Source organism: Microtus pennsylvanicus, chromosome 1, assembly GCF_037038515.1.
Source record: "Microtus pennsylvanicus isolate mMicPen1 chromosome 1, mMicPen1.hap1, whole genome shotgun sequence".
Lineage (NCBI taxonomy): Eukaryota > Metazoa > Chordata > Mammalia > Rodentia > Cricetidae > Microtus > Microtus pennsylvanicus.
Window position 1 is genome coordinate 150,820,491 of NC_134579.1, and position 110,075 is coordinate 150,930,565.

The following is a 110,075-nucleotide window of genomic DNA, read 5'->3' on the forward strand; positions in this document are numbered from 1 at the left end:
AATTTTCTCTTTCACCCTTGGGAGTCTCTGAGGTTGACCTCAGATCGCCAGGCTTGGCTGCAAGTGTCTTTATGGCTGAGCCATTTTACTGTCCCAAACTCTACTCCTTTAGACCTAGAGCCCAGACCAGCATCCTACTGCTGAGGGACATCTCCAGCCCTCTGCTGCTGGATTCTAAACCAAAACTCTACCATTGAGCTATATCCCCGCCTCTCACTTTAAAACAATATTTACCTTATTTTTATTGTGTGTATATGTGGCTGTGTGTGAGCATGTGAATGTGGTTACCCAAGGGGGCCAGGAAAGAGCGCTGAATCCCCTGAAACTGGAGTGACAGGTGGCTGCACCCCCTCTTTGTCTCTCTGTCTCTGTTTCCAGTTTTATCTCTATCTCTGTTTCTCTCTTTACCACCCAATTTTTGTATCTCTTTCTCCTTCCCCTCCCCTCTCTTCCTCTTCTCTGTCTCTCTTTCCTGTCTCCTTATCTCTATTAACTCCCATTTTCTGCAAGAGCAACAAATGTTCTTAACCACTAAGACATCTCTATAGACTCTTTTCATTATTTATTTTGAGACAGAATCTCTAACTTGCCCAGACCGGCCTTGAACTTTGGACCAAGTCTTCCCCACAAGGCCTAGCCTATACTCTTTATTTTGCTTTCTTTGATGACAAAGTCTCATATAACCAAGGCTAGGCTTGAATTCCTCAACCTCAGCCTCTGCCTCCCAATCTGAGATTACAGGCACACGCCTCCTCACTGGGATTTTGTTTTGTTTTTGTACTGTTGTATTTCAGTCAAGGTCTTCCCATGTAGCCCAGATTGGTCTCCAATTCCATCCTCCTACTTCAGCCACCTGAATACTAGGCTCATACACAGCACCAACCATGGTGGCCCAGCTTCTAGTCTCCTTAAACAAATCACTAAACAAGTGCATGCTGAGAAGAAAGGAGTGGCAAGTGAGTTCCTGGCAGAGAAGGACGTTTCTAGAACAATCCTTTGTCTCTTGGTAGAAGGAAGTGCTGTCCCTCCATCCCATGTCCTGGTTAGTTATTCATTCGATCATTTCTGTGCATCAAGCTGCCTTGAGGGCACGTTTTATAGGTTGAGAGATGTGTTTTATAGATAGGGTGATTTGTTATAGATTGAATAATGTCAGTCCAGCTCCCCGTTATTTATTTCGTTGGAGCTTACTTGTTGTGATGCGGGTGCACACAGGAAGATAGACCACAGTGATCCAGACCCACACACTTCTCTCCAGGGAAGCAGAGGCTGCAGGAAGAGTAACTTGCCAGGGCCCTAGGCGCGAGAGTTGTGCCTCTTCCCGACTGGCTCTGGAATGCGATTGGGCAGCGCCCCCAGCCTCCCCAAGCCTTATCTGCCACCGCCTACGCGGTGCCAGGCAAGGAACCGACTGGGCAAAAATGTGCCGGCACCCTCGGCTCCCACCCGGCACTGTATGGAGGAGAAGGGAAATCAGGGTGAAAGCAAGAGGGGACGTGAGGAGGAGAAGTGGGCACAGACTAGGTGAGAGAGGGAAGAGATGAGAGACAAAGAGAGAGACAGATATGGAGGAAGAGAGAGAAAGTGAGAGGCAGGCAGGCAGACAGAGACACAGAGAGATGGAAAGATGAGGAGAAAGCTGGGAAGAGATAGAGGTGGAGAGAGGGATAGAGACACAGAGAGAGACACAGGAGGATGGGGAAATATGAAGGAGATAGTACAGTGGGAGAGGAAAGAGGGGGGAGACCATGTGTCCAGGTTGTTAGCTCTAAGCCGGCAGACCCAGCTGCTTTCCTGGGTCACTGCCATGCAAGCTTCCAGGGACAGGGACCTCACCTTGCCTGTCTCCCTGCTTCTGTCCATTTCTGGCACAGCCCAGCTCTCACCTCTCCTAGGTTTGATGGGCAGTTTTCTGCCTGAAGCGGTCCTACCGTTCCCTCAGGCCTCCCTGTAAATGCTAAATGCTCTCACTCCCACCTAAGATCCACCCCTGCCCTCTGCTGTTGCCCCATGTGACAGAAACATAAGCTGATCCCCAGGATCTCTGAATTCATTTATTCCATCTGATGCTATCTCAGGTGCAGTGGGAGGGGGACCTGGCAGGCGACACTAACCAGCATCCCTGAAGCCCAGGGAGATGGCTGTCAGTAGGCCTGGCCTGGTCAAATGAATTCCTAGAAGGAGCCAGGCTCTTCCTGAGGCCAGAGGATGATTTCACCCGTGGGAGGCTCTTTGCTGTTGACCTTGAAGGTGCACATACTATGTCACATAGCAAGGAACTCAGATGGCCTCTGAAACTGAACACAGTTTCATCCCATAGCCGGCGAGGTACCAGGACACTAAAACCTCAGTCCTAGGGCCACACGGAATTGGGTACCACCTCAGTCTGAATGCACTTGGAGGCAGGACCCAGTCCAGCCCAATTTGGAAGCTTACAGATGTCCCGGATTCTTGACCCACAGAAAGAGCAAGCTCCCTCTTGGGTGCTTCGGGGGTAGAGCGTAGAAAATGAATAGTCTTCTGAGCAAACGTGCTAGGCCCGCCCACTCTGTGCCTCTTTCTCATCTCCCTGTTGCTGTCTCTCCCCGCCAGTGTTTCTGCTTCTTTGTCTGTGCCTCTCTCTCTGCCCTCTCCCCGTGTCTCTCTTTGCATCTATCAGTCTCTCTCCATTTCTCCGTGTCTTTCCCTATCTCTCTATCACTATCTGTTTCTGTGCCTCTCTTTGTCTCTCTGTCACTATCTCTGTATGTCTCTCTCTCTGTGTCTCTGCCCCCCCTTCTCTCTCTCTCTACAGCCCATACCATCATCTCCACCACATCCTGTTAGGGGTTTGGTGTCATCCACATAACTTATTGCCAGCATTATTAAGTTGTCACCTTACCGAGGTATAAGTAGAAATTCTTTCTCTTTAATTCCAGTCTGTCCCCTTGTTCCTTTTCTAAAGCCGTTGTGACAAAGCATAAATGGGGCTCAAAACTACAGAGATTAAACATTGCACTGTTGGGCTGGAGAGATTGCTCAGAGGTTAAGAGAGCTGGCTGCTCTTCCAGAGGTTCTGAGTTCAATTCCCAGCAACCATACGGTGGCTCGCAACCATTTATAATGAGATTTGGTGCCCTCTTGTGGCCTGCAGACATATATGCAGACAGAACACTGTATACATAACAAATAAATCTTTAAAAGCAAAAAAAAGAATCATTGCACTGTCCAGGAGGGTATAGACATCTGAGCTCACGACTCAGACTGTTGAACCCACACAAGGTCTTTTCCATTGCCTTTCCATGGAAACCTTCAGGGTCCCTTCAGCCCCTGCCTTCATGGACACTCAGCATCTGTGCCTTTTTGTCTACACGTAACTGTCAGGACAGTTGTCCTTTTGATGAAGGATCCATCGTAGTTTTGTTTCCTGCTGTTGTGATGAAACACCCTGAGTAAACCAACCTCATGGAGGAAAGTTTGGCTCACATCTCCTGATTACAGTTCATTGTTGCAGGGCAGGCCAGGGAGCAAAAACTTGAAGCAACTGATCACAGTTTATCCACGGTCAAGAGCCGAGCGGTGAATGAATGCTAGTGCGCTTGTATTCACTTCCCTCTCTCTGCTCTTATACAATCCTCTATCCCCTGCCCAGGGGATGGAACCACCCACAGTGGGCAGGTCTTCTCACCTCAATGAACACAAGCAAGACAATCTATGCCAGGTGGTGGGGGCGCATGCCTTTAATCCCAGCACTCGGGAGGCAGAGGTAGGCAGGTCTACAGAGCTAGTTCCAGGACAGGTTCCAAAGCTACAGAGAAACCCTGCCTCGAAAAACAAAACAAAACAAAAAAATAATCTTTCACAGAAATGCCCACAGGCCCACCTCGTTTCCCCAGAAGATCCCAGACTGTGTCAAACTGACCAAATGAAGCAGGATTCCACCCTGGTGGGATGGAAGTCCATTCAACACTGGACTTCCCTCCACAGGTAAAAGAGAAGGGTACTGCGGGTCCCATTTGTAAAGAACATCATGTTCTGAGATGCTAAGAACTAGGACTTCAGTGCTTTTCTTCTTTTCTCTCAGTGTGTGTGTGTGTGTGTGTGTGTGTGTGTGTGTGTGTGTGTGTGAGAGAGAGAGAGAGAGAGAGAGAGAGAGAGAGAGAGAGAGAGAGAGAGAGAGAGAGAGATGTGTATTCATGTGTGCTTGGAAACCAGAGGACAACCTCAATTGTCATTGCTCACGTGTCAACCACCTTTTTTTCTCTTGTTGGCCCTGAGCTCATCTATAGCTGAGGATGATCTCAACTCTGAATCCTCCTGCCTCCACCTCCCAAGACCTGGGATTATAGCTATGCCTCATCACGCCTACAAGATGCCATGGAGATGGGCTCCAGGTGGGCCTTCAGCTCCTGGTCGTCCAGCTTCTTCCTCCCTCCTGGGACGACATGTGGGTGTCACCAAACCCAGATGTAGGTGTGTCTTTACAGGAAATGATTCAGGCCACCGTGTCCCTCCATCCACGTGGACCATCTGCTGCTGTGCCAGCTAGTGTGTCTGGAAGGCCTGTGAGATGGTTCTGAGGGTAAAGGCACTTGCCACCGATCCCGATGATATGAGTTTGACCCCCAGGATCCAGACAGTAGAAGGAGAGAACAAACTCCTGCCAGCCGTCCTCTGACTTCCACCCGTAGGCTGTGGCAGACACAAATAATGGTTTTAAAAGGCTGTGTCTGGAACAGAGGGGGTACAGTTATCTGAACGGCTAGTTCTCTGGGCTTCATCCTCACCTGTTGAGTGGAATCAAAGCCACTCTCCCTCCTGTGTTCTCCCCGTTGGTTCCACTGGTCCTCCACCCCTTCTCTCTGGGCCCTGGAGACACATGTAGTTCACTGTGTCCTCCACCCCTTCTCTCTGGGCCCTGGAGACCACGTGTGGTTTACCATGTCCTCCCCACTTCTCTCTGTGCCCTGGACACCACGTGTGGTTTACCATGTCCTCCCCACTTCTCTCTGTGCCCTGGACACCACGTGTGGTTCACTGGTCCTCCCCACTTCTCTCTGTGCCCTGGAGACCACGTGTGGTTTACCATGTCCTCCCCACTTCTCTCTGTGCCCTGGAGACCACGTGTGGTTCACTGGTCCTCCCCACTTCTCTCTGTGCCCTGGAGACCACGTGTGGTTTACCATGTCCTCCCCACTTCTCTCTGTGCCTTGGACACCACGTGTGGTTTACCATGTCCTCCCCACTTCTCTCTGTGCCCTGGAGACCACGTGTGGTTCACTGGTCCTCCCCACTTCTCTCTGTGCCCTGGAGACCACGTGTGGTTCACTGGTCCTCCCCACTTCTCTCTGGGCCCTGGAGACCACGTGTGGTTCACTGGTCCTCCCCACTTCTCTCTGTGCCCTGGAGACCACGTGTGGTTCACTGGTCCTCCCCACTTCTCTCTGGGCCCTGGAGACCACGTGTGGTTCACTGGTCCTCCCCACTTCTCTCTGGGCCCTGGAGACCACGTGTGGTTCACTGGTCCTCCCCACTTCTCTCTGGGCCCTGGAGACCACGTGTGGTTCACTGGTCCTCCCCACTTCTCTCTGGGCCCTGGAGACCACGTGTGGTTCACTGGTCCTCCCCACTTCTCTCTGGGCCCTGGAGACCACGTGTGGTTCACTGGTCCTCCCCACTTCTCTCTGGGCCCTGGAGACCACGTGTGGTTCACTGGTCCTCCCCACTTCTCTCTGGGCCCTGGAGACCACGTGTGGTTCACTGGTCCTCCCCACTTCTCTCTGGGCCCTGGAGACCACGTGTGGTTCACTGGTCCTCCCCACTTCTCTCTGGGCCCTGGAGACCACATGTGGTTCACTGGTCCTCCCCACTTCTCTCTGGGCCCTGGAGACCACGTGTGGTTCACTGGTCCTCCCCACTTCTCTCTGGGCCCTGGAGACCACGTGTGGTTCACTGGTCCTCCCCACTTCTCTCTGGGCCCTGGAGACCACGTGTGGTTCACTGGTCCTCCCCACTTCTCTCTGGGCCCTGGAGACCACGTGTGGTTCACTGGTCCTCCCCACTTCTCTCTGGGCCCTGGAGACCACGTGTGGTTCACTGGTCCTCCCCACTTCTCTCTGGGCCCTGGAGACCACATGTGGTTCATCGTGTCCTCAGCATCAGACACATAGTAAACTGATAACAAATGAGCAAGGTGAGGGCTGTATACTAGCTTATGCCTCACTTTATAGAAGAGGTAAGTGGGGCTCAAACAGACCAGGGGATGGCTGGACATAGTGATAAACACCTGTAAATCTCAGTACTCGGGAGGCAGAAGCAAGAGGACTGGGAGTTAAAGGCCAATGTGGCTATATAGTGAGAACCTGTCTCAAAAGAGCAAACCCAAGAGCAGAGCTCAGTGGTAGAGCCCCTGCCTAGAATCCCCCAGTGAGGGGCTGGAGGTGTTGCTTAGTGGTTAGAGCACTTGCCTAGCATGTGGAAGTCCTTGGGTTTTACCTTCAGTGTTGTGAAAATACATACATATATACAATCTTTAATTTTTTTAAAAAAAGAAAATCACAGGTCAAAAAAGATGAAATTGATCACCACTGAAAATAGTTTTTTACCAATTTTATTTATTTATTTATGTAGGTGTGTGTGTCATGGTACAGGTAGAGGTCAGAGAACAACTTGCAAGAGTCATTTTTCTTCTTCCATCACATGGGACCTGGGGTTTGAACTCGGGTCAACTTGATGGCAAGCACCTTGACCACTGAACCATCTTGCTAGTCCTGAAGATAATACTTTTATATATAGGGGGGGGGGTGTTTAAAACTTTGAAATGAAGCCAGGCGGTGGTGGCGCACGCCTTTAATCCCAGCACTCATGAGGCAGAGGCAGGCAGATCTCTGTGTGTTTGAGGCCAGCCTGGTCTACAGAGTGAGTTCCAGGACAGGCTCCAAAAACTACACAGAGAATCCCTGCATTGAAAAACCAGAAAGAAAAAAAGAAAGAAAGAAAGAAAGAAAGAAAGAAAGAAAGAAAGAAAGGAAGGAAGGAAGGAAGGAAGGAAGAAAATAAAGCTGGCAGGGTGAGCGCCACAGTTAGAATTCTGTCCACTCGATAAAGCTGGAATCTGTAAGGTATTTTCTGAATTAATGCTGCATGTAGGAGGGCCCAAGTCACTGTGGTACCACCCCTGGGCAAGTGATCCTGGGCTGTGTAAGAAAGTGGGCTGAGCAGGCTGGTAGACAACGCACTTCCATGGCCTCTGCTTCAGGCCCTCCCTCCAAACTCCTGCCTTGAGTCTCTATATTGGCTTCATCGAGTGGGCTGTGACTTGGGACATGTAATCCAAATAAACACTTTCCCCCCCAAGATGGTTTGGCCATGGTCTTTATCACAGAAGTAGAAAGCAAACCAGGCGAATGGCTGAGCTGTAAAGGTGCTCCTGGAGCAGTCTGGAGCAGTCCTGGAGAGCTGAGTTCAAGCCGTGGGACCCACATGGTAGAGGAGAGAACCGACTCCCTCAGACTTACACATGCTGCCTCCTCACGCACACACACAATAAAAAAAAAAGGAATCAAAATCAATTAGTGAAAGACTAAATGTTTAATATGGTCGGTGGCTTTCCACAGGCCCTTTTCATTAGAGTCTGTCACTACGGTGTGAACTCAACCAATAACCATTGCTACAGTAACATCTAGAATGTTCTCAAACACAAAAGAAGTACTAAATCTCTTAGCTGTCTCTCTCTCTCTCTCTCTCTCTCTCTCTCTCTCTCTCTCTCTCACACACACACACACACACACACACATACACACACACACACACCCTCAGCAGTAAGGGATTTGCTTCTTCTCTGTTTTTTGTTATTGTTGACTGGTTTTGGATTTATTATGGAGTTGAAGATGGCCTTGAACTCCTAATCCTCCCCTTCACTTCACTTGCTGGGATTACAAGTGAGCATCTCTGTGTCTGGTTGGTTTTTGGTTGTTTTTTTTTTAAGATTTACTTCTTTTATTTTACATGCATGACTGTTTTGCCTGCACATGTGGCATGTTTGTGACCCCACATACATGCTTGGTGCCTGCAGAGATCAGAAGAGGGCACTGGTTACGATGATAGGGAGTCACCTTGTGGAAGGTAACCCACACCCAGCTCCTTCTGCAAGAGCAACACATATTCTTTCTTTATTTGAGATTTATTTATTTATTATGTATACCGTGTTCTCCTGAATGTCTGCCCGGAGGCTAGAAGAGGGCAGCAGATCTCATTACAGATGGTTGTGAGCCACCATGGGTTGCTGGGAACTGAACTCAGGACCTCTGGAAGAGCAGTCAGTGCTCTTAACCTCTGAGCCATCTCTCCAGGCCCACAACATGTAGTCTTAATTTATGGGCCATCTCTTCAGCTCATGCCTCATTTTTTTAATGCTGGGATTGAACCCAGGGCTTCACATATGCTGAGCAAGCACTCTACCAAGTGAGCTACAGTCCCAGGCCTGTCTCTGTAGTCTTGTTACTGTTTGTTGTTTGTTTGTTTGTTTGCTATGATCTTGCCCAGTAGCCCAGGTTGGCCTTAACACGTCAAGTACGCCAGGCTGGCCTTGAGCTGCAGAACTTCCTATCTCAACCTCCTGAATGCTGAAGTAGTGGATGGACTCCCATCGCCCAGTCTGTTTCCTCTCCCTGTAGAGTGCCTGTTTGTAGATGTCCGTGAGGGCTGTTTGCTGGCTTTGTCTCAGCTGTATCCCAGAATTCCCTGCACCACTCAATAGCAGTAAGTGGGTGTTCGGTAGCTGTTTAATCTTGTCTGATAAGAACCCTGTCCCTGCTGTGGTGACCTCGCACCCTGCTCCTGTTTGTCACACGGTTTCTGCTCAACACCTCTTCCTCCCTTTATGTTCTCCCATCAGGACTGTTGAGAGCTACTCTAGGCTTGACTTTGCCACCTCTGTTCGATCAAGTACACTTGGTTTCGTAATCACCAGCAGTCCTGTCTACATACTTTGCAGACACCCATAGGGCAAAAATGGAATCTGTCTGCTGTTGCCTGAGGCCAGGGCCCCTACTCCTGGCTCAACTTATTGAGGTTGAATGGAAGTGAGAGAGAAAACAGTAAACTTGATTGACATATTTCTGCCCATAGCTTCTGGTTCACAAACTTCTGCTACAAGTGTGAGGTGCAAAGGGTTTGCATGGGAGATCCCAACTCTGCCACTGACCCCCCCAGCAGGACAAGGAGCAGAAGACTTAATCTCTGCAAGTCTCTCTTTCCTCAACTATGAAACCCAGCTAAGAATAGGACCGACCTCCCTGGGGCTACTGTGAGGATTAACACAGGGGCTGGTAAGACACAGAGTTCAGTAAATACCAGCTAGAATTATTGCTAATCACACAGGATTTATGCAACCATTAGACCCACTGTATTTGGCCGTTGGTCTGTCTCTTTATTCCACACACACTTCCTGAGACAGGGCGCGAGAACTCGACGTGCCTTGGGCACTCTGAAACCTTCCGTGTGACTGGGGTGTTGGGTGAGATGGGGTGAGGCTGGCGATAAGACCGAGCAGGTGCCAGCCCCTGAGAGATCTGGGGCCGGGTTGGGGAGCTTTGAACTCTTTCAAGAGCAGTGGGGAGCCAGGGAAGGCTATGGAGAAGAGGAGGGGCCAGAGCAGAGAGCATCAGAACGATGCCCTTTTGGGGTTATGGTGGGCTATCCCAGGAAACAGGCTGGAGATGGGTAAGTCTGAGGTGACGGTCCATTTAGGAGAGGGTGGGTTCTGGAGATAAACCCCCTGAAGTTGAAGATTGTTGTTGGTTGTTTTTATTCTTTACTCTTTTGGGGGAGCACCTATCTCCCAAATAAAACACATGGAGGCTTATTTCTTCTTATGAATGCCCAGCCTTTGCTTGGCTTGATACTAGCCAGCTTTTCTTAACTCAAATTATTCTGTCTATCTTTTGCCTCTGGACTTTTATCTTTCTCTATTTCTGTCTCTCTCTCACTTCTTTCTCTGTGGCTTGCTGTGTAGCAGGGTGGCTGGGCCCTGATGTCCTCTCTCATTCTCCTTCTTCTCTTGCTTATCAATCCTCACCCTCCCGCCCCAGATTTCTCCTCCCATTTAGTCTCTGCCTGCCAGCCCTGCCTATCCTTTCTCCTGCCTTATTATTGGCCATTCAGTTCTTTATTAGATCAATCAGGTTTTAGACAGGCAAAGCAACACAGCTTCATAGAATTAAGCAAATTCAACATAAAAGAATGCAATACATCTTTGCATCATTAAACAAATATTCCATAGCGTAAACAAATGCAATACACCTTTAATTAATATTCTATAACAGAAGATGACATTAGTTCCTAGTCTGTGGTTTCCAGAGTTCTAGAAAGATCCTAACTAGACTAGTGGTATCGCTGGTCCCTGGGTGTTCCCTGCCAAGAGGTAGATGCTATATATAAACTAAAATTAGCATGACATAGCTCAACTGGTAGAATGCTTGCCTAGTATACACAAAGTCTTGGATTTGATCCATAGTACCACATTAACAAAAATCAAAACAACAACAAAAACCCCACAGGTATACAGGGCTAGAGAGATGGCTCCATGCTTAAGAGCACTTGCTGCTGGCGGGGTGATTGTGGCTCACGCCTTTAATCCCAGCACTTGGGAGGCAGAGGCAAGAGGATCAGAAGCTCAGGGTCATTGTTGGAGGTCAGCCTGGGCTACATAAGATCTGGTATCCCAAAAATATGTGTGTGTGTGTTGGAGGGCGTCTTCCAATACTAGGTATTAAAGGCTTCACACATGTTGGATGGAGCAAGTGCTCTACCGCTGAGCAACATCCCTAGCACAACCCCGTGAGTGTGTGTGTCCATGTGTGTGCACTTGGGGAGCAATCTTAGGACCTTGCACGGGTGTTCTATCATTGAGGTACATTCTGAGTCCTGTCATTATTATTATTACTATTATTATTATTATTTTGGTTTTTTGAGACAGGGTTTCTTTGTAGCTTTGGAACCTGTCCTGGAGCTTGCTCTGTAGACCAAGTTGGCCTCGAACTCACAGAGATCCAACTGCCTCTGCCTCCCGAGTGCTTGGATTAAAGGCTACTACATTTCATTTTGAGACGAGGTCTCACAAATGGCCTTGAACTTTCTAATCCTCCTGCCTCCCTCCCCCTTCCCCCAAGTGCTTGGGTTACAGACCTAACACCATCGCCCCTGCGGCAGTTGTAGTCTATAAAACTGCCCAGAATACAGAATGAGCCATGACTGAACCACTGCCCCGAGGGAAGGCGAGAGTCGGGTTCCCAAAAGAGTGGCTACATTTTCACCAGCCAGTCAGTACACAGCTTTGTTTATTTGTGGGTCTCTGTTCAAATATATGTCGTTGGAAGCCAGTAGGATGGCACATCCAGCAAAGGTGCTTGCCACCAAGGTGACAACCTGTGCTGATCCCAGGACCCACAGAGTAGGAGAAAACTGACTCTCCACATACATGCTAAGGCACGCACAGGCTTGTGTATACACACACATAAATAAATACAATACACATTTTTTACTCCCTCAATGTTACTACATTTACTTGTTTATTTGGTGTGTGTGCACGTGTAAATACGTGGGCACTGGTGTGCCACAGTGCATGTGTGGAGATCAGGGGACAACTCCTGGAAGTCATGTGGGTCCCAGAGATTGAACCTGGTCGTCAGATTTGCTGGCAAGTAAACAAGCTGAGCCACCTCCCTGACCCGGTAAATAGATACTGTTGCTTCATTGACACTGAACTCCAGACAGGAGCATCCAGCTCCTCTCTGACAGGAACTTGTCTAACACAGACTTGTTACTGTCTGTTTTCTTTTGATTTTGATACAGGTGGATCACATGAGGTCAGCCTAGGCTACAGAGAAACGCAGTCTTAATTAAACAAACAAACCATGATAGTATTTTGTTATCCTTTCTTTTCTTTTTTCTTTTTTTGTCTTATTATTGGTGCTGGGGATGGAACACTTACCACACAAACGCTCTCCTGTTGAAATATTTCCTCAGCCCACTTTTTTTTTCCTTTTTTGAGAAAAGGTTTCCTGTGTAACAATCCTGGCTGTCCTGGAACTCACTTTGTAGACCAGGTTGGCCTGGAACTCACAGAGATCCACCTGCTTCTGCCTCCTGAGTGCTGGAATTAAAGGTGTGCGCCACCACTATCCAGTTCTCAGCCCACTTTTATTAGTCGATTATTATCACTATTATTTTGCAAAGATTTGTTTGTTTTCAGTGTAGGGGTGTGGGGTGTGGGGTGTGGAGGTCCCATTCCTGCAAGGACCAGAAGAGAGTATTGGATCCCTAGAGCAGAGTTACAGGCAGTTGTAGGGCACCCAAGATTCAGGTTGTCTACAAGAACAGCAAGAGTCCTTAACCACTGAACCATCCTTCCAGCTCCTCAAAGTTGGACCTTTGTCTGGAAAATAGATCAAAGGTCTGTTTTCCAGGATTCTCAAGTTGGATCATTCATGTGTCAAGTCCTGAAGGGCCACCCGTCCTGCTTATCAGCTCTTTGTTAGAGAAGGCAACAACCTTCAGACTTGCTCAGATTGCTAAGCGGGCCTATGACCTCAAAGAGTCATAATAAAAAAATCTAAAGTCAGATGGGAGGGCTGTGTGGCAATGCCCAAGAAAGCTGCACTTTCTCCCCTGACTGAGGAATTCTCTGTCAAGGCCAGAGTAAGTGAAAATGTGTTGCTTCTTGAAAATGGGGGACAACGTTAACAGGCAGCAACATGTTCAGGCAGTGCCGCCACCCCTGTTTATGAGGCTGGAACCTCCCGCGCCCATGCTCAGCAGACAGAGTGCATCGGAGACAGTGTGTCGTATGCCAGACTGGGAGACTTGCTTGGAAGAGAGGAAACTCAACTCATGAGTGCTTTGTTGAGCTGCTGAGGGTCAAAGCAAGTCACAGAAGGTCAAAACAGGATGCTATTTATACAAAATTGAAAAACAGGCAACATGACACCCTATGGCAGTGATGGATTTATACACATGGAGCAAAATGGAGCAAAATCTTTTTTCCATTTTAAAGTCAAGGGTAGCAGGCACCTCACTGAAGCTAGCGGCTGCCTCTGGGAAGAAAGGGCAAGATTTGAAGAGGAAAAGGCACACAAAGGGCTTCGGCTATTTGAGAAATTGTGTCTCCCATTGCATTTATTTATTTAGCGTGGGGAGAGCCTGCGTGGCATGGCCCACATGTGGAGATCAGAGGACAACTTGCTGGAGTTGGTGATCTGCTTCCACCCTGTGGGTCCTCGGGATCAAACTCAGGCTGTCAGAACTGAAGCAAACACCCTTACAGACTGAACCATCTCGCCAGCCCTTCAAGTGTCTCTTTAACAATGTTCTGAACAGGAGCTGCAAGTACCTCTACATCAGACGGAAGGACCCTGAGGCAGAGGCACATTCATCAGAGATTCAAAGATCAACAGGAAAAAGCAAAGTCAGGAAAGGGTCCCAGGAGGAGCCCTTGGAGCTGGCAGGCCAGAGGACTGGAGGAAGAAGGCTTGGTTTCCAGAGCTCAACTGTGAAGAGGGGAGTGGTGTGTGTATGTGTGCACTCCCTAGCGCCAGGCCTGGACTGTCCCCTGCCACACCTGTGTGCTGAGGTCACTCTGGGTGACCCCAGTGAAGCAGTTGTTGCTAAATGGGGAGGTGCAAAGCTCCCCGGATCATCAGTGAGCTTGGGGAGAGAGCTGTGACAGGCTGGGGGCCTGAGGGGGCCCCTCCCTGGCTCCTCCCAGCAGGCCCAGGTGGCCACCTCTCTAGCCTGACCTTTCTGTTCTAACAGAACGAATGTGACTGCCATCCCCGCAGCCCAGGTTCACACCACTGACCCTAAATCCCCTGAGCCAGAGAGCATGGGTAAGCCTGGAGATATCCACAGAAGCCCTCTGGATGGGAGCCAGAGAGTGGCCTGGCATCTGCAGACCAGATGGAATATTGACACTTCGTGTCCGTGCCCAGTGACTGTGTCTCCATGACTCAGTTTCCCTGCCAGTAATCTGAGAAGTATCGTTCTGATCACTAGTGCGTGTCGGACTTCACAAGCTCTTGGATAAAATAAATTAAGAAAAAGCGAGTGCAGTGCCCAGGACCTGTCATCAAGGGCACAATATTATCCCTGTGTCATCTTCTGCGAGTTTGGATTTTTTTCATAAGCAACGCAGACTCATGAGAGAGAAAAATCAAATAGTGCAAAGGAAGCAGCTATTTAGGAGTTTCCCCAAAGACATGTAAGGACATGTGTCATTTATGAAGAGAGGTATGTGTGTGTGAGTGTGTGCATGTGTGTATGTGTGTGCCTGTGTGTGTGTGTGTGTGTGCGTGTGTGTGAGTTGAGAGTGTGCCTGCGTGTGTGAGTGAGCGTGTGTATGTGTGTGCATGTGTGCTTGCTACATGCATGAGAATGCCTGAAGAAAGCAGAAGAGGGTGTTGGATTTCCTGGAACTAAGTATATGAATGTGGTTATGGATGCTGGGAATTGAACCTGGGTCCTCTGCAACAGCAAGTGTCTTAATTTTTTTTTGTTTTTGTCTTTTGAGACAGGGTTTCTCTGTAGCTTTGGATTCTGTCCCAGAACTAGCTCTTTTAGACCAGGCTGGCCTCGAATTCACAGAGATCTGCCTGCCTCTGCCTCCCGAGTGATGGGATTAAAAGCATGCACCACCACTGCCCGGCTAAATTTTCTTTAAAAGAAAAAACCCAAATTTCCATTTTTTTGGACACAGAATCTCACTGTGTACCCCTGGCTAGCCTGAAATCCACTGAGATCTGCCCAACTCTGCCTCCTGAATTCTGGATCTAAAAATATGAGCCACAAACATATATATATATATATATATATATATATATATATATATATATATATATATATAATCACCTGCACATGGGCTCCATCTGGAGGTTAGAGGCTAATCGTACTAATCGTATGTGTGGGAGTCAGTCTCTCCTTCCAGGGGTGGGATCACACTAAAGTTGTCAGGCTGGGCAGCCAGTATCATTATCTGCTGTGCCATCTCCCAGCCCCACCGTGTAAGGGCTTCTGCCTTAAGTAGGGTATTTAGAGGAGCTGTGAGGGGGGGGGGTTGAATGCACACTGGTTCTTGGTGTGTTTTAAGGGACAGCAATGTTAAATGGTGATAATGGGCCTACATAGATGTGCAAAGAGACATACATGCAGAAAAACAAATGCACATTTTGAAAACTTTCAATATGTAAATGAGAGCAAAAATGGAGTTGACCTGTGCTTTGTTTTATAACTTATTATCCTATGAAGAAAAGCATAAATGGGTTCTCATTAGTGCATTTGTGCTTTCTGAGAGTCTCAAAACCTCTCTAGCACACATATGTACTTTTCGTCTTAATTTTTCAAGAGTTTTATTTTTTTGTTTTTGTTTTTTGTTTTTTAAGACAGGGTTTCTCTGTATAACAATCCTAGTTGATCTGGAACTAGCTCTTGTAGACCAGGCTGGCCTCAGATTCACAGAGATCTGCCTGCCTCTGCCTCCCCAGTGCAGGGATTAAAGGCGAGCGTCACCATCGCCCCACTCAAGAGTTTTATTGTTTGTTGTTTGTGTTTTGTGGGGGGGGGTCATTTTTTGGTTTCTGGGTTTGGTTTTGTTTTTTGTTTTCATTTGTTTTGTTGTTGTTGTTTGTTTGTTTATTTGTCTGCTTATGTGGTTTGGTTTTTTTTGTTTTCTTTCCTCTGTGTAGCCCTGGCTGTCCTGGAACTCACTCTGTAGAGCAGGCTGTACTTGAACTCACAGAGATCCATCTGCCTCTGCCTTTCAAGTGCTGGGATTAAAGACATGCTCCACTATCAGTCTTGTTGGTTTTTTTCCTTTCTTTCTTTCTCTTTTTTTTTCTTTTTCTTGAGACAGGATTTTTCTCTGTAACAGTCCTGGCCATCCTGGAACTCACTTTGTAGACCAGGTTGGCCTTGAACTCAAAGAAGTCTGCCTGCCTCTGCTCCCAAGTGCTGGGATTAAAGGCATGCACCACTACCACCCAGCATTTTTTTAATATTTATTTATTTATTATGTATACAATATTCTTTCTGCGTGTATGTCTGCAGGCCAGAAGAGGGCACCAGACCTCATTACAGATGGTTGTGAACCACCATGTGGTTGCTGGGAATTGAACTCAGGACCTTTGGAAGAACAGGCAATGCTCTTAACCACTGAGCCATCTCTCCAGCCTCCCACCCAGCATTTTTTGCATTTCTTTTGAGATATTCTTCCTAAATTGTCCAGGCTGCCCTCAAATTCATTATCCTCCAGCCTCAGCCTCTTAAGTGCTGTGGGTACAGGCATGCATCACTATACCTGGCTCTCTGGAATATTTAATTTAATTAATTAGTTAACTAAATTCTCCTGAGACAGTATTTCACTTTGTCCAGGCTGACTTTCAACTTTCCACGTAGTTCAGGCATATCTTGAACTTGTGACCTCCTGACTCAATCTCCCAAGTCACTGACATTGAATGTCTACATCATCATACCTGGCCAGATCTGTTTATTTGATTGTGGCAGGTCTTACTGTGTATCCCAGGCTGGCCTGGAACTCACTAGCTCAGGACAACCACCTCCAGATCACAGTCCTCCTGCCTCAGCCTCCTGAGTGCTGGGATTACAGGCATGCACCACAACACCTGATTTTACTGGAGTATTTTGTATTTATTAATTTTATGGCTGTTGTTTGTTTGTTTGTTTGTGTGTGTGTGTGTGTGTGTATACACATTCCCCAGCTCATGTATTGAGGTCAGAGGCCCACCTGTGAGGGTCAGTTCTGTCCCTTCACCAAACTGGTTCCAGGGGTTGAAGACTAGTTGTCAAGTTTGGTGGCAAGTCCCTTTACCTGGTGATCCATCTCTCCAGCCCCTTGGCGATCTTTCTATGCCTTTGCTGCTTTCTGTAATGGAACACGAAAAAGACAAAGATCAAAGGAAACTCTACTTCAGCCCAGTCAGGCTCCTCAGGGGTAATCACCTCAGCCAGTTTCCTGGGGATCCTTCCAGAGCCTCGGAGAGCTGTGTTGTGTCTATATTAATAGCCAGCTGTAGTAGTAGTGGAAACTTGAGCGGTGCCCACGTCAGGGTTGTGAGTCACCCAGGCCTGGCACGAACCTGGCGCCCTCTGACTTGGTGTAAGGCGATGCTGCTCTCGGAACCTCAGTTTCCTGCTCTACAGGCTGGGGAAAAGCCTGGCGCTGTGGACAGCTGGGAGGGAGCAATGTAAAGCCCCTGCTCCGACCAGGGTTAGGGCGGGTTGTGGAGTGCAGAGAGATACTATGACCCACTGTACCCCCAGCAACCTCTGCTCCCCTGTCTCTGGGGGCGGGGGGGATGAAGGTGGACCGCTGGGTCTAGGAAGGAGGGCTGGGGTTTGGAGGAGTCCTTTGTATCTGAGAAAGGAAAGATGGTACTTGGACCCCGGAGTCTGAGGGAAGAGAGGCTGAGATCTGGATTCCTGGCTATGTGGGAGTAGTTCTAGGTCTGAGGGAGGAGAGGCTGAAGTTTGGAGGAGACCTTTGGGTCTGAGAAAGGAAGGATGGTACTTGGACCCCGGAGTCTGAGGGAAGAGAGGCTGGGATCTGGATTCCTGGCTATGTAGGAGTAGGTCTGGAGTCTAGACCCCTGGGTCTGAGGGAGGAGAGGCTGGAAGGTGGAGCCTCTCTGGGTGTGAAGGACTGGGGTCTAGACTCCTAAGTCTGAGGAAGATGGCTGAGGTCAGGGTGACCCAGTTTGAGAATGGAGGGTTGAGGGTCTCGATTCCCGGGTCTAGGGGACCTGGACTCCTGGATCTGGGGAGGGAGGGTTAAGTTTTGGACTCATATGTTTAAGGCAGGCTGCGGCTTAGGCTTGGTGTTTAGGAGCAGGGCTGTGGGAACAGTGCTAGCTTCTGGCCTTCGATACTCCCAGGCCCTAAAGGAAGGTCCAAGCCCTGGACTAGTTACCCCTGCTAGCTTTGAATGAGTCTACCTTCCTTTTTCTTCTGCTCTCAGCCTGGCTCTTGGGGGTTCACAATATGTTTCGTCCCCTCTGTCCTGGGACCAGCGCCCAGAGTCCAAGCTGGTCTAAGTTTGGAAGAGGGAGGGAGGGGACAGAGAGTCAGGGGGGTGAGGGAGGCGTGTAGGGGGGACAGGATGTCTCTGTCTCTGAGCTGTCACACACACACACCTCAGCCCAGAGAAAGGGAAGGACAAAAGGCTCAGAGAGACAGAACAAAGAGAGACCCAGAGACAGTCCAAGGGAGGCAGAGGAGAGAGAGTGGGAACGTCCCATGGGTAGACTCAGTTGACAAGTGGGGGAAGAGTGTATAGGGAAGTCAGAGGTCCCAACAAACAGAGGCAGGGTAGAGAGAGGGAGAGCACCCTGGGAAGAAACAGGGGGAGGGAGGAAGAGGGTGGTGGGAAAAGAGACAGGCGAAAAAAATAGAATCAGATACGCTCGGAGGGTGAAAAAAAGATTGAGAGAGATCCGAGGAGGAACAAAGACACAAGAGGGAGAGAGAGAGAGAGAGAGAGAGAGAGAGAGAGAGAGAGAGAGAGAGAACAAAGACACAAGAGGGGGAGAGGGAGAGAAAAGGAGGAACAAAGACACAAAAGAGGGAGAAGAGAGAGGAGGAGGAAGAGGAGGAGGAGGAGAGAGATTCAAAAGGAAAGAAAGACTGCCATAGGTTGTAGAGAGGGGATAGAAGGGTGAGAAGATTCAAAAGAAATAAGACAGCAGAAGGCGACACTCCCTAGTAGGTGACAGGAAGAAGAAAAGGGAGTCTGGGAATTCTCAGGCGCCAGAAGATTGTTTCAGACAGTGACACCAAGGCAGTCCTCCCACAGCTTCCCCACACTCGGCTGGGGAAGGACCTGTGGGGTGCAGAGGGTCCCTCGGGCTGCTTCCTCTTTGGGGAGTCTAGATAAGAGGTGCCTACCAGGGTCAGCTGACACCAGGCAACCTGAGATGGAGCTCAGGGCCCTCGAGACCCCTGAGGATGGGGATGCAGAGGTGAGAGGGGACAGAAGGGAGACAGAGAGACAGAGCAGGAAGAAACAGAAGGAGAGACAAAGGATAGACAGAGAGACAGAGAGAACACAGACAAGAGAAGAGAGAGAAGAAAGAGCTGGAAGCCCAGGTTCAGGGAGGGACAGCAGCGTAGACCCAATTGATCACTCTCTGGGATCAGAACACAAAGATCAGAACGCAAGGGAGAGAGGATGAAGGGTCCCTTGGGCTCAGCACGGATCCATGGTTGGGGTTGGGGTTCTGGCTGCCTCCCTCAGGCGGGGGCAGACAAAGCCTCTGAGACCAAGACCCCTAACTTTGCTAGGACACAAAAACAGGTGTCCCCAGGCTGGGTGACTCACTGTGACTCATCCTTCTCCCTAGGGACAGTGACCCCTGTCCCTGCATCCGCAGCTTGGTTCTGGGCTTGGCCTCTGATCTTTCCCGTTGTTCAGAGAGACCCCAGATGTGCCCCTCAACCATCCCATTCCTTCTCCCTGCAGGAGGACACAGCTATGACCCTCCAGCGACTCATAGAGCTGACAGCCAGCAAGGTGGCATCCGTGAGAAGCCTGCGTGTCCAGTACCGTCTCATCCGAAAGCTGGGTTCCGGTTCCTACGGCCGAGTGCTCCTAGCCCAGCCTCGCCAAGGGGGTGAGTTCAGTCACCAGGGGTGGACTTCACATTCTCCCATCATGAGCCATCTCTGAGATAAGCCAGACCTGGTGGGAACTCGGAAAGTGCAGAGCTCTACAATCTTCTGAGAGACATAGGCCACCCAGAGACAGCAAGTGGCTGACCCCAGGTCACACATCACACAGCAAGGCAGGCAAGCAAACTGAACTGAAATTCATGCCAACACCATGTCCCTTTATGTTATAGGGAATGGAGGACCAGAGAGGGTAAGGCAGTTATACAAGGCAACACAGCAGTCCAAGGCAGAGCAGGAGGGACACAAGGGAAGGTCTAGTTCTGACCCACACATCACAGGTGGAGACACTTGATTTTCACATGCGACTTCTCAGGCTCCAAGAGGTTAAGTGGTTTGCCGAAGGCCCCACAGCATGACCAGGGTGTCACGGGTTCTCATCTGAGCCCATCTTTCTGATAGGTCAAACCGTGGCCCTTAAACTCCTCCGGCGGGACTCAGTCCTGAGAACAACGTTCCTGAGAGAATTCTGTGTGGGCCGCTGCGTCTCTTCACACCCAGGCCTGCTGCAGACCCTGGGATGGCCCTTGCAGACACCCCGACATTTTGCCTTTGCCCAGGAGTATGCACCCTGTGGGGACCTCAGCGGAATGCTCCAGGAAAAGGCAAGACTGGATAGGACTGCTCAGGTCCCTCTCAGTCCCTAACCCCAAATCAGTACCCCATTGAGATCACCCTGAGACCCCCAAATGACCCCCCCATTTCTAAGTCCTAACACAGCTGCCTACCTGATCCCAACACTGATCCTATGATCACCAAACACAAGCTTGGAAGAGTTGGCTGGGTCGGTGTTAGGATGGATTGCAGCTACTTGGGGGTGGAGAGGAGACAGATTTGAGGCTCCAGCTGGCATGGGGATTGGGAGGTGGAAATGGATGGGTGGGATGGAAGGGTTTATGGTTGGTCTTAGGTGGCCATGGTTGTAGAGGAGGAAATTCGGGACAATAATGTGACAAGGGCAGATGGGCACAGGCTGTGTCTGCAGATCAGCTTGGGTCGGTCTCAAATGGGGTTTCCTCTAGAAAGGATTCTAGGTCAGGACTGAATCCAGGAGAGTCTAGTCCCCCTTGTGTTGGAGATAGGGTACGTGGCGATATTAAAGGGGTGGCATTTTGGGTTTGAGATAGAATTAGGGGTAAGGGAAGGATGAGAGGGAGAAGGGAGGGAAGATAAGTGGGGAGTTGGGTGGATGCATGCATGCATTCATGAATCGATGAGTGGATGGTGAGTGCGTGCATGCATGGATGGACAGCTGGATGGCTAGTTTGATGTGTAGATGGGTGGATTCATGGATGGATGGACAGCTGGATGGCTAGTTTGATGTGTAGATGGGTGGATTCGTGGATGGATGGACAGCTGGATGGCTAGTTTGATGTGTAGGTGGGTGGATTCATGGATGGATGGACAGCTGGATGGCTAGTTTGATGTGTAGATGCGTGGATTCATGGATGGATGGACAGCTGGATGGCTAGTTTGATGTGTAGATGGGTGGATTCGTGGATGGATAAACAGCTGTGTGGGTGCATGGATAAATAAATAGACAACTGCATGGATGGCTACGTGGATAGTTGTATACACGCATAACTGCATGGTTAGTAAGGTGCATGGATGGACGGATAGATGTATAGATGGCTGCGTGATTGGCTAGTTATATGGATAGCTGCAAGGTTGGCTGGTTGTATGGATGTCTGCATGGTTGGTTTGTTGTATGGATGTCTTCATGCTTGATTAGTTGTATGAATGTCTGCATGGTTGACTAGTTGTATGGATGGCTACATGGTTGGCTAGTTGTATGGTTGGCTAGTTGTACGGATGTCTGTATGGTTGGCTGGTTGTATGGATGTCTGCATGGTTGGCTAGTTGTATGGTTGGCTAGTTGTACGGATGTCTGTATGGTTGGCTGGTTGTATGGATGTCTGCATGGTTGGCTGGTTGTATGGTTGGCTGGTTGTATGGATGTCTGCATGGTTGGCTTGTTGTATGGATGTCTGCATGGTTGGCTAGTTGTATGGTTGGCTAGTTGTATGGATGTCTGCATGTTTGGCTGGTTGTATGGTTGGCTGGTTGTATGGATGTCTGCATGGTTGGCTGGTTGTATGGTTGGCTAGTTGTATGGATGCCCAGGTGTATGGATGATTGCATGACTAACCGGATGTATGGATAGGTGTGTGGGTGGATAGTGGGTGAGTGTGTTGATAAAGTGAATGGAAGGAAGATAAAGAGGGTGAGTGCTGGATACGATAACAGAATAATCGGGTTGCTGCCTGAATGCGGAGTGGGTGTGAGGTAGAGTCGTGATTTAACACTGTTGGGCGGAGGTGTGGCTGGCCAGTAAGATAGACTTTATTAGGACAGTCTGAGTTAGAGATGAGTTCTGCGTCAATATAGGACTAAGACCAGGCTTAACTAAGGGGTTTGGGTTCTCACTGAGACCTTTACTACACGTGGGAAGCAGAGGCAGGTGGATCTCTATGAGTTCAAGGCCAGCGTGGTCTACATAGTGAGACCCCTCACACACACACACACACACACACACACACACTACAGAAAGGAGGGAAGGAGAGAGAGAGTCTGAGAGTTTTAGAATCAGGAGGAACTTTGAGAGATCTTCTGGGGCTGTAGTTCAGTGGGAGAGAACTCATCTGGCATGCATAAAGCCCAGGGTTCGATTCCCAGCGCGGTGTAGACCAGGGACATTGGTACATTCCAGTGATCCCAGCACAGGTTTGATTCCCAGCGCGGTGTAAACCAGGGACATTGGTACATTCCAGTGATCCCAGCACAGCGCAGTGTAGACCAGGGACATTGGTACATTCCAGTGATCCCAGCACAGGTTTGATTCCCAGCGCGGTGTAGACCAGGGACATTGGTACATTCCAGTGATTCCAGCACAGGTTTGATTCCCAGCGCGGTGTAAACCAGGGACATTGGTACATTCCAGTGATTCCAGCACAGGTTTGATTCCCAGCGCGGTGTAAACCAGGGACATTGGTACATTCCAGTGATCCCAGCACAGCGCAGTGTAGACCAGGGACATTGGTACATTCCAGTGATTCCAGCCCAGGGTTTGATTCCCAGCGCAGTGTAAACCAGGGACATTGGTACATTCCAGTGATTCCAGCACAGGTTTGATTCCCAGCGCGGTGTAAACCAGGGACATTGGTACATTCCAGTGATCCCAGCACAGCGCAGTGTAGACCAGGGACATTGGTACATTCCAGTGATTCCAGCCCAGGGTTTGATTCCCAGCGCAGTGTAAACCAGGGACATTGGTACATTCCAGTGATTCCAGCACAGGTTTGATTCCCAGCGCGGTGTAAACCAGGGACATTGGTACATTCCAGTGATCCCAGCACAGGTTTGATTCCCAGCGCAGTGTAAACCAGGGACATTGGTACATTCCAGTGATCCCAGCACAGGTTTGATTCCCAGCGCGGTGTAAACCAGGGACATTGGTACATTCCAGTGATTCCAGCACAGGGCAGGTGGAGGCAGGTGACCCTCAGCTACGAGGTGAATTTGAGGCCGGTCTGGTCTACCCAAAACCCTGTGTCAGAGAAAGAGACAGAGACAGAGAGACATAGAGAGGCACAGAGAGAGACAGGGAGAAATAAGTTCTGATGAGAAGTGGGGCTCTGTTGGGGTGAGTGGAAGGAGCCATCAATGGTGGCTGGTCTGCCGAACTTGGCGTGTTTGTGGAGATATTGGATGGCTCTGGGGACCCTGGGTCCTGGACTCTTAAACCTCAAGAGTCAGAGCCTTCAGAAATCATGTCCAGGATGATGAAATGAACAGCAAGTCCTTTTTCCTTTCTCCCCAACCTCAGGGCCTCCCAGAGCGGATGGTGAAGAGGGTCCTGGCCCAGCTGGCTGGAGCCCTGGACTTCCTCCATGGCCGGGGGCTAGTGCACGCAGACGTCAAGCCAGACAATGTGCTAGTCTTCGATCCTGACTGCAACAGAGTAGCCCTAGGTGACTTGGGTTTGACCCGACCTGAGGGCAGCCCAACTCCTGCCCCACCAGTGCCTTTGCCCACTGCACCACCTGAACTCTGCCTCCTGCTGCCTCCGAACACCCTGCCTTTGCGACCGGCTGTGGACTCCTGGGCCCTGGGCGTGCTTCTCTTCTGTGCTGCCACAGCCTGTTTCCCTTGGGATGTAGCATTGGCCCCCGATCCTGAGTTCGAGGCCTTTGCTGGCTGGATGACCACCAAGCCCCAGCCCCCTCGGCCACCGGCACCCTGGGACCAGTTTGCACCCCCGGCTCTGACCTTGCTCCAGGGACTTCTAGACCTGGATCCTGAGACTAGGAGCCCTCCACTGGCAGTCCTGAATGTCTTAGGGGATGACTGGGGGTTGCGAGGGAGCGGAGAGGGAGCTGGAAGCTTGGGGGGCGTGTCCTATGAGGATGGGGAAGAAGATGAGGGGGGATCGAGTTTGGAAGAGTGGACAGAGGAGGAGGAAGATGAAATTAAAGATGGTGGGAGGACAGGGACGGACAGCAGAGGTTCCTGACCAGGTGACGGAGAGAGGAGGTCAGAACAGAACCTTGGCTAGTCTCCTAACCCAGCGTAGGGCCACCTGGGAAAGACAGGGAGGAACACACTTCACTTTTCCCTTGTGGAGGCTGGACTTGGATGTGTAATCCCTGTTCCCTGCAATGCACACACACACACACACAACTGAGGACTCGGGAGTCCAGAGTGTGTGCCACTGTTGCTGTGGTCTCCTCCCCTCCTCCCCTCTTCCTCTCCTCCCCTCTCCATCTTTGTTTTCATCTTCTTTTCTGTCTTGCGCTCTCTCTTTCCTCCCCTTCTCCTCCTCCTCTCTTCTTCTCTCCTCATCATCCTTCCTTCTCCTCCTCCCCTTCTCATTCCGATTTTTCTTCTGAGACAGTCTTGTGTGTCCCACGCTGGCCCCAAACCACTATGTAGCTGACCTTGAACTCTGACTCTCTGGCTTCCATCTCCCCAGTGCTGGGATTACAGGCATGCATCTCCGTGCTGTTTTTGAGGTGCTGGGCAGAGATGGAACTCCGGGGCTTCCTGCAGGCCAGGCAGGCCCTCTATCAAATGAGGCTCTTCCCCTGGCCCTGAGCATCTTTCTGATGAAAGTCTCTGTTTCTCCTGCAATTATAATTCTGTACCTCGAAACACTGAATGCTTTTCATGAATTCTGATGGGACCACTCTTCTTTGAGACCATGGGTGGCTCCCACCAACAGGGGCACAATATCTGAATATATAGGATCCGATATTATGTTGGTCTAGCATTTCCTGGGCTCTGTGTTGGTAGCGTTGTGGGAACCGTTTATGTATCCTGAAGTTAGCTACACACACACATCACTGCCAGCATCACTCAGTCACCTTACATGTTCCACCTGGCACATTTTACTTCCATCTTGGCCTACCGAAACAGGTCCCAAACCCCAGCCCTCTTGTCTATTCTCCCCCACCTCCACCCACCAGCACAAATTTCTGGGCTGTGCTTGCTTTTATCTCACTTCTAGACACTTCCAGTTTCTGTTTCCACAAAGCCCCAAGTAATCTGGCTCCGACCATCCCAGCTCCATCTTTGTTCAGGGACCCACCAATCATAAGAGCCAGGACTGGTTCCATGGCTCTTCCTCTCTCTCAGACAGCACACAGACCCCAGCTCAGTGTGCCTCAAGTCCCCAGCACCTGGCAGAGGGGCAGGACCTACAAACATCCCAGAAATTTATACTTAAAACATCAGGTTCTCCTGTATGCCAGGATGTCCACTCACTAGCAGAGGGTGACCTTGAACTTCTGATCCTCCTACCTCCACCTCCCAACTGATGAAATTACGGGCCCGTGCCACCAGGACGATTTATACAGCACTGGAGGTTTGAGCAGAATTCCAAAGCTTTGTGCAGGTCACACAAACACTGCAAACAGATCTACATCCTCAGGCCAGAGAGGTACACTTTCTAGATTTAACAGTGAGTTCACTAAATGCACTACGGTGCCCCCCAGCCTGGACCTAGGAACAGGAAAGGGACCTTGAAGGCAATGAGGGTAGACAGGATGGCTGTTGTTGGAAGCATAACTAACTTAGCACAAATGTTGGGTGAGATGCTGATCTCGGGGGAAGCTGGGTCAGGGGTTCAAGGGACCTTTGCAACTGTGTGACCTTTGCAACTGTTTTTGTAAAACTGAGAACATTTACACAATAAAAAGTGCCTTTGGACTACGAAAGGAATCCACGTCATCCTCGGTGCCTTAAACCCAGCAGACAGCGCAGCTGTCCCGGAGAAAGGGGGAAAGTCACCCTTGATCCCCAGTTGCTCCACCACCTGTTTCTGGCCCCTCGTCTGAGGTCATTTCTCATGACATCATTTTAGAATCCTGTCTCATTTTATCCCCAAACAGAACCCTAGTGTCTGGGCTTCTGGACACACCTCTGGGAAGATTTGTGTCTATCAGTGGGGCAGCAGAGGCAGGAGCTGGGGAGCAGACCAGATGTGGCCAGGTTAAAGGAAAGATGGGGCTGTGTGAGGGAGGAGGCTATGGTCTGCACCCCTAGATATGAAGGAAGAGGGCTAGGATTCGGATCCCTGGGTCAGAGAGAAGAGGTCTAGCACCTAGTCTCCTGGATGGTGGGAGGGGGGCTGGATCCCTGGGTTTGAGAAAGGCAGTTTAGGTGCTGGGGTTCTGGGCCTGAGGGAAGATGCCTGGGGTCTGGGATCTTGAATCTGAGGGTAAATAGATGGGGTGGGGACTCTCCTGAGTCTGAGGAAGAAGAGGTGGGGTCTGAACCTCGAATCTGAGGGAAGAGTGTTGGGGTCTAGAGTTCCGGACTTGAGAGGAAGGCTGCCGGACCCTTGGATCTGAGGGAGGAGGGCTAAGAGCTTGGATACGAGAGAGAAAAGATGGGACCTAGACCCCGGTGTCCGGTAGGAGGGCTGCATTCCAGACTCCTCCACGGAGGAAGAAAGGCTAGAGGGTGGACCCTGAACGTGAGGAAGGAGGCTGAAGTCTGGATTTCTGGGTCTGAGAGGGGAGAGCGGCCTGGACTCCTGAGTCCTAGGAAGGAAAGCTCAGCCCCCCTACCCCCCATCTGGGGCGGTTGTCCAACTACAGCCAGTACTAAGATTCAACACACGGTGTCGCTCTGCCCCTAGAGGGGGGCAGAAGGGGCGGGGCAGAGGGTGGGGCTTTACGACCCCCCAAGGTGGGGGCGGAACTTGTTTGTTCCTGGGCAAACCGATACTGTCAGGAGCCCTGAAGTGCAGGGCACCAACCGCAGTAGGCAGAAAGGGGTCAGACAAGCCTTGAAAGAGGTGAGGTCTGCAACGCTCAGCTCAGGTCAGAAGCAGGGCAAGGTTAACCGGTTTGAGGCAGGCTGCAGTTGAACAGGAAAACGGGTGGAAAGAGTCTTGGACCCTCAACAGGACAAGAAACACCTTGAAGCAATCGGGTACTTGAGTGTTGGGGTCCAAACACCCAAGTCGTGTGAGTTATAGAAGTTCCTGGGACAGTAATAAGATATGGTTTGGACCCTTAGGTCTCAGGGAGGAGGACTTAGGACTGGACTCCTGGGTCTGAGGGAGGAGAGCTGGGGTCAGGGACCCTGGATCTGAGGGTAGATGGATGGGGTCTGAACTCCTGAGTCTGAGGAAGAAGGCTGGGGTCTGAACCTTGGATGTGAAGGAGGAAGGCTGGGGTCTATATTTCTAGGAGGGAATCTGGGGTCTAGAACCCCAGGTCTCGGGGAGGGCTGCTGGGCTGTGAGACTTGGACCACAAGATGATTGAGGGTTGAAGAACTGGGGACAGGTCCAAGTGACAACTCCCGGCAGGACCCTGGTGTCTCAAGCAGTGTAGGGCCCCACCCTTCCCTGGAGGCAGAGAGCACCTGTTTGCTTGTGGAGGGAGCTTCTCATCCACTCTGGGCCCAAGTCTGTTTGCTTTGGAAACAAGATGGGGAGGGGGGGATGTCTCAATGGCTTGGTTCATCTTTCACCCTCGGGCCACCAGGTGGCAGTGGGAATGGGGGGGGCACCTGACCTCTCGATTGACCTCACCTTACACCAGTGACCGTTTTCCACTCCTCGGGGTCTCACAGGATGGAACTGAGTCACAGTGAGAACTGGCAATCAGGCCTCAGTCCAGGTCCAGACTTCTTCAGACCCCAACCCTCTTCACTCGGACCCATGGGTCCTGACTCCCTCAGACCTAGGATTCCAGACCCTATCCTCCTCCCTCAGACCCAGAAGTCTGGTTTCCTTGCTCTCCCTCCACTGGGCATAGGCTAGTGACCTCAGAGTCCTGGATCCCTTCTTTGTCTGTCTTGCAGAAATGCCGGGCAAACAGTCAGAAGACGGGCAGAGGGAAGTGGCAGCTGTGGAGGATGGCGGTGACGAAGGCCTGGGGGGGCTCACGGTAGAGGAGCTGCAGCAAGGCCAGGAAACTGCTCTGGCCTTGGAGGACATGATGGCTCTGAGTGCCCAGACGCTGGTCCACACTGAGGTGGAGGAACTGTACGAGGAAGTGCGGCCCTTGGGCCAGGGCCGCTTCGGCCGCGTCCTGCTGGTTACTCACCGTCAGAAAGGTACTGGGTCCCCGGCACAGGCGCGCCACAGGGTACATTTGAGAGTAGAGACTTCAGACAAGCTTAGCCGGGACTGGGGAGTCATAACAACGTCAACCAAATCTTCCTTCCCCGCTTTATTTCTAAGCTGTGTGTTTTAAGGGTCCCTTTAACTCCTCTGGGCCTCAGCTCTCTGCTTTGCAGAGAAGCCTGGCTTTAGGGTGTAAACCTTCATAATCACATCACTCCACCACTCAGGCTGAGGCGGGAAGGTTGCTGTGAATCTAAAGCTGGCCTAAGATGTACGTAGTGAGTTCCAGGTTAGCCATGGCTATATAGCAAGATGACCATGTCAAACAAAGCCAGGCGTGAAGACTGATTCCTGTAATTCCTGTATCCCTGATCAGGAGTTTGAAGTCATCCGGTGATAGGTATGGAGTTCCTGGCCAGCCTGGGCTACATAAGAGTCTGTTACAAAATGAGAAAGTCAGGCAGGATGGCTCAGCAGCTAAAGGCACTTGCCACGAAGTCCAAGGACCTGAGTTCAATTCCCCAGGTCCTACATGGTGGAGGGAGAGAGCTGAGTGCCCCAAGGTGTTCTCTGACCTCCACAAACCTCCTCCCAACAAACACACAATCAAACAGTGTAAAACTAAAAAGAAAGGGGAAAAGAAAAAAAACTATTCATTCCTAAACAAACAAACAAAAAATTATTTTCTAGCATACAGTAATGTACACTTATCTTCACTTCCTGGGAGTGCCTTTTTTTCCCCCAAGACAGGGTTTCCCTTTGTAACAGCCCTGGCTGTCCTGGAACTAGCTCTTGTAGACCAGGCTCACCTTGAACTCACAGGGATTCACCTGCCTCTGTCTCCCGAGTGCTGGAATTAAAGGTCTGTGCCACCACCACCCAGCCACTGGGAGTATTTGAAACTATCTACTGTGACATCTGTCTTTCCCTTCTGTTTCTTTTTAAATTTTTATTAAGTTTTTTTTAGTTATGCTATGAAGATAGCCATCTGCGAGCCCTGAGACCCTGCCTCAGAAAGGAGAGAGAAAGAGGGTTGGGCAAGGCTGAAGATGTAGCTCAGCTACAGTGCTTGCCTGGTACATGCGAGGCCGTAGGTTCAATACCCAGTTCTGGACAAAAACCAAAACACACCATCACGTTTCACCATCCTGCTGGGCAAACACCAGTAATCGCAGCACTCAGGAAGCAGAGAAAAAGTGCTCAGTGGCCTTACCTACAGGCCACCGAGATGGCTCAGTGGGTAAAGCCTTGTAAGTCATACCACCTGAGCAGAATCTCAGGGTGAAGGACAAAATTGTCTGTGCAAAGTTGTTCCGTGGTCCCTGCATGCTCACCGTACCACGTGCATGTTCATAGATAGCCTCTCTCCCTCTCTCCCTCTCCCTCTCATAGAGTCTAGGGGCTGGAGACATGGCTCTAGAGTTAAAAAGCATTTGTTGCTTTTGCAAAGGACCCAAGTTCTATTCCTGGCACCAACAAGGTGGCTCACCACCATGTAAATCCAATTCGTAGGACCCAATGCCTTCTTCTGACATCTGTGGTCACCAGGCATACATACGGTGCACATACATACATGTAGACAAACGCTCCACGCATATAAAGTGAAACTGAAAACAAAGAAGAGGGGGTGGAGAGATGGCTCTGAGATGGTTCTGCAGCTAAGGGGGTGTCGGGGGTGACACACACCTTTAATCCCAGCGCCTTATCCTTCCAGCAGAATTTAGTTCAGTTCCCAGTATCAGGCAGCTCACAACCACCCGTGACTCCAGTTTCAGGGGCTCTAACACCCTTTTCTGTAGCACCCCACATATGCCGCATACGCTCACACACACGCATAAAATACACAAATAAACATCCAAGATCACCCATCAAATTGAGACCAATGTGGTCAATGGAGTCCCAGGGCAGGTGAAATTACCCAGAGATCTTGTCTCAAAAAAACAAAAAAGAAAGAGAGAAAAGAAGGAAGGAAGGGAAGCCACATTTGGGGGGTGGGTCCTAAGATTTTTGTCTTCCACTGTTTGAATTTGAGGGAATTTGGCCCGTAACAGAGAGAGGGGCAGAAGGAATGAGAGCCACCTGGGTCTGCTCAGAGCATGGCAGCTTGAACAACAGCAGAGCAACTGAGAGCCTGCCGACGAGCCTTCAACTGCTTAGTTTCACTGGACGGATCAGTTATGCCCCTGCACGCCCCGCCTCATGCTAGATCAGTGGTTCTCAGCCTGCGGGTCGCGACCCTTCAAGGGTCAAACGACCTTTCACAGGGGTAGCCTAAGACCCATCAGAAAACACAGGTATTTACATTATGATTCATGTAATTTGGATAGCCAAATTACAGTTATGAAGTAACAACAAAAGTAATTTGATGGTTGGGGGTCACCACAAAATGAGGAACTGTGTTAAAGGGTCGCAGCATTAGGAAGGGCGCTGTGGGTGTGAAGCCATAGGCAGGACGGGGATGCTCACGGTGGGAAGTGAGCAGAGACCGTCAACACACTGGGCGAGACCTGGGGCTGTAGCTCAGGCATAGCGTTCTCTACTCACCTTGTGTGCCCCTGGCTCTTGTTCAATCCCCAATATTGCCAAAAAATAACCACACAAAAACAGTGGCTGGTGGGAAGTCAAGATACCTGGAGGAGATACTGTCCCGTCAGGCTGGAGTGTGCAGAGTTTGAATGGTGGATGTTTATTTAAAGAGGCAGCCAGGTCTATCACTTTGAAAACTCATATAAAAGCAAAAAGTAAAAAGAAGTCTGAGGACATAGCTCGGGATTCAGGCACTTGCCTAGAATGTACCAGCGAGAGGCCAGGGGCACGGTTCAGCGATAAGTAGAATCTACCAAAGAGCGGGAAAGGCACTGTTGTTCCTTAGAGCCTTTGCCTAGAATCCCCCAGTGAGGACAGGGATGGAAGGGGCATAGCTCAGCGGTAGAACACGTGCCTAGCATGCCTGAGGTCCTAGGTTCAATCCTCAGCAATAAAAAAAGAGAAAGTTGGCAGCCTGCCCACATGGTAGATAAGTTTGCTCAAGAACTAGTAGCCGGTGGTTAAAAGCTCGACACTAGCCATTCCTGCCTTGAAGGAAGAATCTAGGAAGGTGTTTCTCCATAGACTAGGATCGTGACTCCTTACCTGGACCCGTTATCCTGTACTCTGTCCATTTCCCCCGGTTGCCCCAAGCATGTCTTTGCACCAGCCACGGTGGTCCATACCTACATCCCAACTGTGAGACAGGATGAGCAGGAGTTCAGCGTCATCCTCAGCTACACAGGGAGCCAGAAGCCGGGCTGGGATACCTGGGACCCCCACAGTCTGCATAGGACTGACCTGGGTCCTGTACATATGTGTGATCGTTGTGTAGGTTGATCTGATTCTGAGACTCCGAGCTGTGGGGTCAGTACCTGTCCCTTATGCTTGAGTTGGCTTTTGGGAACCTGTTCCTCACACTGAGTGTCTCATCCAGCCTTAATACAAAGAGGAGCTTAGTCCCACCTCAGCTTGATACGCCATGGTTTGTTGATACCCATGGGAGGCCTGCCCCTTTCTGAGCAGAAACAAAGGGGGAGAGGGATGTGGGGCTGCAAAGGGGAAGCCAGGGGAGGGAACGGGAGGAGAGGAGGGAGGGAAAACTCCCATCGAGGTGCAAAATACATGAATAAAATTTAATTAATAAAAAAATCCTCCTACATGGGATTATTATCATGGGAAGTCAGTCAATGGAGGTTCCACTTTCAGTTTCTATTCCCCCTGAGAGTGGAAATGCAGAGTGGACATCAGTGGGCATGGGTAGACATGGGTGGACATGTGTGGATATGGGTGGACATGAATGGACATCGGTGGGCGTGGGTAGACATGAGTGGACATGGATGGACATGGGCGGACATTGGTGGACATCAGTGGGCATGGGTAGACATGGGTGGACATGGGTAGACATGTGTAGACATGGGTGGACATGTGTGGACATGAATGGACATCGGTGGGCGTGGGTAGACATGAGTGGACATGGATGGACATGGGCGGACATTGGTGGACATCAGTGGGCATGGGTAGACATGGGTGGACATGGATGGACATGGGTAGACATGAGTGGACGTGGATGGACATGAGTAGACATCGGTGGGCATGGGTAGACATGGGCGGACATCGGTGGACATCAGTGGGCATGGGTGAACATTGGTGGACATGGATGGACATGGGAGGACATGGGTAGACATGAGTGGACATGAGTGGACATCAGTGGGCATGGGTAGACATGAGTGGACATGGATGGACATGGGTAGACATGAGTGGACATGGATGGACATGGGTAGACATGTGTGGACATGGATGGACATGGGTAGACATGAGTGGACATGGATGGACATGGGTAGACATGTGTGGACATGGATGGACATGGATGGATATGGGTAGACATGGGTAGACATGTGTGGACATGGATGGACATGGGTAGACATGTGTGGACATGGATGGACATGGGTAGACATGAGTGGACATGGATGGACATGGGTAGACATGTGTGGACATGGATGGACATGGATGGATATGGGTAGACATGGGTAGACATGTGTGGACATGGATGGACATGGATGGATATGGGTAGACATGGGTAGACATGTGTGGACATGGATGGACATGGGTAGACATGTGTGGACATGGATGGACATGGGTAGACATGTGTGGACATGGATGGACATGGGTAGACATGAGTGGACATGGATGGACATGGGTAGACATGTGTGGACATGGATGGACATGGGTAGACATGAGTGGACATGGATGGACATGGGTAGACATGTGTGGACATGGATGGACATGGATGGATATGGGTAGACATGGGTAGACATGTGTGGACATGGATGGACATGGGTAGACATGTGTGGACATGGATGGACATGGGTAGACATGAGTGGACATGGATGGACATGGGTAGACATGTGTGGACATGGATGGACATGGATGGATATGGGTAGACATGGGTAGACATGTGTGGACATGGATGGACATGGATGGATATGGGTAGACATGGGTAGACATGTGTGGACATGGATGGACATGGGTAGACATGTGTGGACATGGATGGACATGGGTAGACATGAGTGGACATGGATGGACATGGGTAGACATGTGTGGACATGGATGGACATGGATGGATATGGGTAGACATGGGTAGACATGTGTGGACATGGATGGACATGGGTAGACATGAGTGGACATGGATGGACATGGGTAGACATGAGTGGACATGGATGGACATGGGTAGACATGAGTGGACATGGATGGACATGGGTAGACATGAGTGGACATGTGTGGACATGGGTAGACATGTGTGGACATGGATGGACATGGGTAGACATGAGTGGACATGGATGGACATGGGTAGACATGTGTGGACATGGATGGACATGGGTAGACATGAGTGGACATGGATGGACATGGGTAGACATGAGTGGACATGTGTTGAAACTGGTAGACATGGGTGGACATGGATGTTGAAGGCTATCAGAGTGGGTTGGTAGGAAGGCAAGAATGGGGAACAAGGAGGCATTTGAGAAACAGATTCCGTTTGGAAGCCTAGGGAGAGAATCAAGAAGCTGGTCCTAGTGACCCTAAACTCTTACCTACCTCTGATATCCACCCCTGTTGCATCTGCCCCCACCTGCAGGAACACCCCTGGCACTGAAGCAACTCCCCAAGACCTCTACTTCCCTCCGTAGCTTCCTGTATGAGTTCTGTGTGGGCCTCTCCCTTGGCACACATCCGGCCATCGTGGCCGCCTATGGCATTGGCATCGAGTCAGCCGGTTCCTACAGCTTCTTGACAGAGCCTGTCCTCCACGGGGACCTCATCACCTTCATCCAGCCCAAGGTGAGTATGTTGGCCCTGGAGATGCCTTTGTGAGCCCTACCAGAGTTCGTGGGAAGCTCCAAACAGCATGGACCCCAAGAATCATGTTCGCTGTAAGGCCACACATCTAACCCCAACTTCTAGAATTGTGGGGTCACTTTAGACTTCATTGACTATGTCCTGTTGAGATTAACCAACCCTCACAAGCTCATAATCTGATCTGCTGGAGTTAGCGGTCGTCATGGGCTCACAGGGACCCATGTGGCTCCATCAGTTCCTCACAGATCTCTCCAGGTCACTCCAGGGGCTCATGGGCCCATGCTAGTTCCTCCTCATCCCCCTCAATAGTTTCCCTCAGCAGCCTGGGAGCAGTGGAACTCTGTTATCTTTTCCTCCTGCAGGTGGGTCTTCCCCAACCAGCAGCCCAGCGCTGTGCGGCCCAGCTGGCCTCGGCTCTGGAACACATTCATTCCCACGGCCTGGTGTACCGGGACTTGAAGCCAGAGAACGTGCTGGTGTGTGACTCAGACTGCCATCGCATCAAGCTGACGGACTTTGGCCACACCAGGCCCCGAGGGACCCTGCTCCGACTCACTGGGCCACCTATACCCTATACTGCCCCTGAGCTGTGTGCGCCACCACCCTTTCCCGAGGGGCTACCCATCCAACCTGCCCTGGATGCCTGGGCCCTGGGAGTCCTGATCTTCTGCCTTCTTACCGGCTACTTCCCCTGGGACCAGCCCCTGGTGGAGGCGGACCCTTTCTTTGAGGACTTTGTCATCTGGCAGGCCTCTGGCCAGCCCCAAGACAGGCCACAGCCCTGGTATGGCCTGTCACCTGTGGCAGACACTCTCCTGTGGGGCCTGCTAGACCCTCACCCCAGGAAGAGGAACCCTGTGAGCTCCATCAAGGGTTACCTAGGCCAACCCTGGAGGCAGAGGGAGGGCGAGGCTGAGGAACGGGCGAAGGGACTGAGGGAAGATGGGTAGAGAGGCCTCGAGGCTGCCAAGGGGGAGCAGCGAGCATGCGGAGACCTGCTTAGCCTGTGCTGCCTGGCTGTGGCCTCCTCTCAGCTGTCGGTGTCTCCTACCTGTCCTGTGTGTAGTCTGTGTTCCTCCGCTATGCTCTGCACACGTGCGTGTGCACACACACGTGCGTGTTATGTGAAGGTCGGAGGACTTTTGGGAGTCAGTTCTCTCTTTCCACCTTGAGGCCCAGCAAGGGAACTGAGATCTTCTCAGTCTTCAAGCGCCTCACTTTACCTACGGGAGTCTCCTTGCCATCTCTGGTCTTGAATCTGGATCCTCTTACCTCAGAATCCTGAGTCCTGGGATAACAGGCATGCACCGTGCTCAGCTCTCCTGCATGGCTGCGCCCCATCCCGCCCACCTCACGTAGCCTCCCCCACAAGCCCCAGGTAAGACGGGCCACCAGTCCCGGACTTCACGATCCCAGGCCCCACCTCTACTACGTGTTCCTGGTGCGCGCTGTACCCCTTCTGACCGTGTGGGGTGGGTCTTGGCTCCCGAAGAACGGTCCTACATCCTCAGAGTAGTGCCGGGCCTGCAGCAAGCAGCCAAGTAAACGAACACATCTGTTCACCAGAGCTTCCTACGGGACCCCTCCCACTCTCCACCGCTGTCTGCCGGCTCTGATGTCCCATCTTCCCTCGTGGGGCTTTACGCCACTCGAATCTACTCCAGCTTTTTTCTCCCGCCCACTTGCATGGCGAGACACTCGCCCCGCCACCAGCTTACCATGTGAGATATCTTATGTATTCTTGCCTCAGCGGCCCTCTGCAAATAAAGTCCCCCTGGCAACAGTTCTTGTGACTCTGTCCATTTAGAAATGCGAAGTGTGTGCACAGGCAAAGAGTGAGACACAGAGACATCCATAGAGACCGAGGGAGAGTTGTAGGACCAAGTGGTACTTGGGTAAGGACTCCCACTGGGTTGCTCTAACCTGGAGAATTCGTCAGGGGCTGGAGAGATGGCTCAGCAGTTAAGAACGTTGGTAGCTCTTCCAGAGATCCTGAGTTCAATTCCCAGCCACCTCACGGTGGCTAACGACTGGCTATAATGAAATCTGGTGCCCTCTTCTGGTCTGTAGGACTCTCCGTGTAGATAGAGCACCATATACATAAAAATAAACATCTTTTTTTAAAAAAAAAAAAAAGAATTCATTATTATATGCTCATGCCACAGTGCCCCTGGAGCGATCAGAGGACAGTTTGCAGAAGTTGGTCCTGTCATGCTGGCAGGCTTAGGGCCAGGTGCTGTGACCTACTGAGCCTTCTCACCTGCCCAGTTTTTAAATTTTTGTTTGTTTTCTTTAACTTTTTAAAATTTATGTATTTATTATGTATATAGTATTTTGTCTGCATGTATACCTGCATACCAGAAGAGGGCACCAGATTTCACTGCAGATGGTTGTGAGCCACGGTGTGGTTGCTGGGAATTAAACTCAGGACTTCTGGAAGTTAATGCTCGCAACCTCTGCAACCTCTGAGCCACCTCTCCAGCCTTTTGTTGTTCTGTTGTTTGTTTGTCTAATTGTTTTTAATTGTTTTTGTTTGTTTTTATAACACAGAGTTTTACTGTGTAGGCCTGGCTGTCCTGGAACTCCCTCTGTAGGCCAGGCTGGCCTCAAATTCACAAAGATCCACCTACCTCTGCCTACTAAATGCTGGGATTAAGGGTGTGCCACCACTGCCAGGCTTTTTTTTTTCACCTGATCTTACCTAGGCCAAGCTGCGCTTGAACTCACTGTGTAGCCGAGGGATGACCTTGAACTCCTGACCCTCCTGTCTCGCACCGCTATGCTGGGTCTATGCAGTCCTAGTATTGCAACCCAGGGCTTGCTGTGTGCTAAACACACATCCCCAGTCCCATGAGCCGTTTATTTCCTCTCTATTTTACCCAATCAAAGTTTGTGCGGTGCCAGTGTCATAAAAAACACAGTCCTGCCTGGGTAGATGTCTTGGCTGCCATAGTGCTTGTCAGGAAACCATGGGGTCCTGAGTTCCTTCTGCTTTTAAGGGCATCCTTAAAAACAATCCTGCCCTGAGGAGGAAGAGACAGGCAAACCTCTGCAATTCGCTGGCCATTCAACTTTGCGTGTGCATGCTTGCATAAGTACAGCCGGGTGAGGTAGGTCAGACAGGAACCCTAGCCAGTCCTTGTCCATCTGGTGCCCCCCCCCACTCCTTCTCACCCTCCCCACACACCCTAGCCCCTTCCTGGCAGCCGCCTTGTTTGCAAACACTCTCTCTTCCTCTCTGTGCCCTGCTTGGCTGCAGGCCCAGAGGAAGGCTACAACTCAGGGAGGGATCATGTGTCACTGGCTCCCTAGCCCCCTGCACACACCCCTAGTGCCCCTGCTGTGGCTACAAGGTGCTGCCTGGAAGGGGACTGGCAGAGCATGTGTGACCGTGTGTGAAATGACCCCAAGGACCCTTGGACTCTGGGTTCCAGCCAATGACGTAGGGATGACAGTTGCTATCCTGGGGAGCCTGAAGAGTAAAGGATCGTTAGAAAGAATAGATGGGAAGGCAAAGGGGGTGATCTGCGTCAAGACCTCCTGCCACCTCCTCCATGGATCGAAAATAGCATGAGCGATTAGGCCAAGAATGTGTCCCCTAAACATGGAAGGTGCCTGGGATGAGGGGAACAGACCAGAGAAGGCGGAGGGGCAGAGGGGCGCCTGTGTGCCCGTTAATTGGTGGTGGCAGCTGAGGATTAGCTGGAAGGCGATAATGACAAGCATGGAGCTAAGTGACAGGGGAGGATAGAAAGGTCCAAGGGAAAGGACAACACTAATTAACAATGCTAACAGCGCCATTTCACACCAAGGACGCGGCTCACACTCTCTCCCTGCTCGCTGACTCTCTCAGCATGCCAGAGGGGTCCCTGGGACTTTCCTTACTTCACTTTTGGGGTTGTGGTGTGGCACAGCAGCCAGACACTGGTCAGATCTCTCTCTCTCTCATACACACGCGCGCGTGCGCGCGCGCGCACACACACACACACGTCAGTAGTAGAACTGCAATTCAAATCCCAACAGCACCCCTGCTGTTGATCTGCAGAGGTGTGAGAAGAGGGGGGTGGATAGTGTGCGAGTGTGTATGCAGCTACAGCAGTGTGTGTGTGTGTGTGTGTGTGCAGCTACATCCGTGTGTGCAACTACATCCGTGTGTGCAGCTACATCCGTGTGTGTGTGTGTGTAGCTACAGCTGTGCATGTGTGTGCAGCTACAGCCGTGTGTGTGTGTGCAGCTACAGCTGTGCATGTGTGTGCAGCTACAGCCGTGTGTGTGTGTGCAGCTACATCCGTGTGTGTGTGCGTGTGTGTGCAGCTACAGCCGTGTGTGTGTGTGCAGCTACAGCTATGCATGTGTGTGCAGCTACGGCCGTGTGTGTGTGTGTGTGTGTGTGTGCAGCTACAGCTATGCATGTATGTGTTGTGTAGCTACATCTGTGATTTGTGTGTGTGTGTGTGTGGTGTGCAGCCACAGCCACAAGAGTGTGGATGAAAGTGAGAATGCATGTGCCTGTGAGTGTGCACACGAGACTGTTGTGTGTGAGAGAGGTGTGGTACAGTGAGGGCAAGAGCAAGTGCGATCGTAGGAGCATGGATGCATGAGTGTGTGAGGTAGCGTGAATGGTAAGTGTGGGGTGTGAATACGGGTGTGTCTGTGAGACTGGGTTTGTGTTGCAGGAGTCAGCATATGAAAGCAGTGGGTGTGATATGAAATGCAGGCATGAGAGGTGAACAAGTGTGGATGTGAGCAGATGTGAGCCTGAGTGGACATGAGTAAGCACAGAGGTGCCGGGACTAGTGTGCTCACAAATGTGGTTATGTGAGTGTGCAAGGGTTGCTGTGGGTGCAGTGTGAAGTGAGCGGGCACATGGGCGACTGAGTCTGAAGTGTGAGGTGTATGAATGCACATGAGAATACGATAGTGCATGTGCATGTGGAAGTGAACACGAGCGTACGGAGGTGAGCGTGAGCACAAACACGTGGGTAGGTATGAATCTGAGTGTACACAGTGTAGGAGTGGGAGGGAGTGCATAGTCATGGGTGTGCATACGGGTGTGGAGGTGAGGGCTAGGGCCGATGTGATCATCAGTGTGGTTGTGTGTAAAGGTGGGTGTGAACATGAGTGTGCATATGTACAAGAGTGAACCGGGTGGTGTGAAAATAACTGCACATGTGAAGCGTGGGTGGGAATGAAAAGTCTGCTCGTGGATGCAGGAGTGTGGACCTGAGTGTGAGAAAGAACAAGAGTGTGTGATGTGTGTATGGTGTATGTGCATGGAGGAATGGTTACTGCATGCGGGCACACAACTATGTGTGAACACGAAGTGTGTTTGTGTGAGGGTAAGGGCAGGTGTGAACATTAGAGGCTGATTGTATGTGCAAGGGTGAACACAGGGGTGTGAAAGTGAGTGTGAATATAATCCATCCAGGCGAACACGAACAAAAGGATAGGTGTGGGTGTGAGCATGGGTAATGTGAGCGTGTGTGATCGTGAGTGTGCGCATGAGAAGGAGTGTGAATAGGAAATGTGGGGTAGGCATGGCGGTGTGTGAGCGTGCGTGTGAGTACGTCGTGTAAGTGTTCATGGAGGAGGGCATGCTGTGCGTATGTGGACAAGTGGTGTGAGGGTGTGGGGTGTGAGCGTGCAGGTGTGTCCACAGGTGTCAGCAGGAGTACAGATACGTTTGAGTGTGCAAGCTTTGTGAGTGTGGACACAAATGCATGGCTGACTAGTATGGTATGTATGACGTGAGAAGCCGCTAAGCAAGCCAAGGTGTGAACCTGTGCGGGTGTGAGTGAGCTCAGGTTGGGAGGGAAATGGTGTGAGGTGGAGGTAAATACAGTTGTGTCCCTGAGGTGTTCGCCCCTTCTTGAGTTGTGGCACCTCACTGATAAACACTGAAATCCAAGCAAGAAACACTTCAGACCGGGGAGCAAGACCACCACCATTACGGGACAGACGGGTGAGGACGAGGCAAACTGTGCCTCTCACATGCTGGAGCAGGCTTTTTACCATCATCGGGGGCCAGTGAGTGGGCTCAGGGCTAAAGGTGCTGCCACCAAGCCTGATGGCTGAGTTCCATCCCTGGGTCCCACATGGTGGAAGGAGAGAAGAGACTCCTGTAAGTTGTCTTCTGAGCTCTACACATGCGTGGTGGCACGTGTGTCCTCTTCCCACATACACACACATCACATATGTAACTCCCACCAATGAGCTACACCGGGCCAGCAATTCCACTCCTAGGTATACACCTGGGAGACAAGGACAGGACCAAGGGCCGCACAGAATCAGATAGATGGCTCAGCCAGCGTGAGGACCCAAGTCCAGGTTCCCAGTATCCATGTAAACAGCCAAGTGCAGCCAGAAGGTGCCTGCAATTCCAGAGAGGTGTAGACAGGGGGTTCCCCGAGCCAACCCCGTGGTGAACTCCAGGGCTAGAGAGAGACCCTGTTTCAAAAGACTCAGGTGGAGTTTTGCAATGGGCAGTAGTTGACAGAGAAACGCAACTGATCAAAACGCCAGGGACAAGGGCTGGATCCCTAAATCACCCTGTCCAGGCCTCGGGCGGCCTGGAGGCAGAAGAAAGAAAGTAAAAGTTGGAGGGTGGGGAGTAGCGCTGTGATTTGGCTGTGCTTAGCTGCACACGGTAGGGCCCTGCAGCACCAGCCCCGCCCCACTCCCTAGGCGCCACTAGAGGCAGCTGAGGGGGAACGAGGAGCAAGGATCACTTTCTTCAGTAGTGCAGTTGCTGATAACTGCCCATGCTGCTGCAAGTTACCATAAGTGAACTCAGTGCAGAGACAAAATACAAACATGAAAGTAAGAAAACTAGCTGGGGAGACACTCCCAACCGGGGCAGCGGGGCATTGAGAGACAGAAATGGGATGAAAATGACCAAAGTTCATTATTTACATGGATGAAAGTATCGTGGTTTTTAGTGAAAAACAATCAAAGAGGACATCTGACACTGACTCCTGACGTCCGCACATACACACGTATGCTCACACACACGAAGGCCGCACGCATGTCTTCATAGCAACGTTCCCCAGAGAATGGGGACAATGCAAACATCCGACGAACCCATGCGTGAAGATAGTGTGGCCCACCTGTGCATGAGATTCTGCCAGGTCACGATAAAGGAACAAACGGGACACACAACCTGCGTGTCAGAGACCCCTTGAGCCATCAAAGCTAAGTCAAAGAAGCAGTCACAGGGGACCACAGATGGCAACTCCATTCATAGGAAACATGCAGAGTGGACCACCCACAGTCATGATGGAGCTGATGGAGCAGGAGCTGGGTGCTGGGGTGGCAGTGACTGCTGAGGCCCATGGGTTCCCATTTCAGGGGCCCGGGCATGTTCTTAGGTTAGATTACGATGAGCACTGCACAGTTATCATCATATGCTCACAGTCAGGGGGCTGGAGAGGTGGCTCAGCAGTTAAGAGTACTTAAGATCCCACAGAGGACCAGGGTTCAGTTCCCTGAACACACATGGCAGCTCACAACCACCCATAACTCCAGTTCCAGAGGATCTAATGTCTAATGACCTCCGTGGGCATCAGGCACACCCGTAGAGTACAGACATATATGCAGGCAAAACACCCATACAGAAGCCAGACAAGCTGATCTATGTGAGTTCAAGGCCAGGTTCTCTCTCTCTCTTTCTGTCTGTCTCTCTTTTTCTCTCCCTCCCTCCCTGCCCCTCTCTTTCTTTTCTTTCTCTATTTTCTCTTCTTCTTCTTCTTCTTCTTCTTCTTCTTCTTCTTCTTCTTCTTCTTCTTCTTCTTCTTCTTCTTCTTCTTCTTCCTCTCTCTCCCCCCTCTCTTTCTCTATTTATTTATTTCAGACAAGGTCTCACTATGTAGCCCTAGCCGGCCTCAAGCTCACAGAGAGCCACCTTGTCCCTGACTCTCAAGTGTTGGTGTTAAAGGTGTGTACCATGTACCAGTAACTTTCTTTTTAATAGCAACTGCACACTACCCAGGAAGGAGGTTGAAGACTCACAGTGTAGAGACTAGTACAGAGAGACCAAAGGCCCAGTCTCATAGGTACGATTTTGCTGTTTTGTTGTCCGTCTGTCTGAGTCAGTCTCACGTAAGCCAGGCTGACTTCAGACTTCTTAAGTAGCCAAGGATGACCTTCAACTCTTAATCCTCCTGCCTCCATTTCCCGAGGGTAAGGTTACAGGCACACACCACTACACCTGCTTCATGCAGTGCTGGGGATTGAACCCAGGGCCCTGTGTGTGCTAGGCAAGCACTCTACCAACTGATCTATACCACAGCCCCAGGTAACAAATGTTAACTAGATGTGCTAAGATGTAGGCTGTGATTCGACAAGTCTTTCGCGTCTGTTCCTGATCAACTTCCAGAGAGCCGGATGCTGTGTGTGGTGTGGGGGTATGTGTGTGTGTGTGTGTGTGCGCGTGTGTATGTGAGTGTGTATGTGTGTGTGTGTGTGTATTGTGTGGGTGTCAAATGTATTGTGTTGTGTGTGAGAGCATGTGTGCATGGTGTATGTGGTGTGTGTGTGCATGCATGGTGTGTGTATGTGGTGTGTGTGAGTGTGTATTGTGGTGTGTGTATATGTATGTGTGTGGTGTAGGTATCTGAGTGTGTGTATGTGTAGGGTGTGAGTGTGTTATGTAAGTATGTCTGCATAGTGTATGTAAGTGTGTATGTGGTGTGTATGGTGTGTGTAAGTATATGTGGTGTGTGTGTGAGTGTGTGTGGGGTGTGAATGTGTTTAATAGAGTTCCAGTTTGGAGTTTTTCTCCACCCACTGAGCTTGCTAGTCCTAGGCAGCTACTGTTCTGGGCTTGTCGCAAGTTGGCAAGCAGACATGGAGCTCAGCTGTCCCCCGAGGGAGGTGTCGAGGGTCAGGGCTAGCAGCGGGTGGGGTTGGTTACCCATCCTGGCCGAGGGCCCCGGGGCCAGATGTTTGGGCTTAGCTGCCCGGCCAAACAGGGATAGAATGACTGAGTAATTGGGTACCCGCTTGTTTGGGGCTGGCAGAAGGTAACGGGGGTGGAGAGACCTTGGGCTAGAACACCCATCACACACCCACACACCCCAAGTTTGCAAAGAAGCCAAAGCTGCACCCCAAGCTGGGCTCTCTGGCACTTTCGGAGAGATGACACATAGCTAGGGCCCACCTCCTAGCTGGGGTACTGCTCTGTGACACCCCAGTGAGCCGGGACAGGAAGGGGAAGGCAGCATTGCTCTCCCGAGGTTAGCTGTCAGCAGTTACTTAAGTCTCTGGCTTAATGAGCTATGGGGACCAGAGAGTTCCCTGCATGTGCCTTCTGCCTGTTGGCGGGATCAGAGTGCCCATCAATCAAGACCCCCGGACACTATCCTACTCCCTGCCCAAACCAGTAACTGGACCCTGCTGGCCTTTGCAGGAGTGCAGGGGCGCCAGGCTCCATCACCTTCCGTGACCTCTGAGCCATGATCTTGGAAGAGAAGAAGGACCAGTTTCCTGGCCAGGGCTGCAGGGGTCAGAAACTGGAGTGCTGGCGGGTGGGGCCGGGTGGGGTGGCATCTTCCAAGCTAGTCCTCGGTTTACAGACCAGTGAGGATAGGTTCAGGGGTAGGAAGGGACTTGCTCGAGTCACTGAGACGGGGGAACCCAGGGCAAGGACAAAGCAGGGGCACTGTCTGTCTTTGTCCCTGCTTGGGTCCCAGCTCTACCGTGTGGCGCACTGGGGATGAGCTGGACGGCTCTGAGCCCTTTCTGTACTGCAGATCAAGGCTCCTCCCTTGCAGGGTCCAGTGTGACTGCCCGGTTGTTTATCTAGAGTCCACGCTCCAGAAGGTGGTACCTGCCTGTAATCCGAGGACTTGGGAGACAGAGAGGGGATGGGGTTCAAACCTCAGCCTTTGAAGCCAGTCTGAACTACTCTGTGTGTGTGTGTCTGTCTGTCTGTCTGTCTGACTGTCTTTCTCTCTCCCTCTCTGTCTCAAACACACACCACGTTGTTCAGCACAGACAGGCTGTGTCTGGTGTCTGGGGGAATCACTCTTTTTTCATGAATCCATTAACTTGACGGGGGACATATGTGGAGGTTAGAGGACACCTTACCGTAATTGGTTCTCTCCTTCCATTATTTAGGTTCCAGGGAATCAAACTGAGATCATCGAGGCTCATATAGCAAGTGTCTACCCACTGAGCCATCTCACTAGCCCTGGGCTCACTCTTGGTCAGTGGGCATCATCACATACCATCTCTGCCCATACATGAACTGACTCACTGGAAATCCTCCCCCGTGAGTGTGATCTGATTAACATTCCCATTTTACAGAGGACAAAACTGAGGCTGTGAGAAAGGAGCCAAAATTCCAGAGGTACGCAGGCTGACCACAGCCAAGCCTTGACTCAAGTCCACTTGGCCTGATGTCGCTATGTGACGCTATCTGAAGAGCAAGGCCCCTGAGCTGGGAATGAAGTTCAGTTGGCAGAATGCTTGCCCGGCCATGCACAGATACAGCACATCTGTAATCCCAGCACATCTGTAATCCCAGCACTCCAGAGGTACAGACAGAGGCTCAAGGGCATCCACGACACACTGAATAGAACATTGGGTTGGGCTCATGCATGAAATCTTCTCTCAGAAGGGTCTGGAGTAGACAGGCATGGGTTGCCCTGGGGCACAAAGGGGGGATAGATCAGTCCCCCAGCTTGTGTCCCTGAAAGTTTAAGCACCCTCAGAAACACAATGCTACCACGCAGTCATGTCCACATGCCCATGAGCCACACACTATTATTATCCCCGTTTACAGGTGGGAACGGGGACCAGGGCTCAGGAGCTGGCTCAGTGCTACCCCTAGCAAGGGCTCCTCCCTGGCGTCCAGGCTGCGAGGACATCGACCCATCTGCTGAGCTGTGGTAACAGTACCCTCCTCCGTCAGTGTTAATGGAGAAGGAATGACAGCTGGGCGTGGAGCCGCTAAACCAGCGGTTCTCAACCTGTGGGTCATGACCCGCTGAGTTGTCTTTCATGGGGGTCACCTAAGACCACCCTGTGTATTGGATGTTTGCACGACAGTTCATAACAGCAGTGATAGAGATGGGAATGATGTCATGGCTGGGGGTCATCACAGCATGAGGAACTGAATTAAAGGGCCGTCGCAGCGTTAGGAAGGCTGAGAAGTGCTGCTAACACAGACATACCCAGCCAGCGATAGTCTCTGTGACGCTGATGCTATATCCTGCCAGACACGGAGCACGTGCTCTGGTCTTAAAGTCCCGCCTGGACAGATTCGTCACTGTCAGGGCTCATGGTGATCACCACCAGCATTGCTAGCATATCAATGTCATCGCCATGGTGCCACTATTACCGTCACCACTGTCTTCTGTCACCCACCGCTACCATCATGCTCGCTGCTACCAACACCTTCATTATTCCTAGTCACCATTATCACCACCTTAGCCATCCCTACCCGCATCATCACCATCAGAACCCTCACAAGTACCACCATCACCCTCAACACCCGTCACCACCCTCGTCACTACACCATCAACACCACCACTCCACCCTTGTCGCCAGTCACTTTGTCACACTTCATCATAAGCACCCCAATCTCTAGCAACACCACCATCCCCCATCATTACCATCACCCCAGTCTCTAGCAACACCACCATCCCCCATCACTACCATCACCCCAATCTCTAGCAACACCACCATCCCCCATCACTACCATCACCCCAATCTCTAGCACCACCATCCCCCACCAATTACCATCACCCCAATCTCTAGCAACACCATCCCCCCATCATTACATCACCCCAATCTCTAGCAACACCACCATCCCCCATCATTACCATCACCCCAATCTCTAGTAACACCACCATCCCCCATCACTACCATCACCCCAATCTCTAGCACCACCATCCCCCACCAATTACCATCACCCCAATCTCTAGCAACACCATCCCCCCATCATTACATCACCCCAATCTCTAGCAACACCACCCCTCCCATTATCACCCCAATCTCTAGAAACACCACCATCCCCCATCATCACATCACCCCAATCTCTAGCAATACCACCCCCCCATCATTACATCACCCCAATCTCTAGCAACAACACCACCCCTCCCATTATCACCCCAATCTCTAGCAACACCACCATCCCCCATCATCACCATCACCCCAATCTCTAGCAACACCGTCCCCCCATCATTACATCACCCCAATCTCTAGCAACACCGTCCCCCCATCATTACATCACCCCAATCTCTAGCAACACCAACACCACCCCATTATCACCCCAATCTCTAGAAACACCACCATCCCCCATCATTACCATCACCCCAATCTCTAGCAATACCACCCCCCATCATTACCATCACCCCAATCTCTAGCAACACCTCCATTCCCCATCATCACCATCAACGCTGTCACTGCCATTATTGCCTTCGTGCCTAGGATCGTCTCCATCACCATGACCGTAGCATGTGTGAGTTTGACAGGTTAGGATCAACTTTGTGACTCTGTCCCCCCAGGGTTCCCTGCTCCCCCAGTAACAACACCCACACTCAGTTGGTAGATACTTTGGTTTTCTTTTGTCTGAGAGCATCTTAAGCACCCTGAATTTCAGAAAGAGTCACACATCTCCCCTCAGAGGCCTCTCCTCCTCCTCGGTGGTGGTGGTGGTGGGCACAGGGGTGCTGGGAGGCCAGGCCACCTCTGCCAGTCTCTTTACAGTCTCGCTCAGCTGCCCCAGGCCCTGGGCAGCCTCTACCAAGCGGACTAGGCCCAGCCCCAGGACTTGACGTTCCTGCCGGTCTTGTTCCAGGACCAGAGTCAGCTTCTGCAGCTGGTCACCCACCTCCCTCACAGCAGCCACCAGCTCCACCAAAGCCGGTGGCTCACAAGCCATGACCCTTACAGGGGGCACCGGGGACAGACACGGCCCAAGGGCTTCTGGGTTGCCATTAAGGCTTGGCCCTTGAGTGAAGCGGTCCCGGGGAGGTTGGTCCAACGGGTGGGCCATAGAGGAGAGGTGAGGGTCGGAGGTCACAGTGGGGTCTGGAGGTGAGTGTGAGGTCTGGAGAGGTGGAGAGGTTAATTTGGGACTCTGGCTTCTGGGCGGTTTAAAGACCTCCGTGGACTGTGGGTCCATGCTTGGAGCTGGAGAATGCCTGGAGGGGTCAGACTCCGAGGCTGGAGAGGGCTCCAGGTTCTGCTTTCCGGATGTGCTTGTGGGAGGGGCTTCCTCAAAGGTCAGTTCCGGGTGTAGGCTAGGCTTGACCCTTGGCTCCAGAGTGAGAGAGGGAAACCCCGTCTCAGGGGAAGACGGAAGGGACTTTGTAGGGGTGGCAGCGGTTAAGGAAGTATGAGGGTTGGTGGGAGGTTGAGGCGTTGTGGTGGGGTGAAGGGTCTTGGGAAGCTGAGGGTCTGTGGTGTGTTCAGGGGTCATGGTAGGGTAAGAAGTGGTGTGTTGAGGGGTGGTGGTCGGGTGAGTGGCTGGGGTGGGGTGAGGGACAGTGGAAGGCTGTGTGGGGGTCCTGGGGCTCATGGGGATGCCTGAGAAGTCAGAACTTTCTGGGACTCTTTTGGGTGTTGCACCCAAGCCTGGGGTTGTGTTGAATCCTGGGGTCAGTTCTGAGGTAGGGGAAAGGCTGGTCCCTTCTGGTAGCGCGGAGGAGTCAGAGGTTAGCCCTTTAAGGGAGGTGGGTGTTGGGCTCTGGGAGTGCTGTGGGATCCCAGTGGGAAGCAAACTGGCATCAGAAGTGGACAAAGCAGAGTCAGAGGCTGTCAAAGAGGACAGTCCCGGAGTGGGTGGAGATGTTTGGGGAGGGCCTGTGGTCCTCTCCGGCTCTGTGGCTGAGTCTGGGATGAGCTGTGGCCCGGAGCCAGAGGTCAGCAGTGAGCCAGAAGGCGCTGGGGAGGTGGAAGGAGCTGGGGGTAAGGTGGTGGGTGCTGTCCTGGCTGGGGTTGGTCGCAGCAGCCGGCGCTCCGGTTTTGGCTTCCTTGGGGAACCTGTAGGAGAAAGCAGGGGGGCAGGGGCAGGTCAGTCTGAGGTCAGTTTGCCCTATCCACCGTGTCCCGCAACGCCCCTTGAGGAGCTGACCAATGGGAAGGCAAAGATCTTCGTGACATCATGGGTCACCGGCAGACTTCACCAGGCCCTAGTGCCCCCCTCTTCTCCTCCTGTGAGGTTCCTGCCGCCACCTGGTGGTCTCTGAGGGGAAAGTACATGGATACAAGTAGGGAGGAACTCTGGAAGATAGCGGAGAGTTTGAAGACAAGTCCCAGGGACCAGAAAGATGGATACGCTTTGGGATGCAGAAAGACAGTAAGATACCTAGGAGACACCCACAGTGTGACTCTATGTGATAATTTACTTCCACTGTCGAGTTGACTGGGTTTGGATTCACCTAGGGGACACAGCTCTGTTGATATGTCTGTGAGTGTTTCCAGAATTTTACTAAGAAGGGAAGAACTACCCTGATTATCCCATGGCCTGGGGGCCTAGACTAAACAAAAAGAAGGACCTAAGCCGGGCGGTGGTGGTGCACGCCTTTAATCCCAGCAGAGGCAGGCGGATCTCTGTGAGTTAGAGGCCAGCCTGGTCTACAAAGAGCTAGTTCCAGGACAGGAAACAAAAGCCACGGAGAAACCCTCTCTAGAAAAATAAAAAAATAAAAAAAGAAGAAGGACCTAGTGAGGTGTGGTACCACACGCCTTTAATCCCAGCAGAAGCAGGTAGATCTCTGTGAGTTCGAGGTCAGTCTGGTCTACAAAGTGGGTGCCAGCCAGGACTGTTATACAGAGAAACCTTATCTCAAAAAACCAAAAAGAAAAGGGGAAACAGAACAAAGAAAGAGAAGAAGGAAGGAAGGAGGGAGGGAGGGAGGGAGCAAGGGAGGGAGGGAAGGAAGGAAGGAAGGAAGGAAGGAAGGAAGGAAAGAAGGAAGGAAGGTATTATCTGTCATAGGGTAGACCAATGATGGGTAGACCAGTTCTTAGGTGTCCTAATAATTGTCTGCAACCCTAATGTCTTTAGCTATCACTGTGCACTGGTTGGCAGAATTCTCTCAGGATCGTCTCTACTCTAGCTAATGACTCCTTGCTGTAGGCTAGCCCTCTGTCGGGTCTTCCTGAGGTAAGAATTGGGTTACCCCTGGGAACTTGAAGCCCATCTCTGCACCCCACAACACAAGCTCCCCAGGCCTCACCTGTGCCTGCACGGGCCCTCGGAGCTGGAAAGGGGTGGCCTGGACTCTTGCTGGTGGCGCTGGTGACAGTGGGTCGGGGTTTGATCGTGGTGGGGGTCCCTCGGGACAGACCCCTCCGTGAAGGTGTATCCCACGTCCAGGAGACTTCATAACCGCCCTGGCCATCTGCACAGGTGTGAGGAAGAGAGTTGGGTCTCTCCTTCTACCTTCATCTCCCCCGCAAATTACCACAGCCCCGATCACAGCCTCCTCAACAACGTGTGTCACCTAGGCCACCAGTCAGAATTGCTCTTGGCTGAAAGCAGAAACTGATGAAATTCCTCACAGAGGAAACACAAGCATTACTTCCATTCCCCGAGCCTCCTGGCCTTGGGTACAAACCCTCACAATAGCTGGACTTTCGTGCTGCCCCAAACAATTCCTTTTTTTTTCTTTTGAGCCATACACACATACACACACATGTACAAACATAAATAAATGTAAATAGATAAATGGATGAATATAAATAAGCAATAAGAAGAAAAACCAAATTCCCCAATTTTATAAATCCTTAGAATACAGAAACATTTCCAGGCTGAAGTGAACAAGAAAAAAATAAACACATAGCTAAGGCCAGAGAAAGACACAGTACTGGCTTTGGAGATGGGAGGAACTGCGTCTAGAAAAGTTGAGAGGGCGGAGTCTCCCATAGGAACCAGCCCAGCCAATACCCTGATCTTGGCTCAGTGAGACCCATGCATTCTGACCTACAGAAGACCAAGAATAATGAGTGTGTGTTGTTTAAGCCTCTGGATCTGTGGTGATGTCATTACCGCCAGAGAGATGAATGTAGGCACTTCTTGGAGCAAGAGGGATGGCTTTGGTGACTGAGAGCATCTATTGCTCTCGCGGAGGACCCAAGCTGGGTTCCCGGCACACACTTCAGGCAGTTCACAACTGCCTGGAACTCCAGCTTCAGATCGATGTCCTCTTCTGGTCTCATTGGGACTGCATTTGTGTGTGTGTGTGTGTGTGTGTGTGTGTGTGTGTGTGTGTGTAGGTATGTGCACAAATAAGCTAAGTTTTTTGAGACAGGGTCTTTTATGTATCTCTGACTGACTATTCTGGACTTGCTATGGAGGCCAAGTTTGCTTCAAGCTCACAGAGATCCACCTGTCTCTGCCTCTGGCGTGCTAGGATTAAGTGTGCCACCATCCAGCCATATATATATATATATATATATATATATATTTGATTTTTTGAGACATGGTTTCTCTGTGTAGTTCTGACTATCTTGGAACTCACTGTGTAGACCAGGCTAGCCTCAAATTCAGAGATCTACCTGCCTCTGTCTCACGAGCGCTGGGATCAAAGGCGTTGCCACCACTATCCAGACATAAAATAAATCTTAAAAAAAAATCCTAGTCCCGTGACTATGCAAGTTTTCTCCCAAAGGCCTTTGGTCCTCTGAGAAGCCCCTTCCTGGGGTCAGTGAGGAGACAGATGGCTCAGTGGGTAGAGACGCTTGCTGTGTGCCCGATGACTGGAGTTGGATCCCCAGAGCCGATACGGTAGAAGTAGAAAACCAACTCATGCAAGTAGTCCTCCAAGCTCCACAGCTGTGTCACGGCACACTCCAAATTAATTAAAAATAATTCCCTCCCTGCTCTCCTCTGCTGCTGGATAATATCACATTTCTAGGAGACTTTTTCTTGATTTCTCTACTATAACCACCATTCCAACCTCAGGAACCTGCGCGCCTATGGGTCTGCCATACAGCACCCTGCCAGCAATGCTTCCTGTCATAGGTGAGTTCAAGTGCTTTCTGCACATCGGCTTGGGACATGACGTCACACAATTCACTCCAGTTCCCGTGGAGTCCAGACTGGTGTCTGCTGAGTGAATCAGACCCCAGACTTGTCCTTTGAAAGACAACACGCATCACCCCAACGCATCGCGCTGCCTGCCTGCAATCCTACCACTGAGAGTCCAAGCCAGGCTGGGCTGTGGAGTAAGATGGTCTCAAAAGCAAGCCAAGAAGCACTGGCGATATCTCTATTTGTAGGGTGCTTGCTTTGCACACACAAGGAACTGCGTGTGAACCCCAGAACACACGTTTAAAGAAAATAAAAAGCGCCGGGTGGTGGCAGCACACACCTTTAATCCCATCACTCTGGGAGGCAGAAGCAGGTAAATCTGAGTTCAAGGCCAGCCTGGGCTACAGAGCGAGTTCCAGTGCTAGGCATTTGGTTCCTCTTGTGATTCCAGTGCTGGGGAAACTAAGGCAGGAGGATCTCTCAGGCTTCTCAGACCTGAGCTCCAGACCACTGAAAGACTCTGTCTCACAAAAATGAGGCTTAGACAGTGCCTGCAGAATGACATCAGAAATTGTCCTCTGGCCTTCACACACTGTCCATACATTGCAGGGACACACATAAGCATGCCACACACGTAAACGCATACATAAGACACATGCAAACTATTTGAAACAGAGTCCCATCCTGGCCATACACATACCCCTTACCTTCTCCTAAGCCTTGCTACAGGGAGCTGACCCGAGGGACCCCGTCTCCCCACCCCTGCCAAACCTGCCTCAGGGACTAGCAGCCTCTACAGCGACGGGTGCCTCGCATGTGATCAATTCCTCCACAAGGGGGCGCTGAGGGACAGGGAAACCGCCCTTATTGCACAGAACAAAGGTTCTGAAATTCCGGCTGCACCTGATTGAAAATCAGGGTCTCTAGGAGATCATTTCCGGTCCCAGCATCGCAATGGTCAACCCTAATCCCAACATGAGATACTGCAGGGTCCTAGTCACAAATCCCTGAGCCTGCTCCCTTGCTCGACTCTACAGGTGGCAACGCTGGATCCTGGTGGCCAATCAAAATGCGCAGCACTCCTGTGATGCAACGAGGTGCCAGGCAGAGCAGCGGGTGCCTGCCCCGCCAAGCCTAACTGTGCATTCTGCGCTCGGGAAGGGATATGGGCTGATCGTCCCAGCAGTGACAGGCGGAGAGATACACAAACCGGGGCAGGCATTGCTAACAGTCCAAAGTGGAGAAAGTGAAATGAAGGAGACCGAGGGAAACGGAACCGGTGGTGGGAAAGGCAGGGGACAGGACAGAAATAGTGAAACCAAAGAACAGAAAACGTGACTCAGAACATGGCAGGAGCTGACCGAAAGGAAGATAGGTATATGTGGTGCGCTGTGCCTGGAGTGCCAGCATCCGGGAGAGAGGTGCAGACAGGGACTCGAGGCCAGCCTCAGCTACACAGGAAATCCCAGCCTGGGCTATAAAACAGCATATCAAAAGAGTGGGGGAGAAGAGTGAAGGAGGAATGGAAGGAAGGCGAGAGAAAACGAAAGGAAGGGAAGGGACCTGGAGTAGAAAACACGAGTGGGCAGATGAGAGGGCTCACCGGGTGAAGATGGCAACATGCAGGGAACTCTGGTTGGGTACCTGGAACCCACGTGGTAGGAGAGGACTGGCTCCTGCAAGTTGTGCTCTTACACACACACACACACGCATGCACGGTGGCACATGGGCTGGAGCATACTCATGTATGCACACACACACAATTGATCAATGGAACAAGAATTTCTTAAAAAGGAAATAGAAGTGAGACATGAAAGGCAAAGGAGCGAACTACGGAAGAGATCAAAGGAGAGGGCACGGAAGGACAATGGAGGGGAAGCCCAGGACAGCAAGAAGAGAGGAAGTGATAGGAACCACGGAGAGTGACTGGCATGGTGCGGCATGCCTGTGATCCCAGGGCTGGGGAGGTGGAGGCAGGGAGAACAGGCAGGCGCTCTGGGCCAGCTGGGACAACAAAAGAAAAGAAGAAAGGAAAAACAAACTAGTGAGAACCTGGGTGAGGGGGGAAACTGAAGGGAACACACAGCGCTGGAGACATGGCTCAGCCGCTAAGAGCACTGTTAACTGTTGTCTCAGCCAGCACCACAGGGCAGCTCATGACTGTCTGCAACTCCATTTCCAGGGTCTCTGGCACCCTCACACAGACATACATGCGGACAGAGCACTGATGAAATAAAAATAAATAAATCTTTTTTTTTTTTTTGTAGAAGGAAGGAAGAAGACACAAAAAGAAAAAAGTGGGAGGAGAGGCTGGAGAGATGGCTCAGTGGTTATGAACACTGGCTGCCCTTCCAGGACACAGGTTTGATCACACACACACACACACACGTCACGGAGGTCTTAGGAAGTGCCCATGAGGAAGACAGCTGGGTGGGAGGTGAGGAGAGAACACATGGGGAGGCAGCTCGGGACCAGGGTGTCTCTGGATCCCCGTGCTGGCAGCAGAGATGGAAGGATGCAGACAATAGCGAGACAGAGCCATGGAGCAGTCGAGGGACAGAGAGCCTGCTGGACAGGCTGGGAAGGGCAGGGGACAGAACTCATGCCCCAGGGATCCCTGCCTGTGTCTGAGCTACAGCTGACAAGGACAGTGTGTGGCTGGCCTGCCAGACTGCCAGACTCCGTAGGACTCTGCTCACTTTCCCAGGAGCTGGGGTAGGAAGCTGCCATGGTAACCCTGAGCTGAGGATTCTGGGTCATTTCCACAGATACTCAGTTTGAGGTCAGCCACTTCCTGGTCGCTCAGGACTGGTCGATGCCCTCTGACTGGCTGATGCCCTCTGACCTCTCAAAGCCAACCGCTGCCTCTTTCTACTCTGGAGAAGATGAATATAGTCAAGCCCAAGCACAGGACATGTTTATGATGTCTGGATAGGTCCAAGGAAAGCCTGCAGGGCCTTGGAGGCCTCGGCCACCTCAGTTAGAAAGATCTTTATGGCTCTTTTCCATCTTCCTCTCGGAGAGGCAGCTTCGCTTCTGCCTCTCTCCCCACTTCTCTGCTTCCCCCTTCTCTGTCTCTTTCTCCTCTTCTCTCTCTCTCTCTCTCTCTCTCTCTCTCTCTCTCTCTCCCTCTCCCTCTCTCTCTGTCCCCCCCTTCACCCTTCCTCCTCCATAACCCCCTGAATAAACATTCAACCTCAAAAAAAAAGAAAGATCTTTATGGGTGACCATGTGGCACCCATTTGTAATGTCCTCACTTAGGAAGGGAAGGCAGAAGGACCAGGCGCTCAAGGCAAATCTCAGTTACATAGCAAGTTCAAGACCAGTCTGGGAATACATGACACTGGCTGGAAAAACAAACAGAGTGGTTCATACCGCCCAGGGAGCAAAAGTACTTTCTGCCAAGCCAAACAATGTGAGTTTGAGTCCTGGGACTCCATGGTGGAGGCAGAGCATGGCATTCGCACCCACACAAGTTCCCGGCCAAGGCCCTCACCTGTGTCTGGCCGCCTCTGTGTTCCTGAAGAGGGGACTTCCGGGTTCCTAGTGGTAGCCGCCCAGGAAAGAGTCCGTCCAGGCCGTGCTGCCGTAGTGGTTCCTTTGGTCAGGTCCTCTCCTGAAGTGGGGTCCCAAGTCCAGGAGGGATAATCATCGTCACCTGTATACCCTGGGGAGAGACTAGGTAGCATGTGTCTCCTTCCGCTATCTGAGGTCCTTGCCACCACTCTTTCCTTCCGGTCTCCTGCAGCGACCCTTACATGTCCGCACCCTGACCCCACTCTGGCCAGTTCCTTAGATGACGCTGTCATCCAGTCCCACTCTGACTCCCTCCCCTCAGCCTCCCTCACGGTCCCCTGTACCGGTGCAGGAGAGCACCACGTCTTCCTCGTGGTCACAGTTGTGCTTCCCCCACGTCCCCGAGGGGCAGTCGCTCAGTGAGGTCTCACTCCCCTTACAGCCCATGTCATCCAGCCAGATGGGCCCGGTCCCAGGACCATAGTGGGTTTTGCCTACTCGGGGCCGGACCTTTCCACAGCCCAGTTCCCAGCAGGCCACTGTGGCATCCCGAAGGTCCCAGCTGTCATCACAGACCGTCCCCCACTGTCCAGCATGCCACACCTCTAGCCGGCCAGCACACCTGTTAGGCCCATCAGCCAGACGAACCCGGAAGGGACCTGGGGGCATGGGACACCCTCGGGTTAGGAGGTAAGGGCTTGGCCTCGTTGCTGTTCCCAATCCCTTTCACCCTCTGCTGCTCACCTGATGGCGTAGGGACTCCAGCAGATGGGGTGGGGGCTGGATATCGGGAGGACTCCAGCGAACCTTCTGGACTCTCACCAGATGGCTCCAAGGAGGCTTGAGGGGTCTGTGTGATGGTGGCCTCAGAGGTCACTTCTTGGGGGTCTTGAGTGTACAGTGATGTTACAGTCTCTGAGGTCCACTCCCAGGGGACCCTGGGGGTCAGTTTTACAGGGGTATGTGACATCTGTCTGTGGGGAGCCTCAGTGGTCAGTCTTTTAGGTAACTCGGAGGTACGTGGGGTTATATTTAGGGTGCTTGGGGTGCCTGGGACCCTGGAGCGTCTAGTGGTTGGCATCCCAGGGGGCGGAGTAGTTGGCCGCTTTGCATTTTTAGTCACCCACTTCTTAGTGCTCTTGGGCGCTTTCCCTGGAGCCTTTGTGGTCTTCTCTAGCACACTGGAGGTGAGATCAGCAGAGGGCTTGGTGGCCAGCTCTCCTGGAAGCCAGGCATCCTGATCTCTCCCCAGCCCAGGGAGCCAGCTCCAGCTGAAGGGGTCTGAGATAGTATCCAGGCCAGGGGTCCCTAGGAGGCAGGGAGGGAAGAAAGAGAAGATGTAGAAACCATAATGGAGGACTCATGGGATTCTACCACTAACCTCTAGCCCATGTCCTCAGCCCTCTTTTCACTTAAAAAAATAAAAATGAAAAAGTGTGCTGGGCTAGAGATGTGGCTCAGTGGTTAAGAGCATTTGCTGCTCTTCCAGAAGACCTGGGTTTGAGTCTTTGCACCCACGTGGTGGCTCACAACTGTCTGTAACTCCAGGCTCAGAATCTGAAGCCCTCTTCTGGCTTCTGAGGGCTCCAGGTACACATGTGGTGCACAGATGTACTTTCAGGCAAACTACCCATACATATGAAAACAAATAACACACACACACACACACACACACACACACACACACACAGAGGTTTCTCGAGACAGGGTTTCTCAGAGATCTGCCTGCCTCTGCCTCCCGAGTGCTGGAATTAAAGGTGTGTGTCACCTCCCAGCTAGCAATCTATACTAAGTATGTTTGTTCTCTGGCAATTCCAAGCATGTCTATACTAAATTACTCTCTCCATCCACTCTCTCCTCTCTCTACCTCATCCCTAACAATGTCCCTTTCCCCCTTTCTTAGCTTTGGGTTTCGCTGTGTGATCCATCAAAGGCCACCTGTGTTACCAGTGGACTGGGGCTGTCATTAGAGTCTGATATGCAAATGAAAACAACCTTAAGATTCTATCTCACACAGTCAGAGCTACTTAGGACAGGTATTCCCCTCCCAGGCGCATACCCTAAGGTAGTGGTTCTCAACCTTTCTAATGTTGCAACCCTTTAATACAGTTCCTCATGTTGTGGACACCCCCAGCCATAATTATTTTTGTTGCTACTTCATAAGGGTAGCAATAATTTTGCTGTTATCAATCATAATGTAGACATCTGATATTTCCAATGGTCTTAGGCGACCTCTGTGAAAGGGTCATTGGACACACACACACAGCCACAGGGTCGGGACCTACAGGTTGTGAACCACTGCCCTAAAGGCTTCATATCTTACTAGCATAACAACTGCTTAGCTCACTCTGTAGCCCAGGCTGGCCTTGAACTTAAGATCCTCCTACCTCAGGCTCTCCAGTAGCTGGGATTACAGATCTTCACCATCAAGCCTGGCCCCACAAAGATTTACTTTTATTTTATGTGAATGTTTTGCCTACATGTATATCTGTGTACCATGTGTGTTCAGTGCCTGTAGGGGCCAGGAGACAGCAACAGATCCCCCCAGAACTGTAGTTAGAGGGCTGCCATGCGGGTGCTGGGAATCTAACCTGGTCGGTTCTCTACAAAAGCAGCCAGTGCTCTTAACCACTTAGCCCTGGTTTCGTTGTTGTCGTTTGTTCTTTTTTTATGACAGTGTTTCTATAGCCCAGGTTAGCCCTAAACTCCTAAGAACGCTCTTGCCTCAGCCTTTCAAATGACAGTGTTATAGGCATGCCCTACTGCCCTGCCTTTTCCTTCATGTTCATCAGCCTCGAGAGTGGCCCGATGCCCACCAGGCCACGTCCCTGTTTCTGATTCTCTGTGGCTGTTCCAGCAGAGAGGGGCAGAGCTGATGACGTCATCCTTTGAGTCGCCATTACCTATGGTATATCTTTCTGGTTAGGCCACACAGACACTCTACGGTGAGCCATGCCCAACACAAGCCTGGGTACATTTTCCCTGGCTTCAGAAAGATGACTTCTAAGTCCTTGGAATGTTCTTGCCTGGTAAGAAATTCTTTGTTGGGGTAGAGGACTGGAGAGACGGTTCAGCAGTTAAGAGCACAGGCTGCTCTTCCTGGGGACCCAGGTTCAATTCCCAGCACCCACATGGCAGCTCACAACTGTGTGTAACTCCAGTTCCAGGAGACCTGACATGCTTACACAAACACACATGCAGACAGGACAGCAATGCACATAAAAATAAATAATCTTCAAAAAGAGTAAGAAACTCTTTGTGTTTGGGGGGACTTGACTTGTGCTATGTTAGTCTATAAGGACAATGTAACTTCTGAACAGCCATGTACATGTTCAGCTGCATCTATGTGTCAAGACCCTACAAAGAAAAAGGCTAGACATCAAGCTAAGACCACATGTCTGCTTGGCCATCCTTGCATGTTGTCACACATGTTCTGGGAGAGCTCAGCACGGTCTGCTTCATCCCACTGGGACTCATCTGATCTCTGCTCTGTCCCTTTCCCCTTGCTGAACTCAACCCGCATCTTCACGCTGCGGAAACACGACCCTGAGCTGACGGCCTCTCATGTCTGGGAGTCCCTTTAGCAAAGGATGGACCTCAGGCTGGTCTCAGAGCCTCCCAAACTCTACCTTGCCACACTGATTTGCAATAGCTTGTTTGTGTTCTTTCTCTCCGTGAGAACTGAGCCTCTTAAGGACCCATACACTATGTCCATTCCATTTGCACACCCAGCTCCTAGGTCGGTGTCAGAGACCAGAGTCCTAAAAATGGGGGAAACATACTGCAACATTGATTTTAACTAGCTCTTACTCTGCCCAGACTTAGGCAGTGTGTGTGTGTGTGTGTGTGTGTGTGTGTGTGTGTGTGTGTGTGTATGTGTGTGTGTGTATGTGTGTGTGTGTATGTGTTCAGAAAGGGTTTCTCTGTGTAACAACCCTTGCTGTCCTGGAACTTTGTAGACCAAGCTGGACTCAAACTCACTGAGATCTACCTGTCTCTGCCTTCCAAGCGCTAGGATTAAAGGCGTGAGACACCACTGCCCCACTAGACTTAGGCAATTTGAATGAGGTTATATGAGCTAAATTACCCACTCCAGGGCTCGGACCTAGTAAGCACTCGTTTAGGTTAGCACTACCCTTAGTGTCCCTTCCTTCCTCTAGGAAGCCCGTGTGGCACCAGAAGATGGCTAGTGTGTCCTCACCAGTGCAGGTGACCCCGACATCCTCATTGTGGGCACAGTTGTGCTTCCCCCAGGAAGCAGCAGGGCATTCTGACAGCGAAGCCTCCGTCCCCACACAACCTACGTCATCCAGCCAGATGGGGCCCGCGCCCCAACCGAAGCGGCCTGCTGCAGGGTCTGGTTGCCGAGGCCCCCCACAGCCCAGCTCCCGGCAGACTACGGCCGAGTCTCTCATGTCCCAGCCGTCATCACAAACTGTCCCCCAGCGTCCATCATGCCATACCTCCAGCCGGCCAGAGCACCTGCTGGGACCAGCCACCAGGCGCAGCTGGGGAGACCCTGAAACAGAGGGGGAAAGCCAAGAGTTAGGGTTGGAGAGCCCCTCTGGCATCTAAACCTTCGTCTGTCTGCCTTCCAACTTCCTTTCCAGATAGGCTTCTGTCCAGACAGCAGTGTGGATCAAGTTCTCTTCTGCATTGGCCACAGTCAGGCCTGGCTGGGTGACTCCTCAGAAAGCTAAATATAGAATTACCATATGATACAGAAACCCCACTGTGAGGAATATACCCAAATACATTGAAAGGGATGTCTCAGTGGGCAAAGGTACCTGCCACAAAGCCTGACCACACTGAGAGTCTGATCTCTGGGACCTCTGTGTGTGCATCATGACACACGTTCACACACAGAGATAAACATAATCTTAGAAAACTGAAAGACTATATTACCGTGCACTTGACAGAAATGGTCGTATTATTTATAGTAAAGCAAAGGTTTTCCTTAGTGTACAGACAGGTAAACAGAAGACAATGTCGATCCTTGCAGAGGTGTTCCTTAGTGTACAGACAGGTAAACAGAAGACAGTGTCAATCCTTGCAGAGGTGTTCCTTAGTGTACAGACAGGTAAACAGAAGACAGTGTCAATCCTTGCAGAGGTGTTCCTTAGTGTACAGACAGGTAAACAGAAGACAGTGTCGATCTCTGCAAAGGTGTTCCTTAGTGTACAGACAGGTAAACAGAAGACAGTGTCGATATCTGCAGAGGTGTTCCTTAGTGTACAGACAGGTAAACAGAAGACAGTGTCAATCCTTGCAGAGGTGTTCCTTAGTGTACAGACAGGTAAACAGAACACAGCGTTGATCTCTGCAAAGGTGTTCCTTAGTGTACGGATGGATAGGTAAACAAAAGATGGTGTTGATCTTTGCGACGTTATCTGAAATGCACAGTGCAGCCCATGCTGGCCTCAAACTCATAATCCTCCTGCCTCAGCCTCTCGAGTGCTGGAACTGCACAAGTACACCACTGTGCCCACTGAACCAAGGGAATTATTTTACTTTTTTAGAGTTTTTTAAATATTACATTCATTTACTTATGTGTGTGTGTGTGTGTGCACGTGTGTGTGTGTGTGTGTGTGCACGTGTGTGTGTGCCACCACATGTATGTGGTCAGGAAAATCTGTGAGAGCTAATGCTCTCCTTCCACAAAGTGAGTCCTGGGGTAAAATTTGGGTTGTCAGGCTGCAGCCAGCGCCTTCACCCACTGAACCATCTTTCCAGCTCTAGAGGATTTCCTGGGTGTTTGTGTGGATGATAGATGTGCATTCGTGTGGATGCCAGAGGCTGACATCATTCCCTAAGTCATTGTTTCAGGCAGAGTCTCACCCACCCTGTGGCTCACTGATCTAACTCAACTTACTGGGCAGCAACTCCAGGGTCCCTCCTGTCTCCCCGTCCCTGCTGGAGTTAGAGCAAGCTCAGGGGAGGGTCTTCCTGTCATCCCTCCCTCACTCCCTGACTCCCCCTCCCCTCACTGGAGTTAGAGCAAGCCCCAGGGGCCCTCCTGTCTGTCTGTCTGTCTCTCTCTCTCTCTCTCTCTCTCTCTCTCTCACACACACACACACACACACACACACGAGTTAGAGCAAGCCCCAGGGGCCCTCCTCTCTCTCTCTCTCTCTCTCTCTCTCTCTCTCTCTCTCTCTCTCACACACACACACACACACACACACACACACGTACACACACTGGAGTTAGAGCAAGCCCCAGGGGCCCTCCTGTCTCTCCCCCAACACACACACACTGGAGTTAGAGCAAGCCCCAAGGGCCCTTCTGTCTCTGCTCTTCCAGCCCTGAACTACAGGTGTGCACTGCCACACCAAGCTTTTTCCTCCGGTGCTGGGATCTGAACCCGGGTCCTCATGCTTGCATAGGAAGTACTTTACCCACTGAGCCATCTCCCTAGTCCTCATCATGTGAAAACAATTCTTAGGCTGTGCTGTTACTTGGAGCAAGCCAGAGGACACTGTGACAGTTCCACTCCAGGGCATGAGAACCCAGAAGCTTGTGATGGGACTCTCGTCCTCCCCTTCTGCCCTGCTCAAGGCAGCTACAGAAGGCAGGACCCATATGCAAACACAGCCCTGGATTTTAGGGTGTCAGCCAGTATGTGTCCTAGTGAGCAGGGGCAGGGGACAGTCTCGCACACAGCCAGGGCAGAGAGGGACTCACCAGCTTCAGGCCCAGGCTCTGGAGGGTCAGTGGGAGAGGCAGGAGGCCGACTGCCTACTGGGCCTGGGGTCTGGCTCACTGAGGTAGACAGAAGCCGGGGTGCTGAGGTGTTGCTGTCGACTGTGGGGGCTGTGGGCTGCACATCGCCTAGCGGCATGCCTAGGTCGAGGAAGAAGACATTAGTATTACCTCCAGGGCTGCCACCTATACAGACGACGCCCAGGGCCTCCAGGTCTCCAACCCACAGCAAGAAGTGGGCAGAAATAAGAGGGTAGGGGGAGCACAATGTGGAGGGAGATTAGAGGCCAGAGAGGAGAGGGGAAGCACCCCTAAGCAGGCAAGACTGGCTTGAACTAGGAGCAAGGAAGTTGGGTTCATCCCGTCAAACAATATCCAGTGTCTGTGAGGGAGACCAAGCTACTCCTAGTTAACTCCAACCAAGGTTTCACATAATGTAAGATGGGGAAAGAGGGAAATCCACACACAGGAAATGCAGCATGAGCAGGGACAACATTCTTTCCCATCCACTCCAGGTGGCCACACACCCACTGTCCCCTCCTTCCTCACTGATGTCACTCACAGGCCCTTACCATCACACACAGCCCCAGCATCCTCCCGATGGTGACAGTCATGCTGGCCCCAGGACCTCGAAGGGCAGAATCGCAAGGCTGTCTCATTCCCCCGACATCTGAGATCATCCAGGACAATGGGTCCAGCCCCTTCCCCAAAGAAGGCGCCCCCTGGGGCGGCCAACGCGCCCCCACAGCCCAGCTCCCTGCAGGCCACAGCAGCATCACGAAGATCCCAGGCATCGTCACACACTGATCCCCAGCGACCCCCATGCCAAACCTCCAGGCGGCCCGCGCAGCCATGGGGACCATCAGCAAGTCGCAGCCTGGGTGCAGGACCTGGATATAGGACAGGGGATAGGGTGACAAGAACTTAGAATGGATGAGGAGCTGCAGATGTTATACCAGAGGGGAAAACTAGAATGAGTTCGCGAGGACTATGTTAATGTTCTGTAGGAGTCCAGCATGGGTGCGCAGGTACGGAGTTAGACCAGTGAGGAATCAGGATGGGTGAATAGGTACTGAGTTGTGCCAACAGGGAACAAGAATGTGGAGGAGGGGGAGGAGGGGCAGTAGAAGAAGGAAGAGAGGGAATGGAGGAGGGAGCTCTCAAGTGCCTTTTCATAACCCCTAGCCCTTTGTCCGGGTTTCTAGCCTCATTGCTCCCCGAATGCTGAAGCTTGGTAGACTAAACCCAAGCTTCAAATCTGACTCTCCCATTTCTCCAGAGAATGTGCAGAGAGACAGCCTTGAGGCCAGGCCTTTTACTGCTTCCCGGGGGGAGGGAGGGGCTGGGACCTGAGAACTGAAGAGGAGAGGGGGTAATCTGTGCCCCCCACCCATCCCGCATACCAGTGCAGACCAGCCCTGCATCCTCAGTGTGGTCACAGTTGCTCCGGCCCCAGGGGCTCCGGGGACAGTCCCGGAGAGCCTGCTCTCCCCCTCCACACCCCACGTCGTCCATCCACACGGGTCCTGCACCAGGTCCGAATCTGGCACCCCCAGGGGCGGCCAGCGCCCCCCCACATCCCAGCTCCCGACAGGCCACTGCTGCATCTCGGAGGTCCCATCCATCATCACACACAGTGCCCCAGCGTCCACCGTGCCAGACTTCCAGGCGGCCAGCGCATCCGTGGGGACCTGAGACCAAGCGCAGTCGCTCTGGGGGATACAGACAGAGAAGGGAGACCGTAAGAGGTTAGGTCTAATATCAGCCTCTTGTTCCTCCACCTGGGGAAACTGAAGCCCAGAAAGGGCAGGGGACTCAAGTTTGTCTGCCGACTGGCTCATTCTAAAAAGAGAACCGCCGTTGGCAGGACCCCTGGGTCTCATAAGGGAAGGATCAGTTAGAGGGCGTGGCCAGCCCTGCCTGAATCCTGAGGGAGAACACTGTGAACACTGGCCTCCTTGGAGGGCCACAGGCAGAAGAAAATCTGGGAAGCTCCTGGCACCCAGATCAGTGAGGGAAACCAGGGAGATCTGGAGGTTACCTTGGCGGGAAGCTCCATTTGTCAGTACAGGGGCCCGGGTGGACTTGGCCTGCTTGGGTGGTCGGGGGTTCTTCTTGCGAGGGCCATTCTGGGAGCTTGCTGCTGGTTGGGGAGCTGGGAAAGCGACACATGACCCGGAGGTCAGGGTCTGAGCTATTCATCCTTCCTGACTCCTTGGCACTTGTCTAGGACTCTCTCGCTGAGGGTCTGAAGTGTGGAGGACTCCTGGGTCATGCAGGACACTAGAAAAACATCTGCAGCAAGATGACCTTCCCCCATAGCTGAGACAGACCAGGTTGCGGGACAGGAGGCCTAGTCCTTTGTGCTCACCATGAGTCACTGGGGGCTCCTCTGAGCTCTGGCTCAGCTCCCCAGACAGAGGTGGCCACGGATCCCCATCCAGTAGGGATGTTGAATCTTCTCTAGAGGTAGCTGCACGCTGACCTTTGGGAGAGCACGGGAGTTGTGAGGATGGCCATGGGGTAAGGAGTAGAGAGGTCATTTGATCCTTGGGACAGAAGAACCACCTGGATGCTTGAATTCCCTAGGGCTCAGAAATAAGTGATTGTAAGCTGGGGGGGGGTCCTGAGATGGGGCACCTGGCCTTATGGGGGATAAGTAGGCACCTCTCAGCTTCTAGACAGCTCAGATCTACAGGAACTAAGGACTTGGGGGTTCCCGGGGCCATCAACATGAGAGGAGTTTGAGTCCTTTACCTACACAGACGACGCCTGCGTCCTCCTCGTGAGAACAGATATGGGCCTTCCAGCCCCGGTGGGGACAGATACCCAGCTGTCCCTCACTGCCCCGACAGGCCAGCTCACTGAGCCACACAGGTCCAGTGCCCTCCCCGAAGAAGGCACCCCCAGGGGCGGCCAGCGCCCCTCCGCAGCCCAACACTCGGCAGGCCACCGCAGCATCCCGAAGGTCCCATCCGTCATCACACACAGTGCCCCAGCGCCCGCTGTACCAGACCTCCAGGCGTCCTGCACAGCCATGAGGGCCATCAGCCAGGCGTAGTCGCTCTGAGGGGTGAAGCAAAAGCTGTGACTCCAGACAGGAGAACTGTGGTCTGGGGGTTAGGGGAGAGTAAGGTACCATCAGGAAGCCAGCTACCCCGGAGACCGGACTCTGGACCCAGACTCCTGATACAATGAGTGGAGTGCCTTAGAGATACTGAGGGCTGTGTGGAAGGTCAGAGTGTAATCAGGGTAGCAGGGACCAGCAGGAGAGTGACAACAGGAGCCTTGGAGCTGGGTGAGGCCCATTGGAGAATCAGGACACTTACCAATAGCCTGGGTCCCCACCAGTAGTGCTGCAAAGGAGGTTGGAGGGGACAGAGTGAAGGGTGAGTCAAAGGGGAGGGGTCCTTTCCCCAGTGCAGGCTCCCAGCTTAAGTTCAGTCGCAAACGGATCCCCTGGCATTCAGATTCCTCTGAGTCAGAAACCCCATGGCTAGAATGGACTTTGGGTGGAGGCTGGGATAAGTTACAGGTCCCTGGGGCGGGTGGGGCCCCAGATAGATGCCTGACTCTTGAAGACAGGGCTGGGGACCAGATTGAATGGTAGGGAGTGATACCCCCACCCCCTCACCCCCTGCAGTAAGAATGCCAGTGCAACAGAGGGCAGGTCACTTGGGGTGCTAGGCAGGACGTGCTAAAGACTGGGTACCTGAGGGTTAGGGTGGCCAGCCAGATGTCAGGCTATCCCCGAGCACCAAGGGCCAGAAATGGCTCCCTGAAGCCTGAGTCCCTAAATTGGACAAGCTAAAGGGTCAGAGGTGAAAGTCCAGGTCCCTAAGGTACCCACCCCCCAGGAATGGGTCACTCACCAAGGAGGCAGGCCAAGACCCTCATGTTTGCAGAGTCCAGGACAGGGGATGGGGGTGAAGGGGGAAGGAGGGTAGGAGAAAGGAGGAGGAGGCAGCCAGGGAGGGAAGGAGGGAGGGAAGCCGGCTGCTGAGGCGCCCTGGACAGCTAGGAGCAGGCTGGGCTGAAGGCTTTGCCAGGAGGGAGAGCGGCTGCAAGGAGGCAGCAGGGGACAGGAGGGGGAGGGGGCTGGCCGCAGCTGAGGCTGAGGGGGGGGCGGTGGGCAGGCAGAAGGGAGGTGTTCAAGTGCAGACACCCACACTGGAGCGAGGCGGCCAGCCAGGCTCCAGAGGGCCACGTGCTCAGAGATGCTTATGGGGACGGCAGCTCTGGGAAGGGACAGGACTGCCTGGGTTCTGGGGGGGGGACAAGGCTGAGGGCACACCCTCCTGCCTCCTCTTGTTATCCGGCCAAGGAAGTGTGGCTGGAAGTGGACAGATTTGAGGGGAATCCTGCAGTAGCAAGAAGGCCTGCAGCCAGACACTAGGAGGGACTTCCTAGATTAAGAAACTGAAAACAAAGAAACAAACAAAAAACCTCTCTCCATTTGATACCCACTCTGTTAAATCTGCATGGGAAGCTTCTAGTCCCTATCTGAGGAAGGAGTGTCTGAACTTACTAGTTCCCAGAACAAAGGTATGGAGGGTAGGGTGACCAAGGGGTCAAGGCTTCAGTCTGGAGGGGTTGTCCACACACACACACACACACACACACACACACACACACACACACACACACCAGGCAGCTGCGAGGGGGAAAAATGTGGTAATGGGGAGCATGACTCAGAAGGCCTGGCAGGGGCCCCGGCAGCCGGCAGCCGCTGTGAGCTCACTGCCTCTGCCTCTCCTTCTCCCAGAGCACTGTTGCACCGCCCCTTCCCGAGCAATTAACGTCAACTTTGGAGAGGAGGAGCCAGACGGAAGCAGGGGGTTCGGAGGGAGCAGCTGGAAAAGGCATCAGAGAGGAGACAGACACGCAGAAGTCTCCGGCTTTATTAACAAACTGTAAAAAAACAGATGGGCTTGGAAACTCAGTGCTCCCAGCTCCACCCATTCCAGAAGATCTGTCCCCTTTGGGGGTTCCCTGTCACAGACTCTTAACTCTGCCTCTTACTCTCCCCAAATATCCTTTGAGACCTAAAACACACACAACAGGGGTTTTGTAGAACCAGAGGTTTGTTTGTTTGTTCAGTGTATACAGACTAGGGGGCAAAGAGTGGACAGGGTGACCGCTAGCGGTCCCTGGGGTCTACCAAGAAGAGACCCTACTGCACCTGGCAGGTCCACTGCGGGCCATGTGCATCCAGCAACCTCAGTTCTTCACCGAGGGAAGGGATGGAAAGTGCCTGGCACACAGTAGGTGCTCTTTAGGTGCCGGTTTCATGCCCATCTCCCCAGTGGGCATGGTCTATAATCACAGATCCTTGCTGAATTCTCTAACCAGCATATAGCCCATGCAGCCCCAACCTCCCTCTGCCTGGTAACCACAGGCCTCCAATAACCCTGCCACCCCCAAAGCAGCCACAGCCACTGGGACCACGAGCCGGGCACGAGGCTCCCCCACACTCCCAGCCCAGGCTTGAGCTCGGGACTCAGCAAAGGCCAGCAGTCTCCTGCCTACGCCCCTGCGACGGTGCCACCGAGAGACCGAGAGGCGGGTGACTCGGGCTCCGTCCCTCACATTGGCACCAGGGGCCAGAGCCAGGACCCCACACACATCGCCTGAGCCGCGGACAGCCACCCAGGGTCCCCCCAGACCGCCTGGCGGAGGCAGAGAGCCCCATCGGGCTCGCAGGCCCAACTTCACGGCAGCCACGGCCAGAAACACCGGCAGCAGGAGGGCCAGGGCGAAGGAGGCCAGGACGAAGCGCAAGCCGCTGCTGGCTGCAGCCAGGAGGAGAAGGGCTGGTGGACGTGTCAGAGCGTGGAGGGCCACACGGTTTTCCGTGTCTTTTACACCAGCCTGTGGGTGGGAGTAGGGGCTCAGCCACTCATCACATTGGACTGCCCGAGGAAGGGTTCCCATGTGGGAAGAGACGACAGCTGTTGGGGTAGTTCCAGCCTGACCCACTGGGTGTGAAGGGCTGAGTGAATGAATGAACCAGGGCCTGGAGCCAATGAGTATGGAGGGCATGCTAGGGTAAAACACCAGACAAGACTTAACAGGATAGAGAAAGTGAGGCCGTGGGCTCTTCGCAGGAGGGTCTGGGAGATGAGAACATCTGTCGTTTTGGGGCTGATAAGTGAGGCTGACTGGCGGTCAGGAGGCCTGATCATCCAGCCCCCACACCCTTCCAGCTGCTTTTTTGAAAAATAGCAGCTGAGGTGTAAGAAGGAACTAGAGATAAGGGACCATTTGAAAACAGTCAAGGCAAAGATATTCCCCCTTTGGAGGTCCCTGAGAGCGCAGGCAGGTGGGCGGGGCAGGTGGAACCCACTTTGAATGAACGTCCCTGAGGAGCTGCGCATGCTCACTGGTGCCCCTGCCGGCCTCTCACCTTCAGCATCTCCAGCACCAGGGGCTTCTCATCTTCCCTCATTTCCCGCACTGACAGGTGGTTGGAGGCCATGGCAGCCCCCGGGCCGCCGCCCCCTCCCCAGAAGGGAACTGGCGTCGTGCACCTGCTGAAAACAAGTAGGTCTGTGTTAGGTGGGCACCTGACTCCTCAGAGCCCTGGGAGGAATGGACTGCAGCATTTCCCAGATCACTAAGGACGCTGGAGCACCGCCAAAGAGGGCTGCCACAGAGGCAGGTCAGGCGCCCCTATACCCAGTGGGGCTCAAAGTCTCCCCGAATCATCCCCCACTCCGGGGAAAGCATTCAGCCATCTGTAAACTCATTCCCTCCCCACTCTCCAGGAGCCCATCTCCTGCAGTGGTCCCCATGCGGCGAGCAGTAACAGGGCCCTGCAAGCACCTCCACGGGGTTGCTCGAATCCCTTGACAGCAAGGGGGAGCAGGGTCAGGAAAGGGTCACCGGCGGAAGTGACGTTCACACTCCCGACCGGAGGCGGGGCCGGCGCCTTAGCAACTGTTGCCAAGTTTCCCCCACCACCGGGCAGGGGTTGGGAGTAATGAGGGAATTGCGAGGGCGAGGCAAGAGCAGTGACCTGCTGGAGGCCGGTGGGAGAACCATAGGGAAAGAGGAAGGGGGTGGGGGACAGAGAGGGTTTCTTACCCGGGCCTGCCTGTGGAGGGTTAGCACAGCTCCTTTCTAGCCGGTCCTTCGTTGCTAAGCGACCTAAGCATCAGGAGGAGGAGGCTTTGCTTGCAAACCTAGTCTCATTGGCGCCTGGGTCTTCCGGGTAGGAGTGGGAGCAGTACAGAGCATCCCCATCCGCAAGCACCTTTATCTCAATGCCACCGCGTCTGGGTATCGTTTGGACCAGTAATAGCCCTCTACCTACCTTTCCGGTAAGGTGAAGGTGAGACTGACTTACACGAAAGCAGTGAAGAATCTGGAATTGATCCCTGATCCTCCCTACTCTAGTGACCACAGTGACACGCACCTGCGCGAACGGACGGATGGACACACACACACTAGAGGATGGGAAAGGACCAGAGAAATAGTTCAGGGGAGTAAGAGAGCTTGCCAAAAGAAAATCCACATGGCAGACGCCCACAAAGTCTCTGACCTCCACAGGTGTAACCCCCCCCCCCGCACACACACACACACACACACAATAAAACTCTTCATTAAAAATTTAAAGGATGGGGGAACTGAGCTGCACCCTGGAGTAGCAGTTAGCCTCCGAGTACAAAGCACGTCATCTCAGAGCCGGGGGCAAGAATGAAGACTTCCAGGTCCTAGGCAGAAGCTATGCCCATGGCTATCCTCTTCCCCATGAAAACGAAACCAAGAAGAGACTCTGTCTTTATTAGCAAGCCCAGCCAGCGGCCCTCTTGACTCGGCTGACCCCAGCCCAGCTGAGGAGAACAGTTAGTGCGGCAGGGAGGAGGGGTGTGTGTGTGTGTGTGTGTGTGTGTGTGTGTGTGTGTGTGTGTGTGTGTGTGTGTGGAGGGGCTTTGTGGCAGACGGAGGTACTAGTGGGTCTCTTCAAAATGTGTGCACCAACTGGACTGCGGGCAGCGTCTGTACAATCTGGATAGAGGGCAAGCTCTGGGGAGCCATGACCCCCGGGCCGGCCACTGCAGGGACCACTTGTACCATCTGGGAGGTGGGAGCTACGGGCACCCCGACAGGGGCAGAGACTGGGCCAGGTGTTGGTGGGGCCAGGAGCTGCAGTGTCGCGGTGCCTCCTGCAGCACTGCCGCTCTCCAGCAGGTCGGTAGCGGGAGCGCTCCGAATGATAAGGAGTTTCTGTCCTGCTGGGGCAGTGGCGGGTGGCTCTGTCAGCCCAGGGGAAAGGGTTTCCACCTCCTGCACACAGAGCCTGGTCTGCTCGCCATCCGCCCCACTCAGCACCAGCACGCTCTGCAACCCTTCATCTGTCTGCAGCGTTTCAAACAGGACATCCTGAACTACACTGGCATTGGCTTCGCTGTCCCCCACCTCCCCAGGCCCAGGGCCGGTGAGCAACTCTTCAGCAGCCCCACTCTGAACCACCAGCAGGTTTGGAGTGTCCGTAGCCACAGCCCCGCCGTTGGAACTGGAGACTTGGCCTGTCAGGGGCTGGAGCTGGACCGTGGTCACTTCCTGTGCTGGTTGCAGCTGGACCGTGGTCACTTCTTGTGCAGGCTGGAGTTGGACCGTGGCCACTTCCTGTGCTGGCTGAAGGTGAACCCCACTCACTTCCTGTGACCCTGTCTCTCCACTCCCTACATTCTGCAGAACAATGAGGCTCTGGCCTCCCCCGCTAGCCCCCGCATTACCCCCTCCCTGCATCCCCAGACCACTTGGGCCTGGAAACCACATTACCCCTGTCCCCTGTCCAGTTTTCCCCACAGCCCGAGGGCCCTGTCTGGCAGCACCATTGCCCATACCCCCAGTATTGGCAGGAGGCAGCAGAATGAGTTTGGGGGGTGGAGGCGGTGGTGGAGGGGTCGGGGGATGGACACTGCTAGGGATCAGTTGAAGGCCCTGGGCAGTCTGTACCAGGAGAAATGTCTGGGAGTTGGGGACGACTTGGCCTGGGGGTGTAGCCTGAGCTGTGGTCCCAGCTACTTCAAGTGAAAGTGTGGCCTGTAGGTGGGGAAGGACATGAACATCTTGGGCAGCCAGTGGAGCTGGAGCTGCGGCCAATGGGGCAGGGGGCTGTGGAGCAGTAGGGCCGGTGGTGCCCAAGGCTGCTGTGGCTGGGGTGTGCGTCCTCAGATGCCGCTGCAGATAGGCAGCCATGACAAAGCCACGGCCGCAAATGGGGCAGGCAAAAGGGCGCTCGGCAGAATGGGTGCGCTGGTGCAGCAACAGGTTGGAAGAGTGGGTGAAGGTCTTGGAGCAGAGTGGGCAGCGGAAGGGTCGCTCGCCCGTGTGCACGCGTTGGTGCTGCCGCAGATTGGAGGTCTGTGCAAAGCTCTTGCCACACACGCTACAGGAGTGCGGCCGCTCGCCAGTGTGCACGTGTAGGTGGCGCCGCAGGCACGATGTGTTCCGGAAGGCTTTGCCACACTCGCTGCAGGCATAGGGCCGCTCACCTGAGTGCAGTCGCAGGTGGTACTGGTAGTGGGACGACCACTTGAAGGTGAGGCCACACTGACCACAGGTGAAGGCTCGAAGGCCCGTGTGCACGCGCTGGTGGATGGCCAGCAGAGAGGAACGCTTAAAGGCTTTGCCGCACTCCCCGCACTGGTAGGGCCGCTCGCCGGTGTGGTCCCGCAAGTGGTAACGCAGCCCGGAAGAACCCTTGAAAGCCTTGCCACACTCGGCGCATTTGTATGGCCGCTCTGCAGAAACAGGGGCAGGCGGGGGTGGAGGTGGAGCAGGAGTGGCTGGGGCTAGAGGCTCCTGGGGACAGGTGACCTCAGCAGCCTCAGCCTGAGGGGGCGGGCGTCCAGCGGCCGCCTCCTCCACATGGCACTGCTGGTGAGCCAAAAGGCTGGCCAGCTGTGGGAAGGCGCCATCACAGCTGCCGCAGCGAAAGGCCTGCCCACTGGCTGAGCCATGGCTGTGCTGGTGGCGGGACAGGCCAGCCACGGTCCGGAAGGACTTCCCGCAAGGAAGGCAAGCAAAGTTCGGGGACTCCGCAGTGACAGGCGGGGGCTGTGGCAGAGGGGGATCGGCCTGGGGCAGTTCGGCAGGCTCATCTTGGGGCTGGGCGGCCACGGCGGGACCCGGACAGGGCTGGTGCTCCAAGAGCAGCTCCTCGCTGCTGAAGCCCTGCTCGCAGCCGTCACAGCGGTACACCAGCTCCACAGTGGTCTCCGCAGCTGCCAGAAAGAGCTCAGGGACCACGGGTGGGGGTGGAGGGGACGGGACTTGGGGTGCAGGTGGGCTGCGGGGCTGTAGGTAGGCATCAGAGACCAGGACCTTGGTGCTGGCTCTGCTGGTCTCCCCCGCAGGGGTAGGGATGGAGCCAGGGGCGGGACTGTGGGTGCGGTGGTGCAACAGCAAGTTGGAGGAGTGTGTGAAGGTCTTGGAGCAGAGCTGACAGCGAAATGGACGCTCCCCTGTGTGTACCCGCTGGTGCTGGCGCAGATTGGTACTCTGTGTGAAGCTCTTGCCGCAAATGCCACAGGTGTAAGGGCGTTCCCCGGTGTGCACATGCCGGTGGCGCCGCAAGCTGGACGAGTTCTTGAAAGCCTTGGGGCAGTCTGGGCATGGGTAGGGCCGCTCGCCAGTATGCTGTCGCAGGTGGTACTGGTAGTGGGATGACCACTTGAAGGCCAGGCCACACTGGCCACAGGTGAAGGCTCGCAGGCCCGTGTGAACACTGCGGTGGATCTGCAGCAGGGAGGAGCGCTTGAAGGCTTTGGGACAGTCTGGGCACTGATACGGCCGCTCGCCTGTGTGGCCCCGCTGATGGTAGAGGAGGGCTGAAGAACCCTTGAAGGCTTTGGGGCAGTCCGGGCACTTATAAGGCCGTTCGCCCGTGTGCGTGCGCTGATGGTGCAGGAGCCGAGATGACCACCGGAAGGACTTACCACACTCCCCGCACTCATACTGAGCAGCGGGGGTGGGTGCTGGGGCAGTGGGACCTGGCTTTTCCTCGGTTCCCTCGGTGGTGGAAGCTGGCGCCATGTCCACGTGGGAGCTGGCCATCACACCTGGTGGGAGGAGTCTGATCAGAGCGGCTAGCACTGGCCCTCATCACCTCTCCCTGTGTCACCCACACTGTAGGGGTTCTTCCTTAGGGTTAGAGCTTCCAACAGCCTAGGCTTAACACACAGTATCACACACAGACTACGAGAAATAATGGAGTACCCGGGATGGTGGTCTCCAGATAGAGCACGGCCCTTAGAAGCCTCTGGCTTGGCTTCCTGCTCTGGTTTGAAGACTTGCCCCTACCTTTCCCCACCTCAACAGTTGTCCCCCCATCACCCTAAACAGTTTAACTCAGTGACCAGAACCTCTCCCTCCCACTGCCCCTCCCCTCTCTCTCGGGTCCCCCAAATCTTCCATCACGCCATCACTACCATGGCCTCCTCCCATCATGCCACCACTTCCGGTGTCACCTGGCCTCCGTGCACTCACTCCCTGGTACAACCCGGCTTTGGCCTGCCTGTTTCACTGTTCCTACACTCGTGCACATTCTGGACACTCCCCATGCTTCTCAGCTCACACTGCACTATCATTCACCGCAGTGACAGGGAAGAGAAAAGGTGTCAGAACATACATCCCGTGCTCCACCAGTGCTCTTCCCACTCGGGGCAGCCTGTGATGCCTGGAGACACTCACTGTTGCTTGTCTACCAAGTGCAGGGGACAGAGATGCTTCCCCACAGCCTACAATGCACAGGATGAACCCCACAAAGATCCAGGCCGAAACAGCAGCAACACAAGGCTGAGGAACTGTAGGATTCCCCACATGCTGCCCTGTGCCACGGCCTCTGACCTCCCTTGGAATCCTCCAGGTTTTCAGCAGCACACACAAAGAAGTGACACCCTTGCTTCAGTTCCCTCCAGCCCCTCAACCTGCTCTTCCCTCTGGGAGTGCTTCAGTCACCTGTCGTCCCCAGCCCTTGCTGCTCAGATTTTCCTAGGGCACATCTTCCTAGCTTTAGGAGGCTGATGCTCCTCCCTGTCACCATCTCAGCCTCTGGGCTGGATCCTTCTAAACCTGGAGGTTGAGTTAGAGTGGAAGCCCTTGCCCCTTCTCTTAGGATTCCACAATCTATAAATAAAGGACCCCAAAACTACAGCTCCTGAAGACTCTCCTTTGCTCCCCATGCTTGCTGCACTGTGACTAAAACACCTCGTGCTTAACCAAAATCTAACTCCGGGTTGTTTTTACCTTCTATGCCCTCTTATCAAATATTTACAAGTAGGGCTGAGATGTAGCTCAGCTGATGGAGTGCCTCTCCAACACACACAAACCCCTAGGCTTGAACCCAGCACTGCACACACTAGGAGGATAACACAGGGAGTGGGGGAGAGGCCAGCCTAGGTAGCAGTCACGCCTGTATGAGAACAGAGGACAAACCTCTTACAGCAGCCTGCTGGATGTTCAAGACTGGTGGCCTTCTCCCCCCTCTTGCTGGCCTCCTGTCCCTCTAGCCTCAAGCAGGCAGGAAGAGTGACCCCCATCTTGGGGTTCCCGCCTAGTACGCCTTCTTTCCACCACCCACGATTCACCCTGTCACACATCTGCACTAAAATCACCTCAGAGATGCCTCCTCAGACCACGCTCCTCAAGTCCCTTCAGCACTCCCTTGCTCTCTCTGCAAACTCGGTTTGCTCGGTTCCTCACGGGGCCCGTCAGCTAAGTGCCACCCAGTCAGGATGTCCCAACCTCAGCAGCACAGAGATTCAGAGAGGCCGGCTCATACATTGTTGGGTGTTTGGCAGGATTCCTGACCTGTCAACCTGATGGACGCCACTGGCAACAAAAACGGTACCAGTTTGACCCTGCCCTAGTAAACCCTCCATCACTGCTACAGTGTCCCCTCCCCAAGCCTTCTTGCTGCCACTTTTACTCTGTCTAATGCTCGCACCATGTAAACAGGGAGCCCTTTCTCGTTCACGGTTGCATCCCAGCACCTAGCAGAGCACCAGCTGAGTGCGTGCTCAGTAAATACAGTCCAAGTGGACCAAGACTAGGCATTCCCTTTAGACAAGCTATGGAGGATCTCTGCATTTAAAGGACGAGCAACAGGCTATGAAAAGATTGCTTTTTTAAAGGATGGGTGTCTCTTTTGCCAAGTAAGCCACCAATGAGGTTAAGCTCCCAAGTGCCTTTGAGAGGTCAGGCCGCATCTTTTAACACGGGATGCCCAAAGAAACAGGAACCCATCTTAGCAGTAAGAGTCCCCTTTGAAAGGCTGGGCTTCGATGCTCTTGGGGCCTGGGATGTAGCTCGGTTGTTAGTGACTGCCATGCATGAAGCTCCGGATTCTATTCCCAGTACAGCAGAAAAAACCAGGCCTGGTAGCACAGACCTGTAATCCCAACACGTAGAAGGTGGAGGGAGGCAGGAGGATCATAAATTTAATGTCATCCTCCGCTATACAGTGAGTCTGAGGACATCCTGAGCTACATGAGACTTGACTGGAAAAAAATAATAAAGGTTAAATGCCCATCTCTATCTTTGTTCAGATATTCTAGGGACCAGCAGGATTACAAAATTTTTCCTTCAATGTCTGGGAAACTGTCACCCTCTTTTAAGAGAAAGGGGGCGGGGAGACAGGAAGCTTTGCAAAAATGCATAGCTAAACCCAGTGCCCTTCTCCTTTAAGAGGGCGGGGCCGATCGAAACAGATTAAATATCGGAGGCGAAGTAGCCACCTTCCCTTTAAGATACCCCTTCCGGTTTCCCGCTCGCCGTTGCCCAAACGACTCCGCCCTCCGGCCCTTCCCCCACCGCGCCCTCCGGTCTCTCACCTGTGGCCCCGGTCTGGGAGGGGGATCAAGGAGAACCCCAGGGCCTTCCCGCGGGGGCTGACGGGAAGCGGGGCCCGGCACAGCGCTGTGGGAGCCGCGGCCCGGGAGGGGGCGGGGGCGCGCTCCCTCCCCACGGCCCCCAGCGCGAGGCACTCAACCTTTATCGGCGGCCTCTCGCGCACACAAACCCCGCCGCCGCCGCCGTGCGTCATGACGCAACACGCCGCTCCCAGCCCGACCCCACCCCCCACTGGGGTGCTCCCGGTGCTGCGTGATTCCTGGGGTCCTGGAGTGAGGCGTGTGTAGGTCTCGGTGTGGATTCCGTCCTCCTGGAGAGGAGTTCCTCGGACGGGGGAAACTGAGGCATGCCACCTTCCTGCATGGCCTGGGTCTCGCGGGGAGTTTGAAGTCCCCCCTGCAAACCTGCCTTTTTCCTCCTGCTCGCTGGCATCCACGGTGTGGATCACGCAGGCTTTCTCAGTCAGGGCAAGGATGACTTGGGACAGATTATTTTGTTTTATTTATTTATGTATTTTGTGAGGCCACGGGTTCATGTAGGTTGCCCAGTATGCAGCCCAGACTGGCCTTGAATTCATGATCCTCACGCCTCCACCTCCCCAGAGCTGGGATTACAAGCGTGAGATGAGTTTGGGCTTTGCTTGGTGGTTTTTCATGGGAGCTTCTTGTGCATTGTAGTGTGGTCACCCGGAACTCCCGTCTATGTCCGCTAGTTACCAGTGGAACTGCCCTAGGTGTGCACACACACTTAATCACAGCACCAGTTCCTTAAAACGCTCCAGAAATCCACTAGTTCAAAGCCAATGCCTCAAGCCAAACACTCTGGGACTGCGAAGCTCACACCCACACACCACCAGCTCCACGCTGGACTTGATTTCCTAATCCTCCTGCCTCTATCTCTCAAGTGCTGGGATTACAGGGTTCACCACCGCAGTGGACTTCTACAGGCTTTTCTCTATGTTTATTCAAAAGATACGTTTATCACTAACCCACCTCTGCCTAGCTCTTACTGGAGACATCTGTGATAACCAGGGTCCTCTTGTCAGTAGCAAGGGGACAAACATAGCTCCACACAAGGCCAGCCTGGTTTACAAAGCAAGTTCCAGAACAGTCAGGGTTGCACAGAGAAACCCTATCTTGAAAAAGAAAAGGAAGAACAGAAAGAAAAAAAAGAAAGGAAAGGAAGAAACTCAGAAGAAAGACAACATCCAATGCAGACATGAGCTTCCCAAGGGAGAGTCGGGGGATAAGATACACTCAGGTGTAAGGACAGGCTCCTAGCTGCCTTAGCATTAGCCACAAGGCCATTTCTTATTGACTCTCAGGTTACATCTCAAGGAGTTGCTAAGAAAGAACTCTCTCTTAATTCCTGGGCAAGGGGAACAGATTCTTTAAGATTTGTTTGTTTTTAAATCTATTTTTATTTTCTGTGTATGTGCGAGTGCCTACATATATGTCTGTGTACCACATGTGGGCCTGGTGTCTGAGGAAGCCAAAAGAGTGTCAGATTCTCGGGAGCTAGAGCAACAGGCAGTTGCGAGCTGTCTGGTGTGGTCACAAGGAACTGAAACCCCTACTCTGTAAAGCAGCTATTGCTCTTACCTGCCGAGCCATCTCTCCAGCCCTGCATTAGCCTTCTTAACTAAAAGAACAACACGCAGAGGGCCGGTGAGACAACATTGCGGGTCTAATCACAGCCATCGGGTGGAAGGAGAAAACCGGCTCCCACAAATAGCCCTCTGACTTGAGCCCATGTTGTGTGGCATACACACGCATGTGCACACAAATGGAATAAGGAGATAAATGTAATTTAATTTTTTTCTTTTATTTCTTTAGAGTGTGTGTGTACGCACGTATACCATGATAAGCTTGGCAGCCAGAAAACCACTTTTATTAGTACAGTTCTTGCCTTTCATCATCTCAGGGACTGAACTCAGGTTTTAGACTTAGGGACAAGCACCTTTACCCATTGAGCCATGAGGATGATCATTAATTTAAAAAAAAAATATTAAGAGGACTGGAGAGGTGGCTTGGTGTTTCAGAGCACTAGGTACTTACTGCTCCAGAGAATCTGCTTTGATTCCCAGCACCCACATGATGGCTCACACTGTCTGTAACTCCAGTTCCAAGGAACCAGTTGCCCTCTTCTGGCCTCCAGAGACACCAGGCATGTGGGCACAGACATAAATGGAAGCAAAGCACCCATGCACACAAAAATAGATATATTTAGCCAGGCGATGGTGGCGCACGCCTTTAATCCCTGCACTCGGGAGGCAGAAGCAGGCGGGTCTCTGTGAGTTCGAGACCAGCCTGGTCTACAGAGCTAGTTCCAGGACAGGCTCCAAAAAGCCACAGAGAAACCCTGTCTCGAAAAAAAACAAAAAAAAAAAAAAGATATATTTTTAAGTATCTCCCAAGATTCAAGGCAGTCCCTTAGCTGTGAACCCCTGAAAAATCAAAAAGCAAGTTCCATGATTCTGATATACAAGGGCAGAGTAAGCACCCCTGTTCCAAATTAGAGGGCTGGAAAGATCACAGAAAGAGAGCGGACCAAAGCAAAACCCAAACCGAACAGGGCAGACATTAGATCCTGTGCCTCCACTGGCAGCATGGGACACGTGATATCATGTGGCCTCAGTCTAAGCTCGCTCCTCCCCGGCCACTTTCTTTACCCAAAGGTCTACACTCGTGCTGTCTCCAACATCCTCAGGCTTCCACACCACTTAACCTTCACGCCATGCGTTGTTCATGCCAGCTCTTCCTAGGAAGAGCCTGCCCTGCTCACATCGTCTAGTCTTCTGGGCTTTTCTCTCCCACCTTAGTGCAAGCCCCCATAACCTAATAATTCTTTTTGTTTGTTTGTTTGCTTGGTTTTCAAGACAGGGTTTCTCTGTGTAACAGCCCTGGCTGTCCTGGAACTTACTTTGTAGACCAGGCTGGCCTCGAACTCAGAGATCCGCCTTTATCTGCCTCCTGAGTGCTGGGATTAAAGGCGTGTGCCACCACTGCCTGGTGAGATGGGCGATTCTTAACTTCTGACCCAGACCAGAAGATCATTAAGAAGCCAGTCCCAGACAGTGGGCTGCTGGGCCTCTTCCAAGGCCAGAACCCCCTCTTACTGAACTCCAGACCCTGACCTGAGGGGGGAAGCATTCTTTCCCTCATCTCTGAATCCCAGGAGACCACCCTGAGGCCTGCCCAGTGGGAGGGGAGGGGTGGCTATGCCTCCTGCTTAAATAGTGGACTTGGAAATACAAATGAGGCTTCTGAGTGTGGAAGGGGTGGGGGATAGTGTTGGAGGAGGTTGCTTGTTTCACTGGGCCCCAGTTTGTTTTGGGAAGGCCACTTGGTCATTCTGGTCACTTGGCAGCTCAGATCTGAAATAACCACACAGAAACTGCATTAAATTAAATCACTGCTTGGCCCATTAGCTCTAGCTTCTTATTGGCTAACTCTTACATATTAATTTAACCCATTTCTATTAATCTCTGTACTGCCACGTTGCAGTGGCTTATTGGGTAAAGTTCCCAGCGTCTATCTCCAGCAGGGCTACAAGGCTTCTCTCTTGACTCCACCTCCTTTCTCCCAACATTCAGTTTAGTTTTCCCTACCTACCTAAGTTCTGCCCTGCTATAGGTCCAAAGCAGTTTCTTTATTCATTAATGGTAATCACAGCATACAGAGGGAAATCCCACATCACCTCCCCTTTTCTGTTTACATAAAAAGGAAGGTTTTAACTTTAGCACAGTAAAATTACATATAACAAAACAGTTATCGAGCAAGAATTGCAGTTACAATATTTATATCTATTTTATCTTTTATTATAACTAAGGAAAACTATAACTATAGTTATAAATTCTTCAACTCCATCAAAGACTCCAGAAGGGTATAATATTACCTAAGTAAACAATAAGTTTATTGGAAGCAACTTCCAAAACTCTAGAATTGACAGAGACATCTCACGACCTGGACAGTCACCCAAAGTTTTTCTGTACCATTGAGGCATCCATCTTGAGCCTACAGGCCCATAGTATCCAGCAGACTTTTCCATGAAGCAGGAAATTTCAAAGACAGGTCCGCCTATATTGGCAGTTTGTCAGTCACTTTCTTCTGTATCCTTCAGAATGTCTCGCAGACTTTTTCATGAAGCAGAAATCTTGCCATCAGGACAGAGGGTTGACAGAGGAGAGGTGGATGAGGGACTCTGCTCAGGTCCACCTCATGAGGTGGAAAAGTCTCAGACTGGGACCAAAACTGAATTCTTTTTTTTTTTTTCATCCCCTTGCCTCTGCCTCCCGAGTGCTGGGATTAAAGGTGTGAGCCACCACCGCCCGGCCTGAATTCTTCCTTTCCGATAAATCTCTTCTCTCGGGTGAGGTTTGTTGTGGCATCCAGAGCAGAGCCCAGCTATAACAACTTTGCCTGGCGCCCATTGGAGTGGAGCGGAACTGTAGCATTGTCTCTGCGGAAGCGGAGGAGTGGAGTTGTGACACTCCGGGGGACCTGAGTTCTGTTTTCCCTTAGTTAGCCGAGCAGAGCACAGACACTTTCGCTGGGTTAAGCAGAGTTGTTATATTTGCCTTGGGAAAACCTGTCCCTGGGGCAGGGCTGTAAGATGCTACACTTACCGTGCTTTTGTGGTATTCTTTGGCTCCCGACTAACAGGATACCTTTCTGTCGGAACTGCAGTGCTTACAGTGAGGACTTGGGACAGCGAAAGAGGGCCTGGTGAATTCTCAGTAGTACATGTGAATGTACAGGACTTCAACAGACACTCCATGAAGCCGGTCCCCAGCCTGGGAGATTCTCATACAAAATGGGACAGGAGGAAAGGGGGCCTGAAACTGAGTGGGACCTCCTAATAGCAGCATGAACATTAGCGCCCCCTGGTGGAGCATACCCAAGCTGCAAGCTGTGTGTGCTCCCGCCAGCTGTGGAGGATGTTTCTCATGGCTCCTAAGAGCAAGGAATCCAAGGCAGCTTCTGGAGCTGGGCTAACAAGAGCACTGTCCTAGCTACCCCTGGCTGGCCCTTGGACTATGAACCTTTCATCCTACTCCCCAGAGACCTGAGAGCACACTCCCAGCAACTCCCCAGCCTTCCCCCATCCATCAAGATCTGTAAAGAATGGACTGTATCTGAAGACAGACAAGCCATTGTCCCCTCCCTTAAGGTCTAGGAAGGCAGGTTCACCTTAGGATAATATACTTTCCATCCCTGAGTTCTCACCCACTGCTGAAGTCCCAGGAGCCACCAGGAGCTTCAACTAGATCTGTGTACCGTTCTTGGAAAAGTTTAACCATTTATATCTTTTTCTTCTTTTTCCATCAGACTCTGGCAGAGCCTGAGCATGCACTTAAACTCCTTAATCATGGCTTTGGGCTTCCTTGGTCTTTTTTCTACAGATCTCATCCCTGCCGGGTGACTACCTGCTGTCCTGTGGCTGACCCCCATGGTCATCTGATCATCTCCACCCTCCTCCTCTGCTTGGCAACTTGCCTGCCCTGTGTGTGTCTCACTAGATGATAACACACACACACGGGGGTGGGGAGAAGAGAGAGAGAGAGATTCTCTATATAGTCCTGGAACTCTGTTCCTCCTGCATCCCAGAGACCAGAGGCCTCAATTTCTTCTTCATGATTCTGACCTCAGGACAAAGAAGTAGACCCCGGGATGGGGTGAGCCTGGGGTGGAGGACCGATGTGGAGTTCTTGACTTGGGCCTAGAGGTGCTAGCACCCCTCTCAGAGACTGGACTCTTCTTCCAGCCACCGGCAAACCCCTCCCCAAGTCTCCTAAAGGCCCTCGACATTAATCGCTGTGTTTGACTCTGCGCCTGCCTTGGCCTTGCTAAAGAGGCTTTTGTCCCCTTAATTGGCTACCTCTGAGAGCTTTTCTCTGCCTGCGCACCCTCGCGCCCCTGTTTTATATCCTAGGCCCAACTATGTGTTAATTGGGCACATAGGAGATGCGCAGCGCCCTTTCCACCCTGCCCCCGCCTTCCTATAACAGCCCCTCACCTGCAGACATTGGAGTCCAGCATCTGCGTTGGGACAGGCACAGCGGGAGGCTCACCCTATCTGCCAGGGTAGCTTCTCATTCTAAAGTGCCAGACTTGAGTCCGGATGCTCCTCCTGTCCCATCCCGGTTTGGGGGTTTGATTTCTGTTCTGCGTTGTGACTGCAGAGCAACCGGCCATGCACCCTGGATTCCCTGCGGCCCCTGGGCTCTCTGAACCAGGGCCCCGAGAGTTGTGCGCTTTTGTGAGCGGGGCTTCAGCCCACATCCTGCGCGCCCTGCAGCCCAGGCGTACCCGGCCCCCCAAGCGCAAGCCCAACCACCGGAGGTTTCTACACAACCAGATCTGCAGGTGAGGAGGGCTCTGGAGGGGAGGCACCGGGTGGGCCCCGGGAGGCCCCTAGGCTGGATTTAGCACCATTAAGCGTGCGTTTGCCAAGCACCTTCTTCTGTGCGCTTCAGTCAACACTCATCACTGAGCAGGGTCAAGGAAATCTCCAGCCTGCACTGAGTCCCTGTGGGGTGGTAAAAGGTAAGAAATGGCCTGAATAAATAAGTATATGATAAGCCAAGCATTGTGGCACACGACTGTAATCCTAACCCTCCTGAGACCGAGGCAGGAGGATGGCTGAGTTTGCAGCCAGGTTAGGTTACCTCGCAAGTGAAGTAAATAAACGAGAGGGTATGGCGCCACCGTGTGGACGTACCTTGAAAAGGCGATTCAGGAGAATGCACCTCAGCCGTCCAGTCGGATGCCATGAAGACCCCACAAAGCTGCCAGGCACACACTGGCAGGGAGGCAGTGGTTACAGGTAAGAGGTCCCCTTTGGAGGGGATGAAAGTCCTGGAACTAATTAGAGACATTGCTTGTAGAAGATAGTGAACACTGGTCTAATGTGGTGGCACGTGCCTATAACCCCAACACTAGCACTCCAGAGGCCGAGGCAGGAGGATTGCTGCTAGTTCCATGCCAGCCTGGTCTATACATGAAGTTCAAGGCTATCCTGGACTAAGTGAGATCTTGTGTCAAGAAAGCAGGTGTGGAGGGAGGGCTGATGGGAAAGTGCGTGTGTGTGTGTGTGTGTGTGTGTGTGTGTGTGTTACTAGGTTGGTAGGAAAAGAACTCCAGTTTTGAACTATGTATTTTAAATCATTACAAGTAGGTCCATCCATCAAACATCCAGTTTTGAAAAGCAGAACGAATTGGGTTGTGAGGTTCTGCTTCATCTGCCATAGTCACCTGTCCAGAGGTCAGGTGACTGCCTGACTCTTTTTCAAGGTTCTCAACCTGTGGGTCTTGATCCCTTTGGGATCCGAATGACCCTTTCACAGGGGCCAGTTACCCTACATATAAGATATTTGCATTATGATTCATAACAATAGCAAAATTACAGTTATGAAGAAGCAACGAAAATAAATGCATGATTAGGGGTCACCACAACATGAGGAACTATATTAAAGGGTCACAGCATTAGGAAGGTTGAGAAATATTGTTATGTATGGTATTTTAACATTTATTTTTAACTTGGTGTGTGCTGTGTATGCGTAAAAACCACATCCTTTTATTCAAAATAGAACAAAATAGAAACTATAACGATTAACACATTTTTGGCAAAGAAAAACGAGGGTTTATTATTATTATCATTCCTGTAGTGTAAAGGTCAATCTTGAAGGGGTACAGAGTGAGCTCAGAGGCTTTTCCGCGGGACACACGCTCAGTTCCCGTCACCTGCACTGGAGATCTGGAGCCCTCTTCTGGCCTCCACGGGCAACTACACTCACATGTGCTCTACAGCTGACTGCCACGTTTTCAAGCATTTTAAACATTTTTCAAAGATTTTATTTATGTATACAGTGTTCTGCCTACATGTACTCCTGCATTCCAGAAGAGGGCACCAGATCTCATTACAGATGGTTGTGAGCCACCATGTGGTAGATTAAAATTGAACTCAGGACCTCCAGAAGAGCAGGCAGTGCTCTTAACTGCCGAGACATCTTTCCAGCCCTCCATCCCCTTTTTGAGACAGGGTGTCTCTGTGTAGCCCTGACTGTCCTGAAGCTCACTCTGTAGACCAGGCTGGCCTTGAACTCCAGAGATGCACCTGTCTCTGCCTCCCGAGTGCTGGGATCAAAGGTGTGTGCCACCGCACCCTGCAAACCCATTTTCTTGAGTCATTTTGGACCTGTTTGTTCCTTAGAATTTCCTGGGCAAAACTCATTGTTGATGTTTTAAATTGTCTCTTCTGCTTTATTTGTACTCAAATAAAAAAAACCCACTCAGATTTGCTTTCTGTATGGTGTCTTTTCCATAGGATAAAAACTATAAAAAGTCAATTAGCAAAATAACATAAAGCAAGAAGTGTGGGTAGAAACGATGTTTCACCTAAGCGCATTTGTTAACAATGTATCCCGCTATCGAACTTCACGGTACAATAATACAAAGCTGAAGCTATTTCGTGCCAGCCTTGTGCCATGCTTGCTTAGCATGAATGAAGCTCAGGCTGCGTCCTCACCACAGTGTGAAACCACGCATGGTCAGCAGCCTGTGATCACAGCACCCAGGAGGTGGAGGCAGGGCCACCGTGGATTAACTGCGCCCCCCTTTTTTGACAAAGGGTCTTGTGTGTCCCTGGCTGGCCTCAAACTCAATTATATAGCAAAGGGTGACCTTGAACTCCTGATCCTGATCCTTCTGCTTCAAACTTCTGGAGTCACCAGCGTACACCACCACACCAGTTCAATGTCGAGAAAAAATCAGGAATTCAGGGTCATCCTCTTCTACACAAGGATTTCAAGTCCGGCCTGGGCTACGCACAGACCCTGTCTCAAAACAAGCAAAACAGTGAATTTTATGTTACCTAAGTTTTTACTTGGACTTTAAAAATTAGGCTGCATTAGAAGGCGGCAAACGCTATGGAGGAGGAATGGGCTAGGAGCGAGTGTGGCCGTTCTAAAGGAGGGGGTCAGGGAAGACTCGCTGAGTTTGCACAAAGACTTGGAGAAGTGGGGGGGGCACACTCAGCTCTGAACGGCAGGCAGAGCCAGGGTAAACGCGCTGGTGCTGAAGATAGGGTGGTGGTGGTGATGTTGCTGAAGGTGATGGTGGTGTTGGTAGCAGCTGTAATGACATAATGGTCATGGTACTGATAATCAGGAAGGTGATGGTGGTGATGATGGTGGTGATGGGGATGATAAGAAGGTGATGATAACAACAATGGTACTGATGGTGACAGTTGTAATGACAGTGATGATGGTTATGATAATCAAGATGGTGAAGGTATGATGGCGACAATGAGGACGATTATGGTGGCAATAATAATGCTGGATATAATGAAGGTGATGGTAGTGATGACAGCTGCATATGACGCTTACGTGTACCAAGTGCTCTAATAAGCACCTGGCTATTGATTCGTAGTGAGTTAGCACTCACTGACAACGAGTGTGCTTCTGATCCTCCTGCCTCCACTGGTCAGCCACTACACTCAGCGTATTCGGTGCCCAGGGATTTGTGCATGCTAGGAAAGCACTCCAACTGAGTTATATTCCCAACCCTAAGGGAGGAATTATCCTCAAATTTGTGTGTGTGTGTGTGTGTGTGTGTGTGTGTGTGTGCTGTTGTTGTTGCTGTTATTTTGAGATAGAGTATTTCTTTGTGCTGGTACTTGTTATGGGAACCAGACTGATCTCAAACACCCACCAAATCTCCTGCTTTAGCCTCCCAGAAGACTGAGATTACATATGTGTAGCACCGTGCCCATCTGATTTTGAATTATTATTTAATATCCTCCCTTTCTTCCTCCCTCTCTTTTCTGTCTCTGGAATTCTTACTTTGTTGACGTGGGATCCCATATAGCCCAGGCTATCTCCAAATTCAATATGTGAGCAAGGATGACACTGGATGCTTGACCCTTCTGCCTCCATGTTTTCCAATGCTGGGACTGCAGGCATGAGCCACAGCACCTGCTATGAATGGTTATTAACATAATCAAGCTAGCATGGAATGGTTTGTCTCGAGTCTGCAACATCCTAATGTGTGAATCAGTTGGTCTTGTGTGTAGACTCTTTATTACAGGTGTGGCTATTGCCCTCTCTTTTAAAATTTAATTTCAAAAAATAGTATACAAATTAAATTAGTATACAAAGTGACTGGTTTCCTTGTGGGGTTTTAAAGCTTTATTTTTTATGTGTTTTGCTGCTTGTGTGTCTGTGCACCACACACCATGTAGTGTCCTCAGAGGCCAAAAGAGGGCGTCATCTCCCTTGGGGCTGGGGTTACCAATGCCTGTGAACCTCCATGTAATAGCTGTGCTGGGGATGGAAGCCAGGTCCTCTAGCAGAGCAGCCTGCGCTGTGAGCCCCTGAGCCGGCTCTCCAGCCCCATCAGTGACGGTTGTGCTGGGGATGGAAGCCAGGTCCTCTAGCAGAGCAGCCTGCGCTGTGAGCCCGAGCCGGCTCTCCAGCCCCATCAGTGACGGTTGTGCTGGGGATGGAAGCCAGGTCCTCTAGCAGAGCAGCCTGCGCTGTGAGCCCCTGAGCCGGCTCTCCAGCCCCATCAGTGACGGTTGTGCTGGGGATGGAAGCCAGGTCCTCTAGCAGAGCAGCCTGCGCTGTGAGCCCGAGCCGGCTCTCCAGCCCCATCTGTGACGGTTGTGCTGGGGATGGAACCTAGGTCCTCTAGCAGAGCAGCCTGCGCTGTGAGCCCGAGCCGGCTCTCCAGCCCCATCTGTGACGGTTGTGCTGGGGATGGAAGCCAGGTCCTCTAGCAGAGCAGCCTGCGCTGTGAGCCCGAGCCGGCTCTCCAGCCCCATCAGTGACGGTTGTGCTGGGGATGGAAGCCAGGTCCTCTAGCAGAGCAGCCTGCGCTGTGAGCCCCTGAGCCGGCTCTCCAGCCCCATCAGTGGCATTTTTACACACACTCAGTTTGTGCTAGCCTCATCCACCCACAGTCGTCCACCGTCCTGCTCCTTCTGCATCTCAGCTGTTGCTACCTTCCTCAGCATCCTTCCTTAGAGCCGCATTTCTCCTCTCACGGTCCGTTTCTAGCTTTCCCGTCTGGACCGACACTCACAGAATACACATATATACAGGTCAGCCACCAGAGGCCAGCTAGACAGCTCAGCGTGGAGACACTTGCAGCCAAGCCTGACTTCTTGAGTCAACTATGAAGAACAGGATTGGAGAGATGGCTCTGGTTAAACACCCTCCTGCTCTTCCAGGGGCTGGGTGCAGCTCTCAGCACATGCCAGGTGGCTCGCCACCCCTGTAACCCTCCTTTGACCTTCGTGTGTGGTGTGGAGAGAGGGGCAGGAAGGAGGTGGAGGGAACATACACACAAAATAGGTGTTTAAGTTACATAAAATTTAATTTATAGAAACAAAAGAATTTGGGGGCACAGTTCCGCCCCAGTTGTTTATGAAGCCACCCATGTGATGCTGAGGGCTGGAAGTGCCAGGAGACACCAGTGTCTTAGCTTCTGTCAGGAGACACAGGGAGTGGGCCGCACTGTAGGATGCACTCCACACGGTGGCACGCGCCGGCCCACGCTCCCTTTGCGGTTATTGATTGGAAAGGCGCTCTTCCCCCCAGACAGTTCGTTTTTATATATTGGAATAGGGCGATAATAAATCTTCACCGTCAAGATGTGCAGTGCACAACCCCACAGCAATCAAAACCTTCCTGAGAAGACATATTGACTTGCCAGACTCAAGAAAACGAAGGCAGGGGCCAGGAAATGAGCCTGGAGGAAAAAGAAGGGGGGGGGGTGAAAAGAAGGAAGAGTATCTCTGGGTAAAGCCGGGGTAACTAGAAGAAAGGTCTTTTGCAGGCAAAGCTGAAATTCTCTCTCCCTCTCTCTCTTTCCCCCACCCACCCCAGGCAGTTTGCCAAGATTGAAGCCGCCACCCAGCACCTGGCCCTGTCCATCCGGTCTCAAAAAGCGCCTCCCCAGAGACCACCACCCAGAAGACCACCTCCACCGCCTCCATCCCCCTTCCTGGGGGTGGCCTGTGCTGAGGCCCCTGTGGAAGTGTCCCACAATGACGGCCCCAGCCTAAGTCTAGCTGCTCTGGACACCTCGACCCTTGACCTCTTTGATGACATTCTGCTCACTCCTGCATGTCCCCTGGTGGCTACTGAAGACTTCTGCCAGATACCCCAAGAGGCGTCTGAACTCATCTCTCCTGCTCCAGGCCCAGGAAACCAGAGAGACCCAACCCCAGTGCAGGCTCCAAGGTTCTCCAGTCCTCTGCCCCCTCCCCAGAATGCCCATGGGGAAAGTCCAGAGCCTACAGCTCTAGGCTGGGGTTGGGTAGACAGTTGGGAGGCACCTTGTGCCTTGGATCCTAGAGGAATTCTGGATGGCTGGGGGACCCTTTGAAACCTATTTGAGACACAGGCCCAACCCAATCTCCCCTTTTGAGATGTACAACTCAGCTGGTAGACTGTGTGTCCAATGTGCAAGCATCCCAGGGTTCCAGCCCCAGAACCCACAAACCTGTAAAACAAACCAATCCCAGACACTCACTGGGTACCACCAGGAGCTCTGCTCCTGGGCCCAGGGCCCCTCTGTTCACTCCCTGCCTATGAATTTTCCTTTCTCCCTTCCCAGCACAGGTTGCCTCCTCTTCCCTCCCCCACTCTTCTCTCCCTGGTGTCTGCTCTCTCAATAGTCCCCCAATTCTTGGTGTTATGACCCTGCAGTAGACAAAGGTGGACAAGAGCCCCACCTTGTGGCGCTCAAACAGGATGTGGGGGGTGAGAGAGAATACATGAGAACCCTCAGAGAGCTTCCACAGCCAGATGAAATGCGAACTTCTGATCAGAATGGCTGCTGGGATATAAATAAAATGTGCGGCTGACTGATTGGCTCCTGGACATCGGCCGGTCAGGGTGTGGTCTCCGCCGCTGAGCGGAAGCAAGTTGTAGGAAGGCGCGGGATCCAGGAGCAGGAACAGCAAAGCCACTGAGGTGGGACTCTGGGGACTACGGCAGGCCAGTGTGACTGGGGGCTCTGAGCTGGGGAGAATTTGGACTTAGTTTTTATTTGGGGATCTTGGGGCGGGGAGGTGATTCTGAGACAGAGTTTCTCTGTGTAAGTTTGGAGTCTATCCTGGAACTCACTCTGTAGACCAGGCTGGTCTCGAACTCAGAGATCCGCCTGCCTCTGCCTCCCGAGTGCTGGGATTAAAGGCGTGCGCCACCACCGCCCAGCGAGATTTTTTTTTTAGGCAGTGCTTGGTTTGCAGGCCTGCGCCATCACGCCTCGCTCTCGCCTCCCTCTCCCAGTCTTTGTCCTGACCACAGCAGGTCCTGCCTTCCTGTGTGTATGTCCGTGTGTCTCTTTGTCCAAGACACACATTCTTGGGTTCGGGAGATGGCCTGGGGTGGGGGTGGGGTTGCTGTCCAGTCCTCCAGCTCTCAGGCCCAGAAGGGAGGCCTAGGATTCCTCCCTCCCACAGGAGCTGGAGGGACTGGTGTCCAGATATCTGGATGGTTGGAAGGCAGGCTCAGACTCAAAACTGGCCAGGGGTAGTGGCTAGCTCACTTCACCTCATTTTCTTCTCCCACTTGCACACCCCAGGAGCCGCTGAGATGCCCTATAAACCCAATGGTTTGGTGCACAATGGCATCAACGTTTATTCGGAGTCTGGGGTCCCAGTCTGTGAGGCTTCTTTGCCCTTTCTTTGATTTTTCCATCTCATGAGGTGGACCTGAGCTGAGTCCCTCTTCCACCTCTCCTCAGTCAAGCCCCCACCCCTTCCACACTCAGAAGTCTCCTCTGCATTTCCAAGTCCAGTTGTTCAAGCAGGAGGCATAGCCACCCCTCCCCTCCCACTGGGCAGGCCTCAGGGTGGTATCCTGGGATTCAGAGATGAGGGAAAGGATGCTTCCCCCTCAAGTCAGGGTTTGGAGTTCAGCAAGAGGGGTTTCTGGCCTTGGAAGAGGCCCAGCAGCCCACTGTCTGGAACTGGCTCCTTAATGATCTTCTGGATCTGTAGGCAGAGAAGGTCTGGGTCAGAAGTCAAGAATCGCCCTTCTTGCTGGGCAGTGGTGGCGCACGCCTTTAATCCCAGCACTCAAGAGGCAGAGGCAGAGGCAGAGGCAGATGGATCTCTGTGAGTTCGAAGATAGCCTGGTCTACAAGAGCTAGTTCCAGGACAGGCTCCAAAGCTACAGAGAAACCCTGTCTCAAAATAATAATAATAATAATAATAATAATAATAATAATAATAATAATAATAATTTGCCCTTTTCCCTGGTCCTCATGGCAGCCTCTTTCCCCCAGCCAACCACTCTCCTTAAAAAGTTTTCCTGGGGGTAGGAGAGATGACTCAGCAATTAATTGCACTGGCTGCTCTTCCAGAGGTCCTGAGTTCAATTCTCAGCAACCACATGGTAGCTCCCAACCATCTATAATGGGATCTTGTGCCCTCTTCTGGTCTACAGGTATACATGCAGACAGAACACTATATACTTAATAACTAAATCTTAAAAAAACAAAAAACAAAATAGGTCAGGTGGTGGTGGTGCATGTCTTTAATCCCAACACTTGGGAGGCAGAGGCAGGCAGATCTCTGAGAAGTCAAGACCAGTCTGGTCTACAGAGCAAGTTCCAGGACAGGTTCCAAAGCTACACAGATAATAATAAAGGAAAAAGAAAGGCTCCTCTGGAAATAGGCTGAGGGGGTGACTCGGTGTCCACATGTGAAGAACCCACCTAAACTGGCTGGAGGCAGAGAGGGAACCCCAGAACAAGCTGTCTGGCGAGACTAGCCACAGGCTCAGGCTGCAGGACTGACCTGGAGACCCTGCCTCCGTGTGGAAAAGCAATCAAGGAAGATTCCGGACACCAACCTCAGGCCTCCACATGTGTGTACACACATATATGCTCACCGCACACACGCGAATGCTCACATCCACCCACTCTCCACACGGGTACACAAAAACAGGAACTCATCACCCGCCATCTTGGTCTGCTCAGCTGCCCTGGACCCCTAACAGTGGACGGCTCTGTCTTAGGGCCTCTTGCCTACACCTTCCTCTTCTTCACTATTCTCAACTTTCCCGCCGCCGTTCCTTTAAGCCTTCAGCTCCCACACTGGCCTAAACTGTGACCTTGAATTCTCACTTTCATTCACACAAGTCCCTCTTGGTTGAACAGGAGTAACCAACCCCATTACCGGCATCAATTTCTGTCCAGATAACTAGACCAAAAAGCGCAAATCCCACATCTCCACTGCTACGTCCCAGTTAAGTCCTCCTACTGATTCCAGGGCGCCCGAGTGGCCTCCTGGCTGGTCACACTCCGCTGTGCTCCCTAATATAATATTACTATAGCAGCCTTTACCCACCGGGAGCGAATGAACAGCCTCTCTCAATACCTGGATTTTTCCAAAGCCCAAAGATATAATATTTCTTGCCGGGCGGTGGTGGCACACACCTTTAATCCCAGCACTCAGGAGGCAGAGGCAGGAGGATCTCTGAGCTCAAGGCCAGCCTAGTCTACAGAATGAGTTCCAGGACAGGTTCCAAATCTACACAGAGAAACCCTGTTTCTAAAAACAAACAAACAAAAATAAATAAAAAAGAAAGAAAAGAGAAGAGAAGAAAAGAAATGCTTCTTTCAGTATGGCATAATGAGCACAGCGGTAATCCTAGCGCTCAGGAGGCTGAGGCAGGAAATTCCCATGAGCAACCAATGAAACAGCAACAAACAACCAGAAAGGGCCAGGGCTAGCAAAATGCTTCAGTGAACAAGGGCACCTGTGATCTGCATACTATCCTGGGACCCAACGTGGGTGAAGGAGAGAACTGACTCCCTCATGTTGAACTCTGAACACACACACACGCACACACACACACACACTCACGCACACACTCACACACACACGCACACACACACGCACACACACACGCTCTCTCTCTCTTCCTCTCAAGTATAAATAAAATAGGCAGAGACACAAACAGCGCGAGTTTAAAGCCACCCTTGACCACACGGTGTGTCCTAGGAGAGCCTGGCACACAGGAGACCCTTTCTCAAATAGGAAGTACCCTTCTATTCACAGAAGCCCAAAGGGCCCTTTACCTCCTTGAACTGGGGGTGGGCAGCGTCCCTCACAAGCTGCAGAATGAGTGCCTCGCTGGTGGAGAGGAAAGCCCCGCTCTGCCTCATGCGGGCCATCGCCACCAGCCGGTCGACCTGGCTACAGGAAAGAGAGAGAGGGCAGGCATCCATGCTGTGGTGTGCCTGATATACACGGCAGGGGCCACCCCACTGAGACCCTCTCACCTTCGAGAAGAGCAGGCGTCCACCACCACATGGACCTGCAGTCCCCGCTCCAGGAGATCCAGGGCCGTGTTCTAAGAGCAGAGAGGTCCAGGTCCAGACCCAGCATACAAACAGCTCTCCCAGCGAGGGACTCCCCAGTCAGAACTGGGGATGAGGAGGCTCAACCAGCACCCCAGGGAAGGAGGGAGGGCCAGGAGGTGAGAATGGGGAGCCCAGGGGACAGGCAGGGTCTCACCAAGATGCAGACTTGGGTCTCAATGCCACAGAGCAACACCGAACGCAGCTGCGGCCGGCCATCCAGCTCCTTCTGTAAGGTGGGCACCATGCTGAAGCACGTCTTACTCACTGGCCTAATGCCCTGAGCGCCCAGCTCTGGAACTGTGGGACCCAGGCCTTGTGGGTACTGCTCCGTCAGCAAGACAGGGACATCTAGCAGCCGGGCCACCTACATGAGAAAGGACACATAGGGCTGGATCCCAAGGATGAGGGCTGCGGACTGGATTCCTGGGTCTGGGGAGGAGGGCTTGGGCCTGAACCCCTTGGGTCTTGCAAGACGGAGGTAGTTGGTACCTTGAGCATCCGAGCGGCCACCGACACAATCTGAGGGAAATAGGCTATGCTGGGACGGAACTTCTCCTGCATGTCGCACAGGAACAGGATGGAGGACTCTGGGAGGATCCGGCCCAGGCTAGCCCTGGCTGCTGCCATGGTCTGGGGGTGGACGGAGGGACAGTAGGCAGGGTCAGGTGGGATTGTAGGGATTCAAGGGAAGTCTTCGGTGAATGGGAACTGTTGGTATGCTCACGACCAAAAATCAAACCCTCAGACCCATGGGAAATGGACAAAGCCTTCTTCAGGCCTGAGCGGGAATACTGATAGTGTGTACAGAAATGTCCACCACTGCTTTGTTCCCCCAGTTGGGACGAAACTGCCCCTGCCTACGGAGACTGCCCCTGCCTATGGAGACTGCCCCTGCCTATGGAGACTGCCCCCTGCCTATGGAGACTGCCCCTGCCTACAGGGACTGCCCCCTACCTACAGGGACTGCCCCCTGCCTACGGAGACTGTCCCCTGCCTACGGAGACTGCCCCCTGCCTACGGAGACTCCCCCCCCCATGGAGACTGCCCCCTGCCTATGGAGACTGCCCCTGCCTACAGGGACTGCCCCCTACCTACAGGGACTGCCCCCTGCCTACGGAGACTGCCCCCTGCCTATGGAGACTGCCCCTGCCTATGGAGACTACCCCCTGCCTACGGAGACTGTCCCCTGGCTATGGAGACTGCCCCTGCCTACGGAGACTACCCCCTGCCTACGGAGACTCCCCCCCCACCTACGGAGACTACCCCCTGCCTACGGAGACTGCCCCCTGCCTACGGAGACTCCCCCCCCCCACCTACGGAGACTGCCCCCTGCCTATGGAGACTGCCCCTGCCTACAGGGACTGCCCCCTGTCTATGGAGACTGCCCCCTGCCTATGGAGACTGCCCCTGCCTACAGGGACTGCCCCCTGCCTACGGAGTCTGCTCCCCTGCTTACGGAGACCGCTCCTACTCCAGCCAGCTAAACCTGCCTCTTTGTGCATCGGTATCCAACATCCCCCACCCCCTTGTTTATCTGTATGAATAACCGCCTCCCTGTTCTGCTGTAGATGATAAAGATCTACAGGGTGATGCTGGAGCTTCTTCATTAGAAGGCCACCCAGCCGCATGTTCGTGTTCGGGTATCCCTGTATCTACCTTTTCTTCATGCCCTTGCTGCTCCAGTGAGGTCAATCACTGGAGCTTTGCAGGATGCAGCCGGGGATGAGGGTTCCCTCACTTGGTTCTGTGGCCCCTGCACCTTGTGTTCCTGCTCCCACCTCCAGGCCTTTGCTTTGCTGTCCTTGGCCTGAGAGTCGCTCCCTCCCTTTCTCCCTCCTTTTCTTATTTTTCTCCCTCCCTCCCTTTTTTCTTCCCTCCTTTTCTCCCTCCCTCCTTCCTCCCTTCCTCTCTCCCTCCGCCCTGTTTTAGATCAGAGCATAGATACCAGCCTCAGCCCCGTGGCCCCCTCCAGGACGCCCTCCCCAGCTCTCTCCTTCTGCACAAAGGTTGTACAGTGTCAACAAGTAGTGGCTTCCCCAGTCTCCCCTGTCACTAGTGGAGCTCCCTGAGGCCTCCACCCCTGGGGAAACCTGCCCAGGAGCACACAGATCTGGGACATTATCTTTGAGATTAAAAACAAGCTATGTAGCTCTGGCTAATAGCGCATGCCACCATGTCAGGCTCTTTGAGACCCTTAAAGCCAGACTTCCAGAAAGGTCAACGGTTGAGTGCCAGCCTCAGTTTACCCACGTACAAAACACTGTTGCTGAGGGCGGTGGTGGTACATGTCTTTAATCCCTGTCTCAAAACAAACGAATAACCACCACCACCACCAACAACAACAACAAAAACCACTGTCGCTGAACGTCCTGCTGGGACTCGGAAAGCTACCCACACAATGGCATATCACCCAGTCACAATGAAGCTCTCCCAGGCACGACCACTCTGGCGAAGCCCAAAAGTGCGGTATTCCGTGTAAATGGTCCCTAAGAAGGACCATGAGACTACTCACAGGAAATGTCCTGAACGACCCATGGCTGTAATTTCTGCACTCAGGAGGCTGAGTGTTCAAAGCCAGCCTGGGATTAAAAAGGGAGCTCCAGGCCAACTAGGAATATGGAATAAGACTGTCTTAAAAAGCCAATGAAGGAGCTGGAGAGATGGCTCAGCAGTTAAGAGCACTGGCTGCTCTTGCAGAGGACTTGGGTTTGATTCCCGGCACCCACGTGGAAGCTCACAGCCATCTGTAACTCCAGTTCCGAGGGATTCGACGCCAGCCACAGATGTCATGCTGCCATACATGCAGTTAAACCACGTAAATAAAGTAATAAGTTTAAATAAAAATGAAGACTATTAAACAACACAAAATTAATAAAAATTTTACAGCCAAATTGAAGGTTAAATGCACAGAGGGCACATCTATGTGTGTGCCCATCACCATTAACCTAGGTACAGGGCATCTTCATGGCTGCATCCTTTAGCAGTCACCTCAAACCCCTCCCTCCCCACCCCTGGCTGTGTGAGCCCGTGGCTTTGTCTGTCCGGGCGGGGGGCCGGGACAATGTGGGCGTACACATGGCACTTGTGCAGGCCAGAGGATAACCTGATATGTTCCTCGGGTGCTGTTCACTTTGTCACGTGTGTGTGTGTGTGTGTGCACGCGTCACACGAGTGCATGTGCAAGCCTGTGTGGCTGCAGCAGGATGTCCAGTATCTTCCTCCACTGCTCTTCATTTTACTGCCTTAGACAAGGTCTCTCTGCCTTCCACTGTGGGGCAACAAGCACATGCAGCCAGGCCCAGCCATTTCTATCAGGGCCAGGGATCTGAGCCCATGCTGGCTTTCTGCATGGTGTTCATGTCTGTACGGCATGCATTTGGCTGAATGAGCCATCTTCCCAGACAAGTGGACAAGTTCATTTTATAGGTATTTTCCCACAATTTAAAACAAAGAAGAGATAAGGTGAAGCCCCCTGCCCAGTAACACTCTGACAAGAGAGAAACCTGTGTGCCAAAGGGCTTCCCCCTAGTGTCTGTACACCCACGGGGTTGGAGGTTTCACAAGCCATGGCACGCGTCAGTCAGTGTTCCTAGGAGGCTGTGTTGGTGCTGGGTCCTCTAACTGCTGCAGAACTGGGGTTCCCACTGGGCTTTCTCTGCAGCCTTTCCCCACCATCTCTGTGTGGATTTGTTTGTACTCAGTCACCACCTATTCATTCAGTGGAGTGTGGGGACACAGGGACCCAGCAGAGGGGGGCACTGAGGGAGGTGGGAACCCAGCAGAGGGGGACACTGAAGGAGGTGAAGACCCAGCAGAGGGAACACTGAGAGAGGTGGGGACCCAGCAGAGGGGGGCACTGAGGGAGGTGGGAACCCAGCAGAGGGGGGCACTGAGGGAAGTGGGAACCCAGCAGAGGGAACACTGAGAGAGGTGGGGACCCAGCAGAGGGGGGCACTGAGGGAGGTGGGGACCCAGCAGAGGGGGGCACTGAGGGAAGTGGGAACCCAGCAGAGGGAACACTGAGAGAGGTGGGGACCCAGCAGAGGGGGGCACTGAGGGAGGTGGGAACCCAGCAGAGGGAACACTGAGAGAGGTGGGGACCCAGCAGAGGGGACACTGAGGGAGGTGGGGACCCTGCAGAGGGGACACTGAGAGAGGTGGGACCCAGCAGAGGGGAACACTGAGGGAGGTGGGGACCCAGCAGAGGGGGACACTGAGGGAGGTGGGACCCAGCAGAGGGGAACACTGAGGGAGGTGGGGACCCAGCAGAGGGGGACACTGAGGGAGGTGGGGACCCAGCAGAGGGGGACACTGAGGGAGGTGGGGACCCAGCAGAGGGGAACACTGAGGGAGGTGGGGACCCAGCAGAGAGGGGCACCGAGGGGGATGTTGCTGAATGACAGGCTATTTTTTTAAGCTATGTGGTAAGGATGCAGATATTTGTTATTACAAAAACTCAGGCCAGGTGTAGTGGTGTAGACCTTTGGTCCCAGTACTTACGGGGCAGAGACAGGCAGATCTCAGTGATCTACAGCCTGGTCTACACAGTGGGTTCCAGGACAGACAGTCAAGGCTACATAGAGAGATCTTGTCTCAAAAAGCAAAAATAAAACAAACAAACAAACAAAACCAATGACAGGGGCTGGGGCTGTAGTTCAGTTGGTGGAGGGCTTGCCTAACATACACAGAACCCGGGGCTCATCACCAAGGAACATAAACTGGGCATGCTGGTGCACCAGGCAGATGGAGGCAGGAGATGAGAAGACTTGTATCTTTAGTTGTATATTGAGTTCTAGGCCAGCCTGGGCACTATGAGACTTGGTCTCACCTGCCCCACAATCCGCCAAAGTGCCTATCCTAAGAAATATGTTCCCATGGGGCTAGAGAGATGAGGACTCGGGTTTGGTTCCTAGCACCAACATCAGGGTGGCTGGAAACCTCCTGCAACCCCAGTTCTAGGAGACAATGCCCTCTGGCCTCCGTGGGCACCTGCGTGCACGTACTGTGCATAAAATCCATGCAGGCACACACGCATAAATAAAAATATTAAGTGAATCTTATAAAGAAATGTGTTCTGTTTGTGTGTACGTGCATGTGTGCGGAGGTCAGAGGTCAGTGTCCCCCTCTACTGCTGTCTACCTTATTGTTTTTGAGACAGGGTCTCTCACTGCAGCTGAAGCACATAGATTCAGATAGTATGTATGGCCAGACCGCTCTACCTGGCTTTCAGCATGTGCGGGCTTTTCCCAACGGAGCCATCTCCCTGTCTCAGGTAATATATTCTTTTTTTAAAATATATATTTATTTATTATGTATACAATATACTGTCTGTGTGCATGTCTGCAGGCCAGAAGAGGGCACCAGACCTCTTTACAGATGGTTGTGAGCCACCATGTGGTTGCTGGGAATTGAACTCAGGACCTTTGGAAGAACAGGCAATGCTCTTAACCACTGAGCCATCTCTCCAACCCCCTCAGGTAATATATTCTATCTGTAAAACATGTCAACTTCAATAAGATGGGTTTTGTGTCATCGCCTGTCATCCTAACTACTCCCTGGGAGGCTGAGGCCGGAGGATCCAAAGTTCAAGGCTAGCCCGGCCAACCCAGTGAGATTTTTGCTCCAGTAAATAAATAAACAGAAGGCTGGGGTGTGGGGTTCAATCTACAGTGACCGCTTAGCGCATGAGAAGAGTGAAGCTCAACCAGATGTGTAACGCGAATTCTACCTGGTCTTAATAATAAAAACCAGAGTCAGATATCCGGGGTGAAATTTGGGAGGTCAGAGAAGCAGCGCAGCCAGCCACATGAGTGTTCTCACCTCTACAAAGGGGCGAGCCAGTCTCTATGAATCCAGACTGCTCCAGATTGCTGTCTCAGACTACAGCTGAGCTCCTGTCTCTTCCCACTTTATAGTCCTCTCCCCCTCACCCCACCCCACCCCACGTCTCCACCTCCCTGGTGCTGAGATTAAAGGTTTGTGACTCCCAAATCCTGGGACTAAAGGTGTGCACCACCACTGCCTGGCCTCTAGTGGCTTAGCTCTGCACTCTGATCTTCAGGCAAGCTTTATTTGTAAAAACACAAACAAAATGAGGCTACATAAATGTGGGCGTGGACATCTGTAATCCCAGTCTCCCCTGGAAGACCGCAATGGTAACTACTATCTCGGCCACACCACCGCAGGCTGGTTGGCTACCTGGAGACCCTATACAAATCTTCTTCACTGAACACCTGTTCAGTGCAATCTTGTTTGTTTGTTTGTTTGTTTGAAAGACAAGATCTTTCAAACCTTGTACTCCTGGCTGGCCTCCAAGGCTTGGCTCGGTCTCCTGGCAAACTTAAGTGCTGGCATTACAAGCATGTGTCACCCTGCCCTAACCTCTATTCCAATTTTATAACACTTGTAGTTCATTTATTTAAAAAAAAAAGTTCCAACCAGCTGGGTTTAATGATTTGAAGACGAAGCCTTGGGTGAGAGTTTGGGACAGAAAATGACCAATTTGACAGCGAAAAAGAACCGGGGGAGAGCGTGTAAGAAGTAGTGGTGATGTCTGGATAGAGAGAGATTTGAGGGCACTGTGGAGGTTCTGGAAGGAGTCCTTTGTGGGGGAAGCCTGTCCTAGGCTGAGGTGGGTGACCTCCTGCGGAAGGATCGCGATGAGGCTGTTTAATTCGGCAAGTGGCCACTGCACACACTTCTGGAACCCAGATTTCCAGTCTGTGTGACCTTGAGTGAGTTTCTCTGCCCTCTCTGGGAATCCTTTCCTTCCTGGAAGAAATAAGGGTGAGAGTCGCCCTCTCCCGGGGACTGATACAAAACTTAGCTCCGGGGAGGGTTCGAGTCCCTCCCTGACGGTCCATCCTGACACCAACTGGAGTCCCGCCTCTTTCGGGCAAGGCTTCCGTTTCCCGGTCTGCAAGGAGCAGCGGTTGGACTTACCCGGCGGTACCAGGTTCGAGTCCAGCCAACCCCTCCAACAGGTGCCTTCTGCGCACTTTCGTCACTAGACCCTCAGAGGTTCCGGACTGAGTCACCGTTTTGCCCGCTTTGGACACGTGGTCCGCGCACCTTACTTGTCCGCCCCTCCCTCCCGAGCAAGCCAATCCTGCGAGGGGCGGGACGGCTAAGGCGAGTCAGTTTCTGGGATCTTATTGGTCCGCAGAAACACGATGGGGCGGGAAGATAGAGTATCGGACCAATGGAGAACCGATAAGGGCGTGAGTGGCGGTGAGGGCTGATTCTAAGAAGGAATGCGGGTGGAGCGCTCTAGGTGGCCCTGGCCTGGTCGCTGCGCTTTATGCCCTTGCCCAGGCTGCTGGAAGATCTGGAGTTCCTAACAGGCTTTCCTATTACATGCTAAGGTGGTAGCACCCGCATGTAATCTCAGCTTTGGAGAGGCTGAGGCAGGAGGATGCCAGTTCAAGATCATTTTTGGGCTACCTAGTGAGAGCCTGTCGCGCGCGCGCGCGCACACACACACACACAAAGTGCAAAAGCAGACAGACACACACACACTACAGAATTAATAACGGGTGACACAGAATAAATAGATGAAAAAATTAAATAAATACAACGTAGGGACACCCGGGCAGTATTTGCTTATTCTGACCCCTGACTTATCCCCGGCTCACTCCACTGCACGAACCTCAGGATTCTGTAGACGACCTCCTCACAGAAGCCATCCATTTCTGCTTCCTGAGTCATTTGGGCCTCAGTTTCCCCTAAATTGATTCTGAACCTCGAGCAAAGAGGAAGCTCTGGGGTGATGTGAGCCTGGGGGTGAAGTATTTGACCCACACCTGGAGGTGCAGGCACCCCTCTCAGAGCCCAGACCCTTCTTTCAACAGCCCGCAAACCCCTCCACAAGTCTCCTGACGGCTCTCAACCTTAATTGCTGAGGTTGACTCTGCGCCTGGACTGGCTTCGCTAAAGAGGCTTTTGTCCCCTTAATTGGCTATCTCCGGGAGCTTTTCTCTGGCTTTCCACCCACGCCATCCGTTTTGTATCCCAGGTCCAACTATGTGATACCCCGGGAGCCCGCTCCCTGCCTGCACTTTGCCTTTCTATAATAGCCCCTCAACCAGCAAGCCAGTGTCCAGACTCTATCCATCTGTCTGGTGAGATAGGGGAAGGGTGGGATGGTTTGAAAGAAAACGGCCCCCATAAGGAGTGGCATTACCCTTTCTGAGGAGTAGATGGGGGATTGAGGGGGGAGGGGGTTGGGGAAACTGTGGTTGGTATGTAAAATGAAAAAAAAAACTGGCCCAAATAAATGTGTCACAGAACATGGCTGTAATTTCAACACTTAGACACCGAGGCAGGAGGTCTATTTGGAATATAACACCAGCCTAGGCTACTCACCACGATCCTGTCTCAATCAGAACAATGAAGTAAACTACAAGGAAGGAAAACACTGTGTGGATGCATCACGAAAAGAAGACAGAGGGGAAGTGATTACACAATAAAAACCAGATCCAGGCATCAGGCTGAACATCCAGCTGAAGAAATGTCCAGGCCCCACAGGTAGCCAGTGGATATGACCTTTAGGAGCTTGCGTTCAGAAACGTTTCTCTTTCCTTACTTTTTATTTATTTATTGTTGTTGTTGTTTTGTTTTTTAGAGACAGGGTTTCTCTGTAACTTTGGAGCCTGTCCTGGAACTAGCTCTTGTAGACCAGGCTGGCCTCAAACTTACAGAGATCCAGCTGCCTCTGCCTCCCAAATGCTGGGATTAAAGGCATGCGCCACCACTGCTTGGCTCTTTCCTTACTGTTATTCAGTGGTGAGATTAGCTCCTTCCTGGTCTTCCTGCCTCTGCTTTCTAAGTGGTAAAATTGTGGGTGTGGGGTGTGGGGGCTGGAGAGATGGCTAAGCACTGGCTGCTCTCTGCAGAGGTACTGAGTTCAATTCCCAGCAACCACATGATGACTCACAACCATTTATAATGGGATCTGGTGCCCTCTTCTGGCCTACAGGCATATATGCAGACAGAACGCTGTATACATAATAAGTAAATAAATCTTTTAAAAAACTGTGGGTGTGGGCCACTATGCCCAACTTAAGAGCCCGTTTTCCTTACCAACTGTCAATCCGCAGAGATTGTTGATGAGGTGATGGTAAGGATGAAGGTGATGATAATGGTAGTTAGGGTAATGGTTGTGACAGTGGTGACGATTGTTGCATGAATTTGGGGGGGGGGATGTGGGAGAGATAAACACCTGTTCCCCCTTCCCAAATAAGGCTCCAAAGAAAGACTAAGTAAGAATTTCACAAAGATTCAATCTACTTATAGAGCAGAGGGAGGGGTCCTTGCAGGACCTCGGGTGATCCCAAACAGCCTCCCTGTCACCACGTCTCACCCAATGACGACTTCCCATGGCTGCATAAGTGAACTTGCCCTTCCTTACCTTCCACGGGTTTGCTCTGTCATCTCCTGAGACCACAGACCACATGACAACATGAAGTTGTGGCAGAAACATACGACTGAGAAAGAAACACTGAAACGGCTGCTCTTCCAGACGTTTTGGTTACCTGCTCTCATTGTACTTTGGGGTCTGTTGGCTCCCTCTCCTCACATGGCACAGCTCAGTTTGACCATGTCCACTCTGGACTTTCCCAGATGTTCCTGCATCTGGCCATGCTTTCCCGCATATCTGTAATAAACCTTTCCCCTCCACCATACCTAAGAGCAGTATTTCCTTTCCTTTCCCTTTTTATTTTCCTTTTCATTCAGTGGTGATGGTAGCGGTGGTAGTGATGGTAGTGGTGGTGGTGGTGGAGGAGGAAGATGACAGTGTTGGTGATAATGATGATGCTGATGATGGTAGTGATGGTGGTGATGATGATACTGATAGAGTAATGATGGTAGTGATGATGATGATGAGTAGTGCTGATGGTGATGATGGTGATGGTGATGATGATGATGATGGTGATGATGATGATGGTGATGATGATGATGGTGATGATGATGATGATGGTGATGATGGTGATGATGGTGATGATGATGATTGTGATGATGATGATGATGGTAGTGATGGTGGTGATGATGATACTGATAGAGTAAGGATGGTAGTGATGATGATGATGAGTAGTGCTGATGGTGATGATGGTGATGATGATGATGGTGATGATGATGATGATGATGATGGTGATGGTAGTGATGGTGGTGATGATGATGATGATGGTGATGGTAGTGATGGTGGTGATGATGGTGATGATGATGATGGTGATGATGATGATGGTGATAATGATGATGATGGTGATGGTAGTGATGGTGGTGATGATGGTGATGATGATGATGATGATGATGGTGATGATGATGATGGTGATAATGATGATGATGGTGATGGTAGTGATGGTGGTGATGATGGTGATGATGGTGATGATGATACTGATAGAGTAATGATGGTAGTGATGATGATGAGTAGTGCTGATGGTGATGATGATGGTGATGATGATGGTGATGATGATGATGATGATGATGATGATGATGATAGTAATGGTGGTTGCTGTGGGACAATGGTCTGTATCCTGTCAATTATATTTTAAATAAACACTGATTGGCCAGTAGCCAGGCAGTTAGTATAGGCAGGGCAATAAGAAGAAGAGAATTCTCGGAACAGGATGCAGTCCGCAGTCCTGATCCAGCCACAGAGCAATAAAGATGTGACTGCTTCGCCAAATAAGGTACCAAGCCACGTGGCTAAATAGACAAGAATAATGGGCTATATAAGTTATAAGAGTTGGCCAGGCGGTGGTGATGTACGCCTTTAATCCCAGCACTTGGGAGGCAGAGACAGGCGGATCTCTGGGAGTTTGAGGACAGCCTGGTCTACAAGAGCTAGTTCTGGGACGGGCACCAAAGCTACAGAGAAACCCTGTCTCGAAAAACCAAAAAAAAAAGTTATAAGAGTTAATAAGAAGCCTGAGCTAATGGGCCAATCAGTTTATCATTAATATAGACTTCTGTGTGATTTCTTTGGGACTTAAGGACTGCAGGAACCGGGCAGGACAGAAAACCACACACAACAGGTGGTGATGATGATACCGATAGGATAATGATGGTAATGATGATGATGGGGTTGGTGGTGATGGTGATGATGATGGTAGTGATGGTGGTGATGATTATAGTGATGGTGATGGTGCTGATATTGATATTGATATTAGTGATGATGATAATGATGGTGATGGTAGTGCTGATGGTGATAGTGATGGAGGGGATTATGCTGATCACTGTAGCACTGGTGGTGATGGTGGTGATATAGTGGTACCTACAGTAGTGTGACACTTACCATGAGTCTGACATAGGACTAAGCCCTTTAACATTGGTTTATAATGAGTTAGCACTCCCTCGCGATGGGTACCAGCTCCATAAGCTCCCCACTAACCCTGGAAGGCAGTTGCTAATTAATCCTCACTTCAGATGAGGAAACTGAGGCACAGAGAAGTAAAGGGGCTTGACTCAGAACCTACTTTTCTTTAAACAGGTGTCTATCCCAGCAAGCCCAAAATCTTCCCTCAGGAAATGGCAGTCCAATACCCCAAGCCCTGCTTCTCCCAGGACGCCCAGCCCTGCCTATGTCATCACCCTCTCCTACTGGTCAAGAGGAAAACAGGTTTCCTGAATAACCCCAGTCACCCTCCACAACCTCTCAGATGATTTGAATGTTCTCCTCACCCCACTCCTGTTCTGGGGACACCGGAACCTTTTGCAGGTTCTTGGCCTCAGCAATTAAATTAAAGCAGAATCAGAGAGGCACTTGAAAACTATATTGGCGATCTGAGAAAAAAAACAGTTGGAAAAGGAGAAATGCAAAGGGCAGGAAGGCTGAGAAGCGGAAGTCTATATGACTACATAGCGGTGTGTCGATTCTTGGGGCATGAGTACTTATTTCATCAAGAGGATTATTCTGGGTTGTTTGTTTGTTTGTTTGAAAAAGGTCTCAGGTATCCCAGGGTGGTCTCCCATTCCCTATATTTAAGGATAACCTTGAACTCTTAAGCTTCCTGCTTTGCTCCTGCCTCCCAAGTTCCGGGATTGCAGGCATGTGCCACCATGAATTCCAGAGCCCACCCAGTGCATGTTATATAAAAAGTTAATTGCCACAAACTCTGGTGACCTGAGTTCAATCCCCGTGACCTATGTAAAGGAGGAAAGAGAGCAGCAACTTCATAGAGTTGACCACTGACCTCCACACATGCCCAGCAGGGGGCGCTCATACCCACCTGCACACACACTAACACTAATTTTTCCAAAAGGGAAAGCTCTCTGTCCCAGAATTCCGAGCATATCCACCCTATGCTGGGCTCTGCCTCTGCTCCCCAGGGTTCCAGGCCTCCCACATACAAACCTTTAGGGCAGCCCAGGTAGCTAAAAGCACTTTCCCATGGGCTCTGTCTCAACCTAAACTATCTAGGTCAGAATATCCTCAGCATTTTCCCACACAATGCTGCATCCTAGCTGCAGGTTCCCCTCAGGCTCTGCTCCCCTAGGGATTACCCTGCATCTCTGCTATACATTTTTGTCATCTTATTATGAAACATTTCAAACTTGCAGAAAAGTTCAGACCATCGTCTGATGGAATGGATCTCAAAAAAAAAAAAAATGAGGGGAGGCAGAGCCAGTTCAAGGTCATCCTTGGCGACACATTGAGTTCTAGACCAGCCTGAGCTACATGAGATCGTGTGTGTGTGTGTGTGTGTGTGTGTGTGAGAGAGAGAGAGAGAGAGAGAGAGAGAGAGAGAGAGAGAGAGAGAGAGAGAGAGAGAGAGGCCCAGCCAGGACCCTCTGTCTTCCCATGTGTGCCCAGGTCTCGTCAGTGGCAGAGATGGCAGGGACTCAGCTCCACGCTGCTTCCTACTGAAATCTGAGTTCTTTTCTGAGAATTCCACTTGAGTAAGCTGGGATGTTTGACTTTGCAACAGAACAAATTTCAGGAAGAGTCGGTAGGAAACAAAGTTGGAGTTTGTTGAGAAGAGATTTTTAGCAGAGATTTAGGCGTAGATGTTCATAGAAGGAGGAGCTTTTGGAAAGGATAGTCCTCATCCCAGTGTGGGCGTGGACCTAAGTGTCTTCCTTCCTTTCTTCCTTCCTTCCTTTCTCTTCCTTTCTTCCCTTTCCCTCCCTCCCTCCTTCTCTCCCTTACTTCCCTCCTATTTTGTGAGATAGAATTTCATGATTCTGGTGCTTTTGAGACAGGATCTCACATACTCTAGACTAGCCTCAAACCCAGTATATGACTGGGGATGACCTAGAACTCCTGATCCTTCTGCCTCCACTCTCAAGTGCTGGAATTACAGTATGTACCACCACATCTTGTAATGCCATGAGGGTGGGTTCCAGGCCTTCCTGAATGCCTAGCAAGCACTGTGCCAGGAGCTGCTTCCCAGAGCTGCTCAAAGGGCTTTAAAATTACATGTATTTATCTGTGCATGCATGTGTGTGCACACAAGTGTGCTCAAGCATTTTTGGACATGCCACAGACTGTATGTGGGGATCAGAGGATGATTTGGGGGTACTTGTTCTGTCCTGCCATGTGTGCCCTGGGGACTGAACTCAGGTGACCAGGTTTGGCTGCAAAAGCCTGTACTTGCTGAGCCAGCTTGACAGCCTCTCCTCCTCTGTTTGAAAAATATATACATTTTTTCTTGTTTTGTTTTGTTTTGTTTTTGAGAAAGGGTTTCTCTGCAGCTTTGGAGTCTGTCCTAGAACTCCCTCTGTAGACCGGGCTGGCCTTGAACTCACAGAGATCGACCGGCCTCTGCCTCCCGATGCTGGGATTAAAGGTGTGCCCCACCACCGTATCATATGTGCACACGTGCCTGCAACAGTTTACGTGGACGCCTGGAAGTTGAGTCACAAGTGACTGTGAGCTGTCACGTGAGTGCTGGGAACTGAACTCGGGTCTTCTGCGAGAGTAGTACTTGATCTAACTCCCGGTCCACCCCTCTAGCCTCCCACTACTTTCTTTAAAGACAAGGCTGTCCTGGAAGTCTTTGAACCCCTGGTCCTCTGCTTTTACCTGCAGAGTTCTGGGATGCCAGGCAGGCCCATCATGCTGTGTGCTATACAGAGCTGGGAAGTCCAGCCCAGTGGTGGTGGATTAAATGAGCCGTTGGGCTTTTGAACACTTGTTCTCCAGCCAATGGTGCTGTGTGGGAAGTTAGGAGGCATGGCCTTGTTAGAGGAAGCATATCACTGGAGGCACGCTTTGAGAGTTATTTAAAGACTCAAGTTTCCAGCTCACTCCCTCTACCTTCACACTTACTGTGAAGGATGTAAGCACTCAGCTCCCGTCCCAGCCGCCATGTCTGCTGCTTGCTGCCCCCGTTCCACCGTCATGGACTATTATCCTGGAAGCCAGAGTCACCTTTCTTCTAGAAATTATTGTCTTAGTCGGGTGCTTAATCTCCACAACAGGAAAGTAGCGAGCATACAGGCTTTTTGTACATTCTAGGCAAGCACTCGACCCACTGAGCTACACCCTTGGCCCCAACTTTTTTGCTTTATTTTGGTGGGGTTTTTTTTTTGTTTTGTTTTTGTTTTTTTGGTTTGGTGACATGGGGTTTCTTTGTGTAACAGCCCTGGTTGTCCTGTCCTGGAACTCTCTTTGTAGACCAGGCTAGCCTTGAACTGACAGAGATCCCCCTGCCTCTGCCTCCCAAGTGCTAGGATTAAAGGCTTACAACACTTCGCCAAGCTTTTGGCTACTACTTTTGTTTGTTTGTTTTCAAGACAGGGTTTCTCTGTGGTTTTGGAGCCTGTCCTGGAACGCAGTAGACCAGGCTGGTCTCAAACTCACAGAGATCCCCCTGCCTCTGCCTCCCCAGTGCTGGGATTAAAGGTGTGCACCACCAATGCCCAGCTAGGCTCCTACTTGTTAATAAGTCCCCCGAGGCTGACTTCAAACTTGTAACCTTTCTCCCCCTTAACTGAAATCCCCAGGTGGGAGAAGAAAAAGCCTTGAAGCCTGGTGCATCACACACCTATAATCCTACCTTCACAAGGTGGAAGCAGGAAGATTGGGAGCTCAAGGACAGGGTCAGCTACATAGTGAGTCTGAGGCCAGCCTAGGATACATATGATACAAATGGCCCTGTTTGGGGGAGAGAGAGAGAACATATGTGTGTGAGCACATACACTCACTTAGACACACAAATAAAATGAAAGTCATTTTTGTTTCAAAGGGGGGAGGAGCAGCTAGAGAGATGGCAGTAACTGCTCTTTCAGGATGATGGAAAAGTAGATGGGATTGGGAAAACATATCAAACAGAGTAACTCTGGCTCGGGAAAGCAAACACTGCATGTTCTTTCTCCGACGTGGATTCTGGCTTTCACTCCTTAATATATGTGTATTGTGTGGGAATGCGTGTGGGCGGAGGCCGGGAAACTAGAGAGGGACCCAGGAGGAGAAGACGCTGTGAGGAAGGGAACGGGGAGGGTAACGGAACACCTGTGGTGTGGAAGTGGAAAGGGGAGGACTGTGGGTGGAAAGGGTACAGGCGGGGAAGTGGCAGGAAGACAGGGCGGAGAGGAACAAGTGGAATAGGAAATCAACCTAGAGTCGGTGTGCGTGGAAATGCCATAATTTTCATATTTATATGCGAATTAATGTCTATGCTAATTAAATAACAACATAAAAGTTGCCAGAGCGCTAGGGCTCTGTGGGTAAAGGGGTTTACTGCCAAGACTGATGACCTAAGTGATATCAAGGACCTGCATGGTAGAGAGAGAAGCATCTCTAGCATTATCCGCTAACGTCCACGTGGGTACCAGCACCACAGTGGTCACAAACACACACACACACACACACACACAAACGCAAAAGAGATTGTTTGTTTGTTTGTTTAGGAAAAGAGGGTCTGGGGCTGGAGAGCTGGCTCAGGGATTAAGAGCACTGGCTGCTCTTCCAGAGGACCCTGGTTCAATTTCCAGCACCCCCATGGTGTCTCAAATCTATCTGCTGACTCCACCTCCAGAGAATTCGACACCCTCACACAAACATGCAGGCAAAACATTTAGAAAAAGAAGTAAAACTTAGTCAGGATGTGGTGGCGCCCGCCTTTAACCCCAGCACTTGGGAAGCAGAGGCAGGCGGTTCTCTGTAAGTCTGGTCACTCTGGTCTACGGAGTGAGTTCCAGGACAGCTAGGGCTACACATTGAGCCCTGTCTAGGGGGAGAAGCAGGAGGAGAAAAGACAAGACTAACATCGCTACAGTGTTAAAAAGTCTACAAAGTCAATTGATCCATGCTGGCTTTAGCTCCCTTGATAGCTGTTCATGCTAGGTGCAGTAAGGCAAGCCTGTAGCCGCAGCACCGAGCCCATGGCTCTTGCCTGGGGTGAAATGGATGATTAGGAGGCACCTTGTGCCTGGCATTTCAGGAGATCCTTGAGAAGTGGGGTGGAGGGCTCATGAAACCCTCACATCGGGGCTGGAGAGACGGCTCGATGGTTAAGAGCACTGATTGCTCTTCCAGAGGTCCTGAGTTCAATTCCCAGCAACCACATGGTGGCTCACAGCCATCTGTAATGAGATCTGGTGCCCTCTTCTGGCCAGCAAGCATATAGACAGACAGAACACTGTACATATAATAAATAAATAAATCTTAAAAAAAAAAAAAAGAAAGAAACCCTCACATCACAGGCAGGGCCCCAGAAGAGCCCAAGGCAACCCCTCAGGAGTCCCCACCACGTACTCCCTCCCTGGCAGAGCTGTGGTATAACTCTGTTAGTGAACACTTGCCCAGGACGCCTGAAACCCTGAGTTCAACCTCAGCAACACAGAAATCTGTACAAAAATAAACCTGGGAAAATGAGCTCAGCCCAGACCCCGGTACTGGACCACAGCCCCAGAGCCTTCTCGACTCAGGGCCGGGGGCTATCCCAGCTCACACTGCTCCCCTCCCCACCTCACTCTTCTCTGCCTGGTGTCTGCTCTCATTCAACAGTGCCCCAGTTCCACTGAGCACTGCTATGGACCTGGCCCAGGAGACAGGAGCTCGGCTGCAGTCTGAGGATTCAGTCTGAGGTGCAGTCTGAGGGTTCCTAAGGACAGAGTCGCCCCTTTGGCATCGATAGAGGTAAGAACTCTAGTGGCCGGCTGCTCTGCTTCTCTGATCCTTCAGATTCCATCCCCTAATACCTGACTCTGAGTTTTAATTATTAAGACCATTTAGAATTCATGCTATACTAGGTGTTAGGACTTTGAAGCAAAGAAGACAAGAACCCCACCTCGTGGAGCTCAAGTAGGTGCGTGTGAGATCACATGTGCACGTGCGCACACACACACACTAATACACAAGGATCTGCAGAGAGCTTTGGACAGCAAGATGAAAATTTCAATTTCTGATGGGGATGAGTGCTGGTCTGTAAATAAAGTGTGCTGACTGACCTACTACATTGCATGGTCAGAGAAGACCTGGAAGGCCGAGCGGAAGCAGGCTCTGGGGAAGCATGGTGTCCAAGAGCCAGGAACAGCACACAGACCCTGGTAGGCCGGTGTGGCTGGAGCGCAGACCAGACAGGATGGGAAGAATTTGGACTGTGTTTTTCTTGCTATTTTGTCTTGTTTGGTTGACTAGTTGGTTTGTTGGGGTTTGGATGCACGCAAGTTCACTATACTGGAGAGACTAACCTTGAACTTCTGCTACGATTCCCTCCCACTTTCCAGGTGCTGGGATTACAGTCCCGTCCGGTTGGGTTCCACTTCCCTGTATGTATACAGTGCTGGATACTGAAGCCAAGGTTTCACGGGTGCCAGGCAAGCGCTCTGCCACTGAACTACATCCCAGCCTGTAGCACAGACAACAATGAAAACCCAGAGACAGACATTGGGGCTCAAGCTGAAGATCAGGAAAGCAAAGCAGCCGAGCCACCAGAGAGTTCTTACTCTACCAAGGCTCAGACAAAGAGGCGATCCTGCCCTCAGTGTGACTGCAGACTGCAATGCTCCCCATCAAACCCCAGACTGCAGCTGCGTGGGACCCCGAGTGCTGGGACCACCTTTGTGTGAGTTCTAGTTCTTCCTTTTAGACAGAGTCAATCTCGTGTAGCCCAGGGTGCCTTGAGTTCTCTTTTTATTTTAGACGAAAAGGAAAATATAGTGATATTTTATTTGTGTTTTAATAAATAAAGCTTGCATGCGGATCAGAGTTCAGAGCTAAGCCACTAGAGGCCAGGGAGTGGTGACACACACCTTTGATCCCAGCACCGAGGAGGCGGAGACGCTGAGGCAAGAGAGGTGTATAGGGCAGGAGAAGACTAGAGCTGAAGGAGCCTGAGGTTTGGTGGGGAGCATCTCAGTCTGCAGTCACGATGAGGGCAGGATCACCCCTTTGCCTGTCCTAACCTTGGTAGAGTAAGAACTCTCTAGTGGCTTGGCTGCTTTGCTTTTCTGATCTCCTTCTTGGGCCCCAATATATGTCTCTGGGTTTTTATTAGTCCTGCTAC

At 51.9% G+C, this 110,075-nt stretch overlaps 7 protein-coding genes across 16 annotated transcripts; 3 read left to right on the forward strand and 4 right to left on the reverse strand.

Moving 5' to 3' along the window:
* Positions 1–18,417: 18,417 nt before the first annotated feature.
* On the forward strand, positions 18,418–25,850 carry Sbk3 (SH3 domain binding kinase family member 3). The gene is made up of 4 exons (XM_075959107.1): positions 18,418–19,004; positions 19,505–19,655; positions 20,113–20,315; positions 23,537–25,850. Exons 1-4 carry the CDS (start codon positions 18,960–18,962, stop codon positions 24,221–24,223), a joined length of 1,086 nt encoding a protein of 361 aa, XP_075815222.1. The 5' UTR covers positions 18,418–18,959; the 3' UTR covers positions 24,224–25,850.
* Positions 25,851–26,925: 1,075 nt separating this feature from the next.
* On the forward strand, positions 26,926–35,959 carry Sbk2 (SH3 domain binding kinase family member 2). 4 transcript variants are annotated; one of them, XM_075959115.1, is made up of 4 exons: positions 26,926–27,010; positions 28,026–28,280; positions 33,953–34,155; positions 34,536–35,959. In XM_075959115.1, the coding sequence occupies exons 2-4, from the start codon at positions 28,028–28,030 to the stop codon at positions 35,121–35,123; spliced, it is 1,044 nt and encodes a 347-aa protein (XP_075815230.1). In that variant the 5' UTR covers positions 26,926–27,010; positions 28,026–28,027; the 3' UTR covers positions 35,124–35,959. The 4 variants fall into 4 exon arrangements, with proteins under 4 accessions (XP_075815230.1, XP_075815224.1, XP_075815229.1 ...); XM_075959109.1 differs by having other exon boundaries at positions 26,933–27,182; XM_075959114.1 differs by having other exon boundaries at positions 26,933–27,147.
* A 10,756-nt stretch (positions 35,960–46,715) lies between these two features.
* Positions 46,716–66,130, reverse strand: Ssc5d (scavenger receptor cysteine rich family member with 5 domains). Of its 4 annotated transcripts, XM_075941638.1 has the most exons (14): positions 65,248–66,130; positions 64,705–64,731; positions 64,133–64,441; positions 63,747–63,860; positions 63,417–63,530; positions 62,779–63,087; positions 61,948–62,265; positions 61,358–61,516; positions 58,875–59,192; positions 55,418–55,981; positions 55,018–55,332; positions 54,654–54,824; positions 49,362–49,526; positions 46,716–48,162 (listed from the first exon to the last, which is right to left on the reverse strand). In XM_075941638.1, exons 1-14 carry the CDS (start codon positions 65,270–65,272, stop codon positions 46,784–46,786), a joined length of 4,287 nt encoding a protein of 1,428 aa, XP_075797753.1. In that variant the 5' UTR covers positions 65,273–66,130; the 3' UTR covers positions 46,716–46,783. The 4 variants fall into 4 exon arrangements, with proteins under 4 accessions (XP_075797753.1, XP_075797763.1, XP_075797744.1 ...); XM_075941648.1 differs by having other exon boundaries at positions 55,418–55,611; positions 55,801–55,981; positions 64,133–66,130; XM_075941629.1 differs by having other exon boundaries at positions 64,133–66,130.
* Positions 66,131–66,260: 130 nt separating this feature from the next.
* Positions 66,261–68,599, reverse strand: Nat14 (N-acetyltransferase 14 (putative)). Of its 3 annotated transcripts, none has more exons than XM_075941684.1 (3): positions 68,462–68,599; positions 67,782–67,908; positions 66,261–67,246 (listed from the first exon to the last, which is right to left on the reverse strand). In XM_075941684.1, exons 2-3 carry the CDS (start codon positions 67,851–67,853, stop codon positions 66,698–66,700), a joined length of 621 nt encoding a protein of 206 aa, XP_075797799.1. In that variant the 5' UTR covers positions 67,854–67,908; positions 68,462–68,599; the 3' UTR covers positions 66,261–66,697. The 3 variants fall into 3 exon arrangements, with proteins under 3 accessions (XP_075797799.1, XP_075797816.1, XP_075797807.1); XM_075941701.1 differs by lacking the exon at positions 68,462–68,599 and adding an exon at positions 68,201–68,455 and having other exon boundaries at positions 67,782–67,905; XM_075941692.1 differs by lacking the exon at positions 68,462–68,599 and adding an exon at positions 68,201–68,455.
* A 741-nt stretch (positions 68,600–69,340) lies between these two features.
* Positions 69,341–75,419, reverse strand: Znf628 (zinc finger protein 628). The gene is made up of 2 exons (XM_075941672.1): positions 75,220–75,419; positions 69,341–72,447 (listed from the first exon to the last, which is right to left on the reverse strand). Exon 2 carries the CDS (start codon positions 72,440–72,442, stop codon positions 69,341–69,343), a length of 3,102 nt encoding a protein of 1,033 aa, XP_075797787.1. The 5' UTR covers positions 72,443–72,447; positions 75,220–75,419.
* Positions 75,420–81,262: 5,843 nt separating this feature from the next.
* C1H19orf85 (chromosome 1 C19orf85 homolog) lies at positions 81,263–88,100 on the forward strand. Its single transcript, XM_075941714.1, has 2 exons — positions 81,263–81,606; positions 87,129–88,100. Exons 1-2 carry the CDS (start codon positions 81,434–81,436, stop codon positions 87,628–87,630), a joined length of 675 nt encoding a protein of 224 aa, XP_075797829.1. The 5' UTR covers positions 81,263–81,433; the 3' UTR covers positions 87,631–88,100.
* Positions 88,101–88,864: 764 nt separating this feature from the next.
* Positions 88,865–98,713, reverse strand: LOC142831520 (isochorismatase domain-containing protein 2A). Of its 2 annotated transcripts, none has more exons than XM_075941737.1 (6): positions 98,566–98,713; positions 92,113–92,253; positions 91,826–91,987; positions 91,543–91,613; positions 91,339–91,456; positions 88,865–89,245 (listed from the first exon to the last, which is right to left on the reverse strand). In XM_075941737.1, exons 2-6 carry the CDS (start codon positions 92,248–92,250, stop codon positions 89,153–89,155), a joined length of 582 nt encoding a protein of 193 aa, XP_075797852.1. In that variant the 5' UTR covers positions 92,251–92,253; positions 98,566–98,713; the 3' UTR covers positions 88,865–89,152. The 2 variants fall into 2 exon arrangements, with proteins under 2 accessions (XP_075797852.1, XP_075797842.1); XM_075941727.1 differs by having other exon boundaries at positions 91,778–91,987.
* Positions 98,714–110,075: the final 11,362 nt, after the last annotated feature.

What these genes read in the sequence shown, in the direction of transcription:
- Sbk2 (XM_075959115.1), top strand. Translation starts at nt 28,028, where the DNA reads ATGCCGGGCAAACAGTCAGAAGACGGGCAGAGGGAAGTGGCAGCTGTG. An exon ending in GGTTACTCACCGTCAGAAAG is followed by an intron (nt 28,281 to 33,952) that starts GTACTGGGTCCC and finishes CCCCACCTGCAG; the next exon opens with GAACACCCCTGGCACTGAAG. An exon ending in TCACCTTCATCCAGCCCAAG is followed by an intron (nt 34,156 to 34,535) that starts GTGAGTATGTTG and finishes TTCCTCCTGCAG; the next exon opens with GTGGGTCTTCCCCAACCAGC.
- Znf628 (XM_075941672.1), bottom strand. Translation starts at nt 72,442, where the DNA reads ATGGCCAGCTCCCACGTGGACATGGCGCCAGCTTCCACCACCGAGGGA.
- C1H19orf85 (XM_075941714.1), top strand. Translation starts at nt 81,434, where the DNA reads ATGCACCCTGGATTCCCTGCGGCCCCTGGGCTCTCTGAACCAGGGCCC. An exon ending in CTACACAACCAGATCTGCAG is followed by an intron (nt 81,607 to 87,128) that starts GTGAGGAGGGCT and finishes CACCCACCCCAG; the next exon opens with GCAGTTTGCCAAGATTGAAG.
- Nat14 (XM_075941684.1), bottom strand. Translation starts at nt 67,853, where the DNA reads ATGGCCTCCAACCACCTGTCAGTGCGGGAAATGAGGGAAGATGAGAAG. An exon ending in TGGTGCTGGAGATGCTGAAG is followed by an intron (nt 67,247 to 67,781) that starts GTGAGAGGCCGG and finishes TCCCACCCACAG; the next exon opens with GCTGGTGTAAAAGACACGGA.
- LOC142831520 (XM_075941727.1), bottom strand. Translation starts at nt 92,250, where the DNA reads ATGGCAGCAGCCAGGGCTAGCCTGGGCCGGATCCTCCCAGAGTCCTCC. An exon ending in AGACCCAAGTCTGCATCTTG is followed by an intron (nt 91,614 to 91,777) that starts GTGAGACCCTGC and finishes CTCTGCTCTTAG; the next exon opens with AACACGGCCCTGGATCTCCT. An exon ending in GACGCCTGCTCTTCTCGAAG is followed by an intron (nt 91,457 to 91,542) that starts GTGAGAGGGTCT and finishes TCTTTCCTGTAG; the next exon opens with CCAGGTCGACCGGCTGGTGG.
- Sbk3 (XM_075959107.1), top strand. Translation starts at nt 18,960, where the DNA reads ATGGAGCTCAGGGCCCTCGAGACCCCTGAGGATGGGGATGCAGAG. An exon ending in AGCCCAGCCTCGCCAAGGGG is followed by an intron (nt 19,656 to 20,112) that starts GTGAGTTCAGTC and finishes TCTTTCTGATAG; the next exon opens with GTCAAACCGTGGCCCTTAAA. An exon ending in GCGGAATGCTCCAGGAAAAG is followed by an intron (nt 20,316 to 23,536) that starts GCAAGACTGGAT and finishes CCCCAACCTCAG; the next exon opens with GGCCTCCCAGAGCGGATGGT.
- Ssc5d (XM_075941629.1), bottom strand. Translation starts at nt 64,517, where the DNA reads ATGGTACCTTACTCTCCCCTAACCCCCAGACCACAGTTCTCCTGTCTG. An exon ending in GGAGCCCCCAGTGACTCATG is followed by an intron (nt 63,531 to 63,746) that starts GTGAGCACAAAG and finishes TCGCTTTCCCAG; the next exon opens with CTCCCCAACCAGCAGCAAGC. An exon ending in CGTGGTGCTCTCCTGCACCG is followed by an intron (nt 54,825 to 55,017) that starts GTACAGGGGACC and finishes GTCTCTCCCCAG; the next exon opens with GGTATACAGGTGACGATGAT.